The sequence below is a fragment of the Chrysemys picta genome, chromosome 4, assembly GCF_011386835.1.
Source record: "Chrysemys picta bellii isolate R12L10 chromosome 4, ASM1138683v2, whole genome shotgun sequence".
Classification (NCBI taxonomy): Eukaryota; Metazoa; Chordata; order Testudines; family Emydidae; genus Chrysemys; species Chrysemys picta.
In genome coordinates, this window is record NC_088794.1 from 16,107,075 (window position 1) to 16,251,253 (window position 144,179).

Consider the following 144,179-nt stretch of genomic DNA (forward strand, 5'->3'; position numbering starts at 1 on the left):
GTTCAGCCTTTGTAGATCTTTTGAACTGCATGGCAGCTGGCATTTCACTTTAAATCTTCAGTTACATTAATTCTTAATAAGGACAGCTGCAATACTCATCTTTCCAGTTCTGTCCCCTTGAATGAAATGCGTGATCATAGGTTCAGCAACTGGGAGGCTTCTGAACCCAGAGAAGGTCTAAAATAAGAATTAGGGTCAGAGAGATCACAGTCACTTGATTTTCCTGAGACAATCCGCTCTAAAGAAGTAGCCACATTCCCTCTTATACAGAAGACTGTTCTTCACCGGGGGAGTTGGACCAAGCCCTAAGGGAAACTTGCTGCAGAAGGAGCCATGTCAGAGAATGCCCAGCTGGGAAACCCAGGATCAAGCAGCAATAGGGTTTAAAACTTAAAATGCCACTACCTGGCTGACTGGAACTGAGTTACTTGATCAGCAGAGGGACATCAGCTACTCCATCCATGATGGAGTGTAACAATAGAATCGTAGTGTAGGGCTGGGAGCAGGGCCGGCTCTAGGCACCAGCAAAGCAAGCAGTTGCTTGGGGCGGCAAATTTGCAGGGGCGCAAGAATCCAGCATGGGAGCTGAGAACCAACAGGAGGCCCTGGGAGCTGTAGTTCCTTGGTTAGCTCCCTGCCTATAGAGCAGTGGTTCCCAAACTTTAACAATCTATGAAGCCCTTTCACTAAAATGTCAAGTCTCGCGAACCTCCTCCTAAAAATGAATATTTCCAGGGATTTTCTCGTTTACCCTGAGCATAAATGATAAAAGCAGTGATCTTGGAAATATAAAATTTGTTTTTATGACCTGCTTATTACACACTAATTATTATTAAGTGTCCCTGGCCTCTGTTGCCAGAAGTTGGGAATAAGCAACAGGTGATGGATCACTTGATGATTCCCTGTTCTGTTCATTCCCTCTGGGGCACCTGGCACTGGCCACTGTCGGAAGACAGGATACTGGGCTAGATGGACGCTTGGTCTGATCCAGCAGGGCCATTCTTATGTTCTTATTTATCATTACAGTATTTTTATTACATTATGAAAATGGCAACACTCCTCCAAGATCTCACTTTCGTAGCTTGTATCACTTTGAAAAAGCCTGTTATAAGACAAGGCTCCTATGTTTCATCAAAGAGTATCAGATGTGAAACAGCATGAAGGTATTTAAGAAAACCACTCAAAGAGTTCCTCCTCCACAGGCATTCAGGTCTTGAGCAGTCCAGGCAAACAACGCACGTTACAACAAAGCTCAAACTTGTTTGTCATAATAATTTTAAAAACAATATTAGCTGCCTATTTCATTTTAAAAACAGCAAAAAAATATCCACCTCCCTTTCCGTTTCTTATAAGGAGTCGAAGTTTAAATCTCCTCAGTGTGATAGATAGGTTTGCTTTGATCCTCTTAGCTCTTGGAAGTCCACGGGCTCCGGGCTGCTGGTCCCATGCTGCCCAGGGTCCCTAGGGACAGCTCTGTCCACCATTAGGGAATTTTTTTCCGAGAACCCCCTGTAACTTTTCGTGAACCCCCAGGGGTTCTTGAACCCCAGTTTGGGAACCACTGCTATAGAGCCATCCCTGGAGCAGGGAAAGAACTACATTTCCCAGCATTCCCTCGGCCGCAATTAACAGGAAAGGGAGGGGGAAGGAGTGTGCAACTGAAACCTCATGCTGCAGCTTGCTGTGAATGGTAGGGACAGAGCCAGCTCTAGGTTTTTTGCTGCCCCCCCCCACCCCAGCCCTGGGCTCCCCCCGCACCCCCCATGTTGCTCCAGCCCTGGACTCTCCCCTGCCCACACCCCCTGTTGCCTCAGCTCTGGCCCCCACCTGCACCCCCCTGCTGCCCCAGCCCTGGGCTCTCCCCCCATCCGCATCTCCTGCCACTCCAGCCCTGGGCTCTTCTCCCCCATCCCCCACCTCCTGCCGCCCCAGCCCTGGGCTCTCCCCGCACCCGCATCTCCTGCCACCCCAGCCCTGGGCTCTTCTCCTCCCCCACACCTGCACTCTCTGCTGCCCCAGCTCTGGCCCCCACCTGCACCTCCTGCCGCCCCAGCCCTGAGCACTTTCCCCCCGCACTCACACCTCCTGCCGCCCCAGCCCTGGGCTCTCCCCCAAAGAAAGAATTGGGTGGACTAAATGGACAGTGCACCTCTCTATCTGAAGCCTAGCAAGGGAGGTACGTGGATCCCACTAGAATTTAAAATGAAAAGTAAGGGAGGGGAGGCTCTGGACCTGGGCAGCTTTAGATACACTACCAGGCACGTAGGAGGATTTATACTTCTGAGCCATGGAAGCAGAAATTGACTTTTCCTTTCCAGATTTAGCTAATATTCAGAAAGGGAATCTAGCACCTGCCTTCCAGATTTGAACACCTCAAAATTCAGGAGTGCTCAAGCTTAATTTGGGCAGCTGTTACTTTATTTCTCCCAAATCAAATATACTGATCCACTGTAACTTGCTGTAGAAAAAGTAGAATAAATTGAGCAAGAAATGCTTCCCAGTGGTTATTAGGACTGGAATTGCTATTTTCAACAACCATTGCTTTTTTTTTTTTTTTTTAGTTTTGGTTTTATTTGTTTAAAAGGAAGACAGTGATATTGCATTGGCAAATTCCCCATAGAGACAAAGAATGGAACAAAAGAATAATAAAGGCACCTCAACTTTTCCTCATTTATATAGGACAGTCTTATAATATGCATCCAGACATCCTCCAATCACACAAGCTGAAAATTGTTCCACTTCACTGCAGTTCTGTAACCATATGGGAACCAATCCTGTCTGTGTTCTGTGCACATCCAAAATTCCTGCTGAATGACCCACCCTGGGAGCGAGTTACCAGTGACCCAGGGCTGGGGCGGTAGGAGGGTGCAGTTGGGGGGGAGGGGAGAGAGAGCCCAGGGCTGGCGGTGGGGGGCAGGCAAAAAAAATTTTGCTTGGGACAGCAAAAAACCTAGAGCCAGCCCTGGCTGGGAGGGGCAGGACCAAGTTGACCTAGACAGGGTCAGGGCAAATTTGGATCCTACTCCGGATTTAGAGCCAAACTTTGTATCTAGCTCCTTTGTCTAGACTGGGACAAACCGAAATCCCAGATCCAAACACTCTCAAACTTTGGACCTATATCTTTGCAACCCCGGGCCTTCTCTCACCCAAATTCATTCCTTCATCCCTGTGGGACACTGGGCACCCTGTATTTACCTGTGCCCCATATGTAATCAACTCATTTGCCCTATCCGCAAAGCCTGAGCAGATTCTTGCTGTAGTTAGGCCAATTTGCAGGGAGCAGTGATTATGGGTTTTGGTTTTTGGTTTTTTTTAGCACTCCCTGATGACTACTAACATTGTAAATCTGAATAAGAGAGAACAAATCACACTGTTCCTATTAAGATAAAAGTGACTGATAGTAACTAGTTTTTCTATAGAGTCCCCACTGCATGTCTCTGAACAGACAGAAGCATGGCTGAGCTGCAGATGGCACAACGCAGCCCTACGAGCTTTGTCATCCTTGTTGCTCTCTGAATGGCTGCTGATAAAAATCAGCTGAGTTGAGGCCATCATCTCTCAAACTGCAATCTCAGAGCAGGGGAAGGAGTGAGGGAAAAAAGCAGCTAAGTTCTTTCTTTTAGCCTATAAGTCACTAAGCCTCGCAGCCAATAGCACGTTCGGTGCCTGAAAGGAAAACATCATATTTCATGAAATTTAACATCCAATTTTAGTACTGGCTTAAGCTGGAATGGTTCAGCTTCACAGCATTTCTCTTTAGAGGGGAAAAAAGAGTCCTTTAGCACAAAAAATGTCCCAAAGTACCCGCTCCGATCAACTAGCCTAATATTACCCCCATGAACAAGTCAGTTTAATGGGTCTTTTCGCCATCGTTCTGTCCAAGCTGCTGAAAGCTGCAGATGGAATAATACTTGCCTTTAAAAACCTGTGACAAGGATGCAGAATGAGAGCTAAAATAATAACAATAATAAATGAAGCAGAACATTGCAATGCTATGGGATTAGTTCCTTTGAAACCTGAGCTGTAGACTTCTTCCTAGAACCTTACTTTCGGAACTGGCCTTAAAGGGGAGCGGGGATAAGAGGTTACTTTCCTGACTAATGGTCCATACTGCCCACCAAAAGATGCATTTATCAGCTGGGTCATTTCCTACAAATAATTCATAAAGGGCAAGGATACCCATTATATTGGGACAAAGACAGTCATACTCAGAGGAAAGGAAAAGAAAGGAATATGTCACACTCAGATAGTGCATATCACTTAGCAGACAGGATATATGCTAACCTGTGAATTAAAAAAGCAACATTGCCCCATAGTCATTTATTGGTCTCATAGATATTAACAAGTGTGGTCTGTGATTGGTGACAATGGGCAACATTGTCTGTATAACTGCCATCCCGCCTACTTCACTCTGCTATTAAGCTCATTTAACCGAAGTCATTTAAGGCACTCGCTCTCTTTCTTTAACCACATCTGCCGAATTAAATTCCATGCACTGACAGTGATGCTTTCAAAAGCTCAGAATCAATTCTTCAATCACTCCACATTCTTAGCTGTGATTAAAAACATGTGTCCCCTAATTAAGCTAACGAGAAATTGTTAATTGGCACAAAGCCCCCCTCTGAGCATGCTTGTTAATGTCACCATCACTTTGACAGGAGAAGGAATTTAAATGAAGGGCAGACAGTCTTAACAGACTTCAAAATTGGACTAGGGATGCAGGCTTTGTTTGCAAAGTGATAGCCATCAAATTGGGGAATTGGGGGCGGTGGAAGAAGGGGCATTTCTTGTCTAGCCAAGGTCAGAAGGAAGTAAATAGGAGAATGCTAAGGCACTAATCGCTTCTGGTACATTTCCTCACTGAACCCATCACGTTTGACTTTCTTTTCAAGCCTCTTTCTGCCTGGCTTTATGACCAGCCACAAGCCCGCATAATCAGGACTGATGGCAATTGTTTGGTATATACACATGCTAGAGAACAGGCACCTGAAAGCTGGTAGGAGATTTCCATCCACCCACCAAATCAACTTTGCAAGCATCATTGAAAGACCCACTCTTTAGTTCGTGCCTAGTGGCTGGTTGCAATCTTCCCCACCCCGCCCATACACCACTGTCTCACAATAGCTTTCTGTGTTCTCGCTTTCTTCTGCTGTGCATTAGTGACACTGCAGTCATGAAGGACCGAGGAACCCATAGTATCCCGATGAATGAGCCTGATTTCCCACCCTGTTAACCCAGCATAGGTGAAAAGTAGGCCAGTTGATACAAGTGGAGTAACATTTTTAGAGTAAGTGAGTGGAGAATCCAAATCACTATTACTTAGCATTCATACTGTGGTAGTCCCCAAAGGGCTTGGTCAGAATTGGGACACCATCGAGGATTGGGGCCTTTTGTAAACCCTCCCTCCCCCCCCTAAAAAAAGAAAGAAAGAAAGAAATAGATACATTCCATGCCAGGAAGAATTTCCCAATGTAAGGAGCACCGACCTGGATTTTCATAACAAAATGTTTAACTTTTATTTTATTATTAGTTGTATTACAGTAGCATCTAAAGGCCATAACTGAGATCAGAGTTCTGTTGTGCTAGGCCCTGTACAAAGACTTAGTGAAAGACCACCCCCCGCCAAGGAACAGCTTTCAATCTAACTAGACATGACAGAAAGGGAATACTATGTTCCCCATTGTATAGACAGGAAACGGTGGCAGGGTGATTCTAAGTAACTTGCCCAGCATCGCCCAGGGCGTCAGTGGCAGATCTGGTACCTTCACCACAAAACCATCATTCTTCTCTCACTGTTTTTGCTCTAGAGGTGAATGGAAGTTTAGGAAATTCTTATTTCCCCCACAGTTTTCTCCCTAGATGAGAAATGGGGAGAAGAGTGAGCCCTGGGATGATAAGGGAGCCGGAGGGAATCATGGTACAGATTAATCTTTCGACAGGAAGGAAACTTGTGAACCTGGAAAATTTAGCAGAATCAACATTTTTCTCCAGCTTGCGTTTTCACCAGAGCTAGATAAAAATATCCATTTGCTTACGGAAAACAAGAAATCTCCCAAAAAGTGATGGATGCCTTGTGAGAGATACCCAGAACCCAAGCTGTCAAGTGCTGTCAGTGACTGTTAAAATTACAGTGAAGATGAGAAGGGAAAGTCAAAGTTAGCCGGCAGCAGTGTGCCACACCTGAATCCCAAGCCTCTGCTACCTTCTTATCAGTTGGTAAATTGTTTTGCTGTTTGGTGCAGGATTAGTGGGAAGAGGCTGCAGGGACTGGCAAGTTACAATGTGCTCAGGCCAATGATAAACTCCCCATGCAGAGGAGCTAGATGCATTCTGCATTGATTAATTTTTTTAAAAATACACGTTCAGGGTGGGCTAATAAGCACTGTGTAGGTCACAGAGATAAGGTACAAGATACGTGAGACACACTGTTACAAAAATATAATAAAACCAGTGGGTGAGATTCATCCCTGAATATAGAGAGGCTAGCTACTAGAAAAAAATAGGTCTAGGTACTAGAAAAAATTGAATCAAAACAGTTTTCTGGTAGTAAATGCCATTTTGATTAAACTGAAAATGTTCACAAAATTATATCAATTTTGACATCATTTCATTTAAAAATAAATTGGAAAAAAAACTATCTCAAACATATCAAAATGTCCTGTTTCTATTTTCTGTTTCAAAATGACTTTTCATTTCAAAATTTGCTTTATATTTTTAACGTGGAAAAGGTCAAAAGGAAACATTTGGGCTGATCCATCATGAAATATGTTTCAGAACATATTCTGGTTTGCAAAACATTTCAAAATGTTGGCTTTTCATCCCAATTTGGAACAAATTTTGGTTTCAAAATCTCAAAACTTTTCACAGGACAGAAACTCCACCTTCAACCAGCTCCATTAGACACCACTTAAGCCCTATTTTGAAGGCTTAATGAGGACGCAAGTGGTGCATAGGCCTCATATTAGCCCTATGTACAGGGATGAATTTCAGTCACTGTGAATATCATGCTATAATACAAGGAATCACTAGCATGGGTGGGTATGTAACAGGGTGGTGTTTGCCGACAGCTGAAGTCAGTAAGTCTGGCTGTGAAGGATAGATGGTAGAGGGATTCTTTGATGATGTGTCCTGCCAATAATTCAGTTAGGGGCACAACCTGCTCTACCTCCTCCAGCCTTCCTTCCCCCTCCTACTCCTTGCCCCCATTCCTCATTCTTCTGTGGAATTAGCTGAGTTCTGCTGCATGATGGCCTATGCTGGGTGCCCACATCTCCCATGGAGCAGGGACTTTCGGTGGCCCAGCAGGAAGGGAAATTGTAAATAACCAGGGAATAAAGCAGAAAGTGATGGTGAATCTACAATTCTAACATTCTTTTCTGGGAAGGGCTCAGGAGATTCAAACTTATTGCAACACAAGGCTGCCGCAATGGAGACTCTTCCCTACTTCTCTGTCACTGGAGGGAGAATTCTGTCTCCCCACAACCCTGCCCTCCGCAGCACACTTGGGCTGCATGCTGAACCCAAAGTGCTCAATTCAGTTAGTGATTTGTTGGGCCTCAAAAGGCTCATAGGGATCCTCTTCCCTGCCTGGCTGGGCTACAGGGTTTAAACTTGGGACCACCTTAATCACAGCACAGATTTTTACTACTTGAGCTAAAGAAGTAATTCCATTATCTGGTAGCAGTTATAGCTCAGTGGTTTGAGCATTGGCCTGCTAAACCCAGAGTTGCAAGTTCATTCCTTGAGGGGGCCACTTAGGGATCTGGGGCAAAAACAGTACTTGGTCCTGCTAGTGAAGGCAGGGGGCTGGACTTGATGACCTTTCAAGGTCCCTTCCAGTTCTAGGAGATAGGATATCTCCATAAATTAAATTAAATCTTGTAATCGGCCAGCCATTAGAGGGGGACTTGAAACCCACACACACTTGGCCAAAAGTCTGTAAGTAACAGATTCTCTGGCAAGACTTTTGATACCCCATTTTTTTCACTGCATGCCAGAACCCAGAGGGACATTCAAAGCGTTGTTAATAATGAAAAAAGACCTGGCCTTGGGAGGTTTCTGGCCCATTTGGAAATGGAATCTCAGAACCACAGAAAGTTGTCCAGCACTGTTCCTGTAATACAATACTGAGACCTTTACTGGCAAAGTGCTTGACTGCAGTGAGTAGAGGCTCCTAAGAGCAGAACTACAGCTCTGCATCTTGATTTCTACTGTTTATATGCAAGCTGCAGGTGGTACCAGAGGAGACCAAGGCCACTTGGAGGTGGAGGAATGGGGCAGAGAAAGAAGCGACTGTTCTTTTCAAAATGAAGCAAAGGAGAAGCTGGACTATAGCTCATGGAGCTGTCAGTCTCTGAGCTCTGAGAGCTTCAGTAAATATCAGCCTCCACAGCGAATGTGACATAATGTTCCAGATAGTTTTCTTATGTTACCTAAATTAAGTCTGTGAAAGATAAAGTGGTTGCATACTTTTCATACCTGCTAACTATGCTCAGCTGGAAATGCTTCTGAAACCCTGTAAGACTGACAGAAATTGTCATAAAATCCACAGTGTTCTGCCTAGGTTTATAGGGATGCCACTCTATGGATCACTCAACCAAAGGTGTCTCTTACACTGAGAAGCTCATATTTCTGCTCATTGAGGTGTCACTGACACAATTTAAACATGTGGTATCCAAATGATTTAGGATTCAGTTCCAGCTTCATACACATTGTAAAGTGGGTTCTGTTTTACAATTCCCTTGAACATTCTCTAAATGATGACATCTGAAAACAAGCAGCACAGTTTATATGCTGAAATTCTACTTTTGAAGTTAATTCTTAACAATATAAAGCAAGGCTGCTAGGAGGGATGTACAAACAAGGTGACTCAGATGATTGGGAAAGGAACATGGAGATGTTCAAAATAAGGTTATTGCTAGCTTGAAACTAGCCCCAGGCATCCATTTATATATCTCTTATCTATCTAATTTCTAATGTTCCCATTACTGTGGTATGTAGGCTGGATACAACACACACACACACACACACACACACACACACACACACACACACACACACACACACACACACACACACACACACACACACACACACACACACACACACACACACACACAATTTGTCCTTGTGACTACGTCCCTGGCCTGGGATTCAGGAGAGCTGCCTTCAATTCCTGGTTCTTCCAGACTTCCTTTGTGACTTTGGCGGTTCACTTAATCTCTGTTTCTCAGTTCCCTATAGATAAAATGGAAATAATAGTACTTCCTTTCTCACGCCCTTTGTCTGTCTCTTTTACTGTGTGTTTATGCAGCTCCTAGCACATTGGGACCCTGATCCCAGCTGGAGCCTCTAAGGTGCTATCACAATACAAACAAACTGCTGGACCTTATGATCATATTTCTAACATGGCCATTTCCATGGCATATTGTCCTGACCTAAAATGCACATGCACATATAACTATATATATATATATCACCTGTATCTATATATTTATATCTATCTTTACAACTTCCTCCATTTGTAAATCTATATTGAACTTCTCATATTTTAATATTTCAGAGACAAACAAGATTTCACTGGTTCTTAGGAACTCAGTAGCAGGCAGACTGGCTGTTAGCCAACGATTGTTCATCTGTGATCCAATAAATGATAGATAACTGTGAGTTAATGTTAGGCATCTGAAACAGGTGTTTACAAAAGCTATGAGTACATATTTCTTCTAATGCATTCTTCATAAATTATTTCTCAGGACTTTTAGCTTTGCAGTGCAGCAACACAGGATGGATGTGGAAAGCAGCTTTTATACAAAGGTAAAGTGAAACACTTTCAGGGTAATAGTTTCCTTTTAAAATTAGCTTTACATCTCATCTATTATGAAATGTGACGACACACTTCCAACCCCCTATAAGATACAGCCAGGCACCTGCTTTCCGTAATTTCCCATCACTGTGTGTGTCTCTTATTTTCTGCTTTCAAGGAGAATGAGAGTGTGGGAACCTTGGCAGGGCAACAACTGCTACACAATACAGTTCATCACTGTGGCAATTGCACTGAGACAGACCAACATCTTTCTGGGCGATCTTTCTCTTTGCTTGCTATGCTAGAAATGCATAAAGCACTTACGGATACTCATCTGGTAGGATCTTCTGACTGGCTGAGCAAAAGTACAAGGCGACTGCTCTATATAATAAGACCCAGAGGTAAAGAAGAGCTCGGCATAAGCTCGAAAGCTTGTCTCTTTCACCGACAGAAGTTGGGCCAATAAAAAAATATTACCTCAGCCAACTTGTCTCTATATAGCAAGAGTCAGTTCTATTGTAACTGGAACAGATGAGAGAAAGGTATATGAGTGTGGGGGACAAGTATTTTAAATTGTTAAGATATATTGGGGGAGTGATGTGATTTACATGACAGACACATAGGGAGAGACAATCTTTGTCTAGAAGAGCTTAGGGCATGTCTATGCTGCAGCTGGGAGCGAGTCTCCTAGCCCAGGTAGACAGACTCACACTAGCACACTAAAAATAGCTGTGTGGATGTTGTGGCACCCCCGGGGCTCAAGCCTACCTTACCTCCTGGGTCTGAACTTGGGTGGCTACCCTGAGCTTTCGCCAGTGCCACAACATCCACACAGCTGTTTCTGTGCACTAGCACAAGCCCCACTACCATGAGTCTGGCTTGTTCCCAGATGCAGTGTAGACATACCCTTACAGTCTAACCAGCCCCAGGCCAGGTCTACACTACAAAGTTCTGCGGCATGGCTATTTTGGTCAGGGATGTGACGAGAACATAACATAAGAACGGCCATACTGAATCAGACCAAAGGTCCATCTAGCCCAGTATCCTGTCTTTGGGCAGTGGCCAATGCCAGGTGCCCCAGAGGGAATGAACAGAACAGGTAATCATCAAGTGATCCTTCCCCTGTCACCCATTCCCACCTTCTGGCAAACAGAGGCTAGGGACACCATCCCTGCCCATCCTCACTAATAGCCATTGACGAACCTATCCTCCATGAACTTATCTAGTTCTTTTTTTGAACCCTGTTATAGGCTTGGCCTTCACAACATCCTCTGGCAAGGAGTTCCACAAGTTGACTGTATGTTGTGTGAAAAAATACTTCCTTTTGTTTGTTTTAAACCTGCTGCCTATTAATTTCATTTGGTGACCCCTAATTCTTGTGTTATGAGAAGGAGTAAACAACACTTCCTTATTTATTTTGTCGACATCAGTCATGATTTTGTAGACCTCTATCATATCCTCCCTTATTCAGCTTGGAAAAGAGATGACAAGTCCCAATCTGTCTCCTAATCTCTCCTCGGGGTGTGATTATGACCGACCATAGCTGTGCCAGCAAACACCTCTAGCTTATATGTAGTACTAGCAAGCAAAACTGTGCTTTTGCCACGTTAGCTTATTTTTCTAGGTTCGGGGAGGGATAAACTATATCAGCGAAAGCGCAGTTTTACCACTATAAGCTGTATCAACACTAGGAGTTCTTTGATAGTATAATATACCAGTATAGTTATATCAGCAGAGCATTCCAAGTGTAGACCTGGGCAAAATGTAGGAGACAGGAAGTATTATTACTCCCATTTCACAGATGGGGAACTGAGGCACAGAGTGATTAAGTGACCATCTCAAAGTCACACAGGGAGTCATTAGCAGAGCCAGGAACTGAATCCAGATCTGCTGAGACACAGTGCCTCAGATACAAGACTATATTCCTTTTTCACTGTGGTTTTCTGTGATCTACAATATTCATTTTCCCTTCCTGCTCCAAACTATTGTGTAGTGTTGATTTCTGCAGTTAAACAGCTGCCCCATTCCATCCCAGAGGAGACTGTGTGTTAGAGGCGAGAGAAGTGATTCCAATAAACATGCCGCATAGTTTAGTTTTATCAACATTTCCAACAGGCAGATTCATCTGGAGTAAATGTTTGTTTGTTCAGGTTATTGTGAGACTTATTTCTTTTTATGAATTTTCTGTTGTTGTTTTTTTTTTCCTGGGCTGAGCAAGGCCAGACTTTGTTTGACAAAATGTTTTTAAAATGATAATTATGAAACATGCTTCAAGTAAATCCATCCATCAGTTACCCTACCCATCACTCTTACTCTAGGCTATGCTCAACAGCGAAGTCTTGGCACTTACTGAGTTATTACCAGGGTAACAGGTAGATGGTTGGATTTACATGAAGCATATTTCACCCTTGCTCTAACCTATGCTCAATAGGGAAGTATTGGAACTTAATGATTTGCATATTAAAGAATCCAAATGTCATAAATCTGTTTAAATTCTACAACTGCTTTCTTAATGCAATCAAAACACGACACCTTACACATTACCTGCTCTGAGAACGGACATTGCAGTCAGCCCTGGCTGGTATTGCCACTCATTGCTTTATAAATACTTAATTGCAGGACGTAATAACTCCATTGCCTTAGTAGGCATGGACTCTAAACAGAAACCAATAAACCCGTATCATTAAAGCAGTCTTTTCCATTAAGCCCACCTCATTTCTGAGAACAGGTCTGTCCCAGTTACTCAGATTTAATTCCATTTTGTGCATGATGCTTAACTTGATTGGGCAGTAAAAAGATCGTCGACATGAGCCTAGCTAAGCTCCTGGAATCTATCCCTGTTGAGCATCATGCGGCAGCACAGCATTGTTAGTGTCAATTCAGAGCCCAGGGACTTGCAGAAATCACTTATAAAGTTTCAAAGAGAAAGAAAAGTGTGTATGATTCATTCTTTTGTTACCAAACGCATTAAATGCAATTATTCCAAAATGATATCTACGGTCTCTTTGCTATCTGTCTTTGAAAACAACTGGAGCACACTTACAGAAAAATTGTCAGACCATTTATACTTCTGAGGCAGGAAAAAAGGTGTCACTCTCAAAGGCAATTTATTCCTAATTACACAATTGCTCTATTATGAACCACTAGCAGGAAGATTGCATGGTAAAGAATCAGGGATTAAAAGGAGAGTTTGAATCAAGTAATTCTTTTGTTTAAATCCCAGATTTGCCAAACCACTTAAAGTTATTTATTGCTTTTTGCTAGATAATAAATTAATTGTATAATTAATGTTTACAGAAAAATCAGGTTTTTTAGAATGAGTACACAGAACTTTTTTTGGCAAAAAGCTTAAAAGAATTAATTCACCGGATGTTTAAAAATACATTTGACTTTATTATTTGACTCTGTATTTGATGCTTATGATAAGTGCTGGATTGACAACCCTGACTGTAAGTCTTTCTGGACAGGAATTTTCTCTCTATGTTTCTAATGTGCCCAGTACAATGGAGCCCTCATCTTAGTTGGGGACTTTGGGTTCTTCCATATTATAAATATTTAGTACTACTAATAAAATAAAATGGCTTGATATTTGACACTCACCTTATCTAGTCTATTTACACTAGTGAGAAGAGTGTGCAACGTGTCGGTGAAACACTCATGTCAGAAAAGTAGCATTTTGCACTGGTATAAATGGCAACACGAAATACATGGCAGTGGAGAATCAGGCTCAAGTCTTCCACACATGGAAAAGCAACAAAACAGAGAACCATAAGGCAAGTTTCCTATACACATTCCCCCTAGGGGCAAGAGGGGACTTCAGCTTCTGTGCTCATTCCACTCTCAGCCTATCTGTTGGGATTGCCAAGTAGCACCAGTCTGTGATGGGGGCACTTGTCCATCAGGAAGTGAGCTATGTGTTCTTTGATCGTTGTTGCCCATCTGTGTTTTAAGTAAGACAAAACTCCCTTCTCTGACCTGCACTATGGACCCCCAAGGTATATCTTTTACTCTTGCCACCTGCAGAATTATCATGGATGTCGATAACAGAAAGTGGAGGGCAAATTATGCCTCATAGCCAGCAGGTTATACTTTTGGGGACCACGGTGCCCCAGGAGGGAAGATAGGGTGACCAGACATTCCCATATTTCGGTGTTTGTCCCGCATCCCGATTGATCTTAGGTTGGGACACATTTTGTCCCGATATCCGCCGGCAGCACTGTTTGTTTTCCCCCCGCTCTGCCAGGGCAGGACTCTGCTGGCAGGCACCCCCCTACCCCCTCATGTGTCCCGATATTTTCTTCCCCTCATCTGGTCACCCTAAGGGAAGAATTGGTTCTGCCCCTATGCTGTCATCTTTCCCTGCAGCTGCTTGGCATAGAGGCTTGCTATACTCTCTTCTCCCATTAGGGAACCTGCAGTACAGGGCATCCGTTGGGCTGGAAGATTCTATATGAACCCCAGATGCTTTATTAAGGGCATTTTTTAACCCACAAGTAGACGGACACAAAGAAAGCTTTGCTAGGAGTTCTTCGGTGCCTGCTTTGCTATCTGGCACCTTCCGGTGGATAACATTTGTCTGTTGTGCCAGTTTTCTCTGACATAACTGCGCTCCCACTCCACGCCCTTCTCATGCTCCTTGGAGTCCTGGTCTTGTGTCTCTATCAAAGCCCTACTGTAATGACTGTAAAGCAATAAAGAAGCCAGTTCTCTGACTGGTGTATTTTCTAGTGTGAAAACAGAGCCAAGAGTCCCAGTTTTCTGGGTGACTTGGACCAGTCAGCTTCCACAGATAGCGTGCCGCTGTCACACACATTCTGACTGGGTAACACTGCGGAAGGCTGGAGTTAGCTCAAAGAGATACTTACCAACTAGGAGGCTTTCAGGCCTTTCTCTTTTAATGCAGTAAATTAAAGGTGGAGAACGGTGGTGGTTTTTAACGAACCCAGAGGATTGTAAGCTGTGGTCATTGGTCTACGGGATGCTAGTCACGTGGCTCCTCCTCACTGTCTGCAGCTGGTAAACTGCATTAACAGAAGCTAATGATCCACAGGATACTTTCCTGATGTCACCTTCTCCTATAAGCAAATGCTGTAGTGAGCATGGAGGATGTTAGATGACCATGAATAAGAAGGGACAAAGTCTGCACGACGGCTGGAAGGGGAGGTGGCTATGAGATGCTAAAAATCAGAAAATTATTTATTTTATTTAGATTATAGTAGTACCTAGAGGACTGAACCAAGACTAGGGACCAGCGCTACACACTGAAAAAAACACACCTAGTGAGAGACAGTGCCTGGCTTGAAGAGCTTACAGGCCAAACAATCAGAGGTTGGGAGGAGAAACAGAGGCACAGATGGGGGAAGTGACTTCCCCAAGGTGACAGAGTCAGGAAGAGAACCCAGCTCCCCTGATCTAGTGTCCTCACCACTAGAGCATGACAAAAGTAATTTGGGTTGGGAATTTAGCAGCAATGATGATGATTTTTTAACATTATTTTTACAGCATGGCACAAGTGCCATGCACTGTAGATTACAAATTTCCTTGCTTTTGATGCAAACGCCAAGTCCGTCATTTGAACTCTGTTTTCTTTTTTGAATTTGGTCTAACGTGTGTTATCAGTGACAACAGATCATTCTTCGTGAGGACTCAATATTTTTTTTGTATTTGTTTGCATCCACCTAAACCTGTTTGCCAAATACCCTATATTCTTAATCCAAGCATGAGCTGAGCATCTGAAATATGGCTTTTATGCAAAGTCGCTTTTTAATGCCAGCCGAGAGGACTGTCCTGGGGGGATGAGACAGTTTTAGTAATCAGCATACGCCTTTGATTCTGTCTCTGTGTGCAACGATTGCAAATGAGGGGAAGAGTGTGTGATGATTTTCATGCAAGCTATGAATCTCACTGTGATTGGGGTGAAAAAATAGACACCTACTCTGTTTGAATACTTCTTCATTTTTACAGACAAGCTCCAACCAAACTTTTTTTATAGCCCCAAATTATTTGGATACATTTCTGGTCTCTGGCTTGGACCAGAAACAGAAGTGCTAAAATTCAGTTTTGAAAAAGCCTGGTTTGGTGACATTTCCAGTCAAATTTTGCAGACTTGAGTGGCTCGGATAATTTTTGAAGAAGCATTCAGACTTTGAGAAATGTACCTTAACCAAGCCTAGGTGTCATTCTCCGGCTGCAGGATAGCTGAGACTCACATTGAAGTTATACTTTTAAGGCTTTCCCATCACTAGCCATGATGAGAGACACTAACAACATTTAACATTAAGATTCTTTTGAATACAATTCCCTTCACCCTGAGAAATCCTTTTGACACAGTTTTGAGGGCATCTCGTTTTTTGTCACTTCAAAACTGTAGACCGCTATTCTTTTAGCAGTACAGACAGGATGACACCACCTTCCAAAGCTACTATCCCCTGTGTAGCCAGCTAGAAGAGCCATTTTGAGGAAACATGGGGATTTCTTATCTGAACTTCCATTTTTCATTTGTGAGAGCCGAATCGTCATTTTCACATATGGATCGCCCAACCATGTTTTTATGCTGTGCTCATCGCTGTAGTGCCTGTTAAACTTGGTTAATAAAATAACTAGTGATAATGAATAAAACTAAAAATGACTGAATTTGTAACCACCATGCAGTGAACAACGTACGCCATTTTTAATCCTCATAAAGTATAGTTCTGCTCATGCAGTGCTTATTCAGGCAAAACATTGCTTTCAATGGGAGAGTTGTCTGAATAAGGACTGAGGGATCAAGCCATCTATTGTTCCTTTAATGTGAAAATATAAAATTTAAATTCAGCACATATTTGAGAACCTTAATTTTAATCTTGTCTTAAACTAGTTCTTTGGACAGTGTGATTAGAGCTTAATTTCAGATAAAATTCCATAGCTAAATGTCCAGTAGATGATGTAATGATCAAAGGACCTTAGTTAATTTTTCATATTCAATTTAAGAGTAGATATATGCTAGATGTGTCCCACCCCAACCCCTGCTCTCATATGCTCAGAGTGCAAGAATAAAGTAAATAGAAAAGATCTACAAACACATAAATGTTACAACAGACAAAATCCAAGAGGAAGCTAAGGAAATACATTCAGGAACATGTTCTAAACAGGAAACATAGCCACTGGTTCCCATCAGTTTTACCTGGCTGGACTAAACAAATCTTTCAAATGATCATATGTCACATTCCATCATTATTTTACAGCTTTTAAAATATTTCAAAGCAATAACATGTCTTTCTTTATATTCATGTATTCTTGAAAATAAAGTTTGATTTCTTTGGTGCTGGAAATGTCTATACTAGGTTGCTGTGGGTGATTTTGTCCCTCCCGTCTTCCCTTTCATAGTCATAATGCATTTTATGATTTCTTCGCTTTACTGCATCTTTTAAAATGACACATTTTATCAATTCTTCAGGTAATATTGATGTTTTGCCCTTTTAAACATGTCATTTGATTTTCCAATGTTCCTCTCTTATTCTCCATCTGTTTTCTCCATAACACTTTCATTTGGTGGCAATTTCTCATTAGGCCCCAGAAGGTTTATTCAGGAGTTGCCTTGAGTTTATTATTTTTTCCTAGTGTTTTTAAATTTTTGACGTGCAACTGAATTCCTCCAGTATGTGAGTGCTACACATGCAGATCCTGTCCTCGCTGTAATCTTATTTAAGTATTTCATCGTACAAAGCACATTTTCTTTCCTTCAAGTTCCCTGTGGATTCAATCAAAGAACAATTTTTAAAAGCAGGTACAGAGAGAATGCACTGATGTTTTACATTGCAGACATGGTTTTTATAACCTTGTTGAAGACACTGCCAAAAGAGTAATCCTAGAATATCAGAAAGTAATAAGAAAGCATGTGAACTCTCTATTCCTCTCTCATTATTTGGCTTGTTCATTTTTTCCCATAGTGGTGGTTATATTTATGTTACATTCATGACAAGTTAATTTCTACATCTTCAGGGTGTAAATGTCACGGTTCTATCCATTCAGCAGTGTTGATTTCTATACATGAATGCCATTTCTTTGTCAACTATTTTGGGAGCTAAGTTTCAGGGGATCTGATGCATAATAAAAATGTATACTCTCCATGTTAACTTGGATTCAAATTGCCAGTGTGGATTCACATGAATCTCTGTTATGAATGAAGCAAATATCTGCTTTAATCAGATTTAATCAGCATGGTGTTCTTTTAACATTAAGCACGGTTTAATAAATGGTGGGAGTGAGAGAAAAGCCAGACTCCAATGAGTGGAGAATTGTCTGCTACAGCCTCTCACCCGTATACATTGCTTTTCACCTTGAAAAATCTGCAAATTATATATAAACTATATTGAGGGAACGTTGCATCCAACACTAAAATACAGGCCCTTCAGCAGCTCCCATTGCATGCCAATAGGATCCTATCTTAAGCAAAGCTCTAATCGCACAAGGCCATAACGCTAATTTAGAAAAGATTAAAATTAAGAAGCCAGACATTTAGCTGGTGTAATTCAGCATAGCTCCCCAGAAATCAAAGGAGCTAAACTGACTCACACCAGCTAAAGGATTGAAGCCAAAGTCCTACGGTATGCCTGGAATCTTAAGCCAGTTCTATGATACACAGAGATTCCTCCATGCCAGGAGAAACCTCAGCTGGCTTGTTAAACCAGCTTGATGGCCCCTTTGCACCACTGTGATGGTGAATAGGATCTGGCCCACTGGGCCAAATTCTGCATCATTAAAGCTAGAATTTTCAAATGAGCTCTGTACCCACAATTAAGGCAAGATCTTTTTTTTTTTTTAAATAGCTCCCACTTAGGTACCTACATTTTATGGCCTATTTCAGTTGCCCAAATGGGAGCTGAACTCTTGCGAAAATGAGGCCAGTCGTGAATGCTGGGCGCTGGAAAATATAGCCCTAATCAACCAAAATTCACATTATCTTCAGTGAAAGTTTTACAGGTAAGGAGATCAGGTTCTGGCCCACTAAAGTTATCAACCTCATTCCAGTCTATGAACTATAAGCATCTGATTCTGCTGTACCATTTTTCTTCACCAGTTAGATTCAGGTGCCCTTTTACTGCAGGTGCATTGACAAGGCTGTATGATTAACTGGTGCTGGACAGAACCCTGTCTAATTTCATTAGTGAATAGTGTTTTTAGTTGATTAGCCTGATATGCTTATTTTCAGATCCCATTTTTTATGGTAGCCTTGGTGTCTTGTACATTTTAGCCTTCTATGTAGTTTGATGATGTTTGCAAAATCCAAAAGCCATTTCCCTGCTACCATAATTCTATCTGGGTAATGAAGTTATTCACAGCGCCTACCCTAAGCTTTCACTCGTCATTATTCCTTTAAACCGACATATATAAAAAACATGTTCTAGGTCCTCATTATGCTGAAGTATTCCTGAGGATAGTTTTACATTCTTTGAATTTTGAAATAATTTGAACTTCTTTTTTTAAAGATGTTTGCATGGAACTGCACAATTTGGTTTCACAAATGGAAACTGAAATGAATGAGAGGTTTTCAGTATGGTAAATCTTGAGAGACAACCTCTTCATTAGAAGATTCCTAAACTTGGAAAAATTTTAAAGTGACTTCAGTCTAATGAGGTTTGGATAGAGAACGAGGAGTACTTGTGGCACCTTAGAGACTAACTAATTTATTTGGGCATAAACTGTCGTGGGCTAAAACCCACTTCATCGGATGCATGCAGTGGAAAATACAGTTGGATAGGTGTCAGATTAACCTCAAAGATCAGGAAGTTCTTTCATAAATCAGAGACGGCACTGAACAGGGAATATTTCAAATGCTAATAACTGAGCTCCTCTAGTTTTTCTATTTTACATCTCACTAGGCTCAATCCAATGAATTAAGACAATTTAATTGACTTTATGATTTGATTAATTTTGCTAGGGCTACCGCAGAAATAAAAATGCACCTGAATCTGCACAAGAGACAGGTTGAACCTTTCTTCATTTTCTAACAAAACAAAACAACAAATTCATTTCAAATATAGGTGAAATAAAATTACTCACAAATGTAACTTTTTGTCAAGTTTCAGACTGAAGGGACATTTTACAGTAGAGCCGTAAAAAGGGGGGAAAGGATTATGACAGGGGTGGCCAACCTGAGCCTGAGAAGGAGCCAGAATTTACCAATGTACATTGCCGAAGAGCCACAGTAATACATCAGCAGCACCCATCAGTCCCCCCGCCCTCCGGTCCCAGTGCCTCCCGCTCACCGGCAGCCCCGCCGATCAGCGCCTCCCCCTCCTTCCCTGCACCTCCTGATCAGCTGTTTCGTGGCGTGCAGGAGGCTCTGGGAGGTGGGGGAGGAGCGAGTGCATGGCAGACTCAGGGGAGTGGGTGGAGTGGGGGCAGGGCCAGTGGCAGAGGTTGAGTAGTGAGCACCCCCTGGCACATTGGAAAGTTGGTGCCTGTAGCTCCAGCCCCGGAGTCGGTGCCAATACAAGGAGCCGCATCTTAACTTCTGAAGAGCCGCATGTGGTTCCAGAGCCACAGGTTGGCCACCCCTGGATTATGAGATAACCACCCTGAACTGGAGCAGCATGGTATGGACTCAGTTCTACAATACATTGAGAAACTCTGGCGCCAGTTCAGGAAAGCATTTAAGGATGTGCCCAACCTTAAGCATATGAGCAACCAAACTGACTGTAACAGAACAACTCGTGCTTAAAGTTAAGCATGTTCTTAAGTGCTTTGCTGGATCAGTGCCAGGGGAATCAGCACCTCACAGGAAGAAGCCCTATAAATGAAGCCCTCTACTATTTACCTATTAAATGCTACATTACAACAGCATGTGCCTGCCTATGGCATGCATCACATAGTGGCATGTACTCTTAACATGGAAGTAATACATCATAGTGGCCAAGATGTTCAAAAGAGACTAGTGATTCTGGGTATTGAACTTGAGTCCTCTTAAAGGGGCCTGATTTTCAGACAGCACTGAGCATCCAGACTCTGAAAAATAGGCCCCTCTAAGATGGCTCAAGTTGGGGACCCAAAATCACAATTACATATGATCTTCTTGGCCACAGGTTAAAAATCTGCCTTCTGGTACAAGGGGGAAATTCCCTTTGAATTAGCAGGAGTTGTACCAGTGTCTAAAAGGTTAGAATCAGGCCCATAATGCACATTATGCAGAAATCCGAGCAATACTCTTGAACAATGTTTCCCAGGTCTTTCTTGCTCCAACATTACCTTCTGTATCTATGGCCATTGGTGGCCACTAACTATCTCCTTTGGAAATCAATCCAGTATTATACACAGAATGTCCTCATATGAAAGTTTGCATGTGTCTGAGGGAGAATGAGATTGTTCTGTATTGCTTAAACAATGAAAGCTGATTTTTCAGTATCTTGGTTTGCAAAGTCAAAGGTTACTTAGTTATGTCCACAGTGTAACCTCCACATTACTGCGAATAATCCTTCCCATTCGAAACCCATCAAGAATGACTGAAGGGACATTAGATGTTCAAATGCATTATTGTAGCAGTTGGACTATTACCGCAGCATTTATAGCAGGAGAGGCTAGTGGTTACCATCCAACTTGAGCAGATGTCAGTTTCAATTAATGAGAAATGGCCACATAAAATATATTTTACATCATTTTATTTTGTCTTTTAACCTACATTGCTATAAAAAAACCACATGCCTTGGTTCAGCCTTTTGAAAGTGAGGCTGCAGCAAAAGTTTCAGCATTCAGCCTCCCACCAATTTTTCTTTTCCAGCTGGAGAATTAGGGCTGATAGAAATGCAAAGCCCAGGGATGACTTTCACTCTTTTTAGAGGAAATATATATGACACTATTAATTTTAGTACCCACGACGTGCTAAAAGGAGCCATAAGACAAGAATACTTGTCGCATTTTTATGGACTTAGGAACCTTTTGCTATCCCTTCCCATGGCAGTGCAGTGAGGTACTGAACACCGCATTCATGCCGAGAGGACGAACAACTACTTTCTAACACACAAGTCTGGGACATTTGGCATTTTGTGTAAGTTGCTGTTGGAAATGAGAAAAAGAAGTTGTGTCGCTGTAAGCCACCAAGTCTGTCATTGTCACAGGCTTACTAGGAAATGTATTGAACTGTAATGAGTAGTGGATAAAGAATATTAAGATTAAAGGAACTTATATTTTTCTTTATCCTCTCAACAATCTACAGACAAATTTCCTACGGGTTCACTGCTAAATCTTTTTTTCACAATGAGCTGTAAATCCTGGAACTAGAGAGCTTCTGGTTGGCCTGAAAATAGCCTTTCATGTACAATATGCAGGGCCTGAATAATGGCTGAAAAATTATTCAAAGGATAATTACAGCAATTGATCTTGAGATGTTTTGTGGCATCTTTCATATATCATTCTTCAAAGCCCTTCCTGAGGAATGGTGTCTTATTGAGCCTGCTGGAGGCAAAGAAGCTTTACTGGTCATAATTAACGATGAAGAGTTCATCCAATTATGGAGAGATGTCTACTGGAGCAGTCGGAACAACGAAAAAATATGAGGCCTTGGCTCAAAAGCCTTGAAACAGCACTAAATAGCTATTAGATCCAGGTAGTAAACTGAGTTGATCCGGCTCATTTTCATCCTCCTCTGCAAATTTAGCCCTGGCCCAAGAATGTTCAGTTCCAGTTGACCAGAATGGGAAGCTGAATCTCTTACTCCAGGGATGAACTTGAACCATAGTCTTTTATAGGCCATGGACAGAAAGAAATAGATCCCTGCTTAATTTAATGTGGCTTGATTGTTGACTCAATTGCAGGTCAGCAGCTTACCCAGAAAACGCAAATAAATCTTTCCCCAGGAGTATGGACACTGGAGTATATTAATGTACATTCTCCTTGGGAATCAATAGAGATCTATATTTTATAAATGGATCTGCTAAACACAAGGAAATTCATGAAGCAAAGCACACAAAAAAGACACATACACACACACAAGGAGAGGCCAGCTAATTCTTTTTAAACAACCAATTATTTGCAGGCTCACTGGGACATGTGTACTTTGCAGGTCTAGCACAGTAGAAGCTGCCATTTCTGTATTTCTTTCACAGAGACAAACTGTATTAGCCATGCAGAAAAAGTGGTCCTGATCCTGTGAGGTGTTGAGTGCCCTCAACTCCAACTGATGCAGGTATAGATGCTGACAGAATTGGTTCAGGGGAACCAAACCAAGCAAAAAGGCCAAGAGCTGCATGGCTCCTGGAGACTGAACTATCTCTCTTACTGCTAGAGGAAGTACCTGTAGATCAGGGCTGAAGCAAGCTGGCAGGGCAGTAGTAACTTCTTTCACACGGGCTATGAATCTGACACCTTTCACCAGCACTCAAATCTATAGACAATCTTTACATTATTTTTTTTAAATGAAGTGTATGGCTATAGTCAAAATATGTGCAGATATGCAAATTAGTGCACTAAGTGATTTGCATAACATGTTTGCCCCATGGAAACTAAATATCCCTAGTTGTTGTTGTTTTAAACTCTGCAAACCCCATTCCCAAATACCCTTTCCCCTTATCTAGGTTTGGATCCTGATCTGAACTTTGTGGCTGTCCCCTGTCACAACAGTAGGACAAACCAAGATCCTAGATACACATGGAACTTTTGAGAAGTTCTGATCCAGGTCTTAATTTCCTGCTGTGGCCCACCTCTAGTTACCATGTCTAGAAATAGGCAGTGCTTAGGGACTAAGTTTCTTGCATGTGTTTTCCTAAGTTCTCAAAGATCCATTCTGAATTTGGACACTGTGTGTCCAAACATGAAAGGGGTTGATTTGGTTGGTTATGAATTTTAAGCACTGATTCTGAAGGTTGAAATAATGGGGGATCTTCATAGGCTTGCGGGCCTATGGATCGGCTTGCCAGGTCAGGGCCCCTATAGGTGAAAAAAAATGACTATTATGTGATGTGGAGGCTGTGGACCAGTTTCTGATCTGAATTACATTGCACTAAATCTGGAGTGACTCCATCAACTTCAGTGGCATGACTCCAGCTTTTCATTAGGGTAAGTGAGCTCAAAATCTGGTCTTTTAATGGCTCAGTGGTGCTTGGAGCAATCTAGCATATCCTTCAGTCTGCTCTCTTTGTGTACATACAAGGCCAAATCCTCAATTTGCACCAACCATTGTTGCTCAGCTGAAGTCAGTGGAGCTATGATAATTTACACCGGCTGAGGAGGCAGGCCTAAAAAATACTATGGTATCTGCTTTTTAGTGGTACAGTAGCAGGTATAGATACTGACAGAATTTTCATTTGAAATACATTAGGGGCCTATAATTCAAACTGAACTAGGGTGATCAGACAGCAAATGTGAAAAATCGGGACGGGGGTGGGGGGTAATAGGAGCCTATATAAGAAAAAGACCCAAAATCGGGACTGTCCCTTTAAAATCAGGACATCTGGTCACCCTAAACTGAACTGTCATGTGGGCCTACAGAGGTCTTACTTAGGCAGGAAGATATATATGTATAGATAGATAGATAGAAACACAGAATCATTACAAATGTTCATGAACTGGTTGCAACACGATAATGACATGGTTAGAAAATGCAGAATAATAATATCAGGAAAACGATAGTATAGCAGCATCCTTTTGGTCAGGCCTATAACCAGGAACATACATAAGAACAAGAACATGCATTAGAACATGAACATACATAAGAACATAACATTCTTCATGGAGTGCTACTGCTTTGAGAGCCTGGAGCCTCATTAAGCAAAGCACTTAAGCACATGCTTAAGACTATGACTGTTCAGCCAACTGCTGTGCTTAAGTACTGCACTGAAGCTCTGAAGGTGATATAGGGTGTAATTCGTTCCCACTGAAAGCCATGGGAGTCTTTCCATTGATTTCAGTGGGAGCTAGAACAGGTCCCTAGCTATTCACAAGCAAGGGAATGTAGCATAAATGGATATCACAATAAAAAAGGGACAGCAGCCAAAGACGACATTTGAAAAAAAGTGGGATGGTGATGAGCTGTCGGGCAGGGAGGTTTGAAAGGTGTGTGAGATTTGGTAAGGAGGCAGTGGGTGAAATCTGGGTTTGGGGGAAAGAGGTGCGAGTGCTTACAGCATAAAATGAAGTTCAGGGAAAAAGGAAGAGAAACTGATTCATGAGAGGCTGAGGATTATTGGGGAAGAAATAAAACAAGAAGAATTGTTTTAAAAAAAGAAGATGACAAGGAGGTAAGGAAAGGAAACTGGTAAATTAAAACAAAGATCAAATCAGCGAACAAATCAAGCTCAGAAAGAAATAGAAACCAGTCAGAATAAATGTTTATAAATGTAGTTGTAGCCCTGTGCAGGGTCAGGGACGTGCCATATTTCGTGAGACTCAAACTGTGGCTCTTTAGCTCCTTGAAGGTTTCTTCTCCTCTGTGACAAGGAAGTCTTTCCAGAGGCACCCATCCAGGGCTCAAGGGTGAGTGAGGAGCAGGAGGGCTCCTTTCTTTATTTAGGATTCCCTCAGGAAAAGATTTGCATCAAGTCCCCCTTCCCCCCAAGAGATGCATACTGAGCAGTAACCGGAGCATTTGATCATTTCCCTCCCCCATCCTTTATTTCTCCAGTGGGTGAAAAAAGAGAAACAAATCAGTGTGCATTAAGCTGTAGCTATATTTCCATACAGAAATAGAATTAGAGAATGATAGAAATGAGAAATATTAGCCTATAACACCATGTGCTTCATCAAAACCCCAGTCTTGCAAAATGACAGCAGACATCAGTAATTGCCAAAACACTGGCCTTATTTATGGATTTGGGGGAGAGATAAATACACTACATACAAATTCCAATTAAGGATAAACCATCCCAGCTTACAGAGAGAGCTACTGCATCTCATTTACAACTGGCAGAAATACCATACCTTTCATATTCTTTGTGACTTGCCTGAGATTATTAGAAAATAATACATTGGTATTATATGCAGAACCTATCTCCATAGTACTGCATCAGCACAGATGCTGCACTCATATGCTGATAAACAAAAGTTACAAACCCTCAGTTATGCCCAAGTGACTCCAATAAGTGCAGAATCCAGCCCCCTGGTTGCTTTTTTTGTGGAGTTTTTTGGAGAACCATTAACACTTTCACTGCTGCTGGCCTCTATAGATTGGGTTATCTTAAGCAACACTTCCTATGACATCTCAAAGATTTCCTACCTAGTATTTTTGTCATTCAGTATGGATAATTTTTCCCTCAGAGTCAGCACGGATCCAACTGCATTCCACGGGGCTGTGCCTGGGGCACTGTGAAGATAGAGACGTTACTAACTTGCAGAAGTGATATAAGATGAAGCCCTGACAACTCCTGGCCATTAAAGACCTGATGGCACTTTTTGCAAGAGGATGGGTGCTAACCCCAATACCCTGACTATATTTCAGCATGGATAATACTATTTTGAATACATAAATCATCCTACCATTTCAGCTGCTTATAGTGCTCTTAATTAAATTATCCCTAAAGAAATGTTGTCAGTGCCATTTTAATGTCAATGATAATTGGGAACTATTTAAGAATATTTTATTAGATACCCAAAAAGACATAATTCCACAACTGAAGAAGGAGGCTACACTGGTTAAAAAAAAACAGCCTGGCTTAGCGGGGAAGAGAAAGTAGCTATTTTATTTATTATTATTAATAATAATAAATAATAAACTATATATAACAAATAGAAAAGAGGGAAGTTGATAGCAAAAAATAGAAATTAGAAGCTAGGAAAATTGATAAGGGAAGCAAAAGGACACAAGGAAAAAAACCTGTGGCCAACATAGTTAAGGATAATAAGAAGGAATTTTAAAGTACACTTGGAACTAAAAGAATCCTAACAATGGTATTGGTCTCTTACTAGATGGAAATGGTAGACATGTCAGTAATAATGCAGAAAAAAGGCAGATGTGTTCAACAAATATTTCTGTTCTGTGTTTGAGAAAAAAGCTGATCCCCAAGACAACCAGCAGGAGGCACTCGTGTGGTGAGTGGAGCCCTATCACACCTGGTGGAGAATGTGGGCACCCTGTCAGCCCTGGTTTGAGAGACACTGAAGGTGGAGACAATGGAGACAGAGTATGCAGAGGCCTTCTTTGCTGTGGGCTTTTGTGCCCTCCTGGGCTGGACTCCTCTGTGTCCAGGAGCTGACAAGCAGCAAGGGTAGCTTCAGGCCCTGCTGCTCCAGCTACTCAAAACCCAGCAGAGACCATGGGGGGCACAGGAGTACTCGCAGGCTTATATGGCCCACCTAGCAGAGCAGCAGCTATCCATATTCCAGCTGCTGTGACAGGGGGTCCATAGAAGCTGCAAAGAGTGAGAGGGGAAGCAAGACAGCAGGGTCAGGAGGCCAGTTGCTGGGACAAGGCCAAGAGGATGTATCTTATCAAGGAGAAGGATGAAGGGTGACTTGATCTTGGTCTATGTACCTACACGGGGAACAGAAATTTGATAATAGAGGGGCTCTTCAATCTAGGTGACCAAGGTCTCACAGGATCCAAGGTTGAAGCTGAACTGGTTTATCATTCTGTGATAAGAACAGGAGTACTTGTGGCACCCTAGAGACTAACAAATTTATTTCAGCATAAGCTTTCGTGGTCTACAGCTCACTTCTTCAGATGCATCTGATGAAGTGGGCTGTAGCCCACGAAAGCTTATGCTGAAATAAATTTGTTAGTCTCTAGGGTGCCACAAGTACTCCTGTTCTTTTTGCGTATACAGACTAACACGGCTGCTACTTTGTAACCTAAACATTCTGTGATGTGTCAGCAGCTGTGACTGGTCCTACAGGTGTGTATATTGTTAAAGTAACAAAAGAATCATTGGGCGTGTGACAGGGTGACCTAGCTATTTAAGAAACTGCTTGGGGTGGGAAGCTGTAGTTGGTTTTCTCCTCTGTGAGGTCCAGTTCTTTCTCCTACTCTGGGTTTTCCTGGTGTAAGCTACAGGTGAACGCGATATGAATGGAGCATGACGGTGTACATTTTTTTTGTTCTTTCTTTTTCTTTGCTTCTTTCCTTCCCACTCTTCCTCCCACAAAACTAGGAAAAATAGAGACATAAATTTTATTCCTGAATAGAAGCTAATGTTGGTGGTTGCCAGGCTACCAGTGACCAGAAGAGCCAGATTTTCCAAGCCCTGCTGGAAACACAGGTGCAACAAGTTAGCAAATGGGAACTTGAGGCACAGGAAACTGAATAAAAATCCAGGAACATCAGAAGAAGTGTAGTCAGGTCAGGAACTTCAGAGCTGAATAATGAGTCCAACAGCATCATGAGCTAAACGTTTTATATCTTTGCTTATAACAACCTTTACTGACAGGGCTGTGAAGGTTTGTTTCTGTTCCTTTCTTTGTGATGGGGAGGATTAATACATTCTTCTTTCTTTTTAGCTTTATTGGGCTGGGGTGGTTATTTTTTTTTTCTTTATGAGCCAACCCACTTGCACGGTCTCTATGGCAAAAAGTATAGCTGTGTCCAAGCTGTGAAATTTTAGATCCAGGTCCAGCCAAAGCAGAGATCAGGGATTGTTCAAGTCTGCATTTCTGGTTGGGGTCCCCTCTATTTAGTCATAATTAATCCTCCCAAGCCTTCAAGTATTTATTTCTTTTCTAAGACTCGAGAAGAGGTGTTACCAGCACTCCACTATCCCTTCTGATCTTCTCTCCTTGTAGAGCCCTTTGTGCACACCAGTTCAGAACCATAGCTAAACAAATGTGTCCTGGATTTCCACATCAAACTGCCTTTTCTTTAAAGGAAATTCTCTTGCCCTGTAAATCGGAGCAGCTTTCTAATCGTTTTACCTTGAACTCAGAAAACCAGTTCTAAAAAAACATAATAGAGAGTTAACTTTAATATTGATACATGTAGTCAGGGAGCAGGAGCTTACATTTTAAGGGGAGAGATGCATTACATATACGCCAACAATATAGCCTCAAATTTACAGTTTCACCCAATATACTCTGACTGCAGCTTCTGGAAGGGACAGCTAATGAGATATTTATTCATGATTCCGGGGCTGTTTCTACTCTGACCAGTTAAGTGACTTTCCCAAGGTCACTCAGTCTGGCAGTAGCAGTGCTGGGGATTTAAACCCTAAATGCAAAAGGATCACAGTTACCCTGCACTTCCTACATTGATTAATGGAAAGGAGGCCCCATTCAGATTCATCTTGCAGCCAGAAGATCATCTAGTCTGACCTCCTGCACATTACAGGCCAGCAGCCAGAAAAACACTGAAATTAGACCAAAATATTACAGCCCACAGGAGACTAGACTATTGTGTGCCAAGACAGAGAACAGGAGAGATCAAGGTGCACCAGTGACCGAGGCCCCTGCCATGTCAAGGATCTTGATGGGAGGGAGAGGTCCTCAGGTGGTCACAGTTCATCAAAGATTGAGAACCACTCTATTAAGGTATCCTAATGTATTAGATAAAATGGGATGCAAGCTAGATAGGCCCAATGGATGGCAAAAAAGCATATGCTACTGAAACAAATCAATTAAACCAGTGTTTAGCCACTAGTACATTAAGTATTAGAACTCCAAACTGCATTCTAAGGTAAAGACTATGAGACAGCAGTTATAAAATAGCCAGACCTGAATAATATGTTCTTTTTATAACTGTTTTCATTGGAATAGAGACTAGAATGCTATCAAAATTATATGGAGCACAAAATCCCATCAGTTTGTAGTAGAGACAATCACAGATGAAGGGCTCTGGATGCATATTAGGTAATAAAGGGTGTATAGATCCTCCACATACTTCAAGTGTCCTATGGAAACTCTAGGGAAGATTTTTATTGCTTCAATTATTAGCTCTAGGTTTTGAAACTGAGTGTTCATTTCAACTGGGTTATGCCTGACTGAGCAGAGGTTGAGTAAGAATTTGAGAACTGAAAGAGGAACACATGAAAGATGCTAATCATGATGCTCAATGCACTTCTGAAAGGTGCTCAGATACTCTTGGGTGTGGTAGAAGAAGCTGAATCGAATAGGCTTTGACCTAATGAATTTGGTAGGATGGTGTATTCTTCCACAACAGTCCATATTCATAGATCTTCACCAGCCAGTTCCATTAAATGGGACCATATCAGAAACCAATATGACATAACCACATAAAAAGTAAAGTATGTGTAAAGGCTAAAGGTTCTTTGCTTCAACATAATGCACCATTAGTCTAATGAGAAACTGAGCTAGTACTTACAGTAGTCCTGATTCCGATCTCAAATCCTGATTTCAACTGGTGCAACTCTATTGACTTCAGTAGGGTTATTCCTGATTTACACCAGTGTGAGTGACAGCAGAATCCGCACCCAGACTCTTCAAAGAAGGAGGAATCTCTACGTTTTGCCAGAAAAACAGTTATGATAAGCTGTTGTGATTGTCACATTTGGAATTAGCTGTTGTCCCTTGTATTTTGGAAATAAATCTATAATTGCTTCTGCGGAAATCAAGGGTGTTTTTTAAATTGACCCCATTTGGATGGGAATGGTCATTACTATTGGAAATAAAACAACAGGGAGAGGAGTCCAAGCGGATAATTCAAAATCATTTCTAGCTGATGAGAAAAGGTTATGATATGTGGTTTGTTTGATTGCAAGGGAGCTCTGGGTGTGCTGATGCAACCACAATAGTCAAGACATCTGTGTTGTATTCAGTCCAGACTGCATGTGAATCAAAGCTCTGTGGCTTTGATAAATCCACCGGGGGTGGTTGCTTAGAGAATGTCATCTAAGCAAATTAAAAAAGTCACAGCTCCTGTCTTCTGGGGATGGAGCATATGTGTCAAAGAGTTAATGATAAGCAGCATAGCTATTTGAAAGCTGATTTCCTCTGGCAAAGTTTGCTCTTCCAACAGAACTCAGGTATGTCATGAACAGAACAGGAGACAGGAAGTGAGGAAAGCGCCACTGGAGATGAGAGCATTTAAATATCCAGCCCTTTCCTTCCTGCATGCCTAGCAACTGAACACCTACATTATCCAAAGACAGAGTAGCTTATCCTTGCCAAGCCATCTTGGATTTTGAAGCTGATGTCAATAAGATTGTTCAAATCAGAAGCAAATTCTTTTAGATAAACATGGGCCGGCTTCTCATCTTACATGGAGTTTACACCGGATTTGCTACATTGACTCCAGTGGAATTACTCATGATTTACACGGCAGTAAATGAGAGGAAAATAGGCACCATTAAAATACTTTTCAACGTGTAGTCCATTAAAATAGGATCATTAACACACAGTAACTCTCTGTATGCGCTGTTTCGAAAATGCACGGCTATGCTATGCCATTTCAAACTGTGATTCTGGCTTGCAGAAGAAATGTCCATACAAGAGAAGGATGTATTCTCAAGTGTTTTAGGAGATGCATGATCCCTATCATCCCAAGAAACTTGGACAGCACTACTGCAACGGGCATGCGCTTGCAGGGAGTGGGCAGGGGGGAGACTTAATACAAATGTGACCTTTCAGTGTTGGAGAACCAGCCATGCCCATGGCCAGTGAGGAAATTCAGGGGTAGCTTTTAACATGGCATTACAATTACCTTTGCATAGTTAGAAAGCTGTAAAGAAAATAACTCAAGAGACCTTAACTTTGGCATATATAATCCTGCTGAGATAACAGATGCAAAACTGGAACTGAAGAACAGTTTTGGATTGGTCTGGCTGATTTCCCGCCTTCCAGATATGCTGACAAAAGCTTCCCTCTGAAGAATGACAACTGTTAAATACTTCCAGCTGCTTTTTTCTGCAAGCTAGGGTGGGATGGCCATGTCTGTAGCACATCAAACATATGGTGTATATGGGATAGAAATGCCAATATGCCCACCATGTTCAATAAAGGCAGCAAGAGGCACACCTGTCCTGCTGGAGATTGCCTGTCCTGCATAATGAATTTCATGGAATAATATTAACTTCCTGTTAAAAAAAAAAAAAGGTTTCCTGCAGAACAAATGGGATTCTGAGACTCCAGGAATGTTGAATTTCTATGACCAAAACTCAACGTAACACCAAATGAAGTAGTAGAGCAATCAATCCTGCCCAAAACACTTGCTGAGCAATCATTGGGATAATGCTATTGTATTTACCATCAAATATAAACCATTTTGTTAATCCCAGAATATGAACCTGTGAATTCATAACACTTCTTGTACAGCGGCTCACTGAAATAATCAATTGCATTTATATATATATATATATATATATATATATGTGTGTGTGTGTTAAGATATATATAACATATATAAGATATATATGTTATATATATCTTATGTTCATATCTAATCTATCTATCTATATATATCTATATATATATATATGAACATAAGAACTGGGTCAGACCAAAGGTCCATCTAGCCCAGTATCCTGTCTTCTGACAGTGGCCAGTGCCAGGTGCCCCAGAGGGAATGAACAGGTAATCATCAAGTGATCCATTCTCTGTCACTCATTTTCAGATTCCGGCAAACAAAGGCTAGGGTCACCACTCCTGCTCATCCTGGCTAATAGCCATTGATGGAGCTAACTGCCATGAACGTATCTAGTTCTTTATTGAACCCTGTTATAGTCTTGGCCTTCACAACATCCTCTGGTAAAGAGTTCCACCGGTTGACTGTGTTGTGTGAAGAAATACTTCCTTTTGTTTGTTTTAAACCTGCAGCCTATTAATTTCATTTGGTAACCCCTAGTTCTTGTGTTATCAGAAGGAGTAAATAACACTTCCTTATCTACTTTCTCCACACCTGTCATGATTTTGTAGACCTCAATCATATCCCCCCCTTAGTCGTCTCTTTTCCAAGCTGAAAAGTCCCAGTCTTATTAATCTCTCCTCATATGGAAGCCATTCCATACCCCTAATCATTTTTGTTGCCCTTTTCTGAACCTTTTCTAATGCCAATATATCCTTTTTTGAGATGGGGCGACCACATCTGTACGCAGTATTCAAGATGTGGGTGTACCATGGATTTCTATAGAGGCAATATGATATTTTCTGTCTTATTATCTATCCCTTTCTTAATGATTCCCAACATTCTGTTCACATTCTGTCGCTGCACAGTGAGTGGATATTTTCAGAGAACTATCCACAATGACTCCAAGATCTCTTTCTTGAGTGGTAACAGCTAATTTAGACCCCATCATTTTATATGTATAGTTGGGATGATGTTTTCCAATGTGCATTACTTTGCATTTATCAACATTGAATTTCATCTGCCGTTTTGTTGCCTAGTCACCCAGTTTTGTGAGATCCCTTTGTAGCTCTTCGCAGTCTGTCTGGGACTTAACTATCTTGAGTAGTTTTGTATCATCTGAAAATGTTGCCACCTCACTATTTACACCTTTTTCCAGATCATTTATGAATATGTTGAATAGTATTGGTCCCAGTACAGACCCCTATATATGAAATAATAATATTGCAAACATATGAAATAAGCAAAGCATGAAAGTATATTACTTTGCTCTGGCAGTAATGTGCAGAAATCTTAGTGTTACTTTGAATATGAATATCATACTATAAATAATTAGTTGGTGGTATTTTCTGTCCAGATGTTTCTGATGACAGTGTGGTTTTGTGAGGAAAGTCAGGACTCCTGGGTTAGAATCACAGAAGATTAGGGTTGGAAGAGACCTCAGGACGTCATCTAGTCCAACCCCCTGAGTTCTCTCCCCCTGACTTGCTGTGTGTGCTGTGACCAGGGCCGGCTCCAGGCACCAGCTTAACAAGCAGGTGCTTGGGGCGGTCAAGGGAGAGGGGCGGCATCTGCGGCAATTCGGGGGCGGTAGGTCCCTCACTCCCTCTAGGAGTGAAGGACCTGCCGCTGAACTGCCGCCGTCAATCGCTTGGGGCAGCAGAAATGCTGGACCCGGCCCTGGCTGTGACAAACAACTTCACATCTCTTTGTGCATCAGTTTACCCATCTGTCTAATGGCTGTAATAAAGCCTACCTCAATGGGTGTGGTGAGGCTTAATAGACTAAATCACCCTGAGACCCTATGAGGAAAGATGTTGTATAAGTGCAAATATAATATTTAACATGGTGCAAAATGAGAAAGCTTTGTGAAACAGGAGAATACAATGAAATGTAGTTGTGAATCCAATCTCAGTAAAAGAAGCAAGCAGATGAGAAGAAGGAGAGAGAGGGACTCCATTGCTGAGCTTTGGAAAACTAAGTACAGCAAAATTTGGAAACCCTGGCTTTGGTTAGAGGGGCTTGGGAAGTGAAACTGATTAGCTTTATCATCATCTAACTCTCCTCTTAAAGCGATTCAAGTCTTTTATCGTTATCCCAAACCCACAAAGCCGCTCCAGACACACACCAGCCTCTCCGAAAGACTTGTCAGGACTGAAACAGTAATTCACAAATTCACTAAAATTCCCTGCTCCACTGAGCAGTGTGACAGCTCTGCCGACCGCAGTAACATTTCTATTCAAACTGGCTTTGGTGCTGAAGCTATAAATATCCCTGCAATATTTCCTGCTTCAGAACATAAAGACAGCTTTACAGCACTGATAAAATAGAAATTACTTTCTCTCTGAGGTCTTGCTGGAATTTTAATGTCTGTTTTGCAATAAAGCAGCTCCTACACAATTCGATTTGAGGGAAAGAAAACAAACGGTCTAATTTAGTTACAATAATGACTCCTCTTGTATTGTTGGCCCTAGCTGGTTCCATGGTTGCAGGGCAGTTAAAGTTTGTAGTGACGAGTGCAACAATGATTTTTATGGTAATATTATGTTTTTTATACTTTAAAGATACATAGCACTGTTTAATTACAACTATAGAACAACAAGGACCCCGAAAGAAAGAAAAATCATTAAAGTTTACAACCCCTAATAGTGTTTCTGTAAAAATTACTTGTCGCGGCTATAAAGCTGGTGCCCAAAGATGACACAGATTTAAAAGGGCTCTTGAATTGAAAAGAAAAATCGAGGCTGCCGGACTCATCAATGTTGCTTTTAATTATTCCATATATGTCAGCCGGTCCTTGTTAGCTCCTTCAAAGGAAAGAAAAGACTTCCTCTATCTCTTTTTTTTTATGAACACCGAGTTCCTCTTTCCTTTGTAGATCATATAATGGAGGAGGAAAAAAAGATCAGGAATAATTAAATGATAGGGGAGAAATAATGATTCTTCATTTGCATGGTGGGCACATGGCAGAGGAAGATTGCCTTGGTGCACAGATGCTAGTAAATATTTTAAAACACTAAATAGAGTCAGACCTGATCATCTGGCAAATTAAAGATGAGCCAGAAAACTTCCTAAGCAATAGGACCATCAGGATTGTCTATTTCCTTGATAGGAAATGGTAGGAGATGGCACTTCTGTGGGAGTCACTTACAGCGCTGGGAACAAGCTATTGGTTTTGATAGTGTTCCCATATGTAATAACGAAGAAGAATTCCCTCCCCTGCAGGAATCATTAGGTGAATTCTCTGCCCTGTGTTCTGCAGGAGCTCAGACTAAGGGATCATATTGGTCCCTTCTGCTCTTACAATCTATAAACACAAGAAATTCCCAGATGAAGCATGGTTGTTGTAGGGGTTGGCCATGGGAGAGGCATGAGTAGTGAGGGTTTCAGTTCTTGAGAATCTTTGCGGCTGAAACAGGGCAGCTTTCTCTACTCAGATGCAGTCATCCACATAAGAAGTGATGAAAACATGTCTAAGGATCTCAGATGAGTTGAACTGAAGGCCAGTGGCACAGGTTGGTGATATTTGTGGAGGCAACAGGCAGATTTATAGACTTAAAACAAGGTGGCCTTTGGTCCCTTTGTCTAAATTCACACCTAGAAACAGCTGCAGAAATGTCTCTTAACAGAACAGAGAATAAATAAGCAGAACACCAGGCAATTAAAATTTGGCTGATGCTGAAAACTAGTTGTGGACAATCTGGACTTTCTGAGTGTGATGATCATATAATCTAAGCTGTTTAAACACATTTTGTGTGTTCCCAGTACATAAAGAAAATACAGCCATGTTTTAAGGATCAAAATGGAATTTCTATTTTAAAAGGTTATTTTGGAAATAAGACTATATTGGGGATGTAGCCCTGGCATTGTATGAGTTATTGCTTTGGATAAGTATTAAGGCTCTGTTAAGTGAGTTAGGTACAAAATCAGAACAGAAGTTGGGAGCTGAATCCACTTGGTCTTCTTTGAAAATCCCAGCCTAAATCAATAGCCAGAATGCACAATAAATTATCAAGTCTACCATGTTGCATTTTTGAAATATTATGTTGTCTCCATTGGAGATTCTGGGTGAAATCCTGGCTGTACTGACATCAACAGGACCAGGATTTCACACTCTGATTATATTTAGTAACACAGCTGGACAAATGAGTTCAGATAAGAAATGAAACACCTTAGACATCTTATAACATTTGAAAAACTATAATGACCTCTTTGAAAATAGCCTGCTGGATTTCTAGACTAAGCTTCAGGCTAAACCTCTAAAACTTTGCATACTTATCCAAACCAATGACTCCATCCTTCTTGTACTGAACACAGGATTTCCTTCAGTTCCCAGCACCTGTCAGCATTAGGTTGTTGGCTTGGATAAGCATCCAAAAGTTCAGATAGTCTTCTAAAGCTTAGTCAAATGGAACTTCTTCCCACCTGATGAAAGGTTTTAGTTCTTTTCTGTCATTGGAGCCAGTTGAATTCGACAGGCACTTCAGAGAAGATGCTCAGCACCTCGCAGAATTTGCCCCCAAACTCTCCATCCTTTCACTCATCACTCTTCAGTTGTTGTATTCAACTTACTACATGCCCCTTTTTTACAAAACTCCACTTGTTGTCTAGACGATGGTTCCCTTCTTGAATGAGAATGAGTAAGGTATGATATGTCCTAGTTTAACCATGAGTTCTTTGGCTAGAGGCAAAGAGTCACTAGAGCAGAGGTTTTCAAACTGTGGTCCGCGGAGCACCAGTGGTCTACGAGCTCCATTCAGATGGTCTGCGGATAGTTCCCTCTAAGGTGCGCGCCGGAGTGGCTGCACATGAGAGAATGAAGGGCCACCCACCTAATTAGTGGAGCCATGCAGGCATGGCTCCACTAATTAGGTGCCTGGACCCTGGAGAAGACACACATGTAAGGTGAGGTGGTGGCCTTGGGGGGCATAGGGGTTAGGTGGGAGGGGGCAGTGGGGTAAGAAGAGGGGATGGGGGGAATTTGGGACATGCAGGGCTGCGGCAGCCAGAGAAAAAGGTGACTTTCCCCAGCTCCAGGGCTGCAGCTGCCAGGGAGAGATGGCCCTCCTTCCCAGCCCCAGCTCTGTGGCTGCTGTGGCAGGGGAAACACCCCCCCGCTCCTTCCCAGCCCCAACTCGGGAGCTGCTGCGGTGGGGGGGAGAGGGAGAGACCACCCTCCTTCCCAGCCCCAGCTCGGGGGCTGCCGCAGCTGGGAAGAGAGGGCACATCCATCGCATTAGAAAGGGAAGACTACTGATATTAAAATATGAGTTGTGTGCTTTTATTTGTAGAACCAAAAAACGTTAATTATTATTAAGGGTTTTTTTTATATAGCACTTTTATCCAAAGCACTTTACAATAGTTAGCTAACGGTACAAACAACATTTGGAAAGATCATTAAGTGGTCCACTGAGACCCTCAGCAATTTTCAAGTGCTCTGCGTGAAAAAAAAGTTTGAAAACCACTGCACTAGAGGAAATCTCTGGCCTATGTTATTCAGGAGGTCAAACTAGATAATCACAATGGTTCCTCCTGGCCATAAAATCTGTGACAATAAGGTTTTGCTGGATGAAGAAAATGTAGGACTCACCACTTAGGGTGTGCTTTGCTTTTGGATGGGGGAGGTGTGTATTGTAAACAGAGTATCAATTTGTCACAAATACAGCACTGTGCCCTCTAGGAAACACATTAAAATCCAGTCTTTGAGCCATTAACATTTTGGGACGCTAGTTACCTTAGCTGTTAAATTATTCATCTTGTTCTATACACCACTAATATCTCCAGCATAGCCCGCCTCAGCTAATTGAAGTATGATTTAATAATTTATTTTCTTTCTCTTGTTTTAGTCTATTTATACAGCAAAATCAATATTCATTGTAATGAACCACATTGCTATCAGAGTTTTTATTGGTAAGACAGTTACTACCCACATGTAGATGTGCTGGGGGATAGAAGTAGTGCTCTCCCCTTAAAGAGATCCTAAAAATAATAATTTGCATGGGAATGTTTTTCATGTTTCCATAATTTATCTACAGAATCCATCATGCTAGCAGCAATCACTGAATAAGCAAAGCAGTTGGTACAGTAAATAGTCTGCACATGTAAATTCACAACGCAGAAGCCATGGGGGATTGCATTGATTCCTATGTACAGGCCATGCTGAAAAGCGGGAGCTAGAGTTTGAGTCTGATCTTACTCACCCCAGCTTTGTGTTGGTGTAATTCCTCTGAGTTACTCCCGATTTGCATTGATGTGAGTGAGAACAGAATCATGCCCTTAAAACTGAACCTGGGAGATGGTTTGACAAACTACGGAATGTGTGCATTGCTGTTTGACTAGACAGGAAGGGTATATCGGCAATCTCTAGTGAACAGATTGTTTTCAACTGTTGAATGTGCACGTGTGTGAGCCTGTTCTGTATAAATGCTTGAACAAAATGACACACATCTGAGGAGCAATGTTGGATAAACATTGCAATCTCTGGCTATTCAATTCAGATAAGCAACCAAATGTCTGGATGTATGTCTGAAGGCTCTGAACAACATGAGCTAGAAATCTCATCCCCAAAATAGGTTTTGCTCCTGAAATTTCTGTGAATTGCCATAAAACCAGCCTCTCTCTCAGTACTTCCTTATTTTCTTTCAAACCTGACTGGGGCAAGAAATTCAGAGGCCCTCATTAATGAATGAAAATGGATACATAGTTAACCTAAGCACTTTTGAACCTCAGAAAAGGTTTGATTTGACTTGTGTGAAGGGTCAGGTTGCTTATTAAATTTAATCAAATTGGTGTGTTCATCCTTAATATAAAAATGACAAAAGTATTGAGTAATATCAATCAGAAAATTGTCAATACAGTTATCAACCTATGTGTACAAAATTAGTCATCTTTACTACATCTACATCTAATTAGAGGTAAGCTCATTCTAAAGGTTAAAAGCATGAATGTTGCGCCATTGGAGTTTGTATCTGGACAAACCTGTAGCTCTGAGACTTAGGTTTGTTGTTAGCAGCTAGGACTCTGTTCTGCAGCTCAGAGTGCAAAATTTTCAAAATGTTAAATTCCATAATTACCTTTAGACCAAATAAGGAAAGCATAAAGGTTATATAGAAGAACTGACCCAGGTGCTGGTAAAGTCTATCTACCCAGCCAGCCAGATAAGGGTTTTTGATCTCTCTCTGCACTTCTGGCTTTCTAAGAATACTATTCTCCACTGATTGACCCATGTGTAGCCATTTGTAAATGTGCAAAGTGGATGTAAAATGGTACTAAACCAGAATGCTTCACTTATTTATACTAGTGACAGTGTTTCACGTCTACTCTGCATTGGTGCAAATGAATACATGATGTTCAAGGCAGTGGAAAATCAGGCCCTACGCTTTTTATGAAGCCACATTTTGGAATTATTCAGCCATTTATCTTGTATTTCCAGAGAGAATTCACAGGTAAATTTAACTCTGTGGGCCGTCACCAAGATGCTACATTTGCTGATCATGCTGTATACCCTGGGCCTGAATATCCTCTCACTCTGGTGTCACTACTTGAAGTCAATGGAGTTAGGACAACTGTAAAACTGATGTAAGTGAGCAGAGAATTCAGGACATGGGGAAGTGGTAGGGCAATGGGGTAAAGACAAAACATATGAAAAAAAAGAAAGGTTAAAATAAAAAGTGTTGCATTTGGTTTATTTATTTGCTGTTTAGATGGTAAGCTTTCCAGGCAGTTACCTGTCTTATTGCATGCATGCAAAAATCCTAGCATGCTTTCAGCACTGTATAAATAAATCAATATTTAAAACCTCTTTTAAAAGATACATCAGTGTATTCCCCTTCATAAATGTAAACTAACGTTAATGAAAGAGTCAACTCTTTTATCTCAGCAACAAAGCAACATTAAAACAGCTGCATGGGCCTCCAGCAAAACATATTGCAACTGTTACACATTATTTCATTTATAAGAATTAGCATCTATTGTACTGCTATGAATACTGATTTATAGACTTTTTAAAATATCCCTTTATAACTTTTATTTCAAAAGAAAACTTATAATGACGCCTTCCAATGTGTTAGAATAATATTATACAGAGCAGCCTCTACAGAATTGTATTTTTCATACTGGAAGATGTAGTATCATGCAGATGGAGAAATTAATAAGGTGTAGAAAAGCCCTTTGAACAGGCTTTTATTACAGAAGACTCTTTACTGCAACCAAACACTTAATTGAGTGGGGGAACAATAATATAAATCACACACAATTCCATACAGAAGGAGTTTTTTTTATGAAGAGGTGAGTCTGCAGGTGGGAAGGTTCTGCAGGCATGCTTCACATTTAATATAGCTGGAGGTTTTTTGCTCTGAAAAGGGTTTTAAGCAGCCATAACAAATATTATGCTCCTAAAAAGAGCATCATAGGCTTATTAAAGAAATATGAAGAAAAGTCTGGCAGAGATAATATTTTGGGCGGGATGAAGCTTATTTTAGTGGTTAAAGAAAGATAATGGGAGTTTTGGGGCTCCTGTGGCTTGCTGTGTGACTTTTTTTGTAAACCACTTCACCGTATTTACTGTTCTTTATAACTGGGACAATAATTTGCAGGGGCAAAGTTAACCATGGGCTATTCTACCAGTTAAGACAATAAGGAGCAAGGTATGATCATTAAGTAAAAATAGAGCATGCCCAGTAAGCAGTTTAAAAATATAACAAAGGAGCTAAAGTGGTTAAGAATAGAAGGGGCAATGCTGGTTTGGGAAAATACAGTATCCACTTAACTGCCATCCTACCAGTCACTGCATGCATTTGGAAAGGATGTTAAGTCTCCACAGGCCGTTTCCCCATATATTACATGAACATCATCATCACCATCTCCTTAATAGCTAATTCATATTTAGCCACCAACATTTTTTTTTATCATATTTAGGCATCTGATTTTTTTTAGAGGCATAATTTCCACTGAAGTCAATGGGAACTGCATGTGCTGCTTTGAGACCCCGCCTTGAAGAGCTTAAAGTCTAAATAGAAAGAAAGCAGGAGAGGGGAAAAAAAGACACAGAGAAAAGAAGTGACTTCTACAAGGTCATACAGCAAGGAAGTGGCAGGGCCAGGATTAGAATACAGGTCTCCTGACTCCTACAATGCTAGTCTAGATTACACCGCCTCTCTAGAAATAAGATTGGCCTTTAAAAGGGGACAGAAAAGTCAGCCTCTTCTTGTCCTTAAAATTTCTGATGCATCACATCATGCCAAGGGCCTGCTCCAGCTACCAGATGGATTTGTGGGTAAGTTAAAGATATTTTAAATTGTTCATGGGCAGAGCCAAAGACCGGTTTCCCGACCAGTTTCTACTTAATATGGATGCTCAAGGCTATCCAACCAAAATTACATTTAGATTAGATTACATTATGCAGTAAGTGGCAAATCATCCCTGCTTCCTTTGACATTCAATATAATAATATTAACCATGATGAATTTCCTTTTACTGTTAATGTGGCTACCATATATTATTTCATCTGAATTCCATTGTAATATAGCATTAATTAATGTCCGCTGCTTATCGGGTGTTACCCATTCTCTTCTCCCCATCCCCTCCACCCCATTGGTGTTTAATTCTTGAAGAATTGTGCATAGAAAATGCTGCAGTGACTGTAACTACTGCCAGAGAACCTTCATGGGATGTAAGAAGTCAAATGACATCCAGGTTGCCAGTTGCCCCCTGAAGTCTTTTATCATAGCAATACTTCTTTCTCCCTAAGCTAGCAATAAACTAATGTTTGCTACAGTCACTGAGGCTGTTATAAAGAGCAATCAGAGACAGGAGAGAGAGAGACTGTAAAAATGACCTGGTGGCTTTCCTTATTTATTCCCTCTCCATGACCTTGCAAGTTCAATTTCTTCATCTTCATGCCCCCCCTCTGTGCTTCCTGTTTCAGGATTGAAGATGACATGCTGAAATATCAGGAAAGGGACTGTTCTGACTTTAATGACAACAGGAAGCCAGATATCACCAGGTGTCCAAAGTCCAATTTTCAAACAAGGGCACCGCTGATAAGATTGCTGTCACAGGGCTTGAGGGCACAAGAACAAGAGCAGAAAAGGTGGGAGCTCAGGTGTGAACACAAAAGTCACCTTTTCCAGATTGGGTTTTCTGGAAGGGTCAATCCAAATTGGCCCCAATCTGACAAAAGCTTATCACTTCACATACTTTGGGGCAGGGCCTGTTTTTTTGTTTTGCGTTTATACGGTGCCTAGCACAATGGGGTCCTGATCCGTGATTAGGACTCTTAGGTGATACCACCATACAAATAGCAATCTAATAATTCTTTCCATGCACTTACACAAGCAGAAAACTCAAAACTGCAAAATTAAAAGTGGAAAGGATGATTTAGCTGGTGTTGATCTTGCTTTGAGCCAGGGGGTTGGACTAGATGACCTCCTGAGGTCCCTTCCAACCCTGATATTCTATGATTCTAACACAAGGTAGCTTGTAAGTTCTCCCAAAGCTCCTTGCCCTTCCTTCTGGCCAACATCCCATTTCCCCTGTCTATCTTACCACTAAGACTTGATGCCCTTCTTTTAAGAGGTTGAGCTTAAATGGACTCATCTGTACTTAATTAGTTCCCTGGCATGCTGATCTCCCTTTGAACCAGGGCTGCAATTAACCACCAAACACCAAGCCATTGGCTGGATGAGCAGATCTTCCTCTTGAGTGGTGTGGTGCAGGGTTTCAGAATCCTCTCCAGGAGGCATTAAAAAAACCTGTAGTTCCTGTCACGATTCCTTTGAGAGCTCAAGTCTGCATCTGCAAGAATGTACCTCTACCATGTGTGTTGCCCAAGGAGCTCAGAGTTCCTTATACACCTCTACCCTGATATAACACTGTCCTCGGGAGCCAAAAAAATCTTACTGCATTATAAGTGAAACCGCGTTATATCGAACTTGCTTTGATCCACCAGAGCGCGCAGCCCCGCCCCCCCCCCGGAGCGCTACTTTACTGAGTTATATCTGAATTCGTGTTATATCAGGTCGCGTTATATCAGGGTAGAGGTGTACCTATGCTGAAATGAGCTACAGCAACGCCTGGCCTTCAGAGAGGAATGTCATTTTATTCCAGATACCGATTACCAGCGAGACAGCTGAGCATGAGAACTCATTACACGGAAATGAAGATGGTTTGACCAGAGGAGCAAACAATGGTCTCATTGCAGCAGCCAGAGTGTAAGAATCAAAACATATACGCATCATATATACGTCTCTAATTAGCATAATTTAAACCCATGGCTTTCTTTTTATGGCAGTTTCATTTTCGGTGTTTTATATTCCAATTTTCCACCTTTTAGTCTTACTTTTCTTTTTTCCGCTGCCAAAACTCTCTCTCGAATGGGAGGGCAATTACTGGGCAAGCATGTAGATCTTTAATTGAAACACTTATAGGTGTGCACTGGAAAACTATAACGACTTTTAAGAAATAGTAATGCTTTAATAGGTTCTTGTGTACGCACATTGTAACCTAATTCTGCACTCCTTCAGTATTGCTGGGGGAAGTTGCTAATTTATGGTTGTGATGAACAATAAAGCAATAATAGTAATCTAAAGGTGCAATATCCCTTGTTTAGGGGGCATTTATGGTTATGTATTAAAACTATAAATACTTCAAGATGCTGCAAAACTGATCTATACAAAATGAAAGATAAGATCTCTCTGGTTTAAAAAGAGCTTTTTCAGCAGAAAGCCAGCCTTGTGTTTGTGCTTAAGAAATATTAAACAACAATGCTCAGTATGAATGGTCATCAGAAGGTATTAGAAGGTACCATCAGAGTGCCCATGTGTATCTTACTTGACCAAAGTCTGTTAACACTTACGTTCTTGCCCTGTAAGAGATTTTTCTCAGCCTTATTAACTATCCTAATTAATTTAACTTGATGGCTGCCTAAGTGTGCATCCAGAACTGGAGCTTCCGTCCTAAAAAATGTTCCCTGCTTTTACTCTCGAGGAATTGCTTCTGTCACTCACGTCCAAAGTCCCAAGCAATTTCATGATACATTGCTTTTCTTGAGGTGTTTTTTTGGGGGGTTGGGAGGGTGGGGAGTTGGAAAAAGTTTATCTTTCCATCACTGCATCAAATCCAACCTATGTCCATTGGGTCTGCAAGCAGCTATGGCCAAATGTCTGCTAGGTATGTGAAATGAGTTGAAGGTTTCGATTTAGCTCCTAAAGGACAAGTATCAGCATTAGAAAAACCCCACCAGGTTCAGCATGCAGTAGAATTGTTGTCACAGGCTGGGTTTTTCAAAGGAACCCAGGCCGGACAAATTCAGTGGGAGTTGGGAGCCCAGCTGTAAAGACCAAGGATTTAATGCCCCCTGGATCCTGTTCCATGGAGGTAGTCTCGCCAAGACTGAATTCTTCTTTTGTCCCTTTAGTTGGCTTTATGGGCCTGATTCAAAACCAAGTGAAGTCGATGGTAAGACTCCCACTGACTTCATTAGGCCCTAACATAGGTGTTACTCTATCATCAAAAACAGCTGGAATAGAATCAGGATAGACTATCCCATGCTCAGTGCCCTGCTGTATGTTAGGCCATACAAACAACAATGCGGCATGCTGTCGTGGGGTGTTTATGAAGAGATTTTCTGTTACGCTGCATGAGCTGGGAGCCAGAAGCATTTCCTAAAACACTGGTTGACAGACGAAGTGAAAACACTTTTTTTTTTCTTTTTACAAGTCAGAGTAAGAAAGGGTGACAGGAAGGGATAATTACCTTGTCTGCGCTGGGTCTCTGGATAGACACAGTGACATTTCAGAAATCCAAATGGCTTTGCTGTGTTATGATTGGAAAAAGAATGGAGGGCAGAACCCTCTGACATTACAGACCATAAACAATTTCTTGGTAAAGGTAAGCAAAGCAAAATATATAGCTGGCGCTATAGCTCTCACTGTGGGGCCTGTGCCAACACCACAGACATTCAGACCTGCATTGCCACTGTGTCAGGGAATACTTCATCATCATCATAATTCTAGATGCATGTTGTGTTTTCATTGAGGGGAATTTGGGAAGAGGAGGATATCTTGGTTCTTTAAACAGCTTCCCTCTTCTGGAAAGGGGTCTCTTTGCTGTACAGATTGGATAAGCACTCAAAAGTTCCAGTGCGTTTCTAAAGTATCCAGACCTGTTCGGTTTGCAAACCTGGGCTGGGAATCTTACAAAAACACTAAATTTCTTTCATGATCTTGCTTCAGGTCAATGCCTGAAGGCTCATGGCAAAAGCCTTTCCTGTGGCATGTTGGTATTGCCACAGCCCAGCTTATCTGGAACCCAGAAGGGCAATAAATAGTGAAAAATAACTGGGAATTAAGTACTTGAAACCTAGAGTGTGGAAGCAAAATGTCCTTAGGTGGAATATGGGTTTAACAAGCCATTCTGGGTCAGCTTCAAGCACAGACTATTTCTCCACTGCCCATTAAATAGAATGTGTTTCCTTAGCCACCCTCATCTCTTGGATTATACTGTTCCTGAAGTTTCCTTAGTAGAAACTGTTAAAAAAAAATGTTGACAAAAATATTTGCAAAAAGATGTGTGCTGTTTTTCCACCAGTTTATAGAGTGGAGGAAACCATCTCAAAATTCAAAACTTCGTTGAAAATTTTTATTTTTTTTTCCCCAAAATTTTTTTCTGTATTTTTTTTTTACCAGTATTATCCAGAAAACATGGGATGAAATTTTGGCCCCATTGAAGAAGTCAAAGGCAAAATTCCCATTGACTTCAATGGAGCTAGTATTTCACCCTTCGTTCTCAAAGGATCAGGGATGCAAACCCTTTATCATTACAGGGAGTCACCACTGTTGAATTAAGCTAAAATAATCATTTGAAACAAATTCACCCAGGAGTGTCCTCATGAGGGAGGCTTTACACTGCAAATAATCCCAGAGAGACCTCATGCACTCATCCAAGCTCCCTACACATACAGAAAAGGCAAAAAATAAAGCAGTAGGTCTGGATAGCTGATTTCATGGCCCTCAATGGTTGAGACAAGCTCCGTGTATAACGCAGATGGGCCTCTTTTACAGTCTGAGTGCATCAGTTTACCATCTGTCTTCTCTCTGTTGAAACACTCTTGATAATAAAGAGATTTTTGTAGTCGGTGCTATGGAGGCAGAGTGAGTGTCAGTAGTTTAAAGAAAGAGGTGTGGAAAACATCAATAAGGGGGGGAAATTATGGTTTCAAAAGAGGATGCTTTAATGTACTGGGAAACAAGGAGGCAGCTGTGGCTGACTAACAAAACTTGCTGTCTCCATAGCAGCTTAAGTTGGTTCATCACTGCTCATTGAGTTTGAGCTGAGATTTAGTGCTGCCAAGTGGCTTTGTTGCTGAGCCCACTTCAGTACGGGAAAGGTTGAGACTCTCGTTTTCCCCCTAGGCAGGGAACTTGAATCAACTACATCTCCTCTTCTTTCTCTTATTGTTCAAGATGTGGATATGCTTATCCTGTGGCAATGATGAACAACTATTTCACGCTGCAGGCTCTTCTGAAGCATTTAATGAGATGGTGACTCATGACACTAGCACTGGAGTAGCTCAGAAGTATTTCCATTGAAGCCACCCATGTAAAACAGGCCTTCTCCATTTTACGTGCCTCTTACTTCAGAGCACAAGTGCCACCACCCTGAAATACTTGTGTGTTGCAGATTATTCTTCCATTCTCCACCTTGCTTCTGCATCTTACTGACATCCCCATTGTGCATCTGTTCACTGGCAGCCCAACACTAAAGGGCACCTGTTCTGTTAGTCAAGGTACCTGGTCAACAGAGCGAAGCTGTGGCACAAATGTCCTTACATTGCACATTATGTTGAGGCTGAATCAGATGGTGGTAGGCAACAGATATACAAAGAGTGAATCGGAGATGAAGAAGATCAGATTGTTAAACTCTTCAGGACAGGGAATGTCTGCTATGCAGTTTAGTTATTGTACCTCCCACCTGTACTGCTTCCAAACCAGTGTATGCAACCATCTCAGTTGGTTTAATTCCCACATGTGCAAGTCTGGACAGCAGAACCTGTAATCTAAAGCCTCCTGCTTTCTAACTTCTTATAGGAAAAAGCATGTGTAGTGGTTACAGCAAGATGACTGGGAGTCAGAACTACTGTTTTTTAATTCTGCCTCTACTGCTGACCTAGAGCAAATCATTCTGCCTCCTTGTGCCTCAGTTTTCCCATCTGTGAGATGCGGGATAAAGATATCTCCCTATTAATGCTTGTAATATATTTTGGGATGCTCAGCTGCAAGACACTATAGAAAATTTAAAGGACTGTGTGAGCTAAACAGGCATTTGAGCATACACATGACTATCTGGAAGCCCAGTGTGCAAATGGAGAACTGTGGTAATAGCACATGCAAAAGTAGGGCCACAAATAGCCATGCAAAAAGATATGCAGACCTCAAGCCTTGTGTTATGCCAACTGACGCTTAATTTTCCTGATGCTTTTATTTCCACACTTATAAAAAGGGTTAATAATACCTATCTATTTCAGGTAGGGATACTGTGCAGCATAACTGAATAATGTCTGTACACTAGTTTGAGACCCTCTGATGAGAGACCATATGAGTACAAAACTATTATTATCATTATTTTGTTTCTTGCCAATTTTCCTTGGCCACCAAAGCCTCTCTTTTGTCAGGTTGTAAGTTGTCTCAGGAATCAAACATTTGAGCTGTTTTTATAAAGTGCAGTACAATCAGGCCCAGAAGATATATGCAATGTTTTAATACATAAAAGGTAAGTGAGTCAATGCCTATCTGCCTTGCAGCACAACTCAATTGTTTTCCCATTTCAAATTCGTTAATCCTTGTAGCCATGACCTGTATCAATTCTTTCAGGAAAAGATTGGAGGCAGAAGTGCCTTTCTGCCTCCCTCTCAGGCTATGCCTATCAATACCCATAATTCTGTCAGCAGCCAGCTGCTTGGCACAAGCCTTGCCAAGTCAGCAGCTCTCTGAACTCTTCCCTTGGGGAAACCATTCACCTTATCACCAGAGAGAGGGAGGGGGGAAAATTCCATCTGTTACAGCTTAGAGCTAGAAGTCTCATAATTGCATCAGTACACAGGCTGCATATCAGATTTTTCTTGTTTTAGGAAGCTCTTAGGGAGCATTCACTCTCATTTTATTGTTGTTTTCTCCCTAGCAAGTGACTGTATTTCATTTCTACTGAGATACAATGCAAGAATTCCTCAGCAAGTTTGTTGTTTAATAATGCCGGGGAGGTGCTTATACCAGTAAATGTATCCTTGAAAATCTGCATACTATCCTGCTGCGTAAACTTTTGCAAACTAGCACAGTCTACTGTAAATGCCGGGTCATCTACAGTATATAGCTGTGATCGAGCAAAACACTTAAGTTCACAAGTAACTTTAAGTACCTGAGTAGTCCCAGTGAAATCAAGTTAAAGTTGTGCATGGGTTTATGTGCTTTGTTGGATTGGGGTCTATGCGGATGGTGGATGGCAGAATGAATGAAACATACAGACCACTTAAGGGCCTGTTTTCCTTGTTGTGATGTGCAGAGCAGAATGTTCTTTGCTATATCTAAAGATAATAGTTTTTACAAAATGTGTTATTGCTGGTGTCTTTGGGGTAATGATGGCAATGAAATGTTTCAGTAGGGGATGTCTAACTTCAGTACAAAGTGGGTTATGTTGTCAGAGGAAGAATGGTTTAGTGGTTAGGGTATTAGCCTAGCCCCTCACAGACGGGGGGTTCAATTCCCTGCTCTACCACATACTTCTTGTGTGGCTTTGGGCAAATCACTTAGGACCAGATTTTTAATGGTATGTAGGCAGCTAGTGGGATTCCAGTGTGAGTTAGGTATCTACATGCTTTTGAAAATCCTGCTGGGTGCCTATCTGCATCTTTAGGCACCTAAACACCTTTAAAATCTGGGCCCTAGTGTCTCTTGGGCCTCAGTTCCCTATCTGCAAAATGGGGATAATAACACTGCCCAACCTGACAGGGGTGTTGTGAGGATAAAATACATTTTGTGACCTGCTCAGGTACTACAGGGATGAGGGCCATGTAATTATCTAAGCTAGTAAGTATTGTATCAATAATTCAATGTTAAACTCCCTTTTAAACTTTAATTTGTAGACATTCCTGTGGCGCTAAACACAGCAGGGCTGGAGCGCTGCACAAACATCAATCAGTTAAGTCTCCCAACACAGGTCTAAGATGCGGAATCTGACCAAATGTGTAAACAGAGCACAGAGGAGTAAAACGACTTACCAAAGTGACATAGAAGGTCTGTGGCAGACCCAGGAATTCATAAATTTAAGGCCATAAAGGACCATTAGATCATCTAATCTGACCTCCTTTCTAGAACAGGCCAGAGAATCTTATCATGTTACTCCTGTATTGAGTGTTTGACTAAACCATATCTTCCAGAAAGCATCCAGTCTTGACATGAAAATTACAAGGGACGGAGAATCCCTAACTTCCCAGGGTAGTTTGTTCTAGAGGTTAATCACCCTCACTGTTAAAAACTTGAGCCTTGTTTCTAAGTTGAATTTGTCTACACTTCTAGCCATTGGTTCTTGTTCTACCTTTCTCTGCTAGATTAGAGAGTCCTTTATTACCTGGTATGTTCTTCCTGTGAAGATACTGACACATCATGATCAAGTTACCTATGATCTTCTTTTTGATAAACTAAACAGATTGAGCTCCCTAGATTATTTTCAGCCCTCGAGTACAACTCAGATCTCAGGTTTTACTGTCTAGGTATTAACCACAAGACTATCCATCCTCTCTGTTTCAAAGATTGGGCTAAGACCCTCAAGAGAGGCTTTTAGAATGTCAGAGCCACAGAAATAGTCAATCACATTTCAGAGGACAGACACGACCTGACTATGTATCTTTTGAAAATATTCACTAGTTTAGGGCAAAATTCACCTCTGCGCACAGGGATAGCAAAGAGTCAAAAAACTCCTTAAATCCCACTTAGGCCTTCAAAATAAGGCTTAAATCAGACTTAAAGGGTGATTGACAGATGCCCCCCACATAAGGGGTGAATTTCACCAACTCAGAATTGTTTGCTGCTCTAGGAAAATGTGCTGCTGTTGTATTTTAGAGGCAAGGATGGCACTATGACGGACATTTTATGTGTTTCCAATATGCCAGATACACTTTCTAAATAGCTGCCAAGAAAATCAACAACTAGTAACTGTTTATATCATTTAAAAAAAAGGCATTTGGACAGTAAATTGCAAATAGTCATAGAGTGTGTGATAAATCTAATTCCAGAGAAGCCTCTGGTGCAAAATAACCTCTTCGTTTCAAAGCGCTGTTGCATTCATTTTATTCTCCCTATAAATAATGATGTTGAGGTACACTGCACTGACAATGGTATGAAATTAAAGATACAAAACATTTATGGTCCTGGTCTAAGTGAGAAATCCGTGAAGGGAAATTAGGAGGCAGAGTATAACAATTTAGTTAGGTTTTTGTTTGTTTTTTGTTTTTGATAATTACTTGTAAAACAGAGCTGTTGTCAGTAAAACATCCTTTAGGGCCCACCTGATCCCTCCATGGCCTCTCGTATCATTTGCATATTGAAAACTCAGCGCTTTCAGCTGTTCTAATCAAACTTGCAAGAAATTAAATCTGCTTCTACATAGCAAGGATGCTTAGCTTGGAATGCGTGTGTGAAAAGTCTATGGCCACTCCATGCATCTCATCCCAGCTACCTCCACCGACGATCCAAGGGGGAAAATGTCAACGGATTTGGGGGGGATGGGTGGAGAAGAACACCCAGGAGTTTGGATGTTTAGGTCAACAAGCCCAAACTCTTGCATCTGCCAGACTGGGGTGGACATATCACACGAATGGGTTTTCACAGAATGTTAGCAGAGTCATTCCTGGTAGTTGTCTTGCCCCATTAGTCTCATCTACCATTCTCATGCCTTTTTTCTATGCTGACCCCTGCACGCTGTCCAATCTCTGTCACCCCAGCCAGCACCCTTTACTCATTCAAAGACCTGCTTCTTCTATGTCATCCACATAAGTTGAGTCAGTATTTAGAGCTTGGTTGTGCTCTTGCTTGACTCAACCAAGCAGGGGACTAAGCAAGAGTAACACCTGTGAACCTAACAGCCCCTCAGTGCCCTGTGGCAAAGGGTTCACTGCCATGTAACAACAGCTCCTTTCAAACCCGACAAACTCACTACACCTACCCCATTGCTATCATGATATTTATCTATGAAGAATATCACATGAGATATTAAATAAAAGCCTGTAACACACTGGTAATTAAGATCATTGTGAAATGTGTATATTGACACTAAATGAGGAATTATGGATACTTACTGATATTATCCTTTAAAGTCTGTAACCAAACAAAGGGGAAAATAAGCTTTGTTCCAGACAAGAGGGAGGATAATCATTTCCCGATTGCTAATGTAAAATGAGCATGGTGATACCAGAGACTGTGGGCAGTTCATTTGCTTCTGAGGTAAACACCAATTATCGTGAGGAAGGGGAAACAGCATGCTGTCAGCACACTGGAGTCTGAACTCCAGGGGATCATCCTGACTCTTGAAACTTTGGGGATATAAGGAGAAGCAAAAAGACATTTTGGTTATCCATCACAGAGGGAACAAAACGATCAGCACTCTCTGTATTCCATGGAAGGTGGATCCCCTACCATGGGGGGATTGGTGATGCTGAAAAGTTGCTTTAGGTAAGAAAATTATGTTAGCCCAGGATTGTAGCCTGTTAAGTTTTAATCACTAGAAAATGTGATTATGTTTTTGTTTTATTTGTAATAATTTTCTGTTTCTATTGTTTCTGCTTAGTATCACTTAAATATTTGTTTTTTATTAAAACATTTATTCCTGTTTTAATTCATCTCAGTACTATTCTATTAAAGGGAGATGCACACCCTCAGCTGACCCAACAGGCAGCTGTATATTCTGTCTCTTTGGAGATAGCAAGCTTGGTAATTTTGGTAAGTGACTGTGGCTGGAGGGCACTGGAGAGTTCCAGAACTGAAGTACACCAAGGTTTAATCCACAAAGCAAAGTTAGGGCTGGTGGAGTCCTAAGAAGTTTGTTTGGCAGGCTCACAGACTGGGGTAGCAGGGAGCTTTCACACCGTTTAACACCAACAAACCCCTCCTTTACAGGGATACCAGGATAACTTACAATTGTGGACACCCTGAGAAAAGTGTCCCACCAGCCCACATATGTGCACTTACCCCTGCTTGTTCAGCCTCCCCAGGGCCTGGGCCTGAGTTTGGGGCAGTCTGCAGCCCTGCAGTCTGGAGACTCCCGCAGCAAGAAGGAGAGGCAAGGAATGGGCAGGTGATTTACCTAGATTCCTTACAGTAGTTTGGGATGCTGTGACATACCAGGGTATGGCTAATAAGTAGCTGGGGTTCCCTTTACAATGCCTTCCTTGCTGCTGTAGCTTCTAACCTGGATTGTTCCCAAACAGCCTCCAGCATGTAAGTCACTCCTAGCCATGTCTGTGTGTGCTGCAGCCAGCCAGCCACACCTTGATTCTTACTAGCCTTAAAGACTACTACAGGATGACCCCAACAGACGCCCTGTCCTAGATTTTGCCCCAGAAACGTATGCCCTGTACTGCCCAGCCCTCTACTGGACAACACAAATATACTGAGTTGGTTATTCCTTTAAGGGAATAATATGCACACAACTTTTTATCCCAAATGGCATTATCCAGACACTTCAACCTGAACACACTGGATCAGATAAAACAGTAAAACAAGTTTATTTTTCTTGTAACCATTTCTGACTTTTATGCCCCAGTAATTGTACTCACTTAAAATTTATCTTTTTGTAGTTAATAAAAATAAAATGCATACTGATGTACAACTTAACAAACGACATTAGATTCAAAGCAAAGTTTTCTCACCACATGCTTTCAGCAGTCTCACTGACCAAACTGTTTAGGTCAGGACCTCTCCCCCAGAGTCCAATGGCTGTTTCTTTTTTCTTTAGATGCAGTGCATGCAATAGGTAGGAAGAGAGAGGGGAGAGCCTTGGGGTGTTTGTCCCACCTTTTTTATAGTTTCAGTCCCCATCTTGAAAAAATTCCCAGCTGAGACACCGGAGACAAAGAATCTATGTGGAAGGATATTCCCTGCTGTTTTTTCTTCAGCTGTTTGAACTTCCTTTGTTTTCCCTCCCTGTTTCATGACTCAGTTTACTGCTTAAAAGCAAATTAAGGCAAGCACACATTCCTTCCTTTGTTTAGGATGGGCCTTACTTCTGCCTTGGCCGGGATGTGGGGTTTGGAACATGTATTAATAGCATCATGCTGGGGAATCTTATAATTTCACATACAGTGTTGCAACACATATTTTATCAGGGCAATACTGACAAGCAAATGATGAGTTTTCAAATGATACCTTACAAGGTATACTTTGTATTATTACACACAGTGTAGGGTGTAAACACAGGGGGATATTCTGTCACAGATGCAAATGGGATAGGGCAGCAAATCAGCATAACATCAATGGGATTTAAGCAAGTGCTTAAAATTAAGCATGTGTTTACAAGTAAATTTTTAAAATCAAGGAACAAAAAGTGAATAGGACTTAGTCTCTTAAATGACTCTCCTAGGCACTTTTGGAAATGGGATGTAAGCACCTAAATCACTTGGGTTCTTTTTTCCTCCAGGCTTAATGGGGGCCAAGGTGCTTAATGCTGGTGGATTCCTGTTGTTGTGCACAAGGTTAAAATGACAGTGAAATATAAGCAAAAAAGCCCAGCACAAGGATGCTGGGAGAGCTTGTCCAAGTTAGTAGAGTGGCACTTTGTTCTGAATGACTCATAAAAGAAAGGGCCCCTGTTCCGTGAATTCCAGCCCCACAGCCAAGTAAAATTCAGCAGGAGCAGAGACCTTCTCAAGACTATCAGGAGTCATTTTGTTTTTGCCTCCTGCCCTTTTCACAATCCTGATCTGTCTGGGGAGCTCTCAGTTCCTTTGGTTGGCAGTGTTTTTACACATGAGTGGCCTGTTGTAATTTTAGCCTTCTCTGAAAAGGTAAAACATGACCTTTTGGGTTTCCTCTTGGAGTTCAGCGGGTCCCGCGGTACACTGGAGCTGGCACTTGGTGATGAGTGTGTTGTAACCAAGTGAGCAAGCCAGAGCTGTGGGGCCTGTAGCTGTCTCCCCTGTCAATCAGAGTAATTAAAACTGAAAGCCCCATTTGAGAAATGACCTCATCACTAAAGCAGCCCTCTCTTCCCATTTTTCATTCAGGATGCACGGAAATTATTAAGACCAGGCTCTTGTCTTGTTTGTAGGTGGATTAGAGAAGACAGGAGGACAGACCTTCAGTTGATATAAAAAACCATTGACTTCATTAGCGCTACACCATCTAAGGGTCCAGTGCAAGACCTTTAGCAAACTTCACTTTCTTTTCTTCCTTGTAATCTCTAGTCCTTTCTTAAAAACACAGAGAGAGTAAAAGCCTCCTGTAACATCTCCAGATTTCAATCCCAAAACTGATGGAGAATCCAGTGATTCTCATCCCCAACTCCAGTTCCACTCAGTGACTGGTTCTTTTGTTCACATTAGCCCCAACCCTTGGACCAGGACCTAGTTTGAACAGCAGGGTTGTGCTGTGGTTGTTCCCTAAGAGCTTAGTGAGGAAGGAATCTTCCACTACAGACAGCACAGTTGATTTGAAATCACTATATTGCACTAACATGGCCCCTTTAAGGGAGGAATGAATAAATATGATGCACCACGCAACAGCACATGGCACATAGTGGACACTACCAGAAGCAAATAATAAATAATAGTTGATCAACAATTTTCCAACAAAAAGCTTTTTCACTAGAAAATAGGGTTTTGCTGAAAACAAAATTTTTCACTTAAAAATTTCATTTCACAATTTTTTTTCATTTTCCAAACTCTTTCCGAAATAAAAATATTCAGGAAATAAAACAACATTGTTTGGAATTTTAAAAAAAATTCATTTCAAATCTGTGGCATTTTTCTCTGCCTGGGCTGTTTTCCTACTTTTGTGTTAATTTTTAGAAGTGAAAGAATATTTTTAACATGAAGAGATCCTCCCTCCCCTCCACTTTTTAAAATTGTTGCTTTACTGGAAAAAAGGTGGGAAACAGTAAGATAAAAAGGGAGAAAACCACTTCCCCGCATTTTTTGAAATTTACCATGGGGAAAACCAGGATTTCCCAATTGGAAATTTTTCTAATAAATAATAATACTAAGAGTTGACTCAGTCTTCTTGTTCCATGTAAATGCATCTGTGATGAGGATCAGGCTGTATAAAGTACTCCTGTGAGTCACAGTAGAAGAGAGGAACTGAAGATTATTATCCTATTTTTCTACAAGCAGGGACTATTCCTAAGTTTTCACTTCAGCAAACAGGAATTTACAGCTTCTGTCTGGTCAATTGGTTTTTAATTAAAATTTTATTGAGGTCCTCAAAACTTGAGGCCATAAAACAGATATGCCAATGTTTGGCCAAAAGAGCATCATGTAAGTACATTTAAATCACCTCCATATTGACCCTACAGTGCCTCAGTGTATATGCTATGGTCTGGGAACAAAATGGAGATGCACAGTGCAGTGGTCACTAAGAATGATGGGTGAGTTAGTTTGTTATGGTCAAGAACATATGTGCTCTATGTGAATCACATATACTGTGCCGACTACTGATGTGCACATTCTCAGTCCCGTTAGCCCTGCAGAATCCGTCTGTCTATGGAAGAGTGATCTGGATTAGCCTCTTGGAACATGGTCAGCTATGTTGCAGCTACATATTCCTCATTACCAGTCAGCTTCTCAGAGATAGAAAAGATTCAGCAGGATGTTCAGATTTTTCCTTCTACCACTGATTGCTGCAGCTCCCCTTCTAAGCAGTGGCTGTGAACTGACCAGCCCAAAATAACTCTTGCTTACAGAAATTAACCCTTAATGCCATCAGCTCGGATGCAGTGCGTGAAAAGATACTTGATCAATACTGAAATGGGTAGGTGTGATGGAGTGTACCAGGCCCTTTGAGGTAGGGTTGCCAACCCTTCAGGATTGGCCTGGCGTCTCCAGGAATTAAAGATTAATCTTTAATTAAAGCTTATGTCATGTGATGAAATCTCCAGGAATACATCCAGCCAAAGTTGGCAACCCCACTTTGAGCCCACCTGCCCCCTGCTGGAGGCCTGGCAGTCCTGCCACACCCCACGCCAGGAAAAGGAACAGTGAAGGTGGGTCCTCCAGGCCTGCCTAGAAAGGCTGCAGGGAAGCAGCCAATCAGAGCAGGCTCAGGAGCGGCAGGTGCTGAGTAGGTCAGTTACTAGCTGGGGCCAGAAGGGTGAAGAAGGAAGGGGTAGCAGGTGCCCTACTGGGAAGGTGGCCAAAGCCCTGAGAAGAGGACAAGTTTCATTTAGAAGCCCAGAGACAGGGCTAAAGACATTACCCAGGGTGCAGGGACAAGCCCTGTTGGACCTTTTGCCCCAAAAGGGGATTGTTTGTGCACAGAGACTGTAACGTGGCCACTGAAGACTCACTGGACGAGGGGCACAGCTGACAGAGGGCGCCGGGAGCAGAGAAAGAGAGAGTGCCGGTTCACACCCATCGGACAGGAGTATGCACAAGAGATGAGTGTCCCCTGTCACAGTAGGAGTTTGTGCTTTTCAATCTGAAAACTGGGGGGGGGGAGCGGTGAGGTAGCTTTGGCTAAGTGTTGGGATCCACTCAGACGCAAAGGTGGGAGATGTCAGACCTTTGAGACCTGAAACCAGCAAGTGCTTTTTCATGAACCTCTGCAAATGGACACTGCTGAGTTTTCTAGGCTTTCCAGTTGATGTGCAAGCAAGAAGGGTAAATGATTCCGGTCCTGATCCTGAATTTAAGCATAAGGTTAACTTTCAGCATGTGAGCTGATTACAATGGGATTACTCACATGCTTTAAATTATGAGGCTTAAGTGCTTTGCAAGATCCAGCCTCCTATACTTCAACCCAAAACTTCTTCCTTCCTAGGATTCTGCTTCAGCTGTCACTATTGTACACATCTTTAGTCTATTACCTGATGCCCTATCTTTTACTATCTGTTGATTTTAATGATGCTACCTCTAGACTCCCAATCTTGGTGAGTTTTTTTGGAAAATCTGCAGAAAGAATCTAGGCCAAATGTCTTTTGCCCATTGAATATTATTTTTCTTATTTATTCAGACTTGAAATTGAGTAGCAACTGGTTTTGCGTTATTTGTTTTTAGTGCTGCCAAAAAAAAAAAAAAAATCAGAGGATAATCAGTAGGATGTTTGTAAACTTCATATATTAGGCAGATTGAATAAACTGGCACACAGCTGATTACGTTTTCCCAGTTCAGTTACCTATAGCTTTTTTGTTTTTGTTGTGTAATCGTGACTTCTGTTGAGGGCGGAAGGATTATATATAGCTGTATGGAAACTCAATATCAGAGAAGGGCTTACAGAAAATTGATACATGGGATAATGAAGATAATGTGGTAGGCAAAGGATTATTAGACAGAGAATGCAAACTCTTCTACTACAAACAAATAACACAAGGCCTGCTTCTCATTTATATTAAGGCCACTTTGCACCACTGTAGCAACATAAAGGGAACTTAAAGTGGCTGTAAATGTAATTAATGTTCATTTTAAGGACCCTTTACTCTGTGAAAATGGTGTTATTATCAAGGGCCCTTAGAATGAATGAGAGTCAGGCCAGTATTTGAATAATAGGTGGACACAGCTGAGGTTGGTTTTTTAGAGGTTCTGAGCGCACACACAACACTAGTTGAAGTCAGTGGGAGATGCAGGTACTCAGAAACTCTGAAACATCAGGCCATTACTGTATATAAGGAAACAGACTTGAATGAAGCATAGGCTGTGGCGTTTGTTAGCTTCTCTCCCACAAATGGTTTCTTAGAATGTATTGCAAATATCTGTAATTGCATTGTTATTTCCCCCCCTTATGCATACCTCCTGTTAGCAGAAGTAGGCAGAGAAAATAAGTCCAGATCCTCAGCTCATGTAAATCATGACTCCATTGACAGGGCCGGTTTTAGGAACTGCAGGGCCCAATTTGAATACCTGGCGCGGTCCGGGTCTTCGGCAGCACTTCAGCGGTAGGGGTCCTTCCCTCGCTCTGGGTCTTCCGCGGCACTGAAGGACACCTCTCTCCCCTCTCCCCCCTGCCACCAAACTGCCGCCGAAGACCCGGAGTGAGTGAAGGACCCCCCGCCGCCAAAGTGCTGCCGAAGACCCGGACCGCCAGCGGGTGAGTCAAAAAAAAATTAAAACTTAAAAAGGCACCTAAGGCGCAGGGCCCTCTTAGGCACTGGGCCCAATTCCGGGGAATCGGCCTAAAGCCGGCCCTGTCCATTGAGGTCAGTGGAGTTATGCAGGCTTTTTTTCTAGTTGAGGATCTGGCCTTAAGTTTTCAACTGAGAGTTGAAGTAAGACAGAGATGGTCTTAATGAGATGGTATGAGACAGCATCAGCTGCAAAGGAGAAGGCTCCCAAGCAATGAAATTGTGAGAGGCCACAGAAAGGAAGCCGGCGTTAAGAGTGGAATGAGCAGAGGGGGAGAAGTTGGAGAAAAGGGCTCTGACAGGCTGGGGCAAGAGGATGGCAGGTTTTAACGAACAGCAATTTGGAACTGGATCCTTATTTCTAGACCTTTTACTTCACTAGGCCTAACTCTCAGCTTGATGGCATCATTTCTCTGTCTGTCTGTGATGTGACAACTTAAAGGCCCCCAGTTGACTTTGTTGGGGTTTCTATCAGGGTCCTAAATTCACTCAACAATGTAAAATAAAGAAAACAAAAGGCACAACCTACAGTGAGCTTTCTGTAGTAAGAAATATGATACAGTTATGATGTATCGAATAGTAATATCTTTGACTCTTTTTTTTTTTTCTAGTTCATGTGCTTTCAAGAAACATGAGGGAGGAAATAGGAAATGCAATGCACACAGCATTATTCCAAAGGGGTAATAGAAAGCAAATGATCTATCACCAACCCCTGCTAGTTATGTTTCCTAACTACCCTCAACCCCCGCTTCCAGTTTTCTAGGAAAATGAAATGTGCTAGTATCTGTTGCAGAGATGATCAGAAGGACTCATAAAAGATCTTAATATTTTGTTGTCATGTTTGAAAAATGCAAACGGATTGTTGTTATTTTCTTTATGCCAGGACGTGCTAATTGCAAATGCGTGCATCAATTATGCATGTTGTACACAGTTGGGGAGCCAAAATAAATATTTTTGGATATCATTAACCGGGAATATCACTTTATCTTAGTGTCACCATCATTTTCCACATTGCAATGTTTTAGTTTACAACATATGGCAGTAAGGTGGCTAATGGGAAAACCCAATTTTGTGTAATAAGATACATATTTTCCTCTTTTTCAGCATAGTTCCAGTAGATATTATAGTTTATATTTCACCTTTAGATATTTGTTTTTTCACCTCTAAATATTTAAATGTATGAAACTGAAAAATAGGACTTGATTCTCCCTCACATTTCACCTTCTCCAGTCCCTTGTGTCTGTGCAAAGTGAACGAAAAATGCTGCCACCAGTTTGCATGAAAGGATAATTCTGCACCCACTTGAACAAGAGCCCTAAGGTCAGAAATAGCCCAGATTTGTTGATTTTTCTGGACAGGCTGCAAAGTCCATCTCTTTGAGGCACTGAAAAGCCCAAAGGAGCTGAGAATGGAATGTTTACTGGGAAAGTCTGATGGGGATTTTAAACTGTATTAGTCACATCACTGATAAAGTGATGTACAGGAAGGGGGATTGGAAGAGGTACTGCAGCTTGGGTCAATGTTTCTCCTGTATCACCAGTGTTTTTAAGTATAAGTAGAAGGCACCCAGAATTTTGCATAAGCACTTTAGGCATGGAATTTGTATAAGACTGAAAGCTTAATAAATAACTATGGAATTAGGTGTCTTTCTTTAGGTACTCGGGCTTGAACTTTTTGACCAGTGAATAGACACCAGTTGCAGAACTCAGGGTTTCTTTGCAAACATTTTATGCACAGGGGAAAGGGCTAGGAGGAAGGTTTGCAAAGGCACAAAGGGCAGCAGGGGCACAACTCCCAATGACAGTCAATGGGAGATGGGTGCCTAACTCCCGTTTGTGCTTTTCAGATCCCCTCCCCCACCTCAACTCCATAGCGAATATTATTCACAGCAAATAATTTCATCAGCTCGACTGACAAAATTGACACTGAAGTCAGTGGCGCCATACTGATTTATAGCAGCTGAGGATCTGCCCCAGGGGCATTTCTCTGGATTTATTACAGCAGTGTAGCCCCAGAGCCTCTGGCATATATGTGCGGGGGTGGGGAAGCCCTGCCCTCTGGCACAAATGCTGCCAGAGTGTAGCCTTGAATTCTTTGAATCTGAGGGTTTTTTTAGTGTTTATTTAGCTAAGATCTTCATGGCATATAAAAAAATCTGATTGCCATAAAAATGTGCATCTTCAAAAGTCACACTTTAATTCCAGCGTCTTCATAGGGTTTGACCTCCCCCCGCCAACACATTGTTTTAAAGTTGGTGTCATAAATATATTGATTTTATTTTTCTTTTAGTTCCCTATGTCAAATCACTTCTTTAATCAAAAGTAAATTATGTAAAGGCCATTAGGGTCAGCCCAGCCAGCGAAATGAAAACTGCAATACATCATTTATTTGTAAATGTCAGTGAAATCCACAGATCAATATCTTTTCCAATGTGGATTATATTTATTATTTTGTTTAAATGTTAGGGTAGATGACTATTTCACAGGTAACTCTTATGCACAGTGCTAGGCTGGGACAGCTCCGAAGGCATCATCATAAGAATGCAATTTATCTTGTTTTAACCCCTTTGCTGCCATCAGACCATGCTCATATTTTGCTAGTTAGTGTTAAAGGTATGTTTATAAAACTGGATTGAATCCCTCTGGCTTCAAGGCACAACAGGCTTCAGTGCAAAATGAGCTGCTCCCAATATCCTATCCTCCCTAGCTGTGTCTACACTAAGGCTAGACTTGGTGCAGTGGCTCCTGAGAGACACAGCACGGAAGGAGCAACCCAGGAGGAGTGGGGACGAAGGTGGCTTTGTCACCTTTGCATGAACTGGATTCTGGGATGCTCCAAGGACTGAAATGAGCCTTCACGTAAAATAGAGCAGTGTTGGTGGCTGCTCTAATTCATAGATTCACTGATTCCAAGGCCAGGAGGGACCGTTGTGATAATCTAGTCGACCTCTGTAAAGCACCAGCCAGAGAACTGCCCCAAAATAACTCCTAGAGCAGATCTTTTAGAAAATCATCCACTCTTGATTTACAATTCCCCAGTGATGGGGACTCCACCACGGCCCTTGGTAAATTGTTGCAATGATTAATTACTCTCGCTGTTAAAAATGTACACCTTATTTCCAGTCTGAATTTGCCTAGCTTCCCCTTCCAGCCATTGGCTCGTATTGTACCTTTCTCTGCTAGGTCAAAGAGCCTATGATCAAATATTTGTTCCCCATGTGGGTACTTTAGACTGTGATCAAGTCACTTCTTAACCTTCTCTTTGTTAAGCTAACTAGACATATAGCAGCCTGCCCTAGCCTGCCCATGGGCTGCTTTGCAGCCTAAACTCCAAGTTGTTGCAACTGCTACAATCACACCTTCTCTTGCCCTTTGCTTAGCCCTGGCTCAGCCCCTGTACCAGGGCCTATGATGGGAGGCAATACAGAACTGCTTGTGTTGTCGTAATACTCTGCACCCAGAGGCGTTTTCCCCCAGCCAGCTGTGACCCCTTAATTACGACTATGCATAACCAGCACAGTGTCTGAGGACTAGAGGAGGGGCCAAAATCCAGTTCTAGGTTTCGTTTCCCTTCGCATTTTCCAGTTTCTATTCCTGACACAGCTTCATCAGTGGTAACAGAAGTGCTAGTGCAGACCAGCCAGCTTTTAACCACTGTCATCTAGCTCTGCACAGAGCACTAGAAAACACAATGGCATAAATACCAAGAGCCAACTGCCTCCACTACAACTGGCAAACTGCAAGCTGAATAGCAAAGAGTGGAATTTTGAGTGGAAAAAAAAAAGGCCAGTGGAGAGAAAAGCCCCTGAGGCTGGTAAGCAGTGTTCAGGTTCACCAACCTGCAGGCACAGGTGTGTTCCCTTCAGTGCATTCCCCAGGCCTTTGTCCTGTCTATTTTTAAATGTCCCCGAAGATGGGGATTCTGCTTAAAGCCTAAAGGTTTATTAGAAGTACAGTCCCCGAAAGTGCAAAAAGATGCCTCCTGTAGTAAAGAAAGTGAAGCAAACAGAATTCTTTGTTCAGCCACTACTTAAAAGTTTAAACCAATTAATGTGAATCATGTAGGAACCCAAATTTAAGTAGGATGAGCTCAGGAGCGGTCTCTGCAAAGTGCCACATCCTTATGCAGAAAGGCTCTGCACAGCAGTGTTAAAATTTAAGAGCACAGAAGTTCCTGTAAAATAATGCCACCATTCATATGATGCAGAGCATTTAGTGTAGTGGTTAGAGCAGGGGGCACTTTGAATCAGGACTTCTGGGTTCTATACATGGGTCTGCTGGTGATTCACAGGATATGGATTTCCAAAGGCACAAATGGCAATCTGGCACCCAACCCCCATTGGAAGTTAGTACCTTTGAAATATCCCCCACTGTGTGCAAGTCATATAATCCAAAAGTGTTCGCTGCTTTCAGGTACTTCCATTTTCGGTTGCTCAATCTGAGGAACCTCAGGCTTGATTTACAGAGGGGCTGAGCCCCCTTAGTTCCCATAGGCCTCAATGGAGTTTCCCCAGAGATGAATTTGACCCCGTAGTTGAACTCTGTTGAAGTTCTAAAATATAACTTGATAACAGTGAATATTCCGTGCCTGCTCCTCCAATGGGGTGTGACACCAGTGTCCCAGTACTCTTGGCATCTGCCAGTAAGAAGAGTTCTCAATCTTGAAAAGCTTTTGAGCAGTTTGAAGCTAGAAGCTACCAGGGATTTAAAACAGAAAAAAATGGAGAATGAAAAAAATTCAGGGCTGATTCTGATCTGTCTCCTCAGCATAACACCGACGACTTGGATGAGGTCACCCCGGGTTTACACTAGTGTAAGAGAGAGGAGAATCAATTCCTTTGTTTTTGTGGATAATCATAAAATAGAGACACTCCGTGCTGTATATCATCCTTGACCTTTCTCTCCGTCTTTGCCATCTACCCACACAACATTTTCCTTCTATATTAACCCTTCAGAGAAATTTTTTTCAGGGCCACTCAATTAAAAAAGTGGTTAGTCCTGTGCCACCTAGTGCACAAACTCAACAAGTGCTGCATGATCTGCTTGCAGCCTGTTAGTGTTGCAGAATGAAATGAGGGAGAAGCTGTAACCTAGACAGACATTACAAAACATAGTGTAGCAAAGAAAAAAAGAGGTGACAGTCTTTCTTGATAATAATAAATTGCTCCCTAGGAGGCAAATTGCTACTATCTTATGCCAAAGAAAGCAGTCTGCTTCCTGGGGAAGACAGGTGATTTCTTCTCAGCAAAAGAACTTTCTAATGTAATTACCATGGGGTAGTTAGGAAATGTGGCCAAATCGCACATTAAGGACCAAATTGTGCCCTCAGTTACACTTTCTGTGGCTCTGTTGGTCCTGATTCTCAGTTACACTAAAGCCCTTTTACACTGTTCTGACAACCTAAAGGGCAAGGAAACAGACTACTTGAGAATACCCCCTGGCTCAGAGAGTCTCCCAGCTGGTGTGAGGCTGGCAGAGGGCTCTGCACCAGCTGGACTCAATTCCTGGCATAGGGAGTGGATTGGAGCTGGGGTGTTGGAGGTGTGGCCAGAGTGCACTACATTATATTATAAAAAGTTATTAAATGCATCCCATGCAGAGTCCTGCAATACCACCTATGGCTTCTCTCACGCTGTAAGCACAGGGTGAGGAACCACTGATCAATTTCATGCCTTTACTGCTATTGAGCTGAACCAACAAGCAATTTCTCCCAGTCTATCAAGGAAGATAGAAGCGTGACCACACCTTATACCCGTTACATTTTACTATTGATTTTAAAAATGTAAGTGCAATTTCAGTGCAGACCTTGGGCTCCAAGAAAATTACCAACATCACCTGCCCTTAGTGCTGCAAATTATGGACATCCCTAATTTAGGCAGTTAAAACAGCAAGTGCTGCTGTTGATATGTATTTGAGTGAAAACAGAATATTGCAATATTAACAATGGTTAAATAGCTTTTAAGAACAGACACCACCTGGTGGAGAAAATGATTTTCATCTTGTGAAGCTGAGAAGCTTGGTAGATCTAGACCAGTGGTCTCTGAACTTTTTTGATCGCGCACCCCTATCAGTAAAAAAATTTTGAGCACGCACCCCCTGCCGTGCCGCAGGGCCGGCTCTACCATTTTTGCCGCCCCAAGAAAAAAAAAAAGCCGCCCGAACTGCCGCGCACCCCGAAGGATCCTCTTGCGCACACCCTGGGGTGCACGCACCCCACTTTGGAGACCACTGATCTAGACAGCAAGGCTTTATTTAACCCAGACTCAGATCATGCTATATGATGGGTAATATTTTTTTATCAGCTTGATTTTAACCCTTTGGTTGCTGAACACCTACCTGTTTTCGAATACCTCCTAAGATTCTTGGCTGGTAGACAGGAAAGAGCTAGCATCTTAAGGGATGAATCTGTAGTGCCCCCTGTTCAGCAGGTAATGAGAGAAATGCAGTGATCAAACAATGCTACATTAGTAGGGCATGGGAGAAGGTTTGGTAGTGATAAAGCAGAGGGTTTCTGTCTGTGTCAGAAGTATCTATTTGTCTATCTGTGGATTTACATGGGTCCATATGGGTCACCATATTATTTGAACACCTGTACAGGGAAATGAAGGACGATATAACACACAGAATCGGGGCATGGTGGATTTCTTGCTTAAATATTCAAAAGAACTTTTATGAGGAATGGGATTAAAATGTAGAGATTTTGTTGTTACTCCTCAGTGGAAAAGATGTTTATAAACATAAGTGTTTCGTTCTCTTGCACTTAGGTGATTGTTCAGGAGTATATAATATTCTACAATACAGCTGTCCTGAAATACACATTCCTGCTGATCTATTTCAGTCTATTCAGCGTGGACTTCTTTACATTTCAATCAGCGTATGGATTTAATGTAAACAAAGAATACCACAGTGGAAAGCAGTATAATAGGGACACATGACAAACTTGCAGAGGTTTTGTGGATATTTTTCCCTGGTTCCCTAAGTGGGACTTGTGACCTTTGCCTCAACTTCTCCTTGAGTTTCGGGATTGAATGAACCTAGCACCTCCAAGCAAAACTCAGCTGGCAATTCCATATTTCACTCAGTTTTGCATAAAAATTAGGCACAGGAACAGGTCGCAAAATTTGCATCCAGATCCAAACTTGAGAGTTTCAGAATTTAGTCCAGGAATAATTGTGAACATGGGATATCTTTAAATGCTACGGCAGCAGTGCCTAGTTTTCATTCCCTTTGCTAGACTATGCTTACATTCTCAGTAGCACAGAATAGGGGTTTTTTTTACTACGCAGGGGGATGGAGTCATTTCAAACTCTCTTTCCTACCTTCTTCAGACTGAACTAAGTAAAAGGGATACTTAATGGGAAGTTTTGTCCTTTTAAAAAAGTCTGACCTCCAAAGGATAAAGTATCATCAGGAGAGGCAGATAGGGAAGTTACCATAGTAAGACCACAGGTTAATGCAGACTACTTTAGTGATTCGACGGGAACTGCCAGCTAGCCAGATATGTGACAAAAGAAGAAAGGAAGAATATTCTCTAGGGGATGAAATAACAAGAGACAGCAGTGCAATTTGGCAGATAGGAGGGACCTTCTGTGTCGCCAAAGGGAGGAAGGTTCAGTCCATTGGAGGCTTGAATATTTGTGCTGCAAAAGAGGGGCCGTCATGAATGTTTAAACTAAGAACACAAAAGGGGGACCAGAGAGCTGCAGCTAGGTTTCCTGTGGAATTAATTAGTTAGACAGTCAAGTAGTTGGTAATTATGGGTGTCGGTTAACAAAGAGAGACACAGAACTGCTGATCTAATTAGAATATGAAAATGGTGTGAATTGGGGCGGACATTAGTGGGGGTGAGATGTGATGAGGAACAGGAATGAAGAAATGTGCTGTGGGTGGGGGATGATGGATGGCTCAGGGGGCTGGTTATACAATATGTAGTTTTAACCTCTGTTTCACCACATTGCAGAGAAGCCCGTGCTGACAATGACAAAAGTATTGGCATCTAATTGCTGTTTCCTGGCCTGTGTTTTGTTACTTTGGGGTCTATCTGCTCAGTTCCTTTTGGACAAGTGTCAGTACTACAAGATGATCACCCATCTGGCTGGAGAAACTGACTCCCTTCTTGGCAGCCTCAGCAGAGAGGCCAAGGGTTGAATGAGTTTCAACCCCAAAGGTGGAATCCCTCCAGATCAGCTTCGAGTAGTCCCACTGGTAGGGAAGATTAGCCTGCTGCTGCTGGTGACATAGTTCTTCTGTGGGATAAAGAGAAGACCTTAGTTTCCAGGGCTGGCAATTCAGCACTAATGGTGTGAAAAAACAATAAAGAAAATGTAAGAATGGGTCAGCCTGTTTTGCCTAATTGGTTTATTCACTAGGGGGTTGGACAGGCAGTCAGGCTGCCTGGGTTCTGTTCCTTGTTCTGCCACTGTCCTTGACATATAACCTCAGGAAGCAATAAGTTGAATAAGTTGGAATATGAACAAGAGGCTGCTAGGCAGCTCTCTAACTCCACATTCTACAAGCCATTATCCTCTGATCCCACTGATGATTACCAAAAGAAACTACACCATCTGCTCAATAAACTCCTGGAGAAAGCACAGGAACAGATCTGTACAGACACATGCCTAGAACCCAGACCAGGTGTATTCTATTTGCTACCCAAGATCCGTAAACCTGGAAATCCTGGACGCCCCATCATCTCAAGCATTGGCACCTTAACAGCAGGATTGTCTGGCTATGTGGACTCTCTCCTCAGGCCCTACACTCCCAGCACTCCCAGCTATCTTCGAGACACCACTGACTTCCTGAGGAAACTACAATCCATCGGTGATCTTCCAGAAAACACCATCCTGGCCACTATGGATGTAGACTCCCTCTACACCAACATTCCACACAAAGATGAACTACAAGCCATCGGGAATAGCATCCCCGATACCATCACGGCAAACCTGGTGACTGAACTTTGTGACTTTGGCCTGGACCACACTAACCCCCCACTTCGAATAAGATACGCAACTTCAGCTACATGAATAACGTAGCTGAAGTAAAAGTACCTTAGTTCGAACTTACCGCGGGTCCAGACGTGGCAGGCAGGCTCCCTCGTCGATGCCGCGTACTCCTCTCGCCTAGCAGGAGTACCGGCGTCGACGGCGAGCACTTCCGGGATCGATCCCAGAAGATCGATTGCTTACCGCCGGACCCGGAGATAAGTATAGACCTACCTTCCGTCCTCACCCACAACTATTTCACATTTGGGGACAATATATACCTTCAAGTCAGCAGCACTGCTATGGGTACCCGCATGGCCCCACAGTATGCCAACATCTTTATGGCTGACTTAGGGAACAAGAGCTAAGGAAGCGTTGTTCTAACGCCCCTACTCTACTTGCACTACATTGATGACATCATCATCTGGACCCATGGAAAAGAAGCCCTCGATGAATTCCATCATGATTTTAACAATTTCCATCCCATCATCAACCTCAGCCTAGACCAATCCACGCAAGCGGTCCATTTCTTAGACACTACTGTGCTAATAAGCGATGGTCATATAAACACCACCCTATACCGGAAACCCACTGACCGCTATACTTACCTACATGCTTCCAGCTTCCATCCAGGACACACCACACGATCCATTGTCTACAGCCAAACTCTAAGATACAACCGCATTTGCTCCAATCCCTCAGACAGAGATAAACACCTACAAGATCTCTATCAAGCATTCTTAAAACTACAATACCCACCTGCTGAAGTGAAAAAACAGATTGACAGAGCCAGAAGAGTACCCAGAGTATCTACTACAGGACAGGCCCAACAAAGAAAATAACAGAACGCCTCTAGCCGCCACCTTCAGCCCCCAACTGAAACCTCTCCAGCGCATCATCAAAGATCTATAACCTATCCTGAAAGATGATCCCTCACTCTCACAGATCTTGGGAGACAGACCAGATAGCCTCCCAACCTTAAGCAAATACTCACCAGCAACCGCACACCATACAACAAAAACACTAACCCAGGAACCTATCCTTGCAACAAAGCCTGATGCCAGCTCTGTCCACATATCTATTCAAGTGACACCATCATAGGACCTAACCACGTCAGCCACACCATCAGGGGCTCATTCACCTGCACATCTACCAACGTGATATATGCCATCATGTGCCAGCAATGCCCCTCTGCCATGTACATTGGCCAAACTGGACAGTCTCTACGCAAAAGAATAAATGGACACAAATCTGACATCAGGAATCATAACATTCAAAAACCAGTGGGAGAACACTTCAACCTCTCTAATCACTCAGTGACAGACTTGAAGGTGTCAGTTTTGCAACAAAAAAACTTCAAAAACAGATTCCAAAGAGAGACTGCTGAACTCAAATTAATATGCAAATTAGCCACAATTAACTTAGGCCTAAACAGAGACTGGGAATGGTTGGGTCATTACACTAATTGGATTTTTTTTTCCCCATGTTACGTTCTCCTCACACTTTCTATGGGTCATCTTGATTATCACTTCAAAGTTTTTTCTTCTGCTGCTACTGATAGCTCATCTCAATTGATTGGCCTCTTACAATTGGTATGCGTACATCCACCTTTTCATGTTCTCTGTATGTATAAATATCTTCTGTCTGTGTGTTCCATTCTATGCATCTGAAGAAGTGGGCTGTAGCCCACGAAAGCTTATGCTGAAATAAATTTGTTAGTCTCTAAGGTGCCACAAGTACTCCTGTTCTTTTAACCTCAGGAAGGTCACTTCTCCTCTTTGTCCTTCAGTTTCCCCCACTGTAAAATGGGGATAGTGATACTGGCCCAAATTTGTAAAGCAGTGGGTGCTCTATGGATGAATAATGCTATGTTGCAGCTGTATTATTATTTATTTAAGAGTCATGGGTTCAAAATTTCACTCTGAAAATTGTGCTCTCAGTCCATTTGGAATAACTGTTAAGAAAGGATCCTAGCTGGAGGGGGATAGAAATATTCTATTGAAGCAGTAATTGGAGTATGCCTGTGACTAGAGTTTTCTAAAGGGCTTCGCACCCACAACTGGGTCCAGACTTGCAGAAGAGCTTAGCGCTCATTTGGTCACCTAAATAATATTTTCAAAGGGGCTTAGTATATTGTGTGTATATGCTGGGTGCAGATTAGAAATCATTAACTTTTTTTTAGAAAAATGTTTTGGTCCTAAAATGGGGTCAAGAAAGTTCATTCTCAATTTTTTAAAAGTGGGGTTTTCATTGTAACCCCCTACACACACACACACAAAAAAAGAAAAGTGTTTGGTCACTGCAAAACAAAAATGTTTCTGTTTTCAGGTTTCATCTTTTTGACAAAAATCTAAAAAATTTTTACAGAAAATTTTCAACAAAAATTCTTAGTCTTGTTTTCATCAAAATTTGTTATTGGGGGAAAAAAATTCTGGTCAAATCTAGTTCTGCGCTCTTGTGAAAAAGTGGCCACAAGTTTCACAATGGGAGCTTCTGTGTACTGAGCACTTCATGAAAATCATAATTAATTTAATTGCCTAAATGGAAGTAGAGTGTTTTTGAAAATGCAACTTCAATTTTAGGTGAAAAATCTGGCCCTATATTTCCTCAATTTAAGGCAGCTAATCTTTTGGGGGATCTTTCTTCCTGCAACACGGACAGCAGGCTTTGCAATATTTCTTAGGAATCATGTTGTTTTGTAATCACCCTTGAAATCAGCATGTATTTAAATTAATGGCAGGGAGGAAAGGGGGTTTATTAACATGAGCTGCTATTGCAAGTCCTGAAAACCTAGTAGATCGTTTTGTAGGTTCACAAACAAGTTGCACAATATTTGTACATATCCCTCAGCAACAGAAAAGGAAAAGAAGGATGGTTAGGAAGCAAAAAACTACAATTTCACTCAGGATAAAACATCAAATAGCTCCTATGAAGGTAAAATAAAAAAAATAGATTTGAGAGCAGCTTGGACTGGAACAATATTTCAAGCATGGCTAGCTGTTAAAAATGAGCTAATTCAGAAGAGGCGCATTTAAATAAATATAATGCAAAGATATAATGGCACAATATAATAGTTTTGAATGGGGAAATCTAATGACTTCGAGTACATTTTACAGGGCAATTAATACACATGGAAATGCTATTCCATTCAACTGATGGAAAGAAAGGAAAATAATTTTTTTTAAACGGCTTCAAGAAAAAGGGAATGGTGGTGACTGATAAAAATAGGGTTTGATTTTCTTTTCAAAAGGATCACTGCTTACAAACATAATAAAAGGAAAAATAAGCATGTCAGGTTCTATAATGCAGCTTGTAAAATTCAGAATGATTGGTTTCTAAAGAGGGCAATTAGGCTGCTTTTGCATATGCACGAGACTTTTATGGAATAGGGCCCTTTCTTCCTCCCCTCATCAACAACCTAAAAATATATCTTATTCCTATTAAACCTCATGCATCATCCCATTCAATTCATGAAGGGGACTATTGCTACTGATTAATGCATGCAAATGCCTGGACTCTTTTAAGAGATTATTAGGTTTTATTGACACCAACAGAGGATACAGACGAAGGAACATTAACTGGTTTAGGCTCAGATTAGAATAAGAATTCTGAGGGCATAAAATGGGAATATGCCACATGGGGTCAGTTCTTCATAGTGGGATTGTGAGATATACACGTGTATTTATGTATATATGCCTAGTTTTCTTCGCATGCTGTTGAGCAAGATACTAGGGGTTTAAACAGAGGAAATAGCCAGGGCCGGCTCCAGGCACCAGAGCAGGAAGCAGGTGCTTGGGGCGGCCAATGGAAAGGGGCGGCACGTCCGGGTCTTCGGAGGCAATTCAGCGGCAGGTCCCTCACTCCCTCTCAGAGGGAAGGACCGGCTGCCGAATAGCCGCTGAAGAATGAAGCAGCGTGGTAGAGCTGCTGCCGAAGTGCCGCTGATCGCGGCTTTATCTTTTTTTTTTTCTTCTTCGCCTCTTGGGGCGGCAAAAAAGCTGGAACCGGCCCTGGAAATAGCACCCCATTTTAGGTATTTTTGACATGCACAGTGGACAGGATCCTTGAAATTGTGTATAAGGAATATTCCTGACTCATCTTTGTTTAGCTCCATTGCTTCTTGCTGTTGCATTCGTGCAAGACCTCAATCCCAGCCACAAGCATCATTCCTGATGAAGTTGCAACCACATAAATAAAGTTGAATAGGGAGAGGACTAGGAATGAAGATGCATGAGCCTTGCACACAAATTGAGGATGCATCAACAAGAAATGAGTCAAGTGAGGACATGTCGCATTCAGTGATTTTAAACCTGTGTACTAGATACCCCGGTAGTGAAGAGAGAGAGGGGGAAAAGGACAAACAGGTTTTCTGGCATCTACCAAGCTCAACTTCATCCATAAGTTTTGAACCCCAGGTGTCCTGAGCGCACTTCATTCCAGTTCTTCTCATAACAATTATTGTAATAACTCACTTCGGTTTAGGAAAAGATTCACTGTGCCGGGCGTCCGAAGGTCATGAGTTCTAACCTCACCTCTTTCATTGACTGTTTATCACAAGTTATTAGTCTTGATTCAGTAATTAATGGGTGAAAAGTCTCTGGCCAGTATTGTAAAAAAGATTGGACTAGATGATCATAGTGATCCCTTCTGCCCTTGAAATCTATGAAACTCAGTTCAGATGCTTCTCTGCAGAGAGGTGAGTCAGTCACCACTGCCCTCGAAAAAGAACCATCCTTGAGCTCTAGCAGTGTTTTTTTTAATTCATAAATAAATATAACATATGCTAACAGATGGTTCATTAGCCAGTTGTTATGGTGATCAGCATTTCAGCCAATTAAAATCCTTTCCCATAGCTTTAAAAATGCCAGTGATCGGAACATTTAAATTCCCAAGTAACAAATAGATTCACTGTAGCATAGCACTAAAACAAAAGGCTTCTTTGCAGTTTGATTGAGAAGGATGGACCAAGGGGAAGGGAGGCATGGGGACCTGGGAGGGAAATAGCATTTAAACATCACCTTGTCTCTCAGTCAGGGCCGGCTCCAGCATTTCTGCCGCCCCAAGCAAAAAAAAAAAAAAGCCGCGATCGGCGGCGGCAATTGGAAAAAAAAAAGAAAGCAGCGATCGGCGGCGGCAGTTCAGCGGCAGGTCCTTCACTCCTAGAGGGAGTGAGGGACCTGCCGCCCCCCAATTGCCGCAGGTGCCGCCCCTCTCCCTTGGCCGCCCCAAGCACCTGCTTGTTAAGCTGGTGCCTGGAGCCGGCCCTGCTCTCAGTGGTTAATAAGTCCGAGGGAACCAAACCTAATTAATTAATGAGGGAGAGAGAGAGAGAGAGAGAACAATGTGCATCATCACATCCCTTTGCTGCTGGCAGAACCCATATAGGTCTCCAGAAGTGGTTTTGAAATGGACATCAATTCATTGACATTAGAATGTTTCCTGGACACTGTACTGGTTCGTCATTCAGCAAGGGAAGGGTTAGCACTCTCCGGTGGTGGCTGGTAACAGGCATCAGTAACCTTCTGCGTGAGCACAACAAGTGGAAAGGCACAACTGGTGCATTTCCTCGGAGGTTGATTGTGCAACCCTCTCTATCTTTGTGAGAACTCAGTCCCGTGAACAGTGCTGCTAAGAACCTGGGAGTCCTGGCTGCCGTTTGAGAATGTTCTGAGGTGTGCACTCCCAGGAGTGAGTCACATTGAGGAGTACAGCAACAGGCAGTAACACACGTATTGAGGACATGCTTCCCTTGCCCAACTCAGAGCCAAAATTCCAAGTGCTCAGCACCCACAATTGAGGCCAGATTTTCAAAAGTGCTCAGTACCCAACATGTACCTGATGTGCCAACATAAGCTCTCCTGGAAACCTGTCCCCAGTTGTGGGTGCTGAGTCCTTACGACTATTCTGGCCTCTGTGGTTATACCTGTGTCAGCTAGGAAGCTGGAGGGGCTGTAACAAGACTGCTCATGTACTGTTCCCTGGGGTGAGTTCAGGCTGCACAATCTAGCCTTTTAATTAGAAGCTCTGAGTCTCTGGGCCAGATTCAAAGGTATTGAAAGTCTAAAGGGAATCTAAATTGGTGTGATTTATATGCAAAGGGGCCCAAGGAGAGAGGTGCTTAGCAAAAAAGCAGCTAACAGGAGAGGGTTACACTTTTAAATTTATAACTCCTTCTGGCCTCTGGGCATGTAGCATGCCACCTTACACACCCTTTCTGGATGTATAAAGATGAGAACCTGGACCAGCTCCAATTCTCCAACCTTCCGCAGTGCTATATCAGCCATGAGTAAAGAAACCTCCACTACAGGGGTGGCCAGACTTATTGACCCTCTCAGCCGTATAGGACAATCTTCAGAAGTTTGAGAGCTGGCGTGCACCCTGAGACCCCCCCCCCCCGCCCCGCCGGGCAGAAGCCCCTACCCCACAACCTCATTGCAAGGCAGAGGTCCCAAGCTCCCCCAACCCAGTCTGGGAGGTGGAAAATGGGTTGGGCGGGGGGCTCCATGAGCCGCACTTTAACAGTAAAAGAGCCACATGTGGCTTGCAAACCACAATTTGGCCACCGCTGCTGTACTACTTCACCTGGGTTACATGCTTCACCGATTCGGGACTAGGAAGAAATTTTACCTCATGGAGTATGCAGGCAGGTGGAGTATCTCAGATGCGAAAGCAGTCAAGTTAGCAAGGCCTTTTCCTCAAGGGTCAGTGTCTATATAACTTCTAGATGTCTGGCCCTGGGTAAAGCGCCTGATCTTTCCAAAAGCATCCTCCCCCTCCCACCCACCCAACTCACAAGCACGCATCTCTCGTCTCTCCCCCTCAACACCTATGTCAGTGAAGGGAGCACTTGTACCGGGTTAATCCTTTGTCCACTGAGAAGCCGGTACTGGCCTTGTCTAAGTGCATTATGAGTGGTTCCTGCCTTCCTCTGAAGTCTGCACGACCCCTTTGCAGGAGACTTGAGTCTGAATTTGATGAGCCCATTGGTTTATCAGGTCCGGTGATTCTCCTGTTTTAATCTCTTCTGCTTTTGGAACCACTTAGGAGAGCCAAGAATAACTCCCACAGACAATCAGATCAGATTATTCTAACGAGGGCTCAAAAATGAAAAGCAAACGGCTCCAAATGAGCTTCTCTAACATTTCTACATATGTCGGTGAGGAGCTGTGCTATGCTTGAATCAGCAGGTCTGCAGCCAGAGATGACTATTGTCAGAAGTTTAGTTTTCTTCCCCTTCTTCCCTCCCCCCCCCCCCCCGCCACCAGTAGCTAAAGTGAACATCCCAAGTGAAAGCTGCGTGTTATCAGCAACTCCATTTTATGCTTGTAATTGTCTTTTATCTGCTGGAGTCGGCAGTGTCCAGCTCACATCTGTTCTTGATTCACTCTGTGTAAACATCAGATGGAGAAAGAATAATTTTTCCATCTGTGCTGGAGAAAGAAAAAAAGATAGTATGAAGCTAATAACATTCCAAAGTCCCTTTCCTTCACCCTGGGTTGTGTCCATCTTTTTGATGGCCCCTATTTATATATTAAATAGTTTTCCTGTACCTGTAATGTCTTAGGCAATACAAAGTACTCATCCAGCTGGTCTGAGCTGGACGCAGATCAGGAGAAAACTACAAGGAGGGCCGGCTCCAGGCACCAGCTGACCAAGCACGTGCTTGGGGCGGCACCTTGTAAGGGGCGGCCAATCTTCGGGTGGCGGGGCGGCGCTTGGGTTTTTGTTTGTTTGTTTGTTTGTTTCGGTGGAGCGGCACTCGGGGGGTTGTTTTTGTTTGGCGGGGCGGTGCTGGGAGGGGGGGTTGTTTTTGTTTCGGCGGGGCAGTGCTCTTTTTTTTTGCTTGAGGTGGCAAAAAAGTTAAAGCCGGCCCTGACGACAAGATATTATTGCATTATCTCAGAGATCGTTTCCACAGGGAAAGGAAAGGAATGGAACTCACGAACATGTCCATCCTGCAAGATGCTGAGCATCTTGGTGAGGGGTGTGTAGGTCCATGCAGTGAATATTGAAGTGACACAATTTTAAACTGCAAATTGGAAAGGGAAGAAAAAAAGAAGCACATTTGGTGCTGATGAAAAGTGCTGGGTTAACAAAGTGTGAGACTGGGGTCTTCTGTTTATGAGCATGCTTCCCCATCACTGCACTCTTGACAAGCCTTGAGTCCTGACCTCAGAGCTTAAGTGCCTTCCTCTATTCTCTCAAAGGCCCATTCAAACCATGGCCCCTCTGCTGAGACACTCTGAACAAGGCTGCCAGCTGTGAAATCACCATCATAATTACTAAAGCTTTCATTTGCTCTCTACATGTGGGGCCTTCTAGCATGGATATGATGGCAACATGCACTTCAGAGGAGTACATATGTAGATAGATCTAAATTCAAGAGAGTCCTTGATGGTGCTCAGGAGGTGACTAACAGCTTCTATGGTTTCTGCACATACAAATGCATCCTATCATTTATGCAAACCCTTTCACCTTCATGGTGAAGGAAGGGGAACTTAATTTCAGTAGCATTGACTGACCTTTCAGAGTCAAGTTCCTCTTTCTTAATTCACAGGGTTAGCAAGAGCAATGTTGTCCTCACATTAGCTTCATGCAAAGAGCCTGTCAAAAAATTTGGAAGCCAATCTGATGAGAAACATTGATAAGGAAAATCTTGAGCATGCTTGAGCACCTGATGTACTCAGGCGAGGAGCAGCTAATGTTGTAAGGGATAACCCCAAGAAGACAGGGAGCAGGGAGTTTCATGTAGGGGACCTGTGGCCCTAATTCTCTCTTTCGGGGCAAGTGGGCTCTTCTGCCTTTTGCCACTGACTTCAAGTGCACTTCCACCTTTATATTTCCCCCTTCCACAAGGCAATGGTTCATTGACACAGTTCTTAACTTTTATTCAATTTCTCAAGTTTTTCTCCAGCTTCCCTTCCCTCTTGATTTTTCTGGCTGCTTACACAAACAAAGCATGTGGAAGGTTTTCTAGTCCTCTCGTTTCAAACAGGTGTGCATGTCTCAACTCCGGCACCACACTACCTGACTCAGTTTAAATGCTCCTCCTTTCCTCCAAGGAATGCCTTAAAGATAGGGGAACAAAGAAACCTCTCCACAGCAAGATCAACACATTATTGAACTCTGAGCACTCCCAGCACAGCTCACTTCACGTGCCCTGGCACAGAAACAAACATGATGAAAAATCTAGTGTTGGGAGAGCAACACCCTAAACACACGTTGGATGAAACTGACTCCAAATGTGATGGGAACAAAGGTCGAGTTCTTGTTTTTAAAAGAACATACCACCAAGTCCTCTCAAGAAAGAGTAAAGCCAATAGACCAAAATCAGCCAAAATAAATCAGTAGAAATTGTACCAATTTACACTAGTGGTCAGTACAGTCTAGCACTACTAACAGAGCCAGACATTCAACATTTGGGGTCCATGTTTAATTTGATACAGGGTGGCAGATCCTTTGGACTCCGCATTGGGCTGCAGTGTTTTGTTGTCAACAGGTGTTTAGAGATGCAGAGAGATTTTGGCTGAGTCACTAGGAGATTAGACTAAGTGTGGCAGATGAGCGTAAATCAAGGAACATAACATACATTGGCGTGGTTCTCTAAGGTAAGCGGGGGACTAAAGACAGAGATTCTGCAGGGGGAAAAACAGGAACAGTCAAGTTTGGGGAGAAAGTTTAGGTGCTGATATTTTGTGTAAGGAAGGTGGTGGAATCTCCTTCCTTAGAGGTTTTCAAGGTCAGGCTTGACAAAGCCCTGCTGGGATGATTTAGTTGGGGATTGGTCCTGCTTTGAGCAGGGGGTTGGACTAGATGACCTCCTGAGGTCCCTTCCAACCCTGATATTCTATGATTCTATGATTCTAAGTTATCAATAAAAGAGAATCCCAGCATAAGGGCAAATTTGGACTGTATCCATTGTGCAAGTGTTCTGTCCAGAACAGAGTGAGACCATCACTTGCTAAGAAACAGGAATACTGCATTTACTACTGTGCAGTGGATTAGATGGTTGAGCCACCTACCCTGGTTTTCTCTTTCTGTCAGTGAATAATACCTGATGCTTTCGAGGAAGGCAAGACAACTACAGTCTATCTCAAATCCCTCCCCCTCCATTCACCTAGATCCTCTCTTTCTTTCTAATGCACCACCTGCATTGGCTTCACAAATAAATACAAACTTTCCCCACTATATGTATGTAAATATGCAACCTTACATGTTTGGAGTCAGTGTTGCTTGCTCTCGCTATTTTATCATAAGCCTCCAATATTTGGTGTTTCCTTTAAAGCCCCATTTCCTGGAGTCATGTGATTTTTCTTTTATTTTTTTAAGTACGTTTGTAGTTCTCATGGTTTCGGGGGGGAAAAAAGCTTCAAAAAGAAAACCAAGGGCACAAAAACCAGAAGCTGAATTAAAAGAACCTACACACTTCATTAAAAAACAGCACAGATTTCTCAGCCTTTGCTACACTTTCCAGAGTACCCTGTGCCATGGCCAAATATCGCCCCCCAACCCTCTCCCCCCTTCATTTCAACCATCACTCTGTTTGCTGCATCAGTTTACAAAAAAAAAGTTGGAGCCTTGTCTAGACTGGCCCCAGAATATCATGAGCACATGTTTGAACATCAAAAGTGTGTTAGCTCAATCTTGCACTTTAATGCAGCAGCTGAGTGTGTTTACGGCCATTGGGCATGAATTTAATTTTCTGAGAGTCTGTAGAGAGGAGGAAAATATATATATATTTTTTTTTTACTCAGCATTAGCTTCTCCTCCCGGTTGATACTCAAAGCATCACCTCTGCAATGCTCCCAGATGCTACAACCCTAGAAGTCCGGATCCTGAGAATACACCCAAATATGGGTCACCTGATTAGTGTCATACTGCACGCCTAACAGACATCCAGCAATCTGCTCTAGAGTGGGTTTGGAATTTTTCCTATTTGGATATTTTTCAAAAGAAAAAATTCCAGGTTTCCTGTTGGAAATGACTTTGTTTTGAAATTTAAAGTAAATAAAGTAAAACTGTTTCTTAAAAAATGGTCAAAATCAAAAGGAAATGTTGTAAAACGGTTGAAACAAAATGCTTTGATTGACCCAATCATTTTTTTTTATTTTCAGTTTGCAAAAAAAAATTGAGATTTTAACTTTTTGCCCCAGTTTGGGATGGGAAAACGCTTTGAAATCTTGAAAATGTTCATGGGACAGGAAAACCATTTCCTGCCCAGCTCTTGTCTGTTCCTTCTCTGCCTTAAGTGCAGGGCCGGCTCCAGGCACCAGCCGAGCAAGCTGGTGCTTGGGGCAGCAGATTGAACGAGGCAGCATTCGGCCCAATCCTAGGGCGGCACGGCCACTGTTTTTTTGTTTTGTTTTTTGTTCTGCTCCGGCCACCCTGTAGGAGGCGGTGGCGCGGAGGACGGGAGCGCCCTGCAGCAAGTCCGGCAGGGCAGCCCTTGTCCTTTCCTCCCTGCCGACCGGAGCGGCGCAGAGCCCTCCCGGCAGGCGCCGCGGCTGGAGGGGCCGCGTGGCAGCGCCCTGCTGAAGTCCTGACCGCCCCCCTTCTCTCTCTCTCCTGCCCGCTCCCTCCCTCTCCCCCTCGCTAGCTGGTTCCCCTGCACCCACGCTCCGGCCACGCCGCAGTTTTTTTGTTTTTTTTTTTGCTTTTTTTGCTTGGGGCGGCCAAAAAGCCAGAGCCAGCCCTGCTTAGGTGGTACTTGATACACATGATTTGACAATAGGTCCATCAGGCCCAGAATCCTATCTCCAATAGGAACATCTTCAGTGGAAGACAAGAAAATAAACACAGCTAGTGAGTGTCAAATTCATCCATCCTTGGTGGAAATTATTCCAGTTGACATATACTAGGTACTTGCACCTATGCTATGGAGGAAAGAGAGAATTCCTTTCTGACTTCCTTGGCAATCGGTATATGTCCTCAAGCATGAGACTTGATTGCCTCTATTATCATGCATAGCTGATATCATGATATTAATGGTCATAAAATTATCCAGATCTTCTTAAAAACCCAGCCACAGTGCTTGACTCAATGTTCACTTACACAGCTGGCATCTTTCAAAGCCAGCATGCACAGGGGTTGTAAGAGTCTTAAGACATCAAATTCCCTTTTTCAAGGATGTGAGAATGTCAATACTGCTTGTCGCACATGGGGAAAAATTGCCTTTTAATGGTCAATAGTAATAACCAGTCTGTTTAAACTTTCATGAATATGATATACACAATCTATGGTCTATGAATTATGCACATGTCTCAGATGGGTAGGAGACAAGAAATGGCCCCAGTTCCACATTCAAACCATTTTCAGATTCACTTTCACTCTGTCATTTTGCCTATGGCCCCTGCACCTAATTCTTCACTTATCTCTGTGGTGTATCTATGTACCCAGGACACTGCGTCAGTATGTTTAATTTGCTAAGGACTGTGCTTTCTGCAGAGTCTGACAGCCATTTTGTCTTCAGTTCAGAGCAGACCTTCAGAAGAAAAGCACATATTGTGCTCCTTCGTGGAGACATCAAGGATGTTCTTTCTTGTTTTACTATTCTCTTATAAAATCATTTGGGCCAAAAGGATCAGTTTGATATCTGGGTATGGAGAAACACGATGTGTTGAAAAACGTAGCTCTTTGGTCTAAAGATGTGATTAGAGCACAGACCTGGGAATAGAGGCGGGTGAAATTTCTTTGGCAAATATACAATTAGCTGAAAAATGCAGTTTTGGGGTGACTAAAACTATTTGCAAATTTGGGTGGAATTCATTGAATAGTTTTGGCTGAATAAAAAATTTTCAAAAAAAATCTAAATGGTTCACTTTGACATTTTCTAAACAAACCATTTTGTTTATTTTGCCTCAAAATGTTATTTAATTCAACCCAGATTGTTTACCAGTTTTTTTGTGACAGCAAGAAAAACCTAAGAAATTCAATTTTGGTTCAAAACTAATTGAATTTTCGTCCGCATTTTCCAGTTTGACCACTGAGCCAAAAATTCTGTTATTCACTCAGCTCTAACCTGGAGTCCGGCGTCCTGGGTTTTAGTCCCAGCTCGGAAAATGAATTTGCTGTGAGACCTTGGGCAGATCATTGCCTCTTTGAGCTTCAATTTGCCCATCTGTTAAATGGTGAAATGATTCTTACTGATCCTTCTTTGAGGGGAAAAGTGCTTTGAGATCTGAAAAAGTGACCATATGTATCATTGTGTTTAGTTTTAAGGTTTTGAAATGTGATAAGTGTCTCCTTCCACCCTTCATGCCCTTCTGCATCCAGTTTTCTTTTGGCACCAGAAGCGTAAGCATAAGGACACACAAGGATTTGTTTGCATTGTATTTCTGGACTGTGGCAGTTGCAGAATTCTCCAGGGAGCACCTATTCCTGTGTGATTTACAGCCCAGTTTTAGAGACTGCAGGGGGGTTCAGATAAGCTTCAGTAGAGCATCCAGAATTGTAGCTTTCTTTCCATTGCCAACCCAAACACCAACTCCTCTGAAGTTTGCCCAATGCGGCTGGGGATGAGATGAGTTGGAGTGAGTTCAGAGCCACATGGAGGCAGTTTGTATCAGGAGCCAGGACAATTTGTACTAAAAAATATAGTCAGAAAAACCACTCCCATCACCTATAACTATGTGTGCTGCTACCTCCTCCTAAATGACAGTCCATACTCCTTTCATGGATAAATCCTATGGAGTTAAAAGGGGATAAACCAGTAGAAATTACTCTGGAAGTCCTATAGAATTTAATGCTGTAAAACCCATAGGTTGGTTTAAAATTCTATAGAGAGGATATCATCCTCTCTTAAATTCTGAGGGGTTTCCCATGCAGAATTTTTTTAGTGTAACCTGCCCCAAGCATCTCAGTTACTCACCTAATATGGAAGATAGAGGTGGGAAGTTCTGGCAGACACATAATTTGGTTCTGTTAAAAACATACTTAGAAATACCTTATTCATAAAGCAGCAATCTCCTGAACTATCATTTTATCTCTACACTGCATCATAATCCACTTCCAGCTCCCTGGGGTTCCTCCAACGGTATTTGATATCTTCCTCTGTCCCTTTCTTGTAAAGACCTTTTCATTATCAAATAGCGTTAGGGGAGCTGATATCTAATGAGGAAGTTGGCAGAAGTCCCGGAGTGATCAGAGGGGCTGGGATTCAGCAAAGCTAAGCTACCATTCAAAAAAAAATTAAGTAATTAAAACTAATTAAAAATCATTAAGCAAACCTTCGCTCCTGCAATTTCAAGATGCTACCCAAGTCACTGCAGCCCATACAGGGTAGGCATGCCAGAGAGTCTGAATGAAACATTGCCAGGACCTCAGGTGTAGACCTCAGGACTGGCATCACATGATGTTAGTGCTACAATGGGATGAAGTTTGATTCATCGTTACCATGTGCATACCATTATGAATAGATTTTTATAGCACTCTCCTTATAAGGCTCAACCATAGGTGGGAAGAGTAGAGCCCTTAACACTAATATAGGAGGCAGTGGACTTGATTGTGGGCCTATTACAAAAGATCAGCGTTCAATTCCCAGCTCTGCCACAGAACCCTTCTGTGACGCTAGGCGAGTCACTTAATTTTTCTGGGCTTTCATTCCCCATCTGTAAAGTAGGCAATACTTCCCTTTTCCCCACTCTTTGTTGATTTAGAGTGTAAGCTCTTGGGCAGGACATGTCTGTGTATGTAGGGCACCTAGCATGTTGGGTCGCTGATCTCAGTTGGTGCCTTTAAATATGATGGTTTGCTGAATGCAGGAAGTTGGTGAATGCTTGAGCAGTTCTGACACATTACACCCTAGTGAGGGGGGCTGCGTGCACTGTACATTGTGTACTCACAAACTGATTCATTGCAGCGAGAGCTCAACTTTTTTTCGATTTTCAGAAAATATTGCTTTCCTTGAACATTTTCACTTTTTTTGTTGGAAAATTGTTTCCCGTCATTTACAGTTGCTGAAAACTTAAAAAAAAAAAAAAAAAAAAAAAAAAAGTTTTACAGGTTTTCTGATGAAAAGTCAAAATTTTCAGTGAAAACATTTGAGAACTATATATTTTTCATTTTGTATTGCAGTTTTCTGTGGGACATATCCATTTTCTGACTGGCTTTATCTATAGCCCTTCTCCCTCCTCAGTGTCTCTGATAATGGCTCCACACTTAACTAATTCATGCACTGTTCCAAGACAAGGACAGTTCAAGGCTTATGGTACTGGGAAAGTTGCCCTAAGAATTTGTCTCTTAGAGGAGTACTTCAGTAACTGAAGAAGAAGATACACAACTCCTCCTGCATAATTCAAAGGATTTCGTAGCAGCATTCTCGCAGGAGCTAACAACTACTGGGAGATAGAAAGTGGCAGATTTAACAAGCTGATGCCACTTGAAGGGCATACACATGAAGTAACAGGGAGAAGGATTTTTTAGATATTCTACAGGAAGGAGAGAGAGTCCTGATGTATAACCCTAAACAGTAGAGGGATATAAAATAGGGAATAACTTGGATTAATCAGATGAAAATCTAAGGATACTTAGTCTGAATGCCAAACACTTCCTACTATTGAGAAATTGAAAGATTAGTTTGTTCCCCCACCCCCACCCACAAGAAGGAATGGAATCTTCATGTCTTAAAACGTGGGGTGAGTTCTGGGCCCCATGCTCTGCCCCCTTAGCACCATTCCAACTGCACAGATTAGCTGGAGAGCTGTTGTAATAGGAAATTCCCGGGTAGCATAGCCAATTCTACACCATCTCCTTCCTACCACCTCCCCAGTGTAGGGGGCATTTCTGATCACTTGGTGTGTTGGCAAGAGGCAGAGCCAAAGTGCAAAACTCCATGGCTATCATCAGCCGTGGACCAGTCTCTAGAGAGAAGCTATAGCCAGTGTAGTTAAGAGCTGTCCTTTGGTTCTCAGAATTCAGCCCTGTGATCAGGCTGGTGATCAATTCAGAACCACCTTCCCCACCACCCCCCAGTGTGCCCTATGTCAAGCGCTACTCAGCTAGGCCAGGAACCTAGCCTAAACATATTTAGAGTTGGACTGGACAGAGTATTTGATCGTACAGAACAATCCATTGTTGGAAAGGGGATGGGAAAGATTGCCTCATAGTATTTTTCCAGCTACAAAATCTTCCAATGGGGAGACAGGTAGGTTCTTGGGAAGCTGAGGCCCTGCCTACCTGAGAAAGTTGTCATTTAAATCCGTTTTCTCCCCCCTCCTCTGCCATCATCTTAGTTAAACTGGTGCAAACCCCTGGGTGGCCACTCTTATTTTGATTTAAAAGCAACGTACTTTATTCCCAGTCGACTTAAATTAAACCAATATAAGCCTGCAATGAATCAAATAAAAGTGCCCACCCCACCTGTTGTACCATTTCAGTTCAATCCATTTGAAATCACCTCTTCTGTCAAAACTGTGCCACTCTGCCTGTCAACAAGCCTTAAAATCAAACCAAGGTGTCCTTCATTCAAAAGCAGAGACAATGCCTGTCTCACCATTGCCCTGTACCTCATGAAGCGATTTATGCTAGTGCAAAGTAGGTGTAAAACTCTACCAAATCAGAGCAGTTCCACACTCACTTTGCACTGGCATAAATGACAACACAAAGGTACAAGAGAATTGGGGCCAGGAACCGAGCTTTCAGTCCTGCCCAGCTAATATTCTGTTTTGGGGGCATGTGTTTGGTGTGTTGTTGGAGTCAGTGGAAAATTTCCTCCCACAAAAGTATCTACGGATGCTCATCTGTATTACTGAGCTCCTGGTAGAGGGAGAATAAAAATCAGCAGAGATATTGTCACTTCATCTGCCTGTGTGCAAGGGTGCTGAGAGTTTCATGCGCTGTCACATTATTTGACAATTCATGCACTGCGAGTGACCCAAAGTTTAAGCTGTCACGCATCGTTATCATGTATAAGGATAGCTTATTCCTCTATGGACTGTGTTATCCGTGTCTTGTCCATATCACCAAACCAAGACAGATGATTCAGCCCAATTTAACGTGAGTGACAGTTTCTGCTCAGGAGAGGTCTGCTACCCAGTTACCATGGTGACCGAATTACCTCTCTTCACTCCAGGTCAGAGGGTTAAAATCATTGACAAGGTCTCTCTAATGGGAAGCTTGCTTTTCAGCTAGCTGCAGTGGTTTCTCCCAGCAAGGCTACAGAATCCACAAGCTCTTTGGCAAAACTGAGATGGTTTCCTGTGGGATTGTTGAGTTAAAACATGCTGGCTGCTGCTGTCGCCACCTTTTTCGAATTGTGGTAGCACCTGGAGGCCCCAACTGGACTAAGCACTGTATACAGACATAGCAAAAGAATGGACTCTGTCCCAAACAGCTTGTAATGTGAACCTGAAATGAGAGACAACAGGTGAATAGGAATTGCCAGCCATACTTGATCAGACCCAAGGTCCATCTTAGAGGAAGGTGTCCGAATCTTGCAATAGATGGATGTGGGATAATTTTCTCACCGCACGAATCTCATCCTGTTCTCTAATAATCAGAGATTCACTTGAGCCCTGAAGCACAACGTTTAATATCCTGCCAAAAAAATTGTGGTCATTAATGATTATAACTCTGCATAACCTTGATATCCATATACATGCCCAATCTCTCTTTCAATCTTTTCCTCAATGATTTTCTGAGGCAATAAATTCCACAGTCTAATTACATACTATGTGAAAAAATATTTCCCCTTTTCAGTTTTGAATTTCCCACCGTTTCACTTCATTGAATGTGCCCTGGTTCTCGTGTTATGAGACAAAAGCGAGAGGAGCACAAGGGATTGGTGAGATTGTTATGGCAAATGTAATAAACGTCATTCACAGCACTCTGCCTGCCCCCATCAGACCTTTTTTATGTTTTGTTCTTTTTTAAGAAAACATATTTCTGTGCTGACTTTAGGCTTCTTTTGGGGCAGCCAGAATTGTTAACCCCCAAATGCCATTCGAGAAACTATTTTTGTGCTATTCCAGACTGGCCCAAATGTGAATGCATTGGTACTCTCAGGAGAGAGCCTAATCCTGTGAGATTTCCAGGCTGACCTAAATCAGTGTTCCAGACAACTCTTGGGTACTTTTTGTGGCTCACCCATTACACTCACAATAACTTCTGCAGGGCTACTTAGTAGGAGTAGCTCAGCATCTCCTCTGACCCATTTATTATATTTGCCGGTTCTCCCACCATTTCCTCTGAGCATTGGACACATCAATAAATGCTAAGAAAAAGTCTCTTATAAATAATCCAAGTTTCAACCTATTCTAATCAATAAAATATTGTTTATGCAGGCACTTAATGCTCACACAGCTCATGTTAAAGGTCTGTCAGTGTTTTCACAAACCCCGCTTTTCAGGTGGCTATAACTTGGCCATTTTGGAGAGCACAGCTGCCTGTAACATGGGTTACGGACTGTCAGTCCAGATGAAAACAGATCAGCTATATTTAAGTGAGCAGCTTTATCTGCTTTTATCCTTTGCCAACCTGTGTTTTAAATAAATAGTGGCAGATGATTTTTTTTTTTTTGCACTTGGTCCTTTGGCTGGATTGACACCTTTTAAGATGTGGGGCAAAACCAACAAGCAAACAAAAAAAAATTCCCCCAAACCAAACCAAAACAACGTGCTTTGATAGTCACACTATCTGCATTTAAAAGTGAAACATCACCCAGCAAACACAGCTACGTTTCATAGCCTTGCTTCACAAAGCCTAACTCTGCAATGTTACTATAAATGATGTTCTATTCCTGCTTGTGTTTCAGGAACCTTGATTTTTCCAGATTTCCTATTTCTTAGCCCTTTCAGATCGCATCAGACAAATGTTGTGCATGTAGCAGGTTGCCAGACCAAAATCCATATTTAATTCTCAGAATATCAGTTCAGTCCTCAAAGCAATATTTGATTTATGGAACAGTAAAAGAAAAGAAATAATTTTGTTCTTGTTTTCACAAAAGCCAGAGCCTAAGCCAGACATGAGCGATACAAGGGCTGATTTTACTGTTGGGTGTGGAACTCCCATAATGGTTAATGAGTGTTTGTTGTATCGGTTATATATGTTTCTGTTTATTTACTCACATACAAAATCATTCACATTATAAGAACAATGTGTGGGATTTTCAAAAGCACCTAAGTAACTTAGGCTACGTCTACACTGCTGCTGGAAGTGAGTCTCCCAGCCCAGGGAGCCAGGGCTCAAGCTAGCCTGCTAAAATTACCAATGCGGATTTTGTAGCTCCAGCAGAAACTCGGGTTGGCTAGCTCAGACCCAGAGGGCCAGGTGGGCTTGACAGCCTGAGCTGTCACCCGAACAGCAACAGCCACGCTCCTAGCTTGAGTCTGTCCACCTGGGCTAGGAGGCTTAGCCTTAGACACTTTTGAAAATCTCTTCCTATAACTGTTGTTGTCCCCCATTTTATGATGAGGAAACTGAGGTTCAGAGACATTATAGGCCCTATTTTACAGAGGTCCTGAGAACCTGTTGCTCTTACTGACTTCCACTGGAGTGAGATCGTTCAACATCTCTGCAACTCAGGGCTTAATTGACTTGCCTAAGATTCAAAGCAAGTCAGTGGTTGTGGAGTTAGATCTCCTCTAATCCTTAAAGCAAGGCTGGGGTCCTAGATCACTTTCCATGTGTTCAGAGGTGGCTGTACAGCAGCATTCTGTTCATTAGGATCCACTTCATTACTCCTTGGAATTCTGCACTACTGCGCACATGCATCATTAATGAGCCCAGCATATTTTAAATTTTTGTGCAGAAAAAGCTTCTGCCAAAATGTTGCTGCAGTTCCACCTTTTTCCCACCAGAGCGCACTGTGGTGATAGAACAAAGCTGCAGCTCCCCACCAGCAAGGGAAGAGAGAGACGCCTGCCTTCTTTGCAGTGGGCCAGGTCAGGAGAAAGGAGCTATGGGGAGACAGACAGTGTGGAGTGCTGGGGAGGTCAAGCAGGGACTCATAAGGGCTAGTGGGGGAGGACCGACTGGGGCAGTAGCTGAATGAGAGTGGAGGCACAGGGCCACAGGGGGGAGGGAGGTGCAGGGCCACATGGTGATGGGGAACGGGGTGCAGAGCTACACAGTGATGGGGTGGCTGGGTGGGGGCACAGAGACACATGGGGATGGAGGAGGGGGTACAGGGCCACATGAGGATGGGGGAAGTGGGTGTCTGAGTGGGGATGGAGGGACATGTGGAGGGTGTGCAAGGATACATAGGGGTGCAGGAACACATGGGGACAGGGGCAGATGTGCCTGACTGATTGGGAGAGGCTAGGGATCACCGGGTCTGCATGGGGGAAGCTCCCTAACAATCCCTCCTTGCCCCACAAAAAAACCTGTTCCATACTTTTCTCATCCATACCCACCAACCTTCTAAGTTCACACCCAGGCTCCTTCCTAGCAATTTACTTCCCTCTCCCTCAGCTCCTCCATTACCCCTGACTCCCCCAAGCCTTTGCACTGCTTCTGAGGGGTGCGGGAAATACGGTTCTGTATTGTAGCTTAAATGAATTATTACTCAGACTTCTATATTAATATGCCTAGTAAGGAATCTATTTGTCAAAAAACATTTCCTGAATCTTTTTTGTTGTCTATATTGTTACAGACATACTTGCTGACACCTAGTTTGAAATAAATGATCAAAAATAATTGAAACTGGTGTGATTATATTCTGTTAATTGACAAATAAAATATGCAGAATTTTAAAATATTGTGTGCCAAACTTTTAATTTTTTGGCGCAGAATTCCCCCAGGAGTAACTTAATGGCTTTCCATATACATTGGTTTCCTTAAGCCAGTGGTTCTCCATATGCTCGCCTGATGTAGGTCAAGGCCATAATTGTTTCCCATACTCTGTGCTGTCCAGCTACAAGCTGATGATGACCCTAGGTTAGGCATGTTCCAGCCATTCAAGTCAATTCAAACAGTGTCCCAGGACACAGCACCAGAAGTTTTTTTTCTTTTGCACCTCAGCTTCAGCTGTGTCAACACACTCCCACAGCACTGCTCTGAAGCCAGACCTTCCCCCCACCCCCATTCTTCATCAATTATCTTACTCATAATTTCTTCCCCTGCTGCCCTCCCATGCCCTGTCCCTTTCTGGAATGTTTCATTTATTACCTATTTGTTGTTACGTGTTTCCTTTTCCCTCACCGTCATAATGCTAAGACCTTCTCACCCATCCCCATCACATACTGCATGCAGGTCTAATGCATGGCACCGTGTCACAGACATGGCTTGGCAAGCAGCAGTTAAATACGAAGAGCTTTATTTGGCATCCCTCAAGATCAACCAACATAGGGGACTAGTTACACACAAGCAATTTGCAGAGTTGCTCTTTACAGGGATCTGGTTAAGTTCATGATGGCTTGAACATCAGTAAAACTGTCCCAGTGTTTTCTGGTTTTATTTTTTTAAATGACAGTTTATAATTAATTTATCAGGGTCCTTGATTGTTATCCCATGCTCCATTCAGGCTTGATAAGGAAGAGTGTTTAAGATGCCTGCATTGATAAAGGCTTGCCCTCCTTGGTGCTGGTTAATAACTCTATCCACGGAGGGATATAGGAGCCGCTAAAGCCGTTTCAGGGAGGTTATCAGGGCAGCACACATTTTCATTTTAACTAGCCAGACTGCATAAAGCAGCTCTGTAACCTTTAAATGTGTGCCTGTGTTGGGTGGGGGAGGCAAAGCAAAGAAATAAAACAATTCCCCTGTTAAAGAATAGACAGCTGCTGTGTGTATAAAATGATAGGCCTGCATTTTTTACGGATAACATAGAAGTGTGACTAAGTGACCTTCGGTAACTAACGTGAATGTGGCTTTCAGAAAGGCTGAGTTGTAGGCCCTGTACATCCGAATGAAGAAATATTTTTAGAGTTGAGTTTAATTTTACATAGAATAAAACCTTCATTGAGAAGGGAAAGAATAGCGCAACCCACACTTCTGCAATGTGTCTCTGTTCCTCTCTAATGGCTGGGCCATAAAGAGGTTGATGAGTCTGCACTGTCTTTGAGCTAAGACACCTGGGTCCCTTAGCTCAGGCAGTATTGGCTCATGCTGTTAGGTAGATCAGTTTCTGTATTTAGTTCTTGGTCCTGAAAACCAATCTAGGCACATCGTGTCAGTCCTGAAGAAAAGTACCAGAGTGACATTTCTGGAGAAGAAAGACCTCTATTAACCCACAGAGCTGGCACTACAAACCCTTTCCACGTAATACTGCACTACCAAGGTACCTGGATTTGGACCTAGGGGGATCATCTCCAGAGATACGATGATAGTTCAGCATCAATGGCTCATTCAGACCCAATTCAGAAAAGCATAAGCTGAGTTTAGCACATAAGCACGTGGTTATGTGCTTTCCTAAATATGGATGGACTTAAGCATGTGTTTAAAGTGCTTAAGTCCTCCTGTCCTCAATGAGACTTTAGTGCATGCTTAAAGCAAAGCATGTGCCAAAGTGGTGTTCTGACTCGGGACTGTCCCTCAGCCTCTTAGCTGCCAACAAGGGGTCCACTTAGTGCCAATTGTGGAACTAGAATGAGACCAGAATATTCTATTCATATAAGAAACCGAGCAGCCATCAGATTGTAATAACTTCCAGTTACAGCCAACCGAGGCAGGATTTGCACTGGTGACCTGAAAGAGAGAGGCTGTATATCTGCATTACCAATCTCCTTGAACCATGCAGTCACCCAAATAAAGCATCTAAAACAAAGGGAGGGTGTGGAATATGAAGCGCAATGTTGGCTATTTTTGAGGAACAGAAACCCGGAGATGGGGAAATAAGTGAATTTGCTGTATGAAATTGAATGAACTGTCTATGCCCTTGCTGTATTTCTTCTCTGGATTAATAAAGAATTTCACTCTCCAGGACTGTCTCCAGCATTTAAAGACACTGCTCTCATTTTGCCTTATTGACCATATTTGCTAAGGAAGTCACTGAGGGAGAAGAACTCCAGAAACTAGTGGAGTTGTCTTCCTGCCCATAACCACACTTTAATAGAAGTAAAGTTAAATGCACAATATGGAAAGAAAGAAAGAAAGAAAGAAAGAAAGAGTTTTAAAAATTTAACTGGTATTTGCAAAAGATTCAGTATGTGTAAAAAGTATCTGAGAGAATACAATACAGAACAGCCTCTTCTGACCACACAAGTTAAAAACCTATTGGTGTGGAAATGTGTGTTTAGGGCTATTAAAAAGGATGAAATATTCAACAAGAAAAGTGACTTTTTTTTAAGACAAGGGGCAACATTCTGCTCTGTAATGAGCTGATTGAAGTCAATACATTTACTCCAATTTAGACTATTGTAACTTGGAGCAGAATTTATTCCTTAGACTGAAAAATTCAGGTTTCTTTAACATGGGTTGTCATCTAAATAATTCCAAATCACCAAGTGAAAAGATAATTTCTAAAAAATCCATAGCAGCTTAGAGTCAGAAATCTATTCGCCCAAAGAAATTGCTCATGACTGTGCTATTAATTTGAGATAAAAACTAGTGGGGGACCGGGCTGGCTCAGGGGATTGGTAATGGGATACAGAGCCTTTCTCCTCTAGGGCATTGTTTTAAAATTGGTTCCTGAAAGCCGTTACCATGTGATGTTTATTCATTGGTCTAACTGAAATAATAATGTAGTGAGTTTGTCTGGTTCCTAGTGACATCACCCCCAGAATGATTATTTTGATTATGGTCATGCCAAAGGTCCCAACTGTGATTGGAGGCCCATTCTGCTAAGCACTGGACAAAACCCATAGTAAGAGATGGTCCCTGGCTCAAAGTGTTTACAGAATAAACAGACCAGACAATCTAAGGGTGGGAGGGGAACCGAGGGACAGAGAGGGGAAGTGATTTGCTCAGGGTTACACAGAAGGTCGGAGGCAGACCGAGAAATACTCTGAGGTCTCTTTACATTTAGTCCCATGCCCAGCCCACTAGACTGTGCTGCCACCCTAATTAACATTAACTGGCCTCTTTGTAGGCAGTCTCAGCAGAACAGTCCCAGGCAGCATATAAATGGGCATGGTGAGTGGACCATGTTCTCACAACTGATTGTGGTATTTCCCAGCTAGTCCTGAGGAGCAAGGACAGGAGGCAGCATGAGGGAAGCCTGGACTGCTATTTGTCTGCTTATACCTGTGTTGTAGGTACAGGGTGATAAAAGTGAGTATACGAATTAGGAAGTGAGGATAAGGGTGCTGTAATTAAGAAGTGACTTCTGCGGGGTTCTGTGAGCTTATGGAGTCACGTTATTCAGAAATCTCTTATTCTACACTATATTAAATATGTTTTCCCACCCTCTCTACCTCATTCTTTATTCATTAGCACTCTCTAGGCCATCTGATGGACCTTTGCAACCTAATTCCCAGCTGTTGCCTTGACTCCTTCTTCCCATACTCAGGACTACTAAATGTTCACTCTGGGTGTGTGCGTGCGTGCATACATGCACACGTACACATTTGTGCATGCACACACATCTGAATTTGTTGCTTTCTTCTCTTACAATGGAAAATTGTAATGTGAGATAGAAGATATCCCAATAACTACAGCTAATGAAAAAGAGCAATGAATTTTCATCATTTGTGGTGGTGGACAGTGATTGCCATAATGCATTTTCTTAAAGGTGATAGAGATTTCTAAAAGCTATGGTGGAAAACGCATCATTTTTCTCTGAAACTCTGGAGGTATTTGGAAAATACAGATGGAACAAAATCCCTGAAATGATCCTGGAAATTCTTACTGGGAAGAGAAATCTCATTAAAAAAGCCAAAGCCTGGCATTATGTGTTCTGAGCGCCTCTTCTCCATAGTAATTTATCAATAATTCTATTGCTCAAAAATTTTGAGCACATGCTGCAAAGCTTTACCACAAGCCAAAAAAAAAAAAAGGCTTAGATTAGAGGATTATGCTTTCATATGAATATCAGTAGCCTCTGCAGTTACATCAGCTAGGAGAAAAATTACACAGGACTGTTAATCTTCATACTTCAGGCCATAAGCCGATCACCAGAGCTGGTCCAATTGTTTGTTGTATACAGTTTATCTGAAGAATTTAGCACTTTTCTTCTGCTTGTAAATGTTCATTAATTTACTTGTTCACAATTGCTTGACAGTTACTTCTTCTGAATATGTACTGTTTATAGTGGGTAGTCGATCAGTTATTCATTATCTAGGATTTACTTACTGAGGTTTGTTGGAAGAAGGTGAACTTGTAGTTAGGCACTAGAATGGGAGCTAGGAGATCTAGGTTCAATCCCCAGCTCTGCCACAGAATACCTGTGTGGCCTTGGGCGAGTCCCTGTGATCTCGCTATGGCTCAGTTCCCCATCTGTTAAATGGGGATAATAATACTTTCTTTGCCCATCTTGGATATTTAGATCATGAGCTCCTTGGGGCAGGGTATGTCTATCGTATATGTACACCCATTACCATAGTATGTGAGCACATTACAGTTTTTAAATGTTAGCCTCACAACAACCCTGTGAGGAAGAGCAGTGCTATTATCCCCATTTTACAGATGGGGGAACTGAGGCACAGAGAAGCTAAGATCACACAGGAAGTCTGTGGCAGAGCAGGGAATTGAACCCAAGTTTCTCAAAACCTAGATTAGTGCCCTAACTACTGGACCACTCTGCCTGTCTGCTCTGACTCTGTGTGTTAGTATGGCCCACTGTCCAATGGCTCCCTTATATCAGTTAGGGCCTCTAGGTGCTAATATAGTAGAAATAATTAAACACACATACTCATTTGACACTGTTCATCTTCCTTGATAAAAGATCTGATCCATTGCCCCATGAAGTCAAGGGAAGGACACCCATTGACTTGAATAGGCTTAGCTCTGTCCCTGGGTGGCCAAACCCTAATACTGCTGCCAAGACAAATTTTGTTTAATAATTAAACACTTTTTGTGTCTTCACTAAATGAATCTCAGACAGAGGCCTGAAACCCACTGCTCACAGACATTCACACCAGCCACATGATGATCATAAGCAAACATGATCAAGAGCAACGAATAATAAAGTAGTGTAAACAAGCCAAAGCAAAAATAGTGAATGTTACGTGCTCGTGAAAGGTGCCAGATTGAGAATGACTTTAGTTTTTAAATGAAGAGGTTATTTTTTATTCCTGTTTCTTCAAAAATGCTTGCTCTGGCAGGATGAAATACACCCACGTGCAAAGGACTTAAGTGGTGCATAAGCCATGCAACTTACCCTCTGTGCCGTGGTGAGTTGTCCCAGCTATGAATTTTTTAACTGGCATGACACAGTTTCCCACTTTCACAACCCTTAACTAGTATGGTCGGTCAGATGAGCTCTTGCTGCTCCAGCCATGCAGACCTGATCATTTTTTGTAAGGCATGTGTGTCTATGATGCATGTTTTGGTTTTGATTTCCCTTCAGTTCAATAGGAATATTCTCTCTTCAGAACACTTTCTAACCTGCTGACACAAGAAAGATTGAAGCAGAAGGGGAAAGATCAATACAAATTAAAAGCAAATTAAAAAATGCACAAAGGGCCGAAGTATGTAGTTGAAAATCCATTAACTTCTGATTTATAGTTTTGTGACCCGTGATTGTTTGCTGTGTAGTAGAAGTGATCACAAAATCTATTAGCTGCTTTGGTCTGTTTGGAGACACCCGCACCACTGCAGAAAATCTCTCATTTAGTTTAAGTGGAGTAAATCCCTTCTGGACCATTACTCACATATAACTGAAGGCTATTTGCTTATTGTCAGTCAAAAGACAGTCCTGTTGCAAGTCCGACAACTGCCAGAGTTGGTGCTAGTGACTAGCACCAGTGACTAAGTCTCACTTGGGGCCAAATTTACCAAGACACGTGAAACGATTGTGTTGTATGGGTGCCTGAAGAAGAATGAAGGGAGAAATGGAGCTATGCAATGAGGCAGGCAATGCCGGATAAATAATGATGTTGTGTTAACACCACTGGTGCAGAAGAAATAGTTCAGTCTTCTTTCCAAGTGGAGTGTGATGGACTGAGACAGATGCTGAGGGGGAGTGACTTCAGGTCCACCGCAGCAAAGGAATAAGCATCTGAAAGTGTGATGGAGTGGGGCCAGATTTTCAGAAGCATGAAGCAGCTCCCACTAACATGGGGATATACTGATGTTCTAAAGGGTTCAACACCCAACCTGCAGAGCTCTTAGGCACCAGTGGCCAGATTTTCCAAAGTGTACATGCTACTCATGGTAACCCAGAAGTTGAAATGACGGCAGTGTACTAGCACCAAAGCACAGGTCTCCGGACAAGTGGCACGCTATGGGGGACAGAAACCAAATTAGACTCTGAGTCCCAGTCCAGTTCCCGACGTACTGCTGGGGCACAGCCCCATACTTGGGCTGGATTTGAAAGTTACAATCCTGCCCCACTATGTCCTTATAGTACAATCTATTCAGAGAACCTGCAGTTTAAATAATGACAACAGAACATTTCTTGTAAATGTCAAACACTCAATAGATGGTTAAGTCTCCACCTGCCTTTTATTCCCTGTTAGTTAAATGCAGGCCCAAGGAAAATGTCTACAGTCTGCATCCCAGGATTCTCCTGGGAGTTTTGACTGGCAGAAATGGCCTTCCATCCTCTCCGCTTCTGGGTGTTTTTTTCCCTCACCCCCTTTCTGATCAATAACTCCACATTCTGACTTCATAAAGTTTCTCTTGCCTGTGCTACTGTTGTTGTGATCAGTTTGCTGCACTGGAGTGGGCTGTGGGGAGTGGGAAAGGGCAAACGCTATATTTAGTTATAAGAAGGATTTGTTCTGGTTTATGCTCCTTGGGAGGTCTGTAAGCCAAATGCCCTATCCCGTGAACTACATTGAATAGGACAGACTTTTTGAATGGCTGGCAAAACAATACACAGTTCTTTATGCGGATGTACTTGAGAGACGGTGTATGTGTATCTGCCTGTCTGTGGTGTTGCCTTCACTGGGAAGAAAGAGGTGCGTTTAACACATTAGGCTAACCAGTGTTAAAATCTTTGTATAGCCAAGGGAAGTTGTAGTTTTAACATGTTAGCTGGTCAAGTTAAACCCTTTCCTGACCCCTAGGATTTACTTCAATCAGCTAGCCCTTGTTAAAGCTACAGTTTGCCTTGTCTACATTGGGGTTTTTTAACATACCTATTCATGGGGGGAGGGATAGCTCAGTGGTTTGAGCATTGGCCTGCTAAACCCAGGGTTGTGAGTTCAATCCTTGAGGGGGCCACTTGGGGATCTGGGGCAAAATCAGTACTTGGTCCTGCTAGTGAAGGCAGGGGGCTGGACTCGATGACCTTTCAAGGTCCCTTCCAGCTCTAGGAGATGGGATATCTCCATTATTTTTTTTTTTATTATTATTTTTATTTGTATCTAGTGTAGATACGGCTTGTGTGAGTGAGAGACAGACATACACAGACTCTGTTTCTGGGAGTGCATCTGGGTTTATTGTGTGACTTTGCATCATAGTCTGTGTACTCTGCTCCTATTAATTGTATGTACAGCACTTACCCCTGCTCACTTGCTGACAGAGAGTGCAACCCAAATACTGGACACACACTTTACACAAACTGAGCCAAAATTATGCATCTGCCTAGTGAGCAAACAGAGCTGTAATGGAGCTGAAGTTACCCTACAAACTCCCTGCAACGCCCTTCTCACCAAACACCAATGCTGCCTTCCCGCTTCCGGAAATGTGCCATGCTCTGGCAGACCAAACAGGGCTGGAACCATCATGCTGCATTAAATTGCATCACAGAACATAATCAGCATGATGGGATTTGATGCAAAGTTGGTGCACCACTGAGAAGGTTTCTGAACCTGTCGGGAAGAAGGCAAGGGACACAAATCAGAGAAACAAAAAATCCCCAGAGAACTTCTTTTCTGATCAATTATTTCCTAATAGGCCCTCAAGATTCCATTAGCCTAATTTCCCCCTCCCCACTTCCATCCCCACCCCCCATACTGCCTTCACTAATCTCCAGATAAACAAGAGTTCCAGTAGACTGCATTAGCCAGCCTTGACTCTGGTTAGAAAGAGGATAGGTAAGGATACCAGGAATTACAAGATGTACTGTGAATGGTTTGGAAAAAATATCCTAGTTCTTCTGACTGGGAAGCATTTGAGACATCTGATCAGAAAATGAGGTTCTGTTCTTCATGGAATAAGGGGTGGATTGGTCAAATGTTGAGGTCTGTCCCAAACACGAACCCCTATCCTAAGATTGTTCTTCTCAGCTTATCTCAACTTTTGAGGTTGGTCTTGTGGTTAAGGCACTTGGAATGGGATTGCATGAGATTTTTGGTTCAATTCTTGGCTTTGCCACAGATTCTCTGGCAAGTCATTTAAGTCAATTTCCAAAAGAATATTTTGTACTCTATATCATGCTGCTCCTCACATGGCAGGAGCTCCCCACAAACATTCACAGGGCCTCTTCACTGGCACCTTCAAATCCCTGCTTAAAACGGTCCTCTGCTATTACACTTATCAAAAACTCAGCCATGGTTAGGCAGCTGATGTACTGTAGACAACCGCTTTTCATGCCGACCAATATTGTCTCAACATTCCCTTGTGCTCCTCATGTCTCTGTGTTGTATCCCCCGTTGTCTCTTGTCTTATACTGTAAACAATATGGGGTTGGGACCATCTTTTTGTTCTGTTTGTATACACCTGTCACAATGAGGTTCCGGTCCATGATTGAGGTGCCTACGTACCATAATAATAACAGCACTCAGCACGTTTTATGCATGTTAGGTGCTGATCCCTTTGGAAAATGTGGCCCTTAGTCAGTCTGTGCCTCAGTTTCCTCCTCTGTAATGTGGTGATAGCAACACTTCCCTATCTCACAGGCTGTTGTAAATGTATGTCATGGAATGAGGTTCTCAGATATTATGGTGCTGAGGAACATATAAAAACCTAGACAGATAAATAAATGTTTCAAATGTACTCCTATGAGTCTCCCAAGCAAACCTTTGCTGAGTGTTCTTACAGGAGCCCATGTATTTACGAAGCTGGTTCCATTCCAGTCTATGATTAATAACATTGTAAAAAAAAAATCACACTCTGATTGCAAAGAAGTTACACAAGTGACAGTTTTCCTAACACTTCCGTGTAAATTCCCAAAATATTGTAGAGAAGCTGTGTGTGTGTGTGTGTGTGTGTGTGTGTGTGTGTGTGTGTGTGTGACTCTACAGACAGACCTTATCTGCACATCTCCCTTTGCCATGCTAGGCAAATATGCACCACGAAGATGAAGTGCTACCTCTTGTCTTGGCAACACTTTAAATGACTTAACCTAGTCACTATGAATTCATTTGGTGTTTATGGGACTATCATATGTACTTCCATTGACATTCCCTGACCATTATAAAGCAGTTAGTGGAGATAATGCTGTTCTAGTGCAATGTCTTATCACTGTTTTAACATCCTGACATACAATCACCTCATATTATCTCTTCAATGAATCCATTAAGCAACTAAATGCTTCCAGGAGCCAGATGCATGAGCAATGAAGGGGCAAACCTTTGCCACTGCTAATCCGGGGAAGGTTGTTTTTATAAAAAGAGCTTCAGACTCAACAAGCAGGGAGTAACGGGGGGGGGGGGGCGGGAGGGGTACCATATGCACAAATGACATGGGACCCGGCGTTACTAGTGCAGAGGGGTGACTGTAAGGCCTAAAGCATCTAGAGAGTATTTAGTAAAGAGGCATGTGATGTGGAAGGGAACTGGTAAGTGGTATCTTTTCCACATTGGGTTTTTGGGGGGGTTTCGTACCACTCCAAGACCATATATTAGATGCATCGGTGCCGCTTACTCCAGTTTCAGTGCAAGTCGCTTTTGACATCTTTTCAGCTGGTCTCCGCTAGGGCTTTTCACCGGTGCAGCTACAATAATGCAAGAACCTGCGTGGACAAGGCCTAAGACAGAGCCAGCACTGAACGGGAAGTATGGGCATTAAACTCATGATGAGTTTGCAATTCAATGTGGCAGCAAGAAGCCAATGGGCTAGGCTGTGCAAACCCTTGTTCTAATGTGGGGGAGCATTTACACACAGGAATTAGTCCCAGTATTGTCACTAAGGAAAAAAATAATGGGAAAATAAACCAGGATTGGAATTTGCTGCTTCTTGGAAATCTTTTGACACTTGAGCAGGTCTGGAACACCTGGCTGCCAAGATACCGTGTACTCAATGGTTAACAAGAAGACGAATGATGTTTCCACTGCTCCACAACCTGCTACCATCACATAAATTGAAACTGACAGAATTACCATTGATACAAATTAAAAACAAATAAAAAGGGTACACAGAACTGATCCTCGGAGTTCAAACTCCATTACCAACTGATTTACTGTGCAGTGACCTGTGATTGTTTGCACTGAGAAAGTACTGCGCTCGGATCCTATCAGCCTCATGGCCACGTCTCTCACCAGTCAATAAGCTATTTAATTTAATGGGAAATGGTATTGACGGGCCTTGGAATGCAGCTCAAAAAAAAGAAAAAAAAAGATGCAGCTGCAAAAAGCAGATAAAGTCTTCAACTCGGGGGGTTCACTCTTTGGGTGTTTCCCTTTTGTTATCTCATTAATTAAAGTCCAGAGAAGAGACTGCTGGATTTGGGAGTGTCAAAGCATTGCGGAAAAAGTGCTGAAGGGATGATTACTCCAGGGGATCTGTGGGGGACCAGGGGAAGCAGTGATGAGATAATGCAAAGTACTATGTAGTGCCCTGACCTTTCAGGATAGACGAGTTCACACAGAAGCTAAGATGTTCTAAAGGGAAATATGTCAGACCAATCAAAGGAGCGGAGGGTTCAGCTTATAGACAAATTCCCTTGTTACACTCAGTTATGCTGGTGCAATTCACCTGACCCCCAGCCCTCCCCTATTAATAGGAGGATTTGACTCTGTGGGCCAGACCCCGAACTGCTGGAAAGTGGCACAGCTCTCCTGAGCTCTGGTCCTATGCATTTATTTTACATTTTTTAGTAACACTTACGGAAACAGGCAATGTTTCTAGCATGTGGAGCCGGAGATTGGGAATCAGGACTCCTGGGTTCTATACCTGGCTCTGGGAAGCATGGTGGAAAGAGCAGGTGAAACCAGGCATTAAGAGTCCTGGGTTCTACGTCTGGCTCTGACGAAGATGAGCTGTGCGCCCTTCCTAGGGTTTCAGCATAGCCCACCTGTAAAATGAGAGTGATGATACTTACCTGTCTCACCGAGCTGTCCTGAGGCTTCATTAATTAGTATTTATAAAGCTCCCTGTGATCCTCAGGCAAAGGCTGCTATAGTAATGAAGATTATTATTATTCTAAACACTCATTTAGCTTCTTAGACATGCTTTTTCAGAGCTGGCTCATGGTTCCCTGTGCCAACAAGTACTCTGAATTTCCCTGTGTATGGCTGTGTGTGTGTAAATAACCCATCTCCTAGACCAACAGAGTTGCCTCTTGCTCTGTGTGTGTGACTCCAGCCCGGCTGGTGCCTCTCCTGAGGCAAATGGCAGGGAGCGTGGCAAGCAGCAGGGTCTCTGAGTATTTGTAATCCCTGAGGGCACAAGCTAACAACCCAAAGACTCCCCTGCTACAATTTCTATGGCAACAGTCTGAGTTTCTGAGATGAAAGTTGTATTTGGAATGTCACACACATATCAAATGTGCAAAAAAAAAAAAAAGTGCTCTGCAGAGGTTTTTAATTAGATGGCACAGCAATGCAGCTCTGATGGCAGTTACTGTGTTTTTAAATTCAGAGGGTAGTGTGGCCCAGAGGTAATCACAAATAAAATGCAAAAATGGAGAAGGGGAAGCACTAGGATTAGGCAGGTTGTGAGCTGAGATTAATGCCTACAATGCAATTCTGTGTTTGTTTGCTGGTACCTTGTCCTCCCACCTTCTAGCTTCCCCACGTTGTTGTTTCATCTGCCTTATCATAAACCTAGATTGTGAGCTCTCTGGATGGGGACTATTTTCTTATTAGTTTGTGGTATAATGGAGCTCTGATCCTTGACTAGAGCTGCTAAATAATCACTAATAATAAATTATGACTCCCTTGTGCTGTTTGTGAGCTATTTTAATCATACCTAGCTCCTGTCCTTATCCTAATAAAACCTAGCTTCAACCATGAGACGAGTGAAGTTCTGGAACAGCATTCCAATAGGAGTAGCGACGGCAAACATTCTAACTAGTTTTAAGACAGAGCTTGATAAATTTATGAAAAGGATGATATAACAGGATTGCCTGTGATAGCAGGGGACTGGACTTGAAGACGTGGGAACTCCCTTCCAGTCCTATGTCAATTCATGAAAGACATCATTGTGAGACAGGGAAGCAAGTACTGTTCATCCCATTTCCCTGAGTTAGACTAGCCATGATTGTGTGGAGTTCATCAGAATCCACAGCTTGAAGTGCAAATTTGATACCAGAGAGTGTGGTTGCATGATCCTCTGTGCAAAGTGAGCCACCAAGTCTCATGTATAATATTTGCACATCTGGAGTTTCACATCTGATAGGAAAAAAAACTTTTCTTTTTTATTTTTATTTTTAAATCTGCCTACCATTACTGGAAAAATGTCACTCTGTACTCTGATTATTTCCCAGCATAATTCATCACAAAATAAGTCAAGATCCATTAACTCACTTCGCCCATGTCCTTGACCAGGCAGGAGGATTGTTTCCTAGAGTATGTTGCTGAAAAGATCCCGTGTTGCCTGAGTCAGATTTGGATTCAAACCAAAGCTTTGGGGGGTGCTTAGAGCAGTGGTTTGGTTCAGGCTAATTTCTTCAAGGAAGTAAAAGCAGAATGGATGTACAGTAACCAGAATATACAGCCACGAGTGCAGGGGACTGGACTAGATGACCTCTTCAGGTCTCTTCCAGTCCTATTCTATGATTCTAAGGCCTATGAAAACCTAAGGCCAAATTCAGCCTCAGTGAAAGCAGATGCAACTCCACTGACTGCAGTGGAGAGGCTCACACTTACTCCAGAGCTGAATTTTACCCCACAAACAATTCGTAAGGAGCAATTAGAAGGAGCCAGAAAGGAGCTTCAACCTTTGACTAAATGTATCTACAGAATTCAAGCGAGAGGAAGAAAAACAAGGATAGATAGAAAGTAAACATGTACCCTAAGCCGGGCAGGTCTACGTTTTCATGCAGCTGCACCGCTGTAGAGCTGTAATGAAGACGCTCTATGCCAATGGGAGAGAGCTCTCCTTTCAGCATAGTTAATCCACCTCCGTGAGAGGCAGTACTTATGTCAATGGGAAAAGCTCACCCGCTGACATAGCACTGTCTTCGGGGGGAGGGGAGTTAGGTTGGTATAACTACATCACTCTGGGGATTTTTCACACCCCTGAGCAATGTAGTTATACCGAAGTTATTCTGTAGGGTAGGCCTACCCTAACTATATTTTTTTAATTTTCAGAACAGCCAATGAAACGTTCGTGATGATTTTAAAGCAACAAATAAACATAGCTTTAGTTTTCTTCTGACTCCCACATGTCCCCAGACTTGCTAGCACGTGATTCAATCTCCATCCCCATTAAACCTAACCATCCCCTTGGAAATGAATGCACAATTAACAAAGTAATATGTTGATGCACAGACTTCAGCAGATTGCTCCAAGCTAATGGTAGGTAGTTAGATTGTAAAGAAAACAAGCAAAAGGAAACTGGGGCACCAAGGAAAAAGAGGTTGAATCCCCAGGAAAGACTTTGAATTTTGTTTCTATAACTATTTCTAAAATATTTTTAATGGTGTTTGCAGTGTTTGGAGGCAGAGATCCCATTACATAGTGTAATACTGAAGACTTTGATGACACAAGGTGCAAACCAGTGGAGCATCACATGCAATCACGCCAGCACAAAGTGAGTGCAAAGTTGGTGTATCCATTCTGATTTGGTGGTATTTTATACCCTTGCAGTTTTGCCAATCTGGATTAAATTATATTCTCCCTTGATTTTCTCCCCAGTCAAACATTGTATGTCTCTGACTTTCTCTCATCATCACCAATCTGCTGAGGATATTCTGGAAGAACTGCTTTCACGGAAATACTAAACATTCTTGTGGCTCTTTTCTGAGCCCTCTGCATTTTATTAACATCCTTTTTGAATTGTGTGCACCAGAACTGGACACCATGTTCCAGCAGTGGTCACACCAATACCAAATGCAGAAGTAAAATAACATTTCTACTCCTACTCAAGACACCCCGGTTTATGCATCCAAGGATTGCATTAGGTCTTTTGGCTGCAGCCTTACACTGGGCACTCATGTTCGGCTAATTATTCACCATGACCCCCAAATCTTTTTCAGAGTCACCATTTCCCAGGATAGAGGGCCCCATCCTAGGTTATTCAGAATTACTTTAGAAGTGAATTAAGTTAACCACATTAAGGTCACTTTAATTCTGAATAAGGCTGTTCACACAGGGGTTTAATGTGGTTTAAATAATCCACTTTCAATTCACACCTTTAGTTAATTTGGATTAATTTTTCTGGATGTCTTCCTGTGGACAAGCCCTAAACTGTGTCACTGCAAAAATGAAAAAAAGCATTAAAAAGCATCTATGCATCTTATTCTCTTTCATTCTCTCAACTTCTGGATGAAAGGAAACATCCTCTACACCAGGGCTCTGGATGTTACCTCTGTTTAATGTTGCCTCTGGCTTTGGCCAATGCAGGCGATAAGTAAATACGCCACTATCTTCCCTATATTGAAAATCATGTATGAAAGCACTGTCCACAGGAAACTAGCATTATATAACAATTGCATCAACAATCTGGATCATGTTGTGCATCTCTGCAAAACAAAAAAACACATTGCAGATTTGACACAGCATGAATGATCATCTCTGTAGAGGAGACTTAGAAATTAGAAATACAATCCAAGTCTCTCAAACCTGTTGTTGCTGTTTATATATGTTTCATTTGTGTCAATGGAAAAGAATAACTGGAGGACACGTTATTTAAACTCGAGAGGGGGGGAACAGATGAAGAAGCTGTGCCCATCAACTATTAATTGTCTCCTTTCTGACGCATGAAAATATTATGGATGCAAAAAGGCAGAATATTGGTCCTTTAAACTCACCTCTGTCAGAGGGCAGACGTGCTGGACTCTGTAACATGTACTGTTCTCGCCTTCTGAACAGCACACAGCCTTGGGAAGGGGAGCAGCATTTCCAGAATTGTAGGGCTGCACTGTGACATTTAACAGGAACCATGTTCTGGGCACAGTGCAGTGGGAATACCCAGAGGAATCCTACCTCGGAGAGGTTCAGTGACTCCCAGAGTTCCCTGCTTGTACTTGTTACCTCCCTTTCAGATGTACATCATGCACTCCTCTGTGCAGCTGGTGCACAGGGGTAGGGTAGAGCCATGGCTTTCTGTATCCCCTCCCTCTCCTTAAGGTTTGATTCCAGAGGCAGCAGACCCCACACTCCCCCGAGCACAGGGTTTACCATTCTGAGTGCACATTATATGAGTGATGCAAGGTGTAGAGCAGGGCCGGCTTTAGGCCAATTCCCCCGAATCGGGCCCCGCGCCTAAGAGGGCCCCGCGCCCTAAGAAAGAGCGCCTAACTTTTTAATTTTTACTCACCCGGCGGCGGTCCGGGTCTTCGGCGGCATTTTGGCGGCGGGTCCTTCAGTGCCGTGGAAGACCCGGAGCGAGTGAAGGACCCGCCGCCGAAGTGCCGCCGAAGACCCGGACCGCCGATGGGTATTCAAATCAGGCCCCGCAGTTCCTAAAGCCGGCCCTGGTGTAGAGGATGTTTCCTTTCTTCCTCGCCAGCCACTAGCCTAGGAGGTCTTGCTAGGGCAGACAAACATCCAAACTTCCTGGGGTGCTTTTCTAAACCAGACCCAAACTGCCATTATTTTGAGGTTTGCTCATCACTTTGTTGTATTATTAACCTCATTATCTATACTTCACCTTGCTATAGTTTTTCTTTCATTTGACATGGGACTGATCCAACCTCTTTTAAAGTCCATGGTTATCTTTGCATTGTCTTTAAGGGGAGTTGAGGTGGTCTCTGTGCTAGCTATGTCATCCTCACAGTGGAATCAGAACACACTTTAGGGCAGGTCCGCCCTGGGGGGGGGGGAAGTGGGGCAATTTGCCCCAGGCCCCGGACCCCGCAGGGGCCCCCACGAGAGTTTTTCGGGGCCCCTGGAGCGGGGTCCTTCACTCGCTCCGGGGGCCCCGGAAAACTCTTGCGGGGCCCGGGCCCCTGGAGCTTCTTCTGCTCCGGGTCTTTGGCGGCAATTCGGCAGTAGGGGTCCCCGCCGCCGAAGGCCCCAGACCCCCTGAATCCTCTGGGCGGCCCTGCTTTAGGGGGGAGTTGTTGTTTGAGGGAACCATATTGCTCAGAACCTAGGGTCATTTTTCCTTTGCCCTAGTGCCTTAATCCTCAACGAAGGCATGTGTGTGTGTCATGATAGCGTCATTCACTGTGACATATTATTCTTTACCTCCTCTTCTTCTGCATAAACCTTCTTTCCTTAGTCAAAGAAACACTATAAAGAAAATGCATGTATTAAAGGAAGCCCTGAATAAAAAGTATCTTAGAAACTTTGTGCATCTCAGCTTCTGTAGTCGATCCCTCCCTCAGGTTGGCTGGAACCCAGAGAAAACTTTTATCATTTCCCTTCAGGTGATCAGCATATTTTGGACTGTAATGCAATGTTAATGATAAGATTTTCCACTTGGTTGCTGGGTTACAGGTGCTGTTCATTACTGGTATCTGATTTCTGGTTCTTCTTTCCAGACTGCTTTGAAACTGCTCCCTTGCTGAGAAGACCAACATTTAGACAGGCTGGTTTATGCACCACTTTCATGGCAGGTGTTAACAGAGTGTCGCAGGAGTCTATATAGTGAATGCAGAGATCTCAGCTCTGAAATGAAAGCTTGTTGCAGGGAATCATGCTCCAGACCATTAATCGCATCCTTCAGCAGACATTCCCCTGGGCGACATATAACCAATAGGATTCAAATCGTTCACTGACAGAACTTCAGGAGTTTTTGAACTGGGAGGAGGCTGTTACTGGCATTGCTACCAGCATTCAGCTCTTCACTAGCATGGCTCAGGCTGTCTCTTCTTATGGTACTTCCCCTCACATAATGTGCTTTATCTAGGGTTCAGTGCTCATATGAAAAAATCATGTGTGTATTAAATAAGTTGTAAAAACTGCCTGGCACATGTTAAGAAAACAAATCTAACATGGACACCAGATTTAAAATGAAATCCATTTTGAAAATTACCATGATATGGAAGATAGACTTGTATGGTACGGTATGACACTTGCATGTTATAGCATACATGTATGTTATGACAAAATCATTCTAATTTAATGGAAAATAGATTTAAATTACATTCAAATAGGCCAATTTTCACTCTGTATTAATATTCAGTTTCACAAGGTGTCATGAATATATTGGAGTATAGTTTTGAATGCACAGTGTGGCTGGAAATATTTTTAAAAGCATAGCAGTGAGTACTGAGAGCGCATTTACTGTTCTGTTTTATAACATTAGTCAGATTCTAACAGTGTGATTTCTGGAAGGGAGACAAGAATTTTAGATACTTCCACAATGGACATATTTATCCTTGGTGAAATTTGCCGCTGTCTTGAGGGCTAACATGAGGACTGTGAATTACTTAAGGCCCCAAAATAGGACTCTTAATCATCCATAAGCCTTGAGCTGTTCCTCTGCACCAGGTGAATTTCACCTTCTATCCTTGGCAGAGAAGCACCAGCAGTTTAGCTGCCTTTTAATAATTAAAGATTTGATCCTTCCTTTAAGGCACTGGGGGATGAGCAAATCTGACTTACGATGCTTTACAGCATTCTTCCAACATGTACAGACTATAGCATGTACAAGCAAAGAAGTCTGCTAATAATTCTCAGTCCATAGACCATTTACAAGCAATTTGTTGAATATAGTAGATATTCCAAAATGTAAGAGATTTTCACAGCATGCGTAGATCAGATGTTCTATATCTACACCCTGAGTGGAAGAGAAGAATCCTTAAAATCAGGTGCAGTGATTAATTTGAAATCTGCAAATATCTTTCAATGTTAACTTTAAATGAATTGTTTCAAAAAAAAATTCCTTCTAATAAACTTGTTCACTGGGAACTATACAGAAAGAGAATGCAAAATGGATACGAATCCAGGCAAGCCAATATATTTTTTTTAAATGTGAATGAATATTCACTGGTGATGATTTGTGGTCATCACCCAACTCTGATAAAAACAAAGAAAAAGCTATTTCTACCCTCAAGACGGTATAGTGAGTGAAACCCAAAACTACATAAAGAGAAGGCCTCTGTGGATTGGCAGCAATTCCTGAAAAATTACCACAGACTTTGCTTTTATTAAATATCCCTAAGTTATTTTTGGGAAAAAAACCCAAAACAAATGGGAGTTGATTTTAAAAAAAGGGAGAGAGAGAAAAGCCTGGCTCTATTTTTCTTTAAAAATTAATATCCTGTCTTAAGATTGGTAACAGAAGGTGACTGGATCCTCCTCCTCGCATAGTTCACTCCTTCATGTAAGTGGAGCAAGGTACGACAAATGGTTGAATTGTTAGAAATCTCTGAGGTTGTGTCTGGATGTCTGACAATAGAGCTCTTGGGATTCACAATAAGAATACTTTACAACATCTTTCATCCAAAACCCTACAGCCCTATGCTTTAAGCCTCACAGTTCTCTCAGAGGTAAATGATATTGTTTCTGTTTAATACACTGGGAAACTGAGGAATGGAGAGTTTAAGTGACTTAAGAACAGCGAATCAATGTGAGAGGCATGGCTGAAACCCATGATTCCCTGTTCCCTGCTATGCCTACTAGATTGCACTCTGACACGGAGTTACAAATGGAACCCCAGAGTCCTGACTCCCAGTCTCCTGCTCTAACCCCTGGACATCACTCCCATCCTCCCTGAAATTGTTGAGTGCATCATTTAATTTTGCTTTTCCCTTGACAGTCTTCTGCAGCCACAGATGTGGGGCTGGATTCGTCCCTTAAATAATAAGATTAAACAAGTTTCATGCTTCAAGGTATCCTGTAAACTGTATGGAATAGGAAGGATTTGTTCTCCCCATGCAGGTCACTACACAGTGACCAAATGTATTAGAGTGGGAAGAGGGGGCTTGGTTTGTTCTGAAGTGTCATGTACTTGACATAGCCGATAGCAAGATAATGAAGTTGTTCTGATCTAGTGGTAACCAATCCTATTACTATGTTATGTGTTTTAGTGTGATTCTTTTAAAAGCCTCTGTTGTGTTTCCAGGCTTGGTTGAGCATTTTGGGGTAACTGGCTCTTGCTTTAGTTATTTATAACAATAATTAAAAAAGCAAATGTACATACGTACATAAAAACTGTATGTATTCGCCTGTTTCCCTCTCCTTACCCTTTGTAGCTCCCTTGTCTTAGACTGCATGCTCCTTGGAACAGGGACTGTCTCTTGACATGTGGTTGTATAGCACCCAAACAATGGGGCCCTGATCCTGAATGGGACATCTGAACCCTACAGCAATATAACTGGTAATAATTTTTCTCATAGACTTTAAGGTCAGAAGGGACCATCATGATCATCTAGTCTGATCTCCTGCACATCCCGACCACAGAACTTCATCCACCCACTCCTGTAATAGGCTTGTAACTTCTGGCTGAGCTGCTGAAGACCTCAAATCTTGACAAAGTCTTCAAGTTGTAGATTTACTCTAGTTCAAACTGGGAAGGGACCCATGCGCCCACTGCAGAGAAAGGTGAACCCCCACAACCCACTAGGGTCTCTGCCAATCTAATCAGGGGGAAAATTCCTTCCTGACCACAAATCCTGCCACTGAACAGAACTGAAGACTATCTTCAGCAACTTGGGGCAGTCAGTGATAGGAAGCACTACCTACTTAAGGCCCTGATCCAGTAAAACACCTTAAGCATATGCTAAACTTTAAGCCTACAAGTAGTCTCATTAATGTCAAAGAGGCAACTCGCACGCTTAAAGTTAAGCATATGCTTAAGTACATTGCTGGATCAGTGCTTTTATGCAGGACATATGGGTTAGAAAGACCCCTGAAATGTTGCAGACCACCCAGCTCTCTGTATACGGCTGCATCATTTCTGCCTGCCTTGAGACTGAAGTAACAATATAAACATACTCTTGAGAGAGCTCCAGGAACCACAGTTAACTAGTTTCCAGAGGCCCTATGTTAGAGGCTCGTCAGCACAGCTGATGGATAAATCTTAAAAAGCACAGGGTATCCAGAGGCCACTGCTAGTGAAAAATGTTCTTTCTTAGGTTCCTGTTTGAACACCAGAAACTCCTCCTGTGCTTCTCTTATTAACATCATAACTCAAGGAGCTTTCCTCCCATCTCCAGGAAAACATGTAGCAACATATTGAGACTGCAGAATCACAGACAAGTCAACAGACCTCAGTTTTAACACTGCCGTGATCAATATTGAAACAGGATCTACAGTGCACCTCTCTCCTTCCAGCCACCTGCCAAAGATAAAACTGGGGACACTTCTCTGAGCATCTTTAGCAGTGACTTCTAACTAGTTTGAGCCTTTCCGTGCTCAGGTGCCTTTCAGTGACAGCCCCTGACATTGTAGGTCAGTTCTATGGGAGGCTGAAACTGGGCTTGAGTAAGTATTTGAAAGGCTTGTTCATAACAGGAACATACAAATTGCCATATTAGCTCATACTCAGAGACAGGGCAGTACCCTAGATCACTGGTGGGCAACCTGCGGCCCACAGGCCCGTGCCGCTTCCTGCAGCTCCGATTGGCTGGGAACAGTGAACCACGGCCACTGGGAGCTGCAGGAGGCTGTGCCCGCGGACTGTCAATGTAAACAAACGGTCTCACGGCCCGCCAGCGCATTACCCTGATGGGCTGCGTGTGACCCGTGGGCCGCAGGTTGCCCACCACTGCCCTAGATGGATCTCTGGCAGTGGCCAATGCCAGATGTTTCAGAGGGAGGTTCAGTGAAACCCAATGAGAACGTGGGGCTCTGAATGAGAAGTTCAACTCTCTTTTAGGCCAATGAACTTTCTCCAGTAGGTGCACGTAGTCCTAATTTTGGAGAGCCAATGCTCTCTTGCTCTGAGGTGTGTGTCTGGTTGACAAGAGTTAATGATTGTCCAGTTAATCACCATAATACATGAATGCTGGATTATTTTAGTTCACGCTGTGGGTTCCAGTAGGACATCTGCCCATCTGCTTCAGTCAGTGGGAGCTAATACAACAGGTAAAGCAGGGAGCCTGGTGGCCGGATTTTCAGTTGATGTAAACCTGCATAGCAAGTGGTTTCTCATGTTTAGCTCTTTATATGTATCTCTTAACATTTAACTTCAAAGGGACTGGGCCCAGTTTACACCAGCTGAGGGTGGCTGAACTTGATGACTTCTCCAGGTCCCTTCCTGCCCTACATTTCTATGATTCTATGTGGCCCAATAGCCAGAGAAGGACAGGGATGAAGTTTAAACTGTGATTTAGATGGGATTCGATTTCTCTCTGTTGGTCTGTAATGGTGGTAAGATAAGCATTTCGTTTCACTTCATTTTGGTCTCCGTGAAAAAGGGAAGATATTCTATTACGCCAGTGGCAATTTTCCCTAGTCCTTTCCCTGGTCCCTCTGCTGACTCACAGAGCATAGCTGGTGTGAACTTCAGCAGAAGCCACATATTTTTTCTCTCTGGCCAGAGGCAACTGAGGCTGCCAAAGGATGAAAACAAAGTGGTGGGGGGAAGAAAACTACTGGGAAAATGAGGAAGATACGGAAAATAAGAGAACCGGGAAAAAGAAAATCAGCAAAGTCAATATTCCCTGTAATAGCCAATAGCCATCAGTTTTTGGAGAGCTGCCAGTTTGTGATGGAGCCACATTAGGGGGGCTAAGCAACCATTAATTAGCATGGCACTATTCCCAGCATTGCCATTTGTTTTTGAAAATATAATGGACGAAACTAATCCTGTTTGCTGGTGAAACTGTTTTGCTGTACCATGGCCCATTACAGGGGTAATGAAAATGGTGTCAAGAAGGCCTTATACAAAGTGTGTTTTTTGCCAAAAGACCAATATTACCCATGATGGGGATGAGATGAGTTTTCTTTCTCCATCTATCTATACAGGATGTGGCAACTGCATGTGCAGAGCACTCAGACGGGGGTCTGAGACACACGGGGGGACCCGGGACTCTGTACTGCTGTGCTGAAACAAGCCTGCCACTCGGCAGCCCTTGTCCCGTCCTGGGGAATTGAAGTCTCCCAATGCAAAAGAAAACAGTGATCCAGCTGCAAGGGGGGGGGCACTTGACAAGGTTGTTCCCGCTAAAGAGCAATAACAAGAGCGGGGGGGTGGCGGAAGGGGGAGGGAATGGCAGCTGTAACTCCCTCTGGGTGCAGGGAAATGGGTTGGTATGAACAGAAATACATTTTTGTTCCAAGTGTTACTGTGTTGAATTTTGAATGGTCATGACACGGAGTTTTAAGCTCCGCTGCTGGTTATCTTTGAAGGGTTTGATTGTTGTAATGAGAAGTGATGAGGTTAGAGAGGGCTGCTCTTAACATGTCCATTCCAGTAATAAATGCAGACTAAGGACCCAGCACTAGGAAACACTGATAACTGTGGTTTAGGGTGTCATGTTGTAATCCTAATCCTAGAACAGTAATACAATGGACTGTAATACCCTTTAGTTCTCAAATGTCTCATTTTTCATTGTGGTTTTGATTTCCTTCATGGGTTATCACTGTAACTCTGTCAAGATGTAACCACATGGCTCACATACCTCCGGGACCTATCATCCTCCCTCCAACTGAACAGAATTAGGTAGGAGGAACAGGGCGAGGGAAGGTTGTGAGTCAGCCCTTCCTCCCAGGACGGTGGTGAAATGGGGGCTTTTCAATGGTCTGTGCTCTTTGCTTGCCACATTTGGACATTAAGCGTGGCCCCTTTACAATGAAGAGGTGAACAAATTTGTTTTCAATAGTAATGCTCAGGTCAGTTTGCCCCAGGAGTCTACAGCATGCCCTCATATTGTATGGGCAATTCCCATTCGTATCAGGGGAAATTCCACAAGCCACATGAAGGCAAGGTGTGCTCTTTGGTCTGAAAAAAATCAACCCAAAAAAAATCAAAAACACAAACCTCTTTTGTTGTCTTGATTTTGTTTTAAATGGAAAAAGCACATCCAGGGACAGATATGCAAATGGGGTTTTTGCACATTTGCAAACTCACATAAAAAGGTGTATTTGTTTTCACACCGGGGCTGTTCTGCGTGGAATACTGCACACACAAGTGCCTCTGTGTGTGTGTGCCTGTATCTGTACAAAAACCTGTTGCTGCTTATGCAAATGGATGTATTAATAAATATTTGTAGTCCTGTTTTTCATAGAATCATAGAAGATTAGGGTTGGAAGAGACCTCAGGAGGTCATCTAGTCCAACCCCCTGCTCCAAGCAGGATCAGCACCAACTAAATCATCCCAGCCAGGGCTTTGGAAGCTTAGTTTGGATATGTGGCTCCTTGTGTCTTGGATGGTTCAGCCTGTCCCGCTAGGTGCTATGCAATATCTTCAGTGATGCACAATATTCAGTATGAAGACTGGTACTCAGACCTCAGTGATTCAAATTTTACATGACAAAGTTCCTACCTATTACCATCAATTATGACAGTTTTAAATACACAATGGTTAGTTGGGTTGGTAGCATGTCTTGAAGTTTGATTTTGTTCAGATGGAACTGATCAAAATGATCTCTTATCACATGAGATGATCCTTCTTTAACGCCCACTTTGATTTAGCAAGACCATATTGCACTTTTCATTTTAAAAGATGGGCTGCATTCCAAAAACTCTCTTAGCAAGTCAGCAATGCTGTGATCCTCTGGGGGAAAAACAGCCTCCTTAAAGTCACAGAGAATCACATTAAACAGTCAGGCTAAGGTCATCTCTGAACCAGAATAATAAAGACTGTGAACTAAGGGTAAATGAGACTTTGCTACAATTAATGGGGTCCGTGCAGGTAATGTGTCGTAGAGGATAAGGGCAGGCAGATTTCTTCTTGGTCTATAAAGAACTTAATCTCATTAATGTGAGCAATGATTTAAAAGATACAGGTTCTTCTGTGATTTATGAAAGGTCTGCTCCAGAGCAAGGACAGTGGCTGTAGAAGATGTGCCCCAAACTAAAATGATACATTGAACTTGATCCCCTCAATTTCACACTTCTTGCCCCCACCCCTTTTTAGGGGGGAGAAGGGGCTAAGGTCAAGTGTAGTGGAAAATCTAAGCCTTTAAAAGATGTGCTCATTTTCCCCCCTGCTGTCCAAAGGAATGAACTAAAGCCAGTGCAACATGTTTAAAATAGGATATTACATCAAATCACTCTGGATCCCATTACTTTAAATATATTTTACTGATTTGATCTTGGGCAAGTAAATTGAAACCTTAGCCCAGCTGTTTCTTCTTGCTGCCTTTGGCAATTTGTTTCATGTTTTAGACCTTTCTTTCTATAAAGAAGTTCTACCTGGATTGCTTTCAAGGCAATACCAATCTTTCCTTAACTTCATCATAAAGTGCTAAGGAGTATTTAGATAATCAAACCCAACCCCTAGCCACTGAATATATATATCTAATCCAGAACACACAATTCTCTTTTCAAAGGGCTGTCATCATTTGAATGGTCTGGATGACAGTTGAGCCCCAAAAGGCTAACAGATAAATATGTGCAGTTCTGCACTATCCATCTTCTTGTACTTGGAGGATGTAAACATCAAGAAGAGAGAAGCATTGCACAGGGGGTATAACTAGGAGTGATGGGATAAGATTATGAAAATGGAAAGAGATGCTGAACATCAGTGAAAAATTCAAACAGTGATGCCCACTAGACTGTGAAAAAGTCTCCCAAGGGAAATGGTGGAAGCTCCATTGACCATGAGTAATTTATATTGGGCTGACCAAAGCATGAGATACTAAATTGTAAGGAACAATCCTGCATTAGCTAGGAGTGAGTTTATGGCTTAAAAGAATTTTCCATCTCTAATTTCTGCAGTTTAGAAATCAGTCTAAAGGGAGCACTATCTGTCTATGCCTCGATTCAGCAAGGGACTTATACATGTGCCTAACTTAAGGCAGACTTATTTAAATCAGTGGAACTATTCATATGCTTAAAATAAAGCACATGCTTAAGTGCTTTGCTGAATTGAGGCCTAAATACACAGGACCCTGATTCAACAGGGTACTTAAGCACATGTTTAACTGTAAAATTTTGCCTACATTCTATAAAAGTCAATGGGATTTGAACACACATTGAAAGTTGAGCAAATCTGTAAATGCACTGGGTTTTGATGAACTGGAATGATCTGATAAATTGGGACCAAATGCTGGGCTCATCACTGTGATGCTGGAAAATCATCCCCTTTCCTTTACAGTCATCCAAGCCATGCCAAATACACTCACAGCCCCTACTCCACAGGGCACTGCATTATAAATGGCCTTTTCATTCTGAGCTATCTGCACTCTTCCTTTCTTTCACCAAATGAGGGTGGAGACATGATATTTGAGGGTTATATGATGGACTATGAGCTTGCAATAGCAGGTAAAGAGAATATAATTGGTACATCAGTGGCTATGAAGTTCCATTTGACAGCATTATCCAGGTGGTGGTTTTAAGATGAACTTCTCCAACATTTTAAGGATTTTGTTCTTAACATCATATTTCCAGCTCCTGGTGTTCATGTCTATTAAGAAAATTCCTGCAGGGAGGGGAGGGGAGGGAGTGTTTCCAGCAGTTAGACCAAGGAGATGGGAATCAGGACTCCAGATTGCTACTCTCAGCTCATCTCTGCTACTGACTTGCTATGTGCTCTTGGATACGTCATTTTAGTGCTCTGTGCATCAGTGTAACCATTTGTCAAATGGAGACAATAATACTTAACTACCTTGACAGGATGGAGTTAATTAATTAATTGTTTGTGAATCACTCAGGGAGCCTTTAATCAAGGGTGCTAAATACATGCACAGTTTCATTACAGGGAACTTGGAAATTTGGCTTCAGCTACATCACATTGTTTCAGCCTCCTATCCCTTTCTGCCCTATCATGCCTGCTTATCATTGCTGCCTTGAATTTGCAATCATGGGGAAGTAGAGTGGATGCAGCTGGATATTCAAATAAATCTGCATTTCATTCTATCTTCAGAACTACAAGGAAAATATGAAATTGATTTAAAAGGTTGCTATACAGTGGGTAATTCTTGTAAAAATAGAAAAAAGAATATAATTCCCTTTGCCCCTCTCTTTTTTTCTTTAGATTGTAAAGAACCAAGTTCATTAAAGGATATTAGAATACCATTAATATTAAATTAATGTATTATGTTTTTGAGCAACAAACATACTTGAAGCAGAAACCCGATTATTGCTTTAAATCTTCGTACATAAAACCTGACCTTTTTCCACTGGGATTCTCTCCAGCCGCTCCTGAACAGCAGATACTGATCTACAAGTCCTGTGTCTGGGATCTGTAGAAATTCATTTTGAAGGGAAGGAATCCAAACTGTGTTTGGTGGTTGTTTCTTAACACAATGACTTGAACAAATCCAACCATCTGTTCACTTATGCAGATGACATTTATACAACTGGCAGACATTTGAATTAATGATGATACTCTTTGCTACCATGGAAAGTTGGTGTAACCACCTTGGACTTACAATAAATGCCAAAAAGATGAAGTGGTTGAAGCTTTGTAAAGGAACAATCGATAATGTGTTGAAATACAACAGCAGTGATGTTGTAGAACAAGTGAAATCTTATGTGTACCTAGGAAGTGTGATCAATGGTGATGGGTCTATCAAGGATGAGGTTAAAAGGAGATGTGCTTTAGCTACAAGTGCTGCACAGAAGTTGATGAAATTATGGGCTGATAAAAACATTGTTTGGTATTAAAGTGAAAAATGTATCACACCTGTGTTCTAAAAGAATAACTCTATCTTCTGGAAGCAGCTGCATTAAGTGAAGCAGACATAAGAATGCTGGAGGCAGTAGAGATCAGTGTTTTGGAAGATGGAAGAAGTCAGGAGGAGACTAGGGGATGAAGTCAGGGTACAGGATTAGCTCCTGTCATAAAGATTACGATGGTGGGGACAGTGTCGATGCTAAACAGATGAAAGGATGCTAAAAGAAATAATGCAAATGCAACCAAAGTCAGTCCAACCTAGACGCTGACCATCGACTAGATAGCAGGACATCGTACACAGAGACATGGCTGGGCTGGGCTTAATGGAGGAACAAGCCAGGGACAAGAATGAATGATGGTGCTGTACTGCTCCCTATCTGTGGGATGAGAAGAAAAACAATCCCACCACCTCACTGCTGAATTTACATATAGAAAATACCTTTAAGTTTAGGATGATGAAGGGGAAGAAGATGGAATAAATAAAGGGGAGTTACAAATGACTGCCAGGAAAAATGACCTGTAAAATGTATCCATTTTGCCTCTCCTCCATTCTTTTCTCATTGCCAGGCACACACTGAGGGCATGACCCAAACCCACTGGCATCAGTGGGTGGACTTCCATACTCATTACTTCAATGGACTTTGTATCAAGTCCTTAGGGCTGCATTGTGCCCCCGTTTTACTCGACAACTCACCCCCACCTTGGCCAAGTTAAACAGTGTTGCCACCTCTTGAGATTTTGTCACAAGTCTCATGATATTTGGTGTTTTACTTAAAGCCCCAGCTCCTAGGGTCACATGATTAGGTGAGACTCTCAGCTTTGACTTTAAAAACAGCGAGTTTCTCGCTTTTGCTGTTGCAAAGAAAACACTTGAAAATGTGACTCAAGTGCAAACTAGAGGCTCAGAAACCAGAAGGCAAAGGAAAAAATTATTAGCATTTTTAAAAAATCCTATGATTTTGGGGGCCTGCTGGTTTTTGAATCTCTGTGATTGGCAGTACTTCAAGTATGACCTGCATAGATCCTGGTGCAAAATGCAGCTTCTGCTCCATAGATACTCCCCCTGTGAACAAGCAGACAAGGAGGGGACTCTTGGTTCTATGCCACCAATTGCTCTTCCCACCTTCATACTTGCAGGTTAGAGTAGCCGATCAGGTACAAGAGGGAGGAACTAAATGGCACCATTCAAGCAGCACCTTCCTCTGATATCCTACCTTCTCCCCCTGCCCTAGACCAAGAGGGAAGCGGGGAGGAGTTACTATTTGTATTGCAGTTGCACCTAGGAGCCCAGTCATGGACTAGTACATGGACCATTGTGCTAGATGCTGTACAAAGAAGAAAAAACAGTTCCTGCCCAAGGAAATTACAACCTAATAAGACGAGATAACAGATGGAGACAGACAGATGGGTGAGTGCAAGGAAACAATGAGGCAATTTTGACAGTGTGATAAGCCATGGTACCAGCTTGTGAGCTACCTAACTGTTGTCAAGTTTTCTGTAGGCATCATGATAAAGGAGAGATTTCAGGAGGGAATTGAAAGACTCAATGAAGTGGCTTTGCGGGCATTTATAGGGAGCGCCTTCCACGTTTGAGATTCAGCTTGGGAGAAAGCACAAAGGTTCTTGTTTGAAATCTCGCAGAAAAAGGCTTTTCCAGGCCATTTTGAGTATTTAACTGAACTGCTCTGAGCCTTAGAGGTAGGTCTCTCATTGGCAAACACTGTTACATGCAGTGCATAACTGAAAGGCATTTCCTTCAGCCCGACACATGCAGCTATCTTCTAAATCGAGTTCTGAATTTAAGAAAACAGTGCAGCAGGGAAAGAACAAAAGGAGCCTTTGATGTGCCTGACTGGGCTGTGTTTAGAGGAAAAAAAATGCAAATGTTCTCCTGTGTTGGAGAACACTTATCAATATTAAGGCATGAACGCAAGAGAAGAAAGCAGCAAGAACAAAAATACAACACTTAACAAGAAGGTAATTTAGCCTGTTGGCAAGTGCTTAAAGTCTGGTTTATGGAAAATTACTTGCACAATTGTGTTGCAGGGTTTCTGAGCTTTTATGCATAAATCATAGTATTGATTCAATGTGAATATCAAACATACTCAGGTGTATAACTGCATGGGGGCAGAGTTAAAGCAAGAATGGATTTAAGTGTGGAAAATGGAGAGGAAAAGAGGAAAAAAACATCCCCTCCTGTTGCTGCTACAAGCCTTTCTACAATAGTCAAACAGCTGGAATGTATGGAGATTGTTAATTAAAACATACTGGTAGCCACCTTCTGCAGCCTTCTCACGAGGACATCCATGCAAGAGATAACTTCCAAGCCCAATCTTTTATCCTCCCATTATTTTTTCCTTAGGATTGAATTTTTTGTCCCGGAGAGGAAAAAAGGACAATGGAACCCAACATGGTGTGTAATTGTAGGATAAAATAAAATCAATTTTAATTTAAAAAGGAAAAACAAAACAAAAACTTTAAGCAGGTGGGTGGGAAAAACAATCCACCAGGCTTTGTTTCATGTGATCTATATTTGCCACATGGCATGCAACGGTTTGTGCAATCATGGCTTTTAAGTTGCTCTAAAGACAAGGATGGTGTGCTATTCAGAAAAAAATGAAAAAGCACAGCCCTTGAAATGAAAATAGACACCAAGAATCCATATCACTTGCACAGGCGTGCAGTAACTTAATCACTTTCTATCCTGATTCATCCCTCAATATTTTCAAATGTGCACATTATACAGCATCCAGAGATGTTCATATGATCAGATTACAGAGCTCAGGGAATGATGTTCTTCTTGTCGGTTTTTTCCCTTCTCCCATAGGAGTTATAAAGTCAAGGTCATGACTACCACAGGATGAAATATTCACAGCGAACAACTAATTTGGGCTAGGTCTAGGTCTTAAAGTTTCATGGCAGCTTGAATTGTACCTTACAATAGGTAGCAATAGGACCATATAGCAGAGGCGTATTATTCTCATTATTCATTGTATTCTGGTAGTACCAACAATTATTATCTATATTGTGGTAGTGCCTAAGAGCCCCAGTTGTGGACCAGGCCCCTATTGTGCTATGTTAGCTACTGTCTAAAAGACAACTGGCACAATCCCTGCCCTGAAGAGCTAATACATCAATGTCCTGCAGTGGAAGAGGGATGGACTAGGTTATCCCATCCTTTAGTTTTCTGATTCATCCTGATCTTTGGGAAGTAGCTAACAACAAAAGTCAACAACCCAGTAAGATAATGAGCAAGTGACCGAGTAGATGTTTCTTATTCTTCATCACCTGGGCTGCTTTCATTGAAGTGCAAATGGGATACAGGGTGAGAATATGGCACTTAGAACAGAGGACCTGTGTGACTCAGGACAGTTGTGTTCTATACGCATCACTGCCATTGACTGGCTCTGTGATTTTGGGCAGTTCACGTGGGGCTAGACTACATCTTCTGGAGCAACCCTGAGAAGCATTATATCTCAGACACACACCGGCTATCTCGGGTTGCCTTGCCACATAGGGATGGTTTTGACTATAAAAAATGGGGGGAGCTCTGTGGTTTTGTTCTCAGGTAAACATTATAATGGCCATCTGGGTCAGACCAATGGTCCATCTAGTCCAGTATCCTGTCTTCTGACAATGGCCAGTGGCAGATGCTTCAGGAGGAATGAACAGATCAGGGCGATTATTGAGTGATCCATCGTCTGTCGGCCAGTCCCAGCTTCTGGCAATCAAAGGTTTAGGTACACTCGGCGCATGGGGTTGTGCCCCTAACCATCTTGGCTAATAGCCATTGATAGACCTATCCTCCATGATATTATCTAATTCTTTGATGTCATGCAAGCCATTCTTGGTTGTTTGTTTGATAGATAGGGCTTCTTAGCCCATGGGTTTCAGGTTCCAACCATCCCAGAAACTGAGGGCCAGATTCTTATTTACACTAAAGCCCCTTAACACGGACATGGGGCCTTAAAGTGGGGATACATGTGATTTCAGTCTACTTCGGGCCTCATTTTCAGAGGTACTGAGCAACCACCGCTCCCATGGTCTCCTGGGAGCCCTTAGCACCTCTGAGATATCAGTTAAGAATTGCATGAGGGCAGAAATTGGAAATCTCTGGGAATTCAGAATGGGATGTGGAGATTCACACTGTGGTCCATCTCTGCTGATTGGAATTCCATTGGCAACAGAGAATTTTGCCTCATCTATCCAGCCTAAATTTAGCCTAGAGTGACCAATCTTTTCCCAAAGGGTAATAGGTGCAGCCAGTGTGAGGAATAATGGAGATGTGTCCTCTCCGGGCCCCAATTTAGCAAACCTCTTCGGCAAGTGGTTAAGTCCAACTCTATTCCTCAAAGCACTAAGGCTGCCAGAATGTGCTTAAGTCCCATTGAAGATCATGGGGTTGGAACATGCACTTAAAGTTAAGCATGTACGTAAGCTTTTTGCTGAATCAGGACTTCAGCTTTTGCTCTCCTGTTGGACTGTTGAGTGCAACTGCGGGATTCCTATATTTCTACCCTGGCAGCTTTGCTCACACAGCTGCACCTCGGCAAAGGGGAGCTAGTTAGCAAACTTGGAACTTTAAATGGTTAACTTCCCCCCCCCCTTCCCAAAAGTAAAAGAATAAAAAAAAAAACTAAAATAGAGAAAATCCCACGCTGCAGAAGACTGACTCCTCCTCCCAGCCTCCCACAAAATGGCTTAGACTACATGTAATGGCTCAGTATTTAAGGGCCAAGTTGCCCACCCTAAATCCTTGGTCTTTGTGGGATTACCCCTCCAAAGAACCTGTCTGGAATAGGAGCAGACAGCTGCTATGAATGATGCTTAAGCAAACAACTTGAGGCAAGCATGAGAGGATTTTTGTTTTTAATATACATAATCCTTCTCTAAAACATACCGTATTTTTATAATATAAGAACTGAACCTTTATGTCTGCCAGAAACAAAATGCTACCACAACATCCGTGTTTCCTGGCTTACTTAATGTTTATTTAAATGACCATTTTATACAGGCAGAGAACAGATAGAACATTTTTGTTATGATTGTTAAAGACCTTGAATATGAAGGTGCCTGAAGCTAGCATTTGAGGCTCATTATGTTATGACTTTATTTTTTCTCCTACCTAATTTGAGTAACACTATCTAACTCAACAGCTGGAAGGATACTTAAAAAAAAAGTTTTCAAAGTGAATTTAGTGTTGGTGAAAGGCTCCAGATTGGCAAGTGAAGTCTTCAGCCTGCAGAAAAAGGTCCAGCATTGGCTTCAGAGTGTTGGTTGTCCGGCTCCCATCATCCCAAATCTGACCTAGATGGCGTGCATGTGGAAGAGGAGCCTATCCTATAGCAGTTACCTGAGATGATATCACTAGCGAGCGCTCATACAGCGATGAATGCAGTGCATATGCGCGAATAGATAGAAGGGTAGCTGGCATGAGGATGGGTTTTATACCATAGACCAGACACACCTGATCCATTAGGAAATGGATTGGTAGCTACCAACTCAGATTTCCAGGCCACAAGGGATCATTATGATCAATTACTCTGTCACCCTGCATTATACAAGGCACAGAATTTCACCTATAACAAAATCTCAGGCAGTACTTAAGCATGTTATTTTGTTAAATGACCAAATGCGAAGTCCTAAGAATCCTGCATTATACTTTGCCTTTGAGCAAAATGTATTTCTCAGAGTTCAGATAGCCTTAAGAAGGTCACCCCAAACACCTTAAGTCACATTAAGATTGGGATCAGCCAGTTAAAAGTCAAGGTCAATATGATGATTTAGTTTCATTTCATTTGACCTTGTGCCTCTTTGCCCGCTTGTGGGTTTTTTCCCCCATAAAGGCCAAGTCAATTCCGTTTTGTTAAAACCTCAGATAACTGATAACAATGGTGATGATTTTAGATAGAGCCTGTTTCAGTTTTAATAACTCTCTCCTATTTAGCTGCAGGCTCCTAGAGGCTGAAACAGAAGAGTTTTATTGGGAAAACTCATTTCCAAATATACCCTTTTGCATAGCGAGGTTACAGCCAAAGTTTATCTGGGTTCAGTCTGGGGCTGCTTTCCCCCCCCCCCCCCCCCCCCCATGTTCTTTTCTGGTTCTTTTCTTTCTAACACCACTGGCCAAAAACTGCATAAATGTGTCAGAAAAAAAAGCAATGTATTAAAATAATAGTAATTATTTATCTCATGTGCATACAGGGCCTGATTTCCAAAGTTGCAGAGCACCCACAATTCCCATTAAAGACAATGGGAGCTGTCAGTAATCCGGCCCTTCTCACCTTTCATAACAGATGGAAACATAGTGCTTTGCAAACTACATCTATCACACTTCTCCCCTGCATCAGTCTACATGTCCTCCCTTTTAAGGCTCTTCACAGTTTTGCCCCACTCTACTTAGCATCTCTGATATGTAGTCAAGTCATTGACCCCTGCCTCCAGTGTGCCAGTCTTAATCACCCAGCAGTCCGGTTTTCCAGCAGATGCCTTTAGGTGTTCTGTCTTGCCCATTACGCATGGGAGGAGCTCCCTGTAAAAATCTGTGAAGCCACCTTGTTATGCTCCTTCAGTTCCATCCTTGCAACTCATCTCTACTGCGATTCCTACAAAACAGTTAGCAATGTCTAAGCAGCTGGTGTGCTACCAATGTCATGTGTTTATGGTTTCATTGCGAACATTTCCCAATGCTCCACTCACGGCTCTCTATTATTTCCCTTCACCTGCAGTCCAGAGTCCTGTGAGCAGAAGTGGGATCTTGTAATTAAGGCACTACTCTGGGACACAGGAAATCTGGCTTCAGTTCCCAGCTCTGCCATGGCCTCCTTGTGACACCTTGGTCAATTCACTTCCTCTCTCTGTGCCTCAGCTCCCCCATTTTTAAAATAATGATAATACCCCTTTTGTCCGTCTTGCCATTGTAAGCTCTTTGGAGCAGAAACTGCCTTTTACTCTGTGCCTGTGCAGATCCCAGTCACAGTCAAGGCCTCTAGGCATTGCTGTAGAGCAGATGATGATGACAGCATTAAAGCCAGTAGAGTTACGGTGAGAAGGAATTCGACCTATTGTACTTACATGCCAGTTCTTGAAACAAAGCTTCCAAGGGTTTGGAGGGAACGAAATTTGAAAGCTGTATTAAGACCATTCATCCAGCAATGAGCTGCTTCATTACTAGTATCTAGCACTACAAGATCTGTATTGGAGGTTGGAGATGGCTTATGTTTGCCTCAGGTGACTGATTAGCCAGCAAGACGACTTATTAGACTCCCCAGTCGCCCTGGTGCAGTCAGCACCTCAGGGAAAGAAGGGGACGTTTCTGTCAATGTGATAAATGCTAATGGGATCTAAGATCGCTGTGCAGAATAAAGGGAAATGTTATCTGGTGATTATAGAATTTGTCTCATCTGGGATATGGATGTAAAATATAAAAGGGGAAGCGAGACCCTTGGAGACAGGGTTAATGGCAAAGCATGCAGGTTTTCTGTGGGCAACTCAGCTATTCTGGTTAGCAGGGGTTAGTATGTATCTTCACTTTGGTCCCAGCCTCCCTGGGAATATCTTTCCACCTGCCCAAAACAAACCCTAAAGCACCATGTTTTGCCTGATTTCAGGTTGAATCTAGGAACTGGGCCTGAACACAAAGTTCAGCTCTGAATCCAAACATCCTCTAAGATCAAAGTGTTTAGATGCAGGGCTTGGGTTCTGGACCATCCCTAGCTGACTCTGTGCAAAGACACCAAGCATTGCAGAGCTCTGAGTGAAATCCTAAATCTTTCCTCCTTCGTCCCTGAAAATGAGGCCAGGTTCACTTGAGAGGTTTTGGCAAACACCAACCTGAGGTTCAGATTTGTAACCAAGAGTGATTTGTGTGTGCTTCTGGGAATTATAACGAATGTCTGAAGAGCTACTGCATAGAGATGAGCCCAAACTAGTCCCAGATCTGCATACCTCTTTACTGTGCTACTGGGAATGGGTGGATAATTAAAATCAGAACTTACAATTGGAACTGAATTTCACAGCTGGCTCCAGAATGTGTAGTATGCTGAATCAGAACCCTGAATCCAAGTACCCACAAACATTCAGAGGGTTATAATTCCAGGTCTACAATCTGGGCTTCTGGTTCATCTCAGGAGCTAAAATACCACCAGGGTAGTTTGAGATTAAAACAGAAATCTCTTTTATCTGTTACATATCTTTCCTGGAATGCTCTGCTGTCTGTGCCATATAACTACACTGTGAGCAATACATATAGTGTAGCCTAGACACATTTCTTTAATTCTGGACACATCTCCTTCCATATTGCACCACACGGAGCATTCAAGGCATCCTGTTATTGCTCTATGCACAGCACTGCTGTAGCCATCTGTCTTGCCAGTCAGCTCAGCGGAAGGGAGACTTGTCATTCCAATATGGAAGCTGTTTCTTGTCATGCACGTCAGTGGGGCTAGAGGCTGTGAAATGGCCAAAGTCTCCAGTGGCAAAGAATTTAATCTGCCGCATTAGTCCGGAATCCAAAAAAAAAAAAATGCCACTTTGATCTTAACTGGTGCTAATCGAGCCATAAGTCCAATTGTGGTCAAAGCACATAGTAAAACACAGTCTCAGCATGTTTATGAGGTTGGGGACAGGTGCTGAGTGAAAAAAAATCAATAGATATTTGCTGGATTCAAACATAAAGTAAAGTAATTACTGTATGTGTCACATTTTAAAGACTTACTAGACCCCTTATCTCCCCTTTCTTTCTTGTTTTGAAACACGGTGCAACCCGGGGTCTATGGCTGTAATACAAATAAAGCTGCCACCGTCTCCAGCTCTTACTCCTTCAGCAAAAGGGAGCTACTGATTCTGAAGTGCTTGTACAATCCAGGACGTGCTGCCAAGCTCATGAAGTTTCCCTCAGACTTCAGTGCCATATCCCCAGTAGATTTTTAAATGTGCCTGGCTAAGGGCAGAGTCGGGGCGTGAGTTGCTGAGCTGATGCAGTGGTGAAAGGTATAATTTCACAAGGCTAGATTCTGATACCCTTATTCACACTGAATAGCACCTTACTCTGTGAGTAGTTTCTCCCCAGTAGGAACTTCCATTTCCTGTCAGACTAGCCATGCAGTAAGGTAACTGATAGAATGCATAAGGGTGGCAGAACCTTGTTCAGAGGGAAGGAATGGCAGCAAACAGCATTTCATTCATGGGGTATTTTGCTCTCCAAGGTCCTGATCATGAAGAACATGCCAGGAAGCCCTCAGCCTACCTTATTCTTTCAGATAAGATGTTAAATGGCAGCAAACATGGCAGGGTGGGGCTGGAATACAGGCCTAGTTGAGAAGCAGGGTCCAGCCTCTCCTGTGCTACACTGCACCACAAAGTGTTCCTGAAAGCAAGTTTGCTAAATATGATTTATGGTCAATGGCACATGTACCCTGAGGCCTGTAGAATTAGTTCCTCACTTACAGGACCATGCTTCAGTACGACAGCAGTTCATATCCTCTTAAACTGCACAAATCAATGAGCAAATGTAAATGCAGCCATCAAAAATCAGCTAGTCCAAAAATGCCATTGCGTTACTGCAATGCAGAGGGAGCAGACACCAAGGCTGGGAGACTTGGGAGTGTTGCCGTATTAACCCTCTCTCTCTCTGCCACACTATTGTTGTTTCCTTTATAATAATACTTCCCACTTCTTTCATTCCAGAAAGCATTTTATAAACACTCATTAATTTTCTCAGCCTCCCCCCCAGAGGTCAGTAACTATTCTTCCCAATTAGCAGGTAGGCAAATTGAGGAACAAAGCATTGCTAAGTAAATGGCTGAAGATCACACACTGAATAAGTGTCAGAGGCAGGACTAGAACACAGGAAACTGCCTCCCGTTCCTGTGCTCTAGCTGCTAGATTGCCTTGCCAATCATACTGATTATACTTCTATACATTATTTTATTTATTTATGTAACTGACATGCAACTAACTGGAATATCCCCCAGAAACGATATATCTGCCCTAGAAGTGCCATCAACAATTATACTCAAATTTTAAAATAAACGTTAAGGTCAATGTCATTGGTCTTTTGACCCTATTATAGCTGTAACTAATTCTAATTACAGTACCATCTAATGACCCCATTGTACTAGGCACTATACACAAACACAGAGTAGGAGACAGTCACGGCCCTGAAGAGTTTATAATCTACATACACAGAATGAACAAATAATAGGAAGGGAAACACAAGCATAAGGAGGGGAAGTGTCTTGGCCAAGATCACACAGCAAGCTAGTGGCAGAAACGTTGTCGCCTGATTCCCAGTGTAGTACCGTGTGCACTGGACCACATGATCTCCCTGTTGACAAATAATTAGACCTGCCTTGCCTTAGATTGCCTTTTTTTCACCTCTGAAATTAGGTTATAGCTCATTTGAATGCAACTCAATGATGCAAACTCACAAGAACGGAACCTATCACTCCAGGTCTAGCTTTAAGTAAATCAATAGCTCCAGGCCTGGAATACCCATACCACTGTTGCTACTGTCACATTTTCTCATGAGTCTTACAATATTTGGTGTTTTTCTTAAAGCCCTTGCTCCAGGAATCATGTTATTATGGTAGAACCTCAGATTTCATTTTTTTAAATTATCTAGTCCTTCTGGTTGTGGAGAAAAGGTTGAAAACATAACTCCTAATGGCTCAAAACACACATGCAAATTAAACAAAATCACCATCATGAATTTTTAAAGTCTCCCAATTTGTAAGCCAATGTCATGATTTTGGGTGGCCTGACTCGTGGTTTTTGAACATTTGGAGCTGGCAGTATTGAAATACACTGAGAAATGTTTAGCAAAGGCCCAATCTCAGAAGGCTTAAAGGCTCAGATAAAGATTCAGAAGTTCAGATGCTTATCAGAAGATTATCTGAGTCTGCACCATCCAGCTAGAAATCTCACCTAGACAGACTTTCTGACAAGATTTCCAGAACTTCCTCTATGGGGTCAGCCCAGATATACTGGTGTCTTCCCACAATGCTTGGTGTTTCCATTTCCAGTGCTGGCCACAAGCTCTGGAAGTATAGTCTTCAGCAAAAGTGATTTAAAAAAAAAAATCTTAAAATATTGCCAGGATCTAAATGTGAAGGTCCCTGCTCTGTTTTCATTTTCTGAAAGCCCACTGGTCCATCCTGAGAAATGATGGGGGTCAGTGCCCAATCCTTCCCACCCAAGCAGCCCTCCATATTGCTAAATCTCTCCCCTTCACCTTCCATTGTCAGTTGTTGCTCACTCTGGAAAATCTGTCTGCTGTGAAATTCTTTGCAGGTCAATTTTTATGTATGTATAGCTCCCAAAGGGAAAAAAATGCAGCAAAGGGGAAAATAAACTCTAGATCAAATTAAAAAAATTGCTTTATGAACAGGTTTTTTCCCCATCTTAACTCATGGGATAATACACATCTTGAAATCCTTTCAATTTCTTAATAGTTCTCTCTCTCTCTCTCATTTGAACAATACTAAAAAGATAAATGCTGGTGGAAAAGGAATGTATGTAACTATGATTCTTCCCTGCCCCCAAAATTGCTATGGAAACCACAAATATAATATTTATCCAGCCTGTTGTATATTCAGATGGGCTGCACTTTATCTTGAATTGCAATTATACCCAATCTCTATATGGAATAGAGTCTGCTTTACCACACCTTTTTGCATAGACATGTATAAACATATCCTTCTTCGGGGTGGCCAGATCATGGATTTTGGTTTCTGCCCATCCTTAGTACATAGGCACTGAGACCAGTTTGTGAAATAACTGGCAGCACTAACTCTGCACTGGATGTGATGGGGCATCCGTGTACACTCTGGGACTGTCCCGTGAATATAAAAGAACAAGACTTAATAATTCACTGAAGTCAATGGAGATAGTTACATCAGGGCTGATTCTTAGCCTAATATATTTAACTAATATAAATGAAGCCACCTCTCTTTTCCTCCTGTCAAACATCCATATCAGTCACTGGAAATATCCAGAGGTATTTACACAGCATTGTTGGGTCATTTGGATTATGGTGATATTTTCAACTTTGCAGGCCAGTCATATACCCAAGAAGATTATAGTTATTACATTACAAAGCCACTCAAATCACTATTTGTTCTGGGTACTGAAGCAGAAGCAAGCCTAATCATATGATGTTCAATTCACCTCTGCACTCAAGTGGACATCATAACTTTATTTATCCTCTTTCATCCGTAAATCCAACAGCCTGGACATGGTGTACACAAGGAGCCCAACCAGCCTTCAGCCTCCTTCAGCTCAGAGCACTGCTGAGCTGTCAGTGGTCACTCAATGAATGACAGCTCCCTCCACATCATTATCACTAACTAATTGATACAGCGCATCAAGTGATCTGTCTGGGAGGTGACAGACAATCTTGGGTGGGGAGCAGCATGGGAAGACGAAACCATGTGACACCTGACCACAGCGCTTGCAATATTCTCTGCCAGGACAGGTTTATAAACACAATCACCTGAAATGACGCCATCCTTAACCAACAGAGCCCTCCACTTTTCAAAGCATCACACTACATGCAATTATCTGTCCTTTTATTTCCATAGGCTGTGTGTACTCCACACACATCATGTACAGTGATTGTCTTCTGCAGTTAGAAATTCCCTACTTCAAAAAGCATGCTATGTATTTTGTTAAACAAATCAGGGGTAATAAATATTAATGAATAGTGTCCTCTTTGTATATTAAGTCGGGCTCCACACAACTAATGACTTGAATGGCTGAGAAAATAGTCTAAATATTTTACACAGCAAGGAAGCTTATACCTAAAAGGTCATGTGCACAAGAAACACACACACACAAACAGATGGCTACCAGAGGGCTGATGCTGTCCTTACCACTGGTGTGGATTGAGAATGATACCAGTGGAGCGGCACCTGCATCAAATGTGGGTGAGTTCATAGGCCTTAGAACAGAATCTGTGGCTTGGCAGGGATTCATGGGAACAGTCTCGCCAGCGGTAACTCAAAACCAGGCACACATACTGGCTCGCACACATCAGTGTGAAACACAGAGACTGACTCTCCTTTACGCCAAGACCACTTTACACTGTGCTGTTACTTAATGCCGCTTTGCACAGCTAGTGCGGCACACGGTGTCCTTTGTGTAAGTGAGAATCCAGTCTACCGTGATCAATGTACATGGGGCCCTTGGGGCTATCCTGACAGACACCCCCTTTGACAACGTTCAGTTTTATACCAGGTGAATTTTAGGCACCTATTAAACATGACAGAACACAAGGCCTGGTCACCATCGGAAAGCATGCAGTGCTAGCGACAGCTCACAGAACACCAATCCTGAGAGGCGTTGAGTGCAACTTCTATTGATTCCGAGAGGTGAGGGCACTCAGAACTTCACGGTAGAAGCCTTCTAATTTGTAAATATCTCCAACACACACACACACACACCACCCCTTGATTTACTATAAAGCCAACGGCAGCAGAAAATCTTAAGAGAATTTTTTAAAGAAAAGGAAATAAGGGAAACTTCTTGACATCCTACTGTTCCAGAACCCACTGAGTCCTCAGTTTAGGCTGAGGGCAGCCTCCAGTGCCTTGGGTTTGATTTGCCTGTCTGTTGTTTTTCAGTGGTAACCCAAAGCTCCGTCACCCTTTACTAACGCCCCCACCCTCTCCGAAAGCTAAGCCCCCCTTCCTACTCCTACTCCTTTGTTTGTGCTTTGTGCACTTGAAGGCAGGTATTATGCAGCCTGCCAGCAGCGAGGTCACTGTGCTTTGAGAGACCAAAATGCATCTGCCCTGGGGGCAAAGAAATCAGTAGTGAAGCCATAGGATAAAATTGGAAATAGCTTTTCCTAGACCTTCCCTTCCTTACGCCCTTCTGCTTCCCCCAGCCAATCTTGGCAGACCTGGAGGCGCACACCAAGTGGCATGTCACTTAGCCTGGTGGAGTTAGCATTTTCCAGTGTATTCAGTCGGTCAGCATTAATCCAGCGGTGGCTCTTTGTGCTGACTTTGCCCTTTTTACCTCCTCTTTTATGATGTCTGGAAAGCAGGCATTTTAACAGGGCTGAGGGTCAGGAGAAGAGCAAGTTTGAAAGCTGCTTTAAAACATGCTCCATTGGCTCTGCAGCCAGTAGCACAAAAGGCTTACAGAGCTGCCATCTAAAAAATACCAGCTTCGTCCCTACACCGGGATGGTTTTCTCAGGGTTGTTATTGTTTCCTCCCCGGTTACATTAGCTTTTGAGGCTTTAACTGTGAACAAGTCCAGCAGTGCCAACAGCTACAGAGAGAGAAATCACATGGGTTCTGCCAATGCACCCCGAGTCCAAAGCTGCTTTGCTTATCCCAGAACTCCCCCTTAGCAGATATGGAGTGTGACAAAGTTCCTCCTCTATCTTGGTGGATCCTGCGCTTATTGGCAGATTTTCTTGCCTCAGAGATTCACCATGTGGGTTAGGGAACAGCCCAGAGACCTTCCCCTCTGGAAGAACCCACAGTCCAGGTCAATTGGGAGGTTTGGGGGGAACCCACAGTCCAGGTCAATTGGGAGGTTTGGGGGGGGAACCTCTACTCCAGGTTCCAGCCCAGGGCCCTGTGGACTGCAGCTGCCTATAATGCCTCCTGTAACAGCTACATGACAGCTACAACTCCCTGAGCTACTTCCCCATGGCCTCCTCCAAACACCTTCCTTGTTCTCACCACAGGACCTTCCTCCTGGTGTCTGATAACGCTTGTGTTCCTCAGTCCCCCAGCAGCACTCAGCTCCTTGCACCTCTTGCTCCCAGCTCTTTACACTCACACCACAAACTGAAATGAGCTCCTTTTAAAACCCAGGTGCCCTGATTAGCCTGCCTTAATTGATTCTAGCAGCTTCTTCTTAATTGGCTCCAGGTGTCCTAATTAGCCTGCCTGCCTTAACTGGTTCTAGCAGGTTCCTGATTACTCTAGTGCAGCCTCTTCTCTGTAAAAAGCAACAGAGGGTCCTGTGGCACCTTTGAGACTAACAGAAGTATTGGGAGCATAAGCTTTCGTGGGTAAGAACCTCACTTCTTCAGATGCAAGTAATGGAAATCTCCAGAGGCAGGTGTATATCAGTGTGGAGATAATGAGGTTAGTTCAATCAGGGAGGGTGAGGTGCTCTGCTAGCAGTTGAGGTGTGAACACCAATGGAGGAGAAACTGTTTCTGTAGTTGGATAGCCATTCACAGTCTTTGTTTAATCCTGATCTGATGGTGTCAAATTTGCAAATGAACTGGAGCTCAGCAGTTTCTCTTTGGAGTCTGGTCCTGAAGTTTTTTTGCTGTAAGATGGCTACCTTTACATCTGCTATTGTGTGGCCAGGGAGGTTGAAGTGTTCTCCTACAGGTTTTTGTATATTGCCATTCCTGATATCTGACTTGTGTCCATTTATCCTCTTGCGTAGTGACTGTCCAGTTTGGCCAATGTACATAGCAGAGGGCCATTGCTGGCATATGATGGCATATATAACATTGGTGGACGTGCAGGTGAATGAGCCGGTGATGTTGTAGCTGATCTGGTTAGGTCCAGTGATGGTGTTGCTGGTGTAGATATGTGGGCAGAGTTGGCATCGAGGTTTGTTGCATGGGTTGGTTCCAGAGCTAGAGTTGTTATGGTGCGGTGCGTGGTTGCTGGTGAGAATATGCTTAAGGTTGGCAGGTTGTCTGTGGGCGACCTCTTCTCTGGTCATTCAGGGAACAGAAAACTACTCAACCAGTGACCAGTATATTTGCTGTCTACCAGACTCCTGTACCCCACTGGTCTGGGTCTGTCACAGGAGCTATGTGTATGAACACGTGCTTGCTTTTCTTCCTGAGAATGGTGAAAGATGTCAAATAGAGAACTCTGCAAAGATGAGAGTCCCCAGTTTATCTTCAGAAGAGGTACAGCTTCTCTTATGTGTCCCCAGTGCCTGGCCGAACTTGGAGGGACACCTTCCATAGGTGTGAGAACAGAGCTCAGTCTCTGTGGCCCATTCTGTCCTTTGCCTCGCTACACAGACTGCCAGCAGAGGGGATGTTGACACATGACTACTAGAAACTAGAGTGAGACTCTGACTGGAGTTCACACAGGCCCCTCAGCAATTGTCAGATAACTATGACTTTAGGTCAAAACTGACCATGGCTGGATTTGAACAAGTGAATTAAACACCCATCCCTTTGGTCATCCAACGTCTCTACCTGTTCTGTACCCATTCTATGAATAAACAGCAGCCTTTATCATTTATATTACAGTAGCTCCAGCAGCCTCAGCTGATATCAGGGGCTGATTGGACTTGGTACAAAAACATAGTAACAGAGAGTCAATTCCTCAGATAAATTGGCAAACAAAGGAAGTCTTATATCCCCATTTTACAGCTGGGGAGCTGAGATACAGAGAGATGAAATGACTCGCTCAAGATCACACAAGGCATCTGTGTCAGAAACAAGATCTGAATCGGAGTCCCAGCCGAGTGCCATCACAACAAACCTTTTCCGTAATTTCCTGGTTTATTATTCCAGCAGCCCACACCACCCCTACTAAATATGGTTTGAAGCAGGCACTAAATATCTTCCCTCTCTCCCTTTGATGAATCCAGCCCAGTAGCAGCTAGAGTTTTACTTGTGAATCGCTGGTATAAGGCGAGAACTGCGTACAGCAGGTCCATGAACTACGTGATGTTAGTGGCCTTCATCGTCAGGTGTTCATTTCTAAAGCATTAGAGAGAGAGAGAGGCTGTTTTGAAAAGCTAGGAGGTGTTGGAGGTCCTTCTCATCTCTTCCTTTCCTTTTTTATTTTGAAGGTTCTTTTCTTGTTGCTAGACACGTTGAGTGTAATTAACAAAGAAAAAAGGGTCAGCTGTATCAACTAGAGCTAAAAGGAAAGTGACAGCCAGGAGGTGAGGGGTCACAAGTCAAATTAAGAGGTGATGGGAAGAGTATTCTCTGCTGAAAGGCGAAGTGTAGAATCTCTGCTGAGATTCCTTTGGCATGAAGTGAATTTACAGTTAAAGGTGAAATGAATGTTTTGATGCACACTCTCTTACTGAGGAAGTACTACTACTTCTGATAGGGGTTTTGACCACGGGAAGGATATAATTAACTGCTTTGGTGCTGAATGATATTCCAAGTGTGGTACATTGAGCAAACATGCTTCATGTGTCCTGCTGCTTCATTCACTTCAGTGAAGGTTCCACAGAAATCTGAGTCTTGAATCATACTCTTATTAAGAATCAGTGTGGTCCAGTGGCTAGGACCCTGCCATGGGAGTGAGGAGCAGTATATTCCCAGCTTTGCATAAGTCACTTCCCCTCCCACTCTTTAAAGGGTCTGTCTTTGCTGCAGAATTAACTCAGGCTTTAATTAAAGTCTTGTCCCTTACCCACCCCTCCCATCCATATGCACAGCTCTGACCCGAATTTGGTGGCATTTTCATCCTGGGCTAGCTGACCCAGCTGGGTGGCTCGGTGTCACTCAGGTGCCACTTTTAGTCGAGCTGGTAACCTGCCCACTGTGGAGTGAGGGGACAGGCTAAATTGTCTGAGTGCTGATAGTTCTCCAGTGCCTTCCCCCAATTCCCCTGGTGTGCCCAGAAGTACAGACAAGCTCTTCCACAATTCCCTAGGAAAGAATCTCATAAGATCCTGTTTCAAGTGGGTACACTTGGGCAAACAGGGAGGTGAAGTGATTTGACCAAGCTAACACAGAAATGGGAACTGAGCCCCAGTGTCTTAAGACTTCAGGTCCTCTGTACTAACTCCTGCTTTCTTGATCTGTGCCTATAGCATAACTGATTTTCAATGGTGAGAGCAATGATGCTGAGGAAGAAATATCTGGTTGGTTCCTGAGTTGGTCGTGGTTACTTCCTAACTACCAAGATTAATTACACAAATTGGAGGTGCAAAGAACATGTACAAACATTGAATCCTTTTCTCCTGCCAGTGCAATACAGAGAACCATTAGCTTTTCAGGACAAGGACTGTATGTTCCATGTGTAGACTGTGCTTAGCACATTGATGGTGCTGATGGGATAAGAATATACGTAACAATACTATTAATAGATCTCTCCTATATAGCTCCTTTGTTACTGTACTTTGTACATATTTTCACTCTGCAGTCAACTTGACATGAACATTTAAGACCAGAAGATAGCAGAAAAAAAGAAAACTGCATTTAACTCAGAATAACCCGATTGAACTATAGGAAAATATGGGTGAGGTAATATCTTTTATTGGACCATCTTCTGTTGGTGAGAGAGACAAGCTTTCGAGCTACACAGAGCTCTTCTTCAGCTCTGGGACTCACAGCTAAATTCAAGATTGAACAAATAGTTTAGCATAAGTAGTTAGCACATGTTCTAAGGGACCATTTGAGGTGTTAAACTAGCTGTTTCATCTTGTAGTTTGATGTGACCCTGGGAGTACCTTTCCCTGACCTGAACAACAGCTCTCTGTAGCTCGAAAGCTTGACTCTTTCACCAACAGAAGTTGGTCCAATAAAAGATATTACCTCACCTACCTTGTCTCTCTAATATCCTAGGACTGAGACAGCTACAACAACACTGCACACTATAGGAAAATATGTCAACCTCTGAGTACTATTGAATAGATTTTGCAGTACCATTTTTATGCACTGGAAAACCACTAGATGGCTTGAAGTTCAGTCTGCAGAGACACTGTTTGTACATCACCCATTTGAACGGCTGCTGACAGCGTGTCTTGCATGAGTACATAACACACTCTAAAAAGAAAATTATATACGAGGTAGCGGATGAGTTGCAGTTATAAATGGGGTGATCTTAGGAAATGTCACCTGCAAGCTAGTTCAAGGGGTTAAATCCCCCAAACTTCTTAGCTTTTCAGTTTCCCAAGCTTTAGTTGCACCTCTGTTGCTGCTGATCCTCAATATCTTGCAGTGACAATGCATTTTGAGACCTCAGAACCAGCTTTAAACATAGACTCCACATCAAATAGGCATTAGAATACTGCTGCATCAACTGTGATGAACCCACATGTGGCCATCAGAGCCTCTCGTATCTAACGGTGAGATCCCCATTCCAACTAGTGCCATGGACTCTGAGGCAAATTTAAAGTGATGATGGCACCAAATCCTTTTTTTCCTAGAGCTCCAGAAGACTTGGGCCTATTGGATGCATCTGTTTCGTTTCAATGATTAATTGACATGTCAGATTCAGTCGCTGGCATAACAAGGTCCAGAGGTACTGGTCATATTTCAGTATATATTATATTCGTTTTAGCTTATATTTATTTAATCAGGTGGTGCTGACTAATTCCAATCCTGGAGCGGGATGCGGTTGGTTGGTTAGATAGATAGATTAGATTAAGTAAACCGTTCTACAGACCAAGTTCATATGTAGAATACTGCCCATCATGTGCTATGTTATGATAACAGTTTATGTGGCCATAGGTGAAGGTAAGAAGGATGCTTGAAATAAGAACAATCGTTGATGGGGGAGAAAACATTGAAAAGAAGCTCCATTTAAAACAGTGACTCAACTGAAAGGGGTCACAAACAGAAATAAGATGCCAGTGTGAGGCTTGTGACATGTGTAAAGCTTTAAACAATCACATATATGAGCCTCATATAATCTTCGTCTCATAAGGGGGGGGGGGGAGATCATGACTTCATGGGACTACGGTAAAATGGGGTTATAGGGATTAAGTAATTGCCAGACCAGATCAGACCCATTGTCCATCCAGCCCAGTCTCCTGTCTTCAACAGTGGACAGCACCAGATGCTTCAGAAAAAGGCGCAAGAAACGCTGCAGTGGCAGCTATGGGATAACCTACCCCAGGGGAAGTTGGTTTCCAACCTCCAATATTTATTTTTATGCCCTGAAACAGCAGGGTTTATATCCCTTCAAAAACTCTATTGCTTGTTATTCTCACTATTATACCTCTGGATGGTCCTGTTATCCATATGAATGTCTAAGCATTTTTTTTTAATCCTGCTGCGTTTTTGGCATCAGTGGTCAAAGATGATCTAGATCCTACATCAAGACAAACAGCCAAAACAGAGTGATTTAGTTTGAGAGACATGTTTTCAGCAGGTGATCCATCTGTCTCATTAGGGGATCCATTGGGTTCATTAGTTGATGTACTGTTTACTGAACCACGTACATTTGATTAAATAAGTGATGTATTATCATATTGTTTTTAAATGAACGATTCATTTTTTTCCCATTGGGTAATTCACCCACTGCAGTGTAGCGCGCGTGTGTGAGTTCGAGAGAGAGTTATATAAGTATCAGCACTAAGTACATCCACAATGTTTCTGAATTCAGCACTGAAAAGCCCTTTAGATGCAAAATGTAATTTTCAGAGTGTCCAATACGTTATGCAAACAGAATTTACTAACTGTTTCTGGACTTACAATATATAGAAATGTGAAAATATTATTTGCAATTTATTTCAATTTTAAATAATCATTAGTACACATCCAACAATAACAACACACTTCATCCTGAAATATCACTCTCTCTATCTATGGAAATTCCCCCCCCCCCCCACCATTTAAATGCAGCCTGTTCTGGGGTGCAATGTGGCAGATTTTTATGCATGGAGCCTCCACCACTGTAAAACATCTTCTACTGGGGTGCAGAGGAACAACAAGGGTGGGTGGGCAGGCGTATGGGGACCCTTCACCAGAGCTAGATGGCATAATGGTGGAAACCTATTGCCACTGGCATGACAGAAGGACAGCTGGGTCAAATTTGAATGGTGTTGAGACCCTGTGCATCAGCATCAGGTTGCAACAGTGCTCAAATTTAGGAAAGCTGGGCCCCTCTTTAGCAAAATTCTGATTGCACCCCTTCTGGGGTGGGATGTTGCAGATGTTTCACAGGAATTTCTCAACCAGTGCTGAAATGCACCCAGCTCTGATATGGGACACTGCAGCTATTTATATTGGAATGCAGTGAAACACTGAAATGTTATACAGCACTGAAATACAACCACCACAACCCCCCTTTTCCCACACGATATATTACTTTGTTGCATGATGCACAGTTCCATGGAATATTTGAAACAAAAACATCACCTATGCTCATGGAAGCCAAAATAACTGGGAATCGGTCACACTGGGATTCAGTTTATGAGCTATGTTGGCCCCTTTCATGCATTACTCAAAAAAAAAATAACTCATTCCTCTCCAGAAGTTTCTTAGATGCCTCCTATTTTTATTTTGATCCATTTGCAGTACGTTGCATTCTGATAGATATGGTTTGCATTTGATTGTTGCCCAAATCACGACACACCTGAGTTTTTAGGTAGGAGCCTCCAAAGAACATAATGTAAATCACTGCAGAAGTAGGCATGGACATCTGCGGGCTTCTGGTCCTTTTCTGGTGTAAGTATGGATGCCTAGCCATCCACCCATAATTCAGGCAGGCATTGCTCTGTTGTTACGGCGTTGGATTTCATCACAGCAATTTAAGAGTAGGGTGAAAACTAGTTTCTCATGGAGCAGTGGCGGTATATTGATTGCGCTCTGAGCTCATCCTCTTGGAAACTGCCTGATCTGAAAGCTGGCCAGTGTTGAGTTCCCCTAGTTTAGGAATTTTGAGTGAGACACACGAAAAGGGCATAATTTTCACAAAGTTCCGAGCACCGACTCTCTGAAAATCAGGTCATGTTAAGGTGTCTCAAGTTGGGCTCCCAGAAATTAAGGCATTGAATATCACTAGTCACTTTTGAAAATCTTGGCTAATATTTCTATACTGTCGTTTCTTCCTACAAGAATATCAAAGGGATTTGTAAACATTAATTAATGTAAAACTCACAGCTCCCCTTGAGGTAGGTCGATATTATCCCTACTTTACAGATGGCACCGCATAGCAAAGTGAGTTGCCCATGGTCACACAGCAATTCAATGCCAGAGGTGGAAAGAGAACACTGATGCCTTAATCATGTGCTTTAAAATCTCAACAGGTCTGTCTTTCAGGAGGAGAAGCCCGAGTGATAGTCTTGCATTGAGCCAGTCAGGATTGACACAAATTTATTGTATGGAAGTCACTGGTCTATAAAACCACTGCTGTGACATTACTCATCATCACCATTGAAATGCAGCTACCTCTGGGAATGGAAAGTGGCAACTGTTTAACAATATACAGAGATGCTACACTACATTTTATACCAGGCAGTGAAGAATACCATACCCAATGAAAACTCCAGTTGGAATTTAGATGGGCAGGGTCTAATTGCTTGCGTTGGAATTTGGCCAGGATACCGAGGATGTCCAAAAAAGACCTACCATAGGAATAAACTATTCCAACTGAATTCAGTTTATAATGTAGCCAACTCCACCAAGCCACCCCATATTGCAGCTTCATAAATCATTCTGACTTTAATTACTGAACCATGGTATTACATACGTACACTATATAATAATCACAAATAAGTGGAAGTTTTCCTTGAAATTAATACCTGTGCTCCCATTTCGCTGATCTTTTACTTTCTGAATATTACTACCTTGCAGTTCAGGCCACCCTTGGCACCCAAATCCACTTTAGAAGCTGCTTTCATGAGCAGAATTATGTGATAGCCCCAGACTTTTTACAGCTGAGAGATTTAATTTAGATAGTGGAGACTGATTATTGCTACATATTTTTTATGATAGTAAACTCTCCACATTAATAACTAACAAGCAAACAGTTCTGAGGCCTTAGCAGGAGTGAACTGCATGCCCAAAGTCGTGAGTAGCACATCACAGCACTGTACCAACAGGTGCAGCTGGCATCTAGCTCTCACCTTCTGATTAAATTCCCCCTTTGTTTCCCTAGACTAGTGCTCCCCTTATCCTGCTTGGATCTGATGTAACAGCCAAACATAGAGAAGCATATTTGAAAAGCTACCTAGCCACCATCATCAAGAGCCTAATCTAAACCCCATTGACATTAACAGGAATCTTTACATTGATTTCAATGGACTAGACTAGGAATGCCTAACATACATGTGCGGTGGAGTGTTCACACTGTTCCAGGATTGAGCAGATTTAAAAGGGCCAATTAACCTTTCAGGCTGCACCTGGACAAGAGCCAGAGCTGGAAAAAGTCAAATGAAAGATGAAGCCCAGCTGGGCAGGGGCAGACTGGGCTTGTAGAGAGGTAAGAGCTCTCTAGCTGCTCCCTAGAGAGAAAGGGAGTTGATCAGGGAGAAGGAGGAAGAAATATGTAGGGTTTTGGCCTACAGAGTCTGGCAAGACGGGGAAGTAGCCCCTGCAAGTGGAAGAAGCTTGGGATATTAAACCTAGATGTGGGCTAGGAGCCAGAGAAGTGAGGAAGGAAGGAGCCCAAGGAAAACAGCAACAGGGTCTGAGACTGAGTAGATGGTGGTTGTTAAGTATAGGGTCTCTGGGTGGGAACTTGGAGTAATGGGAAGGCCAGGGAAAGTACTAGCTAGCTTCTGGGAAAGTAGCCCTGGATGTAGACTTGGACTAGAAGACTACCTGATATGGCTTACAGATGGCTTGTCCAGAGGGACTTTGACACCCTAGGAGGGCTAACTAGTGACCTTGTTGGAGGAGCTGAGTCATGAAGCTCCCCCCCTTCCCAGAGAGCCAGGCTGCAATGTGAGCAACTGATGGAAAGGGGCACCAGACCAAGTGAGAGCCAATCTGCAGACCTAGCTCTAAGGAGGCATCCAGATGGTGGGTATATGCTGCTGTTATATACGTGTGTGAGAGTGCACATACACATATGCTGTTTGGTAGCCTTTGTGCAATGAATTTGTTGGGTCTCTGATCAGTTTCAAGTGTTATGCGGCCATTACTATAGTTTGATGTTTGACCTCTCTGGTGGTGGTCTCAATAGAGAGGCTGTGAACTGAAAAGGCCACAGAGGCTAGGGAGAAGGCATGCAGGGCCGCATGGAGGGTTGAAAGGCTGCACCGGTATGGAAACCTAAGTTCTTTCACTCAATGGAAAGATTTGCAGGTGACTCTTTAAGGTAACTGTAAAGCCCTCCCCTAGGTATCCCTATGGGTAGTGATGATCTGGGTCCATCCCTGTGTGGTGAGCACATTCAGCACATGTCCAAAGAAAGACTTAATTTCTCAGGAAGTGTTGTGAGGAATCGCAAGCCAAGTTACAGTAATAGCGACTCGCCACAAGGGCTAGGGAACTAGCTGCCCACTGAAGAACTACAGCCCTTCTGGCACTCCTTTATAGAGCTCCTTGGACCAGTGCTGGCAACAGGGAAAAACAAATGGCCTCATTAACCTACATCCGAATAGTCCCTCATTATAACGTCATGCTTTAAACTACCCCCATTTCTGTGCCTTGGAAATAGATTTTTTTTTTCCTTTTGACTGGTGGTTCTTTGTTTAAAGAATCTCTCACACACACTTCATCAATTCCTCTGCTGTGTCCAGGCAGAGTCTCACGTGGAGTCTAGCCTCAGTGCTCCTAATGCAGAAACATGCTTTTTAAAGAGGCAAATGGTGGGTCTCCCCCAGAAAAGGCTGGATTGAAGTTGGAGGTACCGTCTTTTTACGGCCCTGCCAAAGCTGAGGGGAAGGATGCTTTTGTAGTTCAGACACTCTGGTGAGGATCAGGAAAGCTGGGTTCAATTCCTGGCCTTGCTTTGGATTCCTTGTGTGCTTTTGGGAAAGTTACTTAATCTCTTTGTGTCCCATCTGTAAAATGAGGTTAACCCTCGGTCTCTCACCCTTTGTCTGTCTTGTTTGTTTAGAATGTAAGCACGTCAGGGCAAGAACTGTCTGACTGTATGTATGTACCGTGCCTAGCACAATGGGGCCTGATCTACAATGGGGCTTCTAGGTGCTACACTAACATACATAAATTACAACTGTTGCAGTCTTTCTCTGCCTCTGGGGTGGGTGATATTTAGCAATTTTGGTTCTTTATGAGGCCTCAGAAATTTGCTTGGTAGTCTGGAGACTGTCAGTATTCTAGACCGGTTTAGCTCTGCACCAAAAGACACAGCTATTTCCTGAGTTTAACAAAACTTACTTTTACTTTATTAATTATATAATCGATTAAACATGATAGTCTTTTACAGGCTTAAATTAGAACTGCCTCTTACTGCTCAAATGGAATGAGACTTGAACGATCTCTTCTTTGTTACATTTCTCATACTGGAGAGACTACTGTGAGGGACTCCCTTCACTTATAACTCATTCAAATGGAGATTTATTTTTATAAAATTCCACCAAAGAAGGAAAGATCTATTTTTTGCAGGGGGGAGAACTTCTCAGAGGGTGTGATTCCAAGATACTTTTCTCCTCTTCCATCCCCTGCCTCATTATCACATTTATTTTGTATTAATTTATAGATTTATTTTTTGAAGACCAGAAGGGACCATAATGATCATCTGACAGAATGCAGTCTTGAACTTAGAAACTTGAAATCACATACACATAAACATTTGTTTCCCTTTTTTGAGCCTTGCCCTACTGAAAACAATTAATTATGTGTAGCTAATTTGGTCCTGTAGTTTCCATGTTGATATCAATGGGATTTTTATTTGGATTAAGGATGTAGGATCAGGCCTTTCATTTGAAATTACATCGTAGGAGCAACCTGTAGGAAGGCCTTACTAAAAAGTGTGAACGTCCCCCTTGTCTGGTATCCTATTTCTGACCGAGACTTGCACTTGACATTTCAGAGAAAGCTGCAAAACTCCCATAATGCCTCTGTCCTGTGAGCAATATACACAAGAAAATTGCTTCCTGACCCAGTCGCTTTATACCCCAAAGCATGAGGATTGTACTTTTTATGTTCCCTTGTGCAGCTGCAGGTGCTGTTCTTATCATTCCTGAGGCATTGGTTGACTCCATTTAGTTATAGTTGAAATTAAAGTTCATTCTAAGCTCTACTTTTATGCTCCCTCTATTTTTTTTTATTGAAATAACCAATCAGCTTGCAAAATGGAATACATAAAGAGTATAAGGGTTTTATTTGTTGCAGGGTTTTTTTTTAATTTTGAAAGTGCAAGATTAAAGATCTTTGTATAAGAGCTGGCTAGTAAATGGTGGATTTTAATAAAAATGCTGCAACATTTAAAAAAAAAAATTGCCCCTCAGGACATCAACATAGTGACAAAGTTAAAGTTGCTTTGATGTTGTGCACAAATGTGCAGTCTATGGGTTAATGGGGAGTGTGTGAAGTTTGGCTTCAGAAATGTATTAACTTAAAACTATAGAAAACATAAGCTAAATATTTGGTTAATTTTTAACCAAATTTAGCTTGTGTTCCTTGGCATTCAGATAGCATTTCAGTTGCCATCCTGCTGCCCGGTTTAATTTTGCTGGGCTCTGTTGCATTTCACCTCAACCCATTGTCTCTCACACTTCCAAATACTGTAGAACATTGTTCCTGTTCCATTTAGCAAGGAAACGTACACATTGATTTCCATGTCTGTACCAATCAATATTTATGTTCATTAATTTTTTATTTCCAGTGTCTGACCAATAAAGACATGAATCTTCTGCGCACTCCCCTGAACGCTCCCATTCGGGTGGCACTTTAATCCTCTGGCACCACCAATCATGGAACAATTACCCAAAGATCAAAAAAATTAGCTGAATGTTCAGCAAGCCTTGCTAACCACTGGCTCAATGATACCAGGGGCACTTTGAGTTCAGAGAAGCTCACCTACCTGAGCTGCCTCATGGGCACGATACACTGAACTAAAAATGCACTTTCTGGGGTGTTCACCAAGACACGCACAGGTCCACTGCCAAGAGTGTGTGTTACCTCTGTGGTCGCATAGGGCCCCACACATCCAATATCCTCATGCCCTGAACCTAGCAGGTGACATCCACCTGCAGAGGGACAGACATGACCACTTTCTCAACACTGTCCCCTCCCTACTGCTCAGCCCTTCTGTTACATGGGATAGTAACTGCAGCTGCAATAGGAATCTCTTCCTAACCATCTCCTTCCTGACTTCATCTGTGTCTACCATCCCCAGCCTATGCACTATCTACAGACTCAGATAAAGCAAGGATGCTCCCATGTCCACAGCCAGGAATTGTGACCTTCAACAAATTACTTAATCTCTGTGTGCCTCAGTTTCCCCCTCTATACAATACATATTTTTTGTCTGTTTCAGTTGAAAGCTCTCTGTCTCTCTCTATGAACTTGTACAGGGCCGAGCACACTGGGGCCTGGATTTTGGCTTGGGAATCTAGGAATTGCAGTAATACAGTAATGAATAATAATTACCCAAAGAGCTGAAAAGGTGGGACACCAAAGAGGAAATGTTTCTGTAGCCCAAGAGTTTATATTTAGAAGCAATGAGATAAAACTAAGTGAAGGGAAATTTAGGCCTACTAGACTGCTGGATCTTATCATACTGTAGGGTAGTCTAAAGGCAGTGGGGGGAGGCCCCCTTTCCTGAGACATGGAAATGTGGGCTACACACAGCAATGGAGGGAAACCACAATGCACAGCACAGGGGAGTGCTGGGGAATGGACTAGATGTGACCTAATAAGTTACCACCAGCTGTAATATCTTCAGTCTTGGTCTTCATCACTGAGACCGCTTTTCACTGCGCTGCATGAGTAAAGGGAGTTTTATAATTGGTAACTACTATAATGCTCCTTCACGTAGCCACAAGGGCTGTAGTGTGAATGACACTCTGAACTGATGAATATATTCTTAACCACCTTGCTAAACGCAAGACAGTGGCACCAGAAATATTCCTTCCCTGTGTTCCTGATCCAGATCTGATTTTTTTGCATGCTTCTTCCCCACCCTTGCTTAAGATTCTCATTATCCATACTTCTGGCTTGTATCTCCTTTTTTTTTCTAGCCCGTAACATTATCCATTTCAATAAGAGGTATGTTAACACAATGTGCAAACACTTCACACCGGTGATGGAATTTCATTCCGGGAGTTCGAACTGGTAAAGAAGCCAGCACACGTGAATCATCGGTGTAGCTGCGGCATATTTGATTTTGCCCCAGTCGTTTGAGCCCAGTTCCTCGGAGCTATTTAATCCAAACCCAGGAGAGATGTATTGTCAGTTTTGGTTCCTTGACTGCAATTCATCATCATTAACATATCCCCTCTGCATTTGATAGCATAACCTCAGTAATAAGAATCCAGTACATAGTTTTGTCTGATTCCTTTGGTCTATATTAACCTGATCCAAGGTCACTGAAGCAAATAGAAGCCTTTTCCATAGATTTCAATGGGCTTTGTATCAAGCCCTCCTTTCCTTACGTGTCTCCTCTTCTTGTGTGGTTTTTTTACAGCGTTCCTCTAGGCTAAGGGGAGGAGAACAACAATTAACCTTCCTGCAGTGTTTGCTTTATGTCATTCCCTAATCTATTCTAGGTCATTTTATTGCTTATTTATTAATCAGTGTATCCTAGATGTTCCTTATCCTCAGCGTGTTCCTTATTACTAGATGGCTCATGGGGTTGGAAATTTGAGATATGGAGCCTTTCACCACTAGGTCAGCAGTTTAAATTTACCCTAATTCAGCAGTGAGTGAATGGTGCTAGAATCTGAGCTGTTTGCTGGCTTCTGTGAAACAAGACAGTGGAGTGTGTTGAGTCACAAGTGGGCAAGACGATAGCGAGTCATAATAAAGTAGGGGACTGGTCTGGGAATCAGGACACTTGAATTCTCTTGCCAGCTCTGCCACCGATCTGTTTCGTGACCTCGGGCAAGTCTCTTCAGTCACCTCACTGTGCCTCTGTTCTTCTTCCCTCCCCATCCCGCAACTTGTCTGCCTCGTCTAGTTAGACTGTGAGCTCTCTGGGGCAGTGATTGTCTCTGATTACATGTAGGGAACTTTGATCTTTGTTGGCACCTCTACTAGAAACGGAACAGTACTGTAGGCAGCCACAGCAGGGTGGCTGGGAACTTAAAAAGATTCATGGAGTCTGCATTCACCCCACTTGGCTCCAAAGGGGAAGAATAAGATGACAGCATTGTTTGTGTTGCAGTAGCCCCCGCAGTCCCCAGTCAGGGATCAGAGCTTT

General features: G+C 42.5%; 1 long non-coding RNA gene across 2 annotated transcripts in view; it reads left to right on the forward strand.

Annotated features, from left to right (window-relative positions):
* Positions 1-138,232: 138,232 nt before the first annotated feature.
* The window catches only part of LOC135982717 (uncharacterized), a 22,094-nt gene continuing 16,147 nt past the window's right edge, over positions 138,233-144,179 (forward strand). The window contains exon 1 of one of the 2 annotated variants that reach the window (XR_010600264.1): positions 138,233-138,326. This is a non-coding gene — a long non-coding RNA (uncharacterized LOC135982717). The other variant, XR_010600265.1, reaches the window with a different exon arrangement.